Source organism: Ambystoma mexicanum, chromosome 12 (genome assembly GCF_040938575.1).
Source record: "Ambystoma mexicanum isolate Mex_15411 chromosome 12, UKY_AmexF1_1, whole genome shotgun sequence".
Lineage (NCBI taxonomy): Eukaryota > Metazoa > Chordata > Amphibia > Caudata > Ambystomatidae > Ambystoma > Ambystoma mexicanum.
Window position 1 is genome coordinate 289082229 of NC_090936.1, and position 144179 is coordinate 289226407.

The window sequence follows — 144179 nt, forward strand, 5'->3', positions numbered from 1 at the left end:
TCTGGATTCTCGGGCGAAGCGTAGTTGATGATAGCCAGAGCATAGGTCGAGTTTGCGGAAAATCTTCGCTCGCGTTAGTTCCACGATCAGCTCTTCGATTGTAGGAGTGACATGGCACTCTCGACCGATGGCTACATTTGGTAGCCGCACGTCAATGCATATCCTCACTGCGTTGCGTTGCCGTGGTTTGTGGCTGACAACCATAGGGGATACCGATGGTGTTGAGCCAGATATTTTCTATATAATCCCTTGCTTCTCTAGTCTCTTCAACTCTTTCTCAACCGCCTTCCGTATCTGAAATGGAACTCGGCGGTGCCGCACTGCCTTGGGCTCAGTCATTGGGTCGATGTACAGTTTTATTGTTCTTCATCTGAGACATCCTATTTCCTGGAATACTTTTTGGTTTTTTGTTAGGAGACTGTTTATCTCTGGTGGTTTGATGCACTAGGTGTAGTTTCTCAGTGGTGCGACAGCTTAGCTTTGTCTCTAGTCCTGCATCCACTATGTATCCCTTGGCCCGGCATGTGATTCCGTTGTGTGCCAGGTAAGATCGGAATGACCCTGCTATGGGTAGTGGCATCCTGCACCCATACGTGAAAAGGTGTATTAGTTTGTTCTTGATATTTGGCTTCGGGTCCAGTTTGTTGAAGGTATGGATGGCCATGACGTTCACTGTCGCTCCTGTATTGATACCCAATTTGATGGGAGTTCCATCAGACAGGATGATGCAGGATGGTCACCTAGGTTTCTTCCCGTTTTGATTGTTCTTTGTCAGTTTTATGATGGAAATCATGTGGAATCGATGCACTCGTCACTTGTTCATTTTTTCCACTTTTCATGTCCATCTGGGGACGTTTCTTCGTCTGAGGAGTCTTCTGTGTCGTTACTGCTGGGCGATCTCCGCTTGGTGGCAGCTGCTCTTGCTTTTCCCCTTCCTCTTTGTTGCTGGCTGGAGGCGTCTTGCCTCGCAGGTGTGGGGTTCAGGCACACGGCTGCAAACTGATTCAGATGTTTACATTTCCGACAGGTTAGTCCTAGAGCTGGACACAGTTCTCCCCTGTGCCAGGGTCCTCCACACCATTTGCATGTGTCACCCTGTCTCGATGTCCATCTCAGCCCGTGTTGGTGGGTTGCCTCTCCTCTTGTCGACCCCGGACTGATGCTACTTCTTCCTCCTTTTTCATGTTGTCGATGGGTAGTCGCTGCATTGCTGCTTCATTGACTACTATCTGGTCATCCGTTCACTCTGAGAGTACCCCCATGGCTAGGATGTGGTCCAATGGGATGTTTCTCTCAGACAACACCGCCCTGCGCAGTTTATCTGATGAAAAACCATTGATGATCTGTAGGCGGACAGCAAATTCTTTGTCAGGGAATTTGCATCCTAGCGCTAACTCCCTGAGCCGAGCATGGATGTCATTGATGGTTTCCTTTTCTCTCTAACGGTGTGGGATATTTCAACCCATGCCAATGCACCCTACTACACCCCTTTGCCAATGGGGAAAGAAAACTGTGATAAATGGAGGCAATAACCCTGTGCGCGCCAAATCTGCAAGACTGCGCATGGTTCATAAACCACCAAAGAGCTGCACACCCTGCCACACAGGCAAAGTTGGTGTAAAAACAGGAGTCACCTGTCACCTGTCACAAGGCCACAGAAGGGATAAACATCCAAAAATGGCCTTAAATACAACTCTCTAATCAATGGCAACCTTCAAAGTGCAGTTTTGGTGCTAAATTCTGTCATCTTTCCAGTGAATTATTGGAGGGAAAAGTGTGCTGAAATCAAAGATTCTCCAGGCAGTCAGAGGAATCCAGGAATCAATGCCTGGCAGCTGCTTAAGGAAATTAGCTGTCAAATTCAGTTTAAACGTGTTTTCTTTTTCTTGAAGAAGTGAAAAATCCGCCGATTTAAAGCATTTTTCTGTGAAAGCTTTAATTCCTTTAAAATTTCACAATCCATTATAAACTCTGTTCATTTTATATCTTTTAAATAAGAGATTGTAAGTGAATCTTACAGTAACCCAGTGGAAGTAACTGCTAAATTCTGATCGGGCAGTGCATAGCCTGGGAAAGTTGACATCTCAGCTTGACACCACCTTGAAACCAGGAAGCCTAATGGCTCCCTCATAATGACAACAAGGAGAACAATGAGGCCGCATTAGACATTCGTCTGGGGCTGAAACAAACAACAAAGGACAGGCTGAGCATTGACCTCTGCTGGGAGGTACAGGAGCTTCCCCCTCCAGGAAGGCAAAACACCCCCCTGATCAAAAGAATGGACAGCTGCTACTTGGGAAGGGGAGGTTAAAAAGGAGAACTTCGATGTGAAATCCTTTTTTTAAATTAAAGTTTATAACTCTTTAACGGAGCAACCTAAGGAGGGATAAATCTGAAAATTGGTAGACATTAACCTAATTTCAGCCTTGTGATTTGAAGACATTGATGAAACTTGTACCAGTTATGGAACCGAAGTTATGAAAAATGTCTTATTGTAGCAGAATGATCAATGTTGCAAACCTAAAATTGTATGTATATGATCCACTGATCAGCGCCCAGAGATGTACCGAATTAGAAATGATTAATCCAAACCGTTATAGTTAAAATTGATAAAAATCCATAGAATGAGAAAGACAGCTCACACAAGGACCGGGAGTGAATGCAAATGAAGACAATCAAATATACAATATATTTGTCCAATTCTATTAGGGTACATAATGTTAGAAATGTACATGTATGCAAAAGTTATGTTTTGGTGAAAATCAATGTGGGGGCTCCTAAATACTGTCATAAAGATGACAGCTCTGGTCAGACCGCCAACCAGGACCAAGCACATGCCTGTAGCCACTCACAGCCATGGGGGTGTGTTTTTGAAATTCTGCCTACACCATAAACTGGGGGATGGCATTTGACTGTATAAATATAGGAACTTCACAACACATAACACAGACTGCTACCAGAATCCATCCAGATGTCCGTGCAGCACCTTATTCCAGAAATCTTCATCTTGTAGCTGACTCCAGACTTCTTTGAAGATCCAGATTTCTGTGCAGAATCCAGACCCTAGCATTGCTGAACTATTGCTAGCTTGACCCAATTGCAAACCACCAAAACTTAAAAAAATAATTCTGATTCAGCTTGACTTGCTACCATTAAGGCTTGCCTGCTGAAACTTGCATTCTGTCATCTACTGTGTCCAGTAACCAGAAGGGCCCTTTCAAATCCAGTCTGAGGTGCAGTCCAAAATTGACCAGAACCGCACCGCTGATCCGATCTCTTCAGAGATGCCTTGCTGCCGGTAGATCTTACCCGATTCATTGATCAGAGCTGACAGTCCAATTTAATTACAAAGGACTGTAAGTATGAATAGGAAGAATAGTGACCCATAGTATATGTGCCTTGTGTTATACCAATCTCAACCCATCTCATCCTTAATTCAGAACCCTAGTATTGTTAGAATTCTTCTTGCGCTGATTTTTCTCAGATCTGTGTTACAAAACCATAACTCCTTAGTGATTTTGAATAACTAAAGTAAATCCCAGAAATCGAGTATCCACCATGGACTGGTTGCGCTGGCCATGTAGCTGTGAAGTTTCATGTGTGGCATCCTCTTTTTCATAGTCATTAATATAATGTAATAAAAACCTATCTGGCATTTTTAAAATCGAATTTCTGTTTTCAATTTCGAGCCTATTTTGCAAAAACACCTCTCACTAAAACCTCTATAACTTCTTCAATTTTAAAGCTAGAAACATATTTCAACTCTCACTGATACCCAAGACCCTTAGCTACATCCACAACTAAAAACCATGGAACAGTGTATTTTTCTCCAATATCGCATACTAAAAGTTTGCCGTGAATTTGCGATTTTAGCCAAAGTTAGATGTGTCTTTTGCCCATTTCAAAGTGCTTCTTCCATCCCATTCTGATCTGAAGTGTAGTGTTGTTTATATTATAACTCCTGTGTGTTAGGACTTGTTTAGAGTTGCGTTCTTTAGAATTTTTTCTCCATTTAAGCAATTTTGACCATTTTGCAGTATTTCACAAAGCCATTTTTCACCTGTCATTTTAAAGTGTCCTTTGCCAAAAACGGTTTTCTCTCTTGTTGCGGAGGGAAGATTGCCTATAACTCTAGACATTGGGGCTCATTCCGAGATTGGTGGTAGTCGTGGTGCTATTTGCGTAATGACTGCCACCAATACGGGGCCGGCACCAGTCTAGTTCAATGGGGACTTACCGGTGTAGTCCGACCTTTGCGGGACCGGTAAATCCCCATTGAAAATACCATTCCCCATTCCCATTTGAGCCCCCATAGAGCTCAATGGGAATGGGGAGGGTGCAAATAACGGGCTAGCGCATGTCAAGCCCATTATTTGTGCCCAGGTCCCTTTGCGGGTCCCGTCCATAACGCCTGGTCAGACCAGGCGTTACTGGAGGGACCCACTAAAGGACCTTGTAGTAGGGCGGTAAGGGATTACCGGCATCGGTCTCCTTACCGGTGCCCGGTATCCCGTACCGCCCTACTCGGAATGAGGCCCATTGTCTTTCATTCCTGAATACCTGCTGATTACTCACATTGGTGAAGGATTGCTCATTTGTACTTCAGTCGTTTTCAGGGGGAACTATTAACCTAAATGATATCTGTGCACAATACAAAATGGTTCTTTTTCCTGTGTTTCGATTCTGCATTAGTATAAGTGAATTAAATTGCTTTTCTTATTTTTTAATTGTATTGTCACCCCTAGGTGATTGCTGTCCCACATATATTAAACTTATGTGTGATTTGATTATTAAATAAATAAATACATCTTTATCTTTACAAACTAGCCTGATTCCTGGTTCAGTGTGACCTTGGGGGTATTTTGAGACAGGTGTGATATGAGTAGTATATCATCCAGAATATTCAACTTATAGACAAAAATAAATAAGGGTTTCATTGCACGCTACATGCTAGGCAAGACCTGGGTGAGTGCCTGACTGAAATCCCTTACAGCTGGTCAAGGAAAATTGGAATCGTTCATAGTCTAGGTTCAATTCAGGCTTGAACTTGTGGTTTAGCTCTGCTTTTGTTGTGTTGTACTCATCTGCTGTCCCTCTGTTTGGAAGCGTGTTGAACAGACGTAGCACAGTGGCGCCAATATTGAGCAGTAATAGGGTGTGTTTCCTTCTCCCTTCAATGATGTCTCTGGCTTGTAGGTGCAGTTCAAATTGTTGGAGCCATATCCTCCATTTGAGGGCCGCCTCAATGGTGTATGGGTCGAAAGGTCTCATAAAGGTTGTCTGCGTAGTTTCATGACCTTCCATTCTCAACGTATTGTCCCTGCTGTCTGCTCTAGTTGGGCTGGCTAGGGGGCTGGCCATTCTTGCGTGGGCCTGCCTTTCTCCTTTTTTTTTGTGGGCAGCACACTTACTTTGCGCTTTGCTTCCATCTTCAGTCTGCTTACTTCGTCTCTGGGTCAGCAATCAGAGACCTCCTCCTTCATCCTGTGGTCTCTCCACCTGGTCACTGGGGAAGTTGATATGTTCCTGTTGCAGTGGCTGGTTGTTTAGTATGTTCTCCCTCTGAGCCTCTCAACTGCCTTTTCCAGCAATCATGTGTGTGGACCGGTGCTCAGGTATTTATTTTGCATTGTGGCCGTTAATTTCTTTTTGATGGCCTCTCAGTACACTTATTAGGCAGCTGTGCGTGGGGCTCGTCGTTTGAGTTTTTTTTGCTGCAGGGCACACATGGTCTCTGAATAACTCCCCGTCACCATGTCATATTTGTTTATCCGAGCTCTGGTGCACTCAGGGAGATTGAATTACATGAGCCCGCCCTCACACACACACGGGGCAGGGAGCATACCAGAAACACATCTGACATGTATTGAAATGTAATCGGCTTCGCCCTTCTGGGTGAAGCCGTCTTCATTTCCTCAATGTCATGTGACGCGGGTCTCCCCTGGGGTCACGTGACCAGGGCCACTCTGTATACACCGCAACCGCCACTCCCAAGCGGCTGTTACAAACCCACCAGCTCCAGAGTTTTTCTGAGCGTCTGGCAGGCAGTCAGACAGCTGAAGGTCAGGAACTCTGTGCTTGACCTGGATACCTCGAGACCCTCCTCCCATGCATTGTGCCATAGATTGAAATCCCCCCAAAAATAAAAACAGCCTGTGGGCAGTGCGTTGTCTATGTGCAGCTCTGACTACGTTCACTGCACTTTTGCAGTAAGAGGCAGGGCTCCAGTCGCTTGAGACGCCACAGACTGAAAGCTTACCAGTCTTCCCACAACCTTGCCCTGCTCTCCTCTCTGCCATCAGACTTTACGAGGACAGGGGCATGAACACGAGCATGGTCTCAGGGACACCACTGAGCCCCCCTAGTTTCCCATTTGTCTTGCCTTGAGGACATCTCACTTTTCGCTTTCCGCAACCACAGAGCCTGAGAGGGAAAGAACCTCTGTCGTTCTATGCACACGTGATGTGATATGTCAAGCCACACCTCCAAGAGGTAGAGACAGGAAACACATAGTTACGAGGCTGCTTCCGACACAATACACCTAATAGCCCAAACTAAAAAAGGTGAACAAAAGAGATGTGTGCATTGTGAGAGACCTTTCTAGCAGTATATTTTTGCATCACTGTCCTCTTGATTCATATGGAGAACGTTGACATGCTCCCAACTTAATGCGATCAATTGGTCATAAGGCACCATGAGTTGTGGCAGTTTAGTGGGGACAGGTCCCGGTGCATAGTCGAGGGACAGGAAATACTGATGGCGCCCCTTTAGAAACGGTCCCATAGATTTCATAAGCATGTATTTTAAACAGTGGTCTGAAGGGATATTCTCCTGAAATGTATATTTTTAATGTGTCAACATTGTTAAAATGGATTTCTGAACTCTGACCTGGAGGGGCAGAGGTTCAGAAGGCCAGCCTAGTTTCTTGGAACAGGGTAACCTCTGGATAAACCAGACCAATCAGGGTAGCGAGGGCGGCGGTCAAGACTAAGTCTCAAGAGGGGTGAGGTTGACAGAAAGACCTCAATGAGCACACAAAGCAAGGGCACTTACAAATGACTCCAGACAGGTGTTATATTAAAAATATAGATACATTTATTACAAGGCCTTTGTAACATCGACCATAGCAAAGAATCACAATAATACCAAAGTAAACAAACACATCGCACGCTGGTGCCAATGGACAAAAGAGGGCCTCTTCGAGGATATCAGGCAGTTCAGGAAGGTGAATGAAGCGATGCAGAACAAGTCCCCACTACTCAAGCAAGGCCTCCACTGGTGGGCAGAGGCAGGGTGAGAGTGCGGGATAGAGTCGCTATTTCGCAACAGCGGTAGAAAAGAAACAGGCTCCTGCGCGAGGGGCCACCGGTTGGGGTATGGACTACGCACAGGTCCCCGACACAGGCAGACCCAGACTTCTCCAGTTCAGTTCCCGTTGCTGGCAGGTTCAGCTGCGATGATCAGGACGTCTCGACACCGTGTAGATTCTGCGTAGCAGGATGCCGGGCAGAGGGTGTCCCAAATGCAGCGGATGTGCACAGGTGGTTACCACAGCAGAGCAACACGGCAATCGTTTTTACTCTGGTCCGGGCGCACTCGTCTCACTTCAGACCTGGGAATGCCAAGTGTACGAATTCGGTGTGAGGGTGCCGTGGACCCAGAGCAAGCAGTAGACCAAGTTTCGAGGGCTTCCCCGAAACGGTGGCGGCGACAGAGCAAAGTATCCTGCGTAAGCTGGTCAGCCCACTGGTTGGCCCAGGGACACTTCCGAAGAGGCTTACTTGCAGGGTTGGATGAAGGTGCCGGGAATAGTTGGCCCCACTATTCCAATGGGTCGAAGCGCCTTTGCAGACCTTCTAGGACGATCAGATGCAGAGGGGTCTCGCAGGACGACAGCGGCTCAGGGTGCCAAACCTTCAGCGGGTCACCAGCGGTTCCTCGACTCGGCTTCTTGTTGCCGGATACTTGGCTCCTTATCCCTTGTTCGGTGTGAACTCAGGAGATCGACATGGTAGTGGTGTTTCCAGCCTCCTCTTATCCAAATTTCCCTCCGCGCCAAAACGGAGAGGACCCAATGGGAGATCTGCTCACAAACAATCCCACCATACGTGGACCTATCACGGACCACAGTGGTCCCAGGCATTCAGGACACTCCAGACTCTCTGGCACCCAGGATGTGTATTGGGAACAGACATCCCAGCCCACATCCTGGAGGCACACACAAGGCATGCAGAAGCCTGTGAAAGTGTTGTGTTTCGCGGGAAAGTGCCTGACCAAATAAGGACTGCCCTGGGTCTGCTCCACCCGGGGGAAGGTGAAGGGGCAAGACGGTCAGCGGACAGGACAAAGAACCTCGTGGCATAGACATTTTGGGAGGCAGGCCACCTATTCATGCCAAACGCGGTACGCGCGGATATATGGCAAAAAAGGGTTCAAAACACAAGAGAAAAGATAGCTGCCACCAGTCCCGTCCGTGACACACTTGCACGTTTCATAATAAATCCAGCGAGTTTTTCTAGGGTCTTTGGAATGACTAGAGACCCAAGAGCGCGGTAATGTAAGTTACGGTGCACTCTTGTTTCATGTTGCTCGAAAGCTGCAACATGAGGAAAGGAATAAGGGAAATGAAGTCTCCCAGTACTGACTGTCTTAAGGGCATGTCAGTATCCCCATAAGAATTGGTCAAAAACCCAGAGGAGTGCGGCGGAAGACTGCACTTCTCTGGCAAAGTCTAGATCAGGGTGTAAAACAACAGCAAAAAGTTTGGGGGTTGCCACATGGAGGGAAAATTACATACAATTATGAAATCTTTCCTAACAAACATCAAGCTTATATATATGAAGACAAGTGAATGCAGATGCAGAAACGGGGATTTTTCTCCTTTTGAGTCAAACTACACCCGCATCCTGGACACATTCCTGAGAAATGTGCAGACGTTTATTCAAGTGCATTTGAATGTTCATTCAAAAGCACATTTGCAGATTCATCAGTGTGCAGGGTGCAGAGACAACTTTCCTTTTGCATTAGTGAAAAAATTGACCTTTTCACCATTTCACCAACACAATCTGACATTCCTTTTTGTAAATTGATCCCTGTGGGGCAGATTCACAAAACTGCATGCTTGTTTTTTCACAGTGTGAAAGAGCTGCATGCAAAGTACAGAACGTCAACTCAATTCACAGTGAAGATGTGCACATTCTGCAGCATCTGTCAGGACAGTGCACCTTGGCACTGTAGCTTTCTAACGATCATGGGGGAGCCACACTCTCTCCCAACCTCTGCATATTCATTGGATCTCAGATACCTGAAACAGAAAATAATTATGTCTGTGTGTGTGTGTGTTTGTATGTGTGTATGTATGTATGTATGTATGCATGCACAAATGCATCTGTGTGTGTGAATGCAAGATCAGTAGAAACAAAATCACAGGAAAGGAACATGTATTTGTGTTGCGCTCAACTGTGACTAGGTGCAAATGCAATACATAGCAATATGCATGTTGTGAATGGCTTCCATAGTCAGAGATTAGCAACTATATACTTTTCTAAATTATGAATCTTTCTATTGAGACAGCATGACAGAGCATCGTCCGAATGGCACAAGGCCTAGTAGGACCACAATTGTATATTTACTGTTTTTGCCATTGTTATTTATCCCCCATGCTCCCTCTCCACTTGCCTTGTGGCGCCTGGAAACACCATCCTGTTGTATAAGTGCCTAACAAATGTTCAATAAATAAATTAATTAATACTCAACTGCTGTGACTTCACGGCAGGGGGATACAGCATTTTCCATGAGAGGTACCTTTTCTCTCCTGTTTATATTGTTGTAGGGAAGAAGGAATATCATATTTTTATGTTGTACATAGTTGCCCAATGACTCACTTCTCCGCCCACTGCAATGGGTTTCCATATGGACAGCACACAGGATGAAAAAGTATAGAATTATAGATGGGTGGCGCACTAGTATGAGGCACATTCAAAATGAAAGCTATAAGCGACATACAATCAACTTGTGTGAGGAATATGACCCTGTAGTTTTGGTAGCTGCCCATCTCAAATCTTTATATGTATCTCATGCAAGTAGTGACTCTGTTTGTTTGTTTGTTTGTTTGTTTGTTTGTTTGTTTAGTATTTATTATGCGCACCGGACCCTGGAGTATAAGGGCGCAAAGGTAAGAAGATGTACAGCTTGGAGCACGGTTACAGGTTACAGGTTGCAGGTCATTGGTTACAGGCATGTAATACATGAGACAGGTAACAGGCGTGTGAGAGCAAGTTCATGCATTCATTTAACATTTGTTGTAGTCAACCAGTTGATCACATTTTGTCTGAATTTGGTAAAAGATTGTTCTAGCCTCGCAGTGATGGGTAGTTCATTCCACAATTGAGCGGCTTTGACTGGGAAGCTAGCTCCACCTATGGTGGCAAGTTTAAATCGGGGTACTTGGAGGCGATTGGTGTTGGCTAGTCTTGTTTGTCTTGTGGAGTGTGTTCTGGTGAATCTGTCCTTTAAGTATTGTGGGGCTTTGTTATAGAGTGATTTGTATGTGAGGGATGCGGTTTTGAGTCTGTTTTTTTCGAGGGTGGAGAGCCATTTATGTTTCCTTCTTCTTTCTGAGATGTGTTCTCTCTTGGGGATGTTCAAAGCGGCTCGGAGGGCATTGTTTTGCTGTATCTGAATTTTGTTAATGGTAGATTTAGTGGCTCCTATGTACAATGTGTTACAGTAGTCTAGTTTGAAAATTATTAGGGCTCTGGCTAATGTTAGACAACTGTGCTGAGATAAGAATTGTTTTCCTGCTCTGATGAGTTTACATGTGTAAGCTGTTGATGAGGCTAGGAAATTTACCTGTTTGGAGAATGATAAGGTGGAGTCAAGGTAAATACCTAACGTTTTTACTTCTTTGGCTACTTGTATGCAGTTCTCATCGATGATGAAGGAGGAGTAGTTTGTACTTAGTTTATTAATGAGTGAAGTGGTACCTAGGATAAGGAGCTCAGTTTTATCATCGTTCAGGCATAAGCCATGGATTGCCATCCATGCCTGAACGATGCTGTAGATTTTGTTCACCAGTGCTAAATCCCTTTCGTAGTCCCCTGTAAGTGTGAGGAGGATCTGGGTATCGTCGGCGTAATTAGTATACGTGATACCCAGATGGTCCAAGTCATCAAACAGGGGCTAAGTGAAGATGTTATATAGTGTTGGTGAAACGCAAGATCCCTGTGGCACGCCGCAGGTGATAGGGATGGGGTCTGCAGCTGCTGTAGGTGAGAAGACCCTCATGGTACAGTCACTAAGGAATGATTGGATCCACATTATAGCCTCAGTGGAGAAGTGTGCTGCTGTATCTAAGTGGTTAGACAAGACTTTGTGATCCACTTAGTCAAATGCGGCATATAAGTCTAATAGCAGGAGACCGCTGGTTTTCCAGAATCTCGTACTTTATCTATTTGGGCTTTTAGGTCAATCAATGCAGTTTCTGTGCCATGCAGTGGACGGAAGCCGGATTGGCGGGAGCCTAGTAAGTGGTTTTGTTCCAAGAAGTTCTGGATTTGGATGTATGCCACCTTATCCAGAATCTTCAAGAGGAACGGTACTGTAGTAATCGGTCTATAATTAGTGGGTATAGCTGGGTCTAGAGTTGCCTTTTTAAGGAGTGGGAGCACCCAGGACTCTTTTAGGTTTCTCGGGATGGAGCCCGAGGTAAAAGAGGCATTAATCAACTTTGTGATAAACGGTGCTAGGTCTCGTGCAGCATCTTTGATGAGTTGTGCTGGGCAAAGGTCTCCTTTGCGGTTGGACGGTTTTAGACCTAGTATTACTTTCTCCACCTCTAATATAGAGTCTTTGGAGAAGTAGAATTGGGTGGTTGGTTTAGGGTTGGAGAGCGTCTTAGTAGAGGGTAGTGTGGTAGAGGCTAAGGTCTTGCGTTTTAGTTCTATTTTCTTTAGGAGGTTTAGGACTTTGTTGGATAATGCATACTGGATTTCAGAGCACCATTTTTTGTCTTTGAGGCAGTTATCTTGAGGCGTTATGGGATTTTCCAGTTCTCTGAGTATGGAGAAAAATTCTTTTGTGCTTGAATTGGCTTGTGTAATTCTGTTGTTGTAGGTCTCTTGTTTAGCTAAAATGATTTCTTTTTTTATATTGGGATGAAATGTTAATTAATTTCAGTTTATTTTCCGGAGTGGGGTGAGCTTTCCATGTATTCTCCAATTTCCCTTTTTCTAATCTGAGATTTTTTAGGAGAGGAGTGAACCAGTTATTCAGGTGGCTCTGAATAATCAAGCCTCATATATTCTCTGTCCTACTTGCATAATATTATGATTTTGCTTTTTCCCTACTCTATCCTATCAACTGAGGGACTTTTTATGTGTACTGTATCTGCCTGAGGAATGATCCTGTAACCTTTGCAACCAAATGAAATGTTTCGAAGTTGCATGTTTTTTTAACATACTGGATTTGGATTATTAGCTTTCTTTGCATGACGCACATATATATTGTACCTTATTTATTGAGGCAGAATTCGACGTCGTAAGAATGAGGTATTTATTTATTCCCTGGCCCAATTGAAGAAATATTACCCTCAGCATGGTAGTTCCTGCCTCCGATGTGGGCATGCCGCAGCGGACTTCCTCCATGTGGCGTGGGAATGCAGGGAGGTACAGAGCTATTGGGAATGGGTCTTCGAAGTAATTGGGGGTATAGTGGGGGTACGTGTAGGACCGGATCCCATGATGGCGTTGTTGGGGTACACCGAACATGTGTCTAAAAAGTATAGGAAACTGATAGGCCTTCTTCTGATCCTTGCAAAACGAAGAGTAACTTTGGGTTGGGGTAAGAGGCGCGGTCCTAAGGTCACTCAGTAGATGGAGGATGCTTTGTATTGTAATGATATGGAGTCTAGGTGGGGCACCTTACAAGAAAAGGGTGTAGGGAATAGACGGATGTGGGATGCTTATACATTGTTTCTTCTCAGACAACCGGATGCTAGGGAAAAATGCTCCTCCTCCATTGTAGGGTTCTAGGGGTGGTTCCTCTGCGCAGAGAGAATCCGGAGAACAGACTTGGATTTTATGACAGGTCCGATGGAGGAAGCGCATTTGGGGACTTGGAACTACTGAGCCTCTTGGTGTGATACTGCCTTGGAGCCCCAGGTGGATACTACTGTGGGTGATATTTGGGGGCCGGACGCCGACTGGCTGTGCAGAGGATTGCATCACTGTGAGACTTGCTCTGGTGCTTATGAGGTTGTTTACATGCCACCTAATTGTATGTCATGTGGTTTTGCTCGCTCGTACCGGGGGGGAGTTGGGGGGAAATATGGAGTTGAGTATTGTTGTATTAAAACGCCAATAAAGAAAATTAAAAAAAATAAAAAAAAGAATGAGGTATTTACTGCATCTGGTATTTATTGTGGTAAATAGCTTGCGCATGCATAATCAGTTGAGCAGTAAAAACATGGTTGTTAGAGTTCCAGCCCACCTCATAATGGCCCCCATCTGACGTAAGGAACTGTCATTTTTAATGGGAAATCATTGGGATGTGGTAGGTAGAGGTAAGCAGAAGTAGAATAACAAAGAAGAAAGCAAAGTTTTTCAGGTAGGCCAATTCGACCAGCCTCTTTCTATGTTCATAAAAGAATGATACGCCTCCATTTCAATTGCACCCTTTAACAAATATCATTGTATTATTCCTGCAGCACGGGTTCATCCTGAAGTTGTGCCTTCATGTAGAAAAACCCACGTTGTGTCAAGAGGTAACCTTATCAACCTGTAAAGCAGAAAGAGTGGTCACTGCAATTGAATGATCCCCAGGGCCTCATTCACAACAGCACAAACCTCGCCAAAGGTAGAAAGAAAGACATTTTACAAACAATGCACTGTGAGTTTATAATTGTATCACAGCCAAGTTATGAACAAGATGGGAATTCATTTACAAAAAATATGAATTTAATGCAGGGTACTACCACAATTAGTACTTACATGCTGTTGGATACCCCGTATGAGTTTAAAAAGATAAAAAATTGGGCAAAGTTGCTTGTACTCTTCACCTTTACTTTCCGTTATTGAAACAAAATGTAAATGCCAGCTGAAAATTGTACTTTGCGTATGTTGGGAGGCGCGTCCAGACCACTGACACTCCTAGACGATTTAGAGTGCGAAAAATATATTAAAATATGGAAATGAGCACAGGAAGTTATGAGGGAGGGGCTGTGTGTTATGGGTGGGGACAATTGGCGGCAGTGGGAAATCATAGAGGGGGAAGTTAACCAGTAGTGTTGCAATTGAACTATGTAGGATATAGCATACATATATACATGACAGTCATAACATAAACTAACACCACGTTTACAGGTAAGCCAGAATCCTTGCAGGCCGTGTTTTCACAAACACAGAACAAGGCCTTATCCGTCTCCTCACCATTACATCCCGATTCCCAGGCGCAGCAAAGAGCACGCATATGCCCTCACATCAGTAAGACCTTTGAAATAATTAGGTAGGAATGTGTGCAGCCAAAGAAGTGAAGGGCTGCAGCCTAGTACCAAGGTCGTATTTCCGACAGTGAAGACAGAGGTCTTCGGATGCCAAAACACAAACCAGGATTTAAGACACGAGCGCCGCCCAGAATGACGGTCACTCTATTTGAACTACAAGATTTGCAGGGAAATGGGCTCCAAATCCTTTGTGAACTGGATTGATTAGTGGGACGCTAGGTTCATATTTGGGGAAGGGAACTAAAAAAAAGGGGAAAACAGAGAATGACATGATCTATGTTTGTGCCAAAGAGAACTAAGAATGATGCCCATACAGTGGGGAGGGCATGGTGGGGGCACCAACGTGCCTTGGGATCAGAAAAAGAGTGCTTTTTTCGCAAGGACCAGGCTGACCTCGAAGTTTCCCACTGAGTTCACGTTGATAACCAGGTGCATGTCATCTGGTTAGGATTGAAGGTAAGTTAGGGTGGTGCCAGTTGATGTTGACCAATTGCTTTGAAGCAGTCCATGATGGACGAGGATATTACTCACATGTGTGGAAGAGGAGCAAGAAGACAGCTGAACCAAGTGGACGATGAGCTATATATAACCATTAGCACGTATATAGGCGACAAACAATGATAGTGGGGGATTAACATTGTATATTCTGTTCGTCATGAGTGACGTTTTGTGTTTTTATAACGTGAATCTTGTACGAAAGATGTCAGAGAGGTCTTTGGCAGTGGATTTGTAATACCCTGTTGCCTTATTCTTTTGTATACAAAATAAAGGTCTTTCTTGAAAGAGGATGCATCTAGCCTTTTCCATAGCGGGTTGTATATTTTTGGTCTGATTGCTGGGAGTTACCCTGCATCCCAGTGACCCCCGTGAAGATGGAGGATTTCTGGCCACACTCCGAGGGCCACGCCCACCTGCAGCAACCAGTCTCCTTTATGCACAACCTCTGAGAGGTTTACAGCAACTGTGTTATCAGAATTCCTGTCTGTTTTTTGGAGCAGGCGCTGTCCCTGGATTTTTCAGGCCACTGACAGGACCCCCTGACGGAGGATTTTGGGTGAATATGCAGATGTAAGTGCGCCCCCTTTTGGAGAAAAATAAGTGGGATATGAGGGGAGAGTATCAGTGTTGGGAAGTGCAAAGGAGAGTGGGTATATATGTGTGGAGAGGAGAGCTTGGATTGACAAAGTAGAAAACCATGTGGTGGTGTATGTGGTGGTGTATAATTTTATTGAGGTTTTTATATTATGGTTTGTGGAATAATGGTAATAGGGGGAGAAGACTGCGCTGCATAATGGAAGAAAAGAGGATGTGGATAGAGGCTCTGTATATTCAGTGAGTCTGGGATCTCTTCGTCCGGTATATAGGGGGATGTGAGAATGAAAAAGTAGTTGTGGTAGAGGTCCCTAGTGTCCTGGGATCTCCCTACCCGATATAGTGGGGGTGTTGGAATGAAAAAGTAGAATTTATTGTATTCTTATTGTTGGTGATCTCTTTATGGTGTGGTTGGTAGTGGCTTAAGAAGGGCAGATTGAGGTGTAAGGAAGGGTGGGAGGTTGTAAGAGGCATGTGTATTTGTGTGTGTGGGTGAAGAGGTGTGAGTGCGGGGTATAAGAAGGGGCATCGGGAGGGATACAGGGTGTTTGGGGAAGGATAAGGGTGTCTGTAATACTGTAAAAATACTGACAGTGAGGGGTAGCTATCATAATACCAGCAACCCCGTGGGATTACATGTGCAAAGCCCTTCCGTTGTATCGAGAAAAGATTCTTAAATACCATAGGGAATGGTGTGCTGAAAGAAAGGGAGAGATGTTTAAGCAATGGCCGGACCAGGGCACAAATGATAGAGAGATATTAAGTCATATGTATGCGTTTTTGACAGCTAAATATAAGGGAAGAAAACTAAAAAACAGAAAGAATGTATTGGAACTAGAAAATGGTGGAATATTTGGATGATAGCTCCACCGATTCTTCCAAAGCAGTATGTGAGGTGGTCACTCCATGCAGTACTATTATGACAGTGGTTACCTCCCAAGCAACCCTGTGGCCCCCATGAAAACAGACAGGTGTCCTCCATTAGGATGTTACCCTATGCGTGCCCCGTCAGGATACACAAATCCCCTGCATGCCCCAGTGCACACTTCGGCCCCACACCAACAATGTCAGTTCACTATTAGAATCTTCCCAACCCCACAGCATCAGTAGCTGGGAAGGATAATAGGCAGGAGGGAGATGACGCAAAAACACAAAAAGAGCTGGTTGATGCAATAAGGAAGGTGAAGGGGGAGTTGGTGTGACTAAAATTAGAATGACGGCATGGACAGCGGATGCCTGTGGTGTGGATGAATGGAGGGCTTGGGACATTTTGTTTCATATAGATAGTTCAGCTATCAGAGATGTATGTATAGAAAAGGAACATGAAGATAGGAGGTGAGAGGGGACTGTGGATTATGCAATGGCAAGATCAGATGAGGAACATGATTATACACACAAAGAAGAAGAGGAGTGGGATATGGTAGACAAATTGAAAGGAGCAGAGAAGCCACCTGTAATATCCCACCAAGTAGACAGTTTATGGGGGCCTAGGTTACATAACAGGTTTGGACAAATGGGAGTAGTAAAGAGATCGGTGTTGGGAAAGAATAAAGTTGGGACGACTGTAGGGGCACAGTTCCCGTTGGTACACAAGGGCTCAGGGAGAGCAAAGTATATACCTATAAAAAAAGTATAAAGATACTCCTGTCCCTCACAGCTGTGGCAGGCAACTGGACATATGCATTTGAGAAGCACACATCTGGGACAACTTTGGCTGTAGGGGATTTGAAAAGTCTATTTGTGTTGATACTGGAAGATCAGGCTGACGACATATGGATTAAAGCATGGTATCTGGTGTGAAGGTGGGTGATGATTGTCATGATGGACCACATTTTAATGACATTATGCCCCAAGTATTGGTGGCGTTACGGCAGGCGTATCTGGATACACCCGATTCTCAGTCGGTTATGCAAGGAACAATGCGCAATGTTTAGGATCCTTCCCAATACATATTACACATACAAGGGATGTGGCAGCTGGAGACAGGGGATTCATGGGATAGAGCGATTCCATTTTTCTATTTTGTGGTTAAAAGATGCCTCCCAAAAGAGGTGCAGAAGGCACTCGACATGATAGTGAGGATTGAGGCAAAAGGTTGGGTGGAAATTCAGTCTATTATTATGCATCACTGTAAACGGTTGAAAGAAAAAGAGAAGGAAACAGCTCAGCGAGCACAAGCACAGGAAGCAAAACTGGTCCAAAAGAAGTTAGCAAAGGTTGCAATGGAGGGAGCTGCGGCAACATTGCAGATGGCAGGATTGGCAGACCTTAGGGCGATCCAGGCGATGAGCACGCAACATATAGGTGGGGAGTAAAAAATGGGTGGCCACCAACTTCAATATCAAGGAGGGGTACCATAGGGTTTTCATGGGGTGAGGGGGATTTATGGGTGCCCGGGGAGCGCACAGGGGTTTCAGAGGAATGGCACTACGAGCAGGAGGAGGAACAGACCAGTGTTGGACGTGCAGACGCATGGGCCATTTTTCCAGAGAATGCAGAAGTAGACAGAATTATGCATATCTCCAACAACAGGTATACCCTTATTCTCAGGAAGGTCCAGTTTCATACCCTCAGTCATACAGGCATATGCCCCGGGCAGCCCCTTATGGTGCACCAATGTGCACCGCTCGCCTTCTCCTCCACCAACTCATCCGCAGTTACCGGCCCAGGGATCTAGTAATGTGCTTCCATACGCTGTATATCATGGGCAGCAACGGGGCCCCAACATCCCGAGCAATAACACTGTTTTGAATGGTATAGTTACCCAATATCAGGGAGCCACTGTGGTCGGAGCAAACCCATTCATTTTTCCAGGGACAGACACATATCCAGATTAGGACAGCCCACAGAGAGCCTTCACGTGTCCAGTTCTATTGGTCACTGCCAACCCAGAAGAGGAACTCTTGGTAAGCACAGAGATAGCAACCAAACCATTCATTTTTATGGTAGATACAGGCGCGACTAAATCATGTATTAGTGAGGGAGGATTTCCTTGATCAGGTGAGGTTATGGAAACGTAGGGCTTCTCTGTAGCAGTTCAATCAGCTCTTTTCACAAAGAAATTACCCATCAAAATAGGGAGCAGAGAGGTGTGGGCTGCATTGTTATATTCCACCATGACTCCAATCAATCTGTCAGGAAGACATATTTGGAGTAAGCTTAACATGACCCTCTCGTTCACAGAAAGAGGTGTGGTGCGTTCCACGCCCGGTATATGTGACGTGAGGGTACTGTTGGCCTTGCATGCATTAGGCGTTGAGTCTGTGTCAAGAGGAAACCAGCGGCCCCCGATTTGCTTCCATATGGTATTACCATATTACTCAGTGCAGTGCCACAGGAGTCAAACGAGTGCTGGCAAGTACCCTCTGAGTTTTTGTTCATGCCCGACCAGCTTCAGGAGATAGCTGCAGGTTCTCTCATTGAACTGAACATAGGAGTTCCAGTGGTAGAAGACCAGATTTTTTGATAGCAGTTGATTCCAACAAAGGGGAATGGCACATGGTCCTGTGCATTGACCCAACAATACCAATGAAAAAGGTTTCAGACAATAATACGTGAAATAATGATACAGTACAGACATGTAGTTTATCCCATGCTGCTAGTAGGGACTGCTCCTTCGTTTACCTCTGCAGATTTGGCTCAAGTTTCTGATAACATGTGGACGTACAATCCACCCAACGTGGGACTTTTAAAAAGTGTCACGCCAATACACTTAACCCTGAAACCCAGCACTGTGTTGCCTCGAGTAAAACAGTATCCTCTATCAAAGGCAGGAGAGGAGGGGATTTGCAACACTATTATTGCCCTTTTACTTCAGGGCATCATAGTATCCTCAAACTCACAGTGTAACAGCTATTAATCCGGTGAAGAAATGGAAAGGTGCTAGTTGGAGGATGATTCAAGATCTATGCCCTCTTAATGACATTTTACAGGCAGAGTTCCCTGCTACAATAATGTGCAAAATACCTGTTGAAGCCACCCATTTTACTATAGTGGACTTGAAAAATGCTTTTTTCTCAGTACCCTTGCATCCTGACTCACAGTATTTCGCTGCGTTTTGGTTTGCCGGGAGCAGATTCCAATATTCTAGGCTTCCTCAAGGGTACTGCGAGTCCCCAAGTATTTTTAAAAGGGTGCTATATGAAGATGTATTTAACATTGCTGTCCCTAATACCATAATTCAATATTTGGATGACTTGTTGGTATGTAGCAGCACAGAAAACCAATGCAAGGAAGACTCCATAATGGTGTTACAATTGCTGGCTGACAAAGGGTACAAGGTGGACCGAACAAAATTACAATATTGTCAAGAGGAGGTGCTGTATTTGGGACAGTTGATTTCAGTGAATGTTAAAAGAGTAACTCCAGAATTAGTGGAAGCAGTGTGCACCACACCTCAGCCAGTGACAGTCAAGGATATGCTGACATTTCTTGGATTATGCAATGAATGTAGAGCATGGATTTTTGATTACACGTCATACACTAAACCATTGAGACGCTGCACCACGCCCGCTCCTGGAAGGTAAGGGTGAGAAGCACTGCCCCGTACTTACGACTCCACACTGCAATGCCCTTATTGCTGCCAGCAATGCACAGCTCCGCCTGCGCACCTCACCCACCCTGCATCACTCCTACAAGCCCACCTTGCACTGCCGTAATGATCGGCTACGCGCCAGACTTGCTTACGGCCGCCCCTCTGGTAAATGTCAAGGCTCCTCCCATCCTGTGGTGGCTCAGCTCCGTGTAACCCTTGCCGCCATCGTGCGAGCACAAGCTGCAGCCCTCCTGCCCATATTGTCGGATACCAGTTCAATCCACCATGCTGCCCCCCAGTGCCTCGTTCGTGCATCCGTCACCCATCCTGGACCCGTCACGCTTACCTGCTCCTCTTCCTGTGATACGCCAATCTGTGCGACTGCGCCCCCTTTACCTGCAAGACTTCAGAAAAACTCTCAACTCAGAACACCCACACCCCCTGCCATGTGCCGACTGTTACACTATGCCTACTCTTGATGCTAGCCTATGTGCCCCTGTTACAATCCCCGTGCCTACGGGGGCTGCTGTACCTGCTCCTGATGCTAGCCTATGTGCCCCTGTTACAATCACTGTGCCTATGGTTGCTGCTGTGCCTGCTCCTGATGCTACCCTACGTGCCCCTGTTACAATCACTGTGCCTATGGTTGCTGCTGTGCCTGCTCCTGATGCTAGCCTATGTGCCCCTGTTACTATCATCGTGCCACCTCCCCTGTGTCCTACCTTGCTCACGATTAACCATAACCTCTCTGCCCCGCCACCCGTCCCCTGCTATCACCCAAATCTGCCAAATCCACACCTGCCCGCAACGCTACCCTTAAATGTGCCCTTGTCAACGCCCGCTCAGTACCAGCGCATGCCCTAGATATCCATGACCTCATCATAAAGGACAACATTGACCTCATGATCACTGAAACTTGGCTTAACGAGGCGTCGGGCCCCGCCCTTACCCTCGCCGTCCCAGAAGGATAAACCATATTTAGACAAGACCCTCCCCACCTTAGAGGCGGCAGTGTTGCCTTAATTACTAAAGACTGCTTTAATATCTGAAAGATCAAAGGGGAGATTGGTAACAACTGTGATTACCTTCTACTCAAAATTAACCTATCCCCGAACCACACAATTGCCATCCACTTAGTCTACAGACCTCCGGATCCCAGCACTGATTTCCATGAGGCCTTGCTGCACGCGCTCTCAGATAACTTGAAAAAAACTTCTAAGTTTCTGCTCTTAGGCAATTTGAACCTTGGACTTCATGACCCTAACGACTCCCAGGCCACTGCCCTGGGTAAAGCCCTATCCACACTTGGGTTCACCCATATCAACTCAGAACCTACCCACGTCAAAGGTCGCACTCTCGACTGGGTTAGCCACCACAACTGCTCTGTTCGCCTCACCGGCAACACTCCCATCCCTTGGTCTGACCACCATTACCTACAATTTGACCTTAACACCCTTAAAGGATCTCCAGGTCCTATGATCCCACTCCCCGCGGCCCTCACCAGAAGCTTGCGTCAACTAACTGCAGAAAAGATCTCCCCCCTCTTAGAAGTGCCCAAACTGCAACCTCCATTTTAAAAGGACCCTGACATCCACTCCACGGCTTTCAAAACCGCTGTTACGCAGGCCGTAGACGCCATCGCTCCTCTAACTATGAGGAAAGCATAGAAAGTTAAACATTCCAATACCTGGTTCTCTCAAGAGCTGCTAGAACTACCCCCAAGAAAAGACGTGCACTCTCTGCATGGAAAACAAACCACAATGAGGTCTCAAAAAAGGCCTTTGATGCCATATCTAGGGATTACAAATTTAGCATCATAAAAGCCAAAGCAGCATCCTTCAATACGAGGATATTCAACGCTAAATTACAGACTAAAGACATTTTCAGCATCTTTCGGGAGCTGGAAAAGCCATCATGCCCACCTCCCACATTCGTGAAAGATGACAAATGGTGGAACAACATCCAATCTGCCATGCTCGAAAAACTGAACACCCTACAATCCAAAATCCTTGCCCATCAAAAGGCACTTACTCACCTTCTCACTGACCTTCAAAGTGACCCTCTCAAAACCTTGCAAACCAAATCACCAAATCTCTTTGAATTCAAGGAAATGAGTGAAACTGAAGTCGCTGCCCACCTCAAAACCATTACACCCTCTAATTGTAAAGGTGATGCGTGTCCAGCACAGCTCATTAAAGACTGTGGCCCCACCTTAGTCCCCTTTACCACAGCATTCATTAACGCCTCTTTCCAATCCGGCCTTGTCCCATCTGACCTTAAGGAAGCCTGGGTCCGCCCGCTCCTTAAAAAACCATCCCTCGACCCACTGGTCCCAGGGAACTACAGGCCCATCCCCGCAGTCCCCTTCCTCCTAAAGATTCTGGACAAAGCAGCCTATCTGCAAGTTCAGAAATACCTTGAGGACAACTGCCTTTTAGGTCTTCGGCAGTCTGGATTCCGTCTTTGCCACGGCACTGAAACGGCTCTCCTTGACCTTAAGAATCAAATGGATGACCTAAGAGACGCAGGCAAACCTGCGCTTCTCCTTCTCCTTGATCTGTCGGCGGCGTTCGACCTGGTTGACCATAACACACTTTGCCACCACCTCGCCAAATCTGCCAACTTCTCCCCCAAAGCGTGTGACTGGATCACTTCATTCTTACAAGATAGGGCTATGAAAGTCTTCTCCGACTCAGCCTGTGCCACCCCAAGCCTTATCAAATGTGGAGTTCCACAGGGGTCCTGCATTGCACCCACCTTGTACAACCTGTTTACCAGACCGCTATTCAAATTGCTGGGCATCTCATATACAAATTATGCAGATGATACACAGGTACTTATCCCCCTCTCGGGTGACTACCAGGCCTACAGCATCACCCTCAACTCAATTTACTCTAAGATCCAATCATGGATGGCCCAGAATTGGCTATGCCTCAACAGCGAAAAAACAGAACTTCTGCTGATTGGATCCCCCTCCATCCTCAGCAAACTAGGCAATCAATACTGCACCTTCGCTGTCGACAACATTCCCATTGCCGTCTCCCAAACGATCAAAACACTTGGCGTCTACCTTGACTCAGACCTAACTATGGATAGACAAATCAGCGCCATTGTTTCCTCATCTGCCTATTTCTCCAAACTACTTAATGCAGCAAGACCTTTCCTTTCCTTGCCCAATTGCCTCACCATAGCTAGGGCAATCATCGGCTCACGACTTGACTACTGCACTGCTCTCCTGGCAGGGACCTCCTGCAAAAACATTGCCAAACTACACGTGGTCCAGAACAACGCACTCAGGGCTGCCACTGGGATTTCTAGGAGGGACCATAGCTCCACTACAAGAAGGCAGGTGCACTGGCTGCCAGTCAAAGAAAGGATAATCTTCAAAACCCTCTCACTCGCGCATAAATGCCTCCATGACCTAGCACCTCTGTACCTGGCTTCCAGGATTCAGAAACTCACCTCTCAAAGGCCTACCAGAGTGGCCTACACCAACCTGATCTCCACTCCCAAAAGCAGGAGAGTGCGCGCAGGTGGCACTAGCTTCCCATCTATGGCCGCCTCATTCTAAAACTCTCTTCCCACCCACCTTAGGATGATTGACTCCCATCTGGCATTCAGCAAAGCCATTACAACCAGACTATTTGTTTGATCTGTCAATCCTAAGCCTCATGTTATCATCTGTTCCACATAACATGCCTGTAACTAAGACTGTATCACTGTATTAACAATTAAGCTTCCTTTCATCTACTTGCAAGCGCCGCAATGCCTGTGGGCTGTAAGAGCGCTCTACAAATACAAATAAATAAAAATAAATAAAATTGCTCCAGACCCTCAAAGAAGCTCAGCTGACAAAGAAATACTATTATTTGGACTGATGAAATGAGCACTACGTTCAATGAGCTTAAAGATCTCATTTCTACTGCCCCAATATTTGCTACTCCTGACTATACAAAAGAGTTTTTCATCTCTTTTCACATTCTAATGGTCAGATGTTGACTGCCCTGCTGACAATGCAGCACAATGAGGCATACACCTTTGGCCTGTTAGAGTGGCATATTAGATTCTGTCATGCAAGGGAAGTTCCCGCGTAAACAAGCATTGGCTGCTGCTGCCTTCTCTAGTGTGAACTCTGCAACTATTGTCATGGGATGTTCGTTAACGTTGTACATGGAGCATGAGGTTGCCACCAAGACTACACAAAAAGTTTCTGCATATGAATTAATACTTACAAGCCCATCTATTCACATTGTTCGTTGTAAGACAGTGAACTCAGCTACTTTCTTGACTGAACCCATTGCTGACGATGACTAGGGACATTACTGCCTTACATATGAAGGTCCAGAGGATAATCTTCCTAAGGCATATGACTATACTCTAGGTGAAGGGGAAGTATACTTCATTGATGGGTCTTCAACTATTGACCAGGTGACAGGTCAGAGACATACTGGGGTGGCAGTGGTGTGTCTGGTTGATGGAGAATATGAGGTTGTTTTGCAATGGAGGATGCCAGGACATTATTCAGCACAAGAGCAGAACTGATCACCCTTATTGAAGTGCATTAGGCAGCACAGGGTTTGCCAAGTAACAATATATTTGGACTTGGCATACTTCATGACAACTGTTTATTCAGAGCTGTCAAGATGGATGGAAAAACGATTTGGTAGAGCAGATGGATCTCCCATACAGCATGCAGCTTTGTGAGGTAGACTGATTGTTGTGCTTGTGCAACCTGTGCTTGCCGCAATAGTAAAGTGCACCACCCACACACATGGTGTGGACTTCGTCTCCATCGAGAACAAAGTGGCAGACACTGCAGTGAAGCATGCAATTACAGTTTCAGATTCGATACACAGCCCTCCCTGTTACAGAAATTATTGAGATACAAGGCCAGGCCCCACAAAGGGAAAAGGTAGTGTGGAAAAAGAGAGGGTGTGCACAATCCCCAACTGACTTGGTGTGGAGCACATGTTATGTTATGTCATGTTATGTTATTTTGCATTTTTATAGTGCCTTATATACTATTGGTATGGTCTCAAGGTGCTGGTAGATTGAATGCCCTCGAGAACCTAAGTTCAAGTCAGTAGAGCGAGGTAGAGGGAGTCAAAAGGCACATGTGAGCACCAGTTATGTGTGCAGCTTGGGTGGTATTCGTGTGATAGTTGCTTCTTAGTGGTAGGTGTGGTGGTTGAGAGATCAATAGTATGTGTTCGTTCTGGCAGGTTGTTATCCAGACTGATACTGGCTGCGTTAGGCCTGGGGAGAACGCCTAGGCTGGAAGGTGTATAACCAGCAGTGTTTAGATAGGGTGATGGGAAGTATGAGGCAGAATGATGGCATGAGAACAGCTATACTGAATGGTGTTATAGTATCGCTGTGTTCTAGATGAGTGGTGGTGTAAGGAAGAGAGTAAGCGTGGAGATGTTATAAGGTGGTTTATCTTAGGTGCTTGCGGTCCCGCTCACTCCAAAGGTTCCATGTACGCCATCCGTTCCATGTACTCAGACTGTTCTACACGTTTACGACCATTTCAGGCGCTCAAAGCCATTCATATCAGCCATCCGCACTACTCGCTCATCCGGAGTATACACTCATCTGCACTACACACTCCTCCGCTCTATGTACTCGTCCGCTCTACGCACTCATCCGCTCTACGCACTCATCCACGGTATGCACTCATCCGCTCTACATACTCATCTGCTCTACGCACACACCTGCTCTACGCACACACCCGCTCTACGCACTGACCCGCTCTATTTACTCACACGCTCTATTTACTCATCTGCTCTACGCACTCACCGGTACTACGCACTCACCGGTACTACGCACTCACCGGTACTGCTCACTCCTGTGCTCTACGCATTCCCGCTCTGTGTACTCATCTGCTCTACGCATTCCCGCTCTGCGTACTCGCCGCTCCACGCACTCGTCCGCTCCACACATTCGTCCCCTCTAGGCACTCGTCCCCTCTAGGCACTCATCCCTTCTAGGCACTCATCCCCCTAGGCACTCACCCACTCTATGCACTCATCCACTCTAGGCACTCATCCACTCTGCGCACCCATCCACTCTGCGCACTCACCCTCTCTACACACTCACACTCTCTACGCACTCATCACCTCTACACACTCACACTCTCTACGCACTCATCACCTCTACGCACTCATCACCTCTACGTACTCAGGAGCACAGGTAAGGTTGTGAAGCCTCAAACATTGGCTTTGGTGGCATTTGACCAGCTTCACTACCCCACCCATTTATCTAAACAACATATTGCAGCAGATATTCAGTAAAATAGGTATGTGCCTATTATTCAGGAATTGTTATCCCTGTTCACATCCAACTGCGTAGTGTGCCAGACAAACTTTGAACTAGTTTGGGACAAATTTTGATGACATTAAAAGGCACTTTTTACCACTTCCAATTGGTCAGTTTCATGATAAACACATAGATTTCACCGATATGGGAGAGATGTGTAACTCTTTTTGTTACTTGATAGTAGTTGTTTGCCATTTTCTCTCATTGGATTGAGGCTAGTCCATGTGCATGAACATCCTGATGCCAAATTAACCAAGTTCTTGTTGAGAGAAGTGTTTCCCCGATGGGGAGTGTGCCCTAGGAATGACAATGGCACCCACTTTAATTAGTTGTTGAAAGAAATTGCAGCTCTTTTAGCAATAAAGCACAAGCTGTGTTCCATTTATCACCCTCAGGCCAACTGAATTGTAGAAAGGATGAACGGTCCGCTTAAAATAAAACTGTCCAAGTTATGTGCAACAGTGAAAAGGTACTGGGTGCAATGTCTCCCCTTGGCCTTGTTCAGTTTATGTACTCAGCCCTATAGGGACCATCATCTCTCCCCTCATGAGATTGTGACGAGGAGAAGTATGCACACGCCACTGTGGAGTGTTTCAGATGCTCAAAGGGCTGCATCGATCCTGGTGGATGAATTCCATGTGTATTTAACACAGTTAACAAAATGTATTAAATACCTGTCTCAACAGATTGACCGCAGGCGGTCAGAAGACGCCGACAACAGCGCTGCACCAGAATCTGCGAGCTCGCAACCATTGCAATTGTTCCCTAATGATAAAGTTTATATAAAAAATGTTGTGTGCAGGTGAAATGAACATCGGTACAATGGTCCTTACTCTGTAATATACACTATTTACTTTGCTGTTAAAGACAAGAAACTGAGTTATTGGGTATATTTGTCTGATGTTCGAAAAGCACCCCAAACCGTGCCCCCACCTGTAAGCATTTTGACAGAGTGTTTCTAAATTACTGTCGCGGTTTGATGATTCTGTTTTTTAAGACTCAGAGCAGTATCAGATGTATTTGTTTTTTTTAAGATATGTTTTGATTTTATTTAATATTTTTAAGTGTGCTTAATGCACCATGTTTATTCAAATGACTAAATTATGGAACAATATTAAAACATGCGTTGTCTGTTCTTAATTGCAGTACCATGCTATATACACATATGTATTGGTTTGCCTTTGGGTTGTTCATATATATATTTAGTGCTGTAATTTGGGTAGGCCATATAAAAAGGGGGTAGAACTGTAGTAGTAGTACCTCAAAGGAATGTACATCTATTGTACTTATTGACCCTTTTTTTGAAGCTACAACACCAAATGATGAATATTTTATCACATTGGTGAATTATAAGCGAATGAAGATACAGGGTACTTTATTATTGGATTTAAAATACGAGCAAAAAGGGGTTTGGAGGAAGAAAATAATATAACCAGTACAAAGGACTAGTGTTTGATACTATGTCCGATGTGCACCACCTAGAGTTTAACAATACGTGGGGCCTCATTACACGGATGGTGGAGAACGTGGCGCTATTAGCGCCATGGTTCATGCTGGTAAAATACCGACACCGCCTTGGCGGAAAGGGGAATTACCGCCCCATTCCAAGGTTGGCGAGGCAGTAATTCCCCATTCCACCATTGCCCTTCCCCATTCCCATTTTTGCCCCATAGGGCTCAATGGGAATGGGGAAGGCGCTAAGTACGGTACTGCAAATTGTGGTACCGTAATTAGCTCCCTGGGTCCCTTTGCGGGTTGGTTTTTAACACCTGCAAAAAGCAGGCGTTAAATCCCCCAACCCGCAAAGGGACCTCGTAGTAAGGCGGTAAGGATTCACCGGTACCGGTATTTTACCGGTACCGGTAAATCCTTACCGCCATCCGTGTAATGAGGCCTCTGGTATAGTTATATGAACTCAGTGGGGAAACAGAGGTAAAACGGGAGTTGTTATGTCTGTTCCCTCATCCCCCATCCATCAGGAGCACTAAAAATGTTAGTACCTCAGGAGATATCATGCTTGGAGGCCCAGTGTCGGTGCACTTAGCGCTGTGTCGAGTTCAAAGTCTATTCCAGGTGCACAAAGTCCATGTGCACTAATGGACAAAGATCAGGAGACGTGTGGAAAGGACAACAGTGCCACTCAATGCACGCCCTGTCCTATGTTGAAATTGGATGGAGTATTGCTCATATCAAACATATGGGAGAAGGCGGTGGTGAGCTGTGCAGAAGGGGGTTGGCAGGGTTCGGAGAAGAAGTCATATGGAATATTAATGAGAACTGTTTCGAGATATGCTCTGCACACATATCTAAACTAACATGAATTGAAGCATGTGAAACACTGGTAAGAGTGCAATCAGGGGATGAATTTTAGTTTTGTTTTTGAGGGCATGCAATTGTTCCAGTAGGCACTAACACTAAGTGCAATAAGACATTGTCCATTCCAGATCTTGCTAAAGGTACAGCAGCATTGATGGACATGTACTGGGTATGCGGTCAACAAGCAGACCTGCATCTTGCACCCTTTTGGCGAGGCACCTGTGCATGGACAACCCTTCACTCAGCAATCCTGGTGGTGCCAGAAGTACACTTTACAATAGCATCAGAATGTGAGGTGTTGCAATCTATATTTCACCATCAATCCAACCCCCCACCCCCAAGTGAAGATGAACAAGTGGTTGTTGAAGTCGAGAAGAAAGAAGTCAAACTGTTTGTCGGAAGAATCATTCAAGCTGCTTAAAGCAATCCCAGATTAATATCGATTGTACACTAAAACAGAAGTAGTCTGCATGTCCCTTATGGCCCCAAGAATTCAGGCTGCCACAATGCCAAGGGGCAGCAGATTGTTAGTTGGAGGTGATCCAATTGACGAATGATATTTAAAGTCTCAATGCAATCAAAAGTGATCTGAGAATGATCTGGTTAATGACACTCCAAAACAGATATGTTTTGGACCTCCTAACCACGGTGAAAAGGAGCGTGTGCAAGAAGATTGGGTTATCATGTTGTACATACAACCCCGCAAATGATGCAGAGAATAGGGGCTTAGCATAAGTTGAAGACCAGAATGGAAAATTAAGCAGGGGTGCATCTGGAAGATTGGTTTGACACGTTGTTCTCATGGACGCCATCCTGGCTTGGGGCACTGGTGAAGAAACTGGTTCTCATCACAGTGTTCCTGTTGACAGTGTTTTGCATTTGCCAGATGAGGCTCCGATGGTGTGTCAAGACTATCCCGAGCAGTGCAAAAATGATGGTTACTATTGTGGCAAGGACAGCTCTCCCGATCACAAAAGAGGTGCAGGCTCAAACTGAGGATTTGAATAAGCCACGTACAGTCAGAATTGAACAACCCCTGCACCCCCCCAGGGACACTAACATCACCACCACCAGATCCTGAGAACTACACTGAGCACTGGGTAGATTTAGCGGGTGATGAGGATTGCGTATATCTTACATGCACACCAGAAAAGTATGCACGAGACAGGCGCAGTTTGCGTCACATGTGTAAGGCATGGGTCCCTAAGGATGAAGGGGTTCAACAAAGAGAAAGAGATCAGTTACTTAATGAAGGATTAACTAGAGGAGGGAATATTGGGATGCACATCCAGAACCCGACCCTCCTAGATGATTTAGATTGCGAAAAATATATTAAAATATGGAAATGAGCATGGGACGGTGTAGGGGGGGTGGGTGTGTTATAAGTGGGGATCATTGACGGCAGTGGAAAATCATAGAGGGGTAAGTTAACCAGTAGTATTGCAATTAAACTATGTAGCATGTAGCATACATATATACATGGCAGTCATAACACGAACTACCTGCATCTACGAGTAAGCCAGAATCCTTGCAAGCTGTGTTTTCACAGAGACACAGAAAAACAAGACCTTATCCCTCTACTCACCATTGCATCCCGATTCCCAGGCACGGCAAAGAAGATGCATATGCCTCCATATCACTTAGGACTTTGAACTAATTAGGTTGGAATGTGTGCAGTCGAAGAACTGAAGGGTATCATCCTAATACCAAGGTTGTATTCCTGGGAGTGAAGGCAGATGTCTTGGGATGCCGAAGCACAAACCAAGATTTTAGACCCTAGTGCCCTCCCCCCAGAATGACAGTCACTCTATTTGAACTACCAAATGTGCAGAGAAATGGGCTTTAAATCCTTATTAGTGGGGTGCTTGGTTCACTCTTGGGGAGGGGAACTGATAAAGGTGAAAGAGGAGAACAACATGATCTATGTTTTGTGCCAAGGAGAGCTAAGAATGATGCCCATATAGTGGGGAGGGCACGGTGGGGGCACCAACATTTCTGGGATGAGAAAGGGTTGCTTTGTTTGCAAGGACCAGGCTGACCTCTAAGTTGCTCACTGAGTTTGCATTGATAACCAAGTACATGTCACGTGGTTAGAATCGAAGGTAGTGTGGTGCCAGTAACCATTTGCTTTGCAGCATTTCATGATGGACGAGGACGTTACTCATGTGTGGTGAAGAGGAGCGAGAAGACAGCAGAACCAATTGGAGGATGGGCTATATGTAATGATTAGCTTGTATATAGGTGGCAGGGGATTAACAGTGTGTATTGAGTGCATCATGAGTGACGATGTGTGTGTTTATAAACTGAATCTTGTACGGAAGATGTCAGAGAGCTCTTTGGCAGTGGATTTGTAATACCCAGTCACCTTATTCTTTTGTATACAAATTAAAGCTCTTGTCTTTCTCGAAAGAGGGTGCACCTGGCTTTTTTCCCTAGCGGGTTGTACATTCTCGTTCTGATCGCTGGGCGTTGCCCCGAACATACGCTATTTATAATAGAATCCGCCTGCTTTAATCAGGTGCTAAAATATGGTGGATTTCAAAAGTCCAAATCGGCTACTGCAAAGCTTTTTCACCAATGGAAAGCCAATCCTAACATCCTCACTTTAGCTGTGTATAAATCTTCTGTCAAGGCCTATAGATCAGAGCTCACGGCTGCAAAAACGACTTACCACAATAATCAGATTCTTGATGCTAAATCTGACACTAAAGAATTGTTCAGGATCCTGAAAGATACTGAATCTACCCCCGAACCTCAGGGACAACTCCCATCGCCAGGTAATTCTTGGTGTCTACAAATCCAGAATGGCATGCACAATAATCTTCTTGGCATTAGAGCCAATATTGTACAGAAACAGACCGCCAATCTGAATCTGCGTACAGTAAACCATCCATTAGAAATCCCTCAATTACTGAATTTAATTTACATTCAATCTCAGAGGTTGAATTAAAATCTACCATTGAACAACTCAAGCCTACATAGTGTAAGGGCGATCGTTGCTCCTCTCTAATCATAAAATCCTGCCCTCCTCCATTGCTAAAAGCTATTTGTAACTTTGTTAACACCTCCTTACAAGAGGGCTGCCTCCCCAACAACCTTTAAACCTCTTGGATCACCCCCATTCTTAAGAAGCCTGGTCTTGCGCCTGACAATCCACTTAACTATCGTACAATCACCAACACGCAATTTCTCTTGAAAATACTCGATCAGGTAGCTTATTCACAAATAGCCTCTCATCTGAACCAGCATCACACCTTAAACATCTATCAGTCAGGTTTTAGGCAGGGCTATGGTACCGAGACCTCCCTCTTAGACCTCAAGTCTCTGCAACTTGCTAATATGGATAAAGGTCTTGCTACGCTTCTTGTGTCCCTGGATTTGTCTGCGGCATTTGATTTGGTTGATCACCCCATTTTGGTAGCCAGAAAGGCAGAGGTGGCTAATTTTTCCCCTTCCGCTGCAGCTTGGATTAATTCCTTTCTGGCCAATAGACAAAGCAGAGTCTGCATCGGGCAGTCTGAGGCAGATTCAATCCTGGTTCTCTTCGGGGTTCCGCAGGGTGCTAGTACCTCCCCCTGCCTCTACAACATCTATACAGCCCCCTTTTTTAAGATGCTTGAGGAAGAAGGTATTTCATTTTCTAACTATGCCGATGATACCCAGGTCTTAGTAAAACTATTGGGCGTTCATTCCCAGGATGAATATTAAACAGAATGTTTTCCCTTATTGAAAACTGGATGATGGCCAACAATCTAGCATTAAATAAAAGCAAAACCGAGCTTATGATCGCGGGTACTGTTAGGAAAGATTTCAAAATTGTAGGTAATTTTCCCTCCATGTGGCAACCCCCAAACTTTTTGCTGTTGTTTTACACCCTGATCGAGATTTTGCCAGAGAAGCGCAGCCTTCTGCCGCACTCCTCTGGGCTTTCGCTGAATTCTTATGGGGAGACTGACATGCCCTTAAGGCAGTCAGTACTAGGAGATTTTGTTTCCCTTAGTCCTTTCCTCATGTTGCAGCTTTTGTGCAACATGAAACAAGAGTGCACCATAACTTACATTACCGCGCTCTTGGGTCTCTAGTAATTCCAAAGGCCCTAGAAACTCTCACTGGACTTATTATGAACTGTGCAAGTGTGTCACGGACGGGACTGGTGGCAGCTATCGTTTCTCTTGTGTTTTGAACCCTTTTTCGCCATGTTATCCGCGTTTACCGTGTTTGGCACAAATGAGTGGCCTGGCTCCAAAATGGCGATGCCACGAGGTTCTTTGTCCTGTCCGCTGACCGTCTTGCCCCTTCACCTTCCCCCAGGTCGAGCTGACCCGGGGCAGTCCTTATTTGGTGATGCACTTTACCGCAAAACCCCAAAGCTTTTGCGGACTTCTGGATGCCTTGTGTGTGCCTCCAGGATGTGGGCTGGGATATCTGTTCCCAATACACATCCTGGGTGCCAGAGAGTCTGGAGTGTCCTGAATGCCTGGGACCACCGTGGTCCGTGATAGGTCCACGTATGATGTGAGTGCTTGTGAGCAGATCTCCCATTGGGTCCTCTCCGTTTTGGCGCGAAGGGAACTTTGGATAAGAGGAGGCTGGAAACACCACTACCATGTCGATCTCCTGAGTTGACACCGAACAAGGGATAAGGAGCCAAGTATCCTGCAACAAGAAGCTGAGTCGAGGAACCGCGGTGACCCGCTGAAGGTTTGGCACCCTGAACTGCTGTCGTCCTGCGAGATCCCTCTGCATCTGATTGTCCTAGAAGGTCTGCGAAGGCGCTTCGACCCATTGGAATAGTGGGATCAACTATTCCCGGTACCTTCATCAAACCCTGCAAGTAAGCCTCTTCGGAAGTGCCACTAGGCCAACCAGTGGGCTGACCAGCTTACGCAGGACGCTTTGCTCTGTCACCACCGCCATTTCGGGGAAGCCCTCGAAACTTGGTTTACTGCTTGCTCTGCGTCCACGGCACCCTCACACCGGATTTCGTACACTTGGCATTCCAGGTCTGAAGTGAGACGAGTGCGCCCGGACCAGAGTAAATGCGGTTGCCGTGTTGCCCTGCTGTTGTAACAACCTGTGCACATCCGCTGCATTTGGGACACCCTCGACCCTGCATCCTACTACGCAGAATCTGCACGGTGTCAAGACGTCCTGATCATCGCAGCTGAACCTGCCAGCAACGTGAACTGAACTGTAGAAGTCTGGGTCTGCCTGGGTCGGGGACCGGTGAGTAGTCCATACCCCAACCGGTGGCCCCTCGCACAGGAGCCCGTTTCTTTTCTACCGCTGTTACGAAATAGCGACTCTATCCCGCACTCTCACCCTGCCTCTGCCCACAAGTGAAGGCCTTGCTTGAGTAGTGGGGACTTGCTCTGCATAGCTTCATTCACCTTCCTGAACTGCCTGATATCCTTGAAGAGGCCCTCTTTTGTCCATTGGCACCAGCGCGTGCAGGTACTTTTGAGCATAAGGCTCCTTTCTTCGTAGGGCTTGGACTTCCTCCTAGTTAGGTGTATTTCAGATGTCGAACTGGGTCTAATGATTACTTGCACTGCCTATTTTCCTCCCCATCTAGGTGGTTTACATATTACATGCTGCTAACTCCTTAGACCCCTCGGTCTTGTATATACATTGTATTGATTGTGATGTGTTGGTTTACTTTAGTGTTATTGTGATTCTTTGGTATGGTCGATGTTACAAGGCCTTGTAATAAATGTGTCTATATTTTTAATATAACACCTGTCTGGAGTAATTTGTAAGTGTCCTTGCTTTGTGTGCTCATTGAGGTCTTTCCGTCACCCTCACCCCTCTTGAGACTTAGACTTGACCGCCGCCATCGCTACCCTGATTGGTCTGGCTTGTCCAGAGGTTACCCTGTTCCAAGAAACTAGGCTGGCCTTCTGAACCTCTGCCCCTCCAGGTCCGTGTTCAGAAATCCATCTTAACAGGTACCACAAACTACCTTGCCAGTTTGGATCCCATGTTTAAATCATTTAGGCTAGGCCTAGTTGACATTATCCCCAACCTAAACTAAGCATATTAGGTGTCGTTCTGGATCAATCCCTCAGCATGAGAGCCCACGTTAGTAGTGTCATCTCCGCCTACACTTACTACGCAAAACTCGTGACCCACTTAAGACCTTTCATCTCGCAGGCAAATGCTGAGACCATCGCAAGAGCCATAGTTGGGGCGAAGATCGATTACTGTGGCATCCTCCTGGCTGCATTGGGAAAAACTGACCTTAATAGACTTCAAGTAGTCCAGAACGGAGTGGTTCAAATCGTCACAGGCTTGGCACGTCGTGACCACGTCTCAACCGCCCGACGCTTCTTACACTGGCTGCCAATCGAAGCCTGAGTTAGATTTAGAATTCTCACAATTGTCTTTAAATGCAGGCATGGCAAAATGGCCAAATACCTGCTGGATCAAATCCTTGGCAAACCCAACTCTAGGGTACTTAGGTCCAGCAACCAGAATTTGTTATCTCTACCACGCTGCAAACTTAAGAAGGTGGAGAATGGGGCTTTTTATATTGCAGCTCCCAAACTCTGGAACTTGCTTCCATCCACACTTCGTCAGCAACCCTCGGTCACCTCCTTTAAGAAGACCCTCAAGACCCATCTCTTCTACTAAGCAATCATTCTAGTACTCACTTAAGCTAACCGGGTACTTCTACATCCCAATAAACTGAACTCCTTCCTCTATTTGCTCCATCGTTCCCCCTTTATGTTTTAAGTTTCTTGTCTGTCATGTCTCGCGCCCTCACGCCCAGGGTTCATGGATGCATGTTATAAATTCAATAAATAGGAATCCATTGGTTTAACGCCTGCACGAAAATCCCCCTGCAGACGTTAAACCATATGCTCTTCGAAGTCAGCAAAGAAAAGTACAGCAAAAAGGTAAAATCTGTCTCATGCCCCTTTTCCACCTGCAAATGGCACCACAATACACATGAGTGCAAAAGTAAGGTATACATGAGTAATTCCTTGCTTTTTTGACTTACTTTTGAATTCCACCGCTTGTAAAATGGCATGTTAAAATAAGGACAGTTATTCAACTAGTTAACCCTGAGTTTGAAGAAAGAAATTTAGATACACTACTGTCCATAAGATATAAATATTACGTGGTATTCTAAAAACTTCAGTAGAAAATGAAAAAAATTAATTTTGGAACACCTGTGACAGCATTATTAAGTTGCAGTGATGACATTACCTCAAACAAACATATTGTGACCAGGGATGTCATTTCACAAAATTCCAGGGGTAGCAGAAGTGGCATTGCATGACCCCTGATCTCTGATGACATCACATGAAGTGATGTCATTTGCCCCCCCACCCCCAAGTGGCATCACGGGAAGCAATGGAATATAACCTCCCACTCTTTGACTATGGCATCACATAGCATTGTTCCTAAGTACACTATGAAAAATATGGTTACGATATGACTAATGGTATATACAATTCATTCAAGAATGGATCACCATATGCATCGTTAATATCAGTGTGTATAGGTCCGTATTACCAAATTACTGTGAATGCAAGCAGACGTTCAAGGCCAAACGATAATGATGTGTAATTATATAGGACTTACGCTTAAACGCCTTATATAGAACAAATATATATACAATATCACCCAACCTGTGTTGGTACTCATTTATCGACATCAGAAGAATCAGAGGCTGAGTTGGCCTTGCTGGGATTCGAACCTGCAACCTGCAGATCACACACACAATGGAGCAGTGTGCACTCAACCCACTGAGTTATCTTACTGGCTACAGTTATCTTACTATCTAGCTATAATTTTCTTACCGGCTATAGTAAAATGAGCAAATACATGTCTGAATGTTCACACAGTCAGAAAGCAAATTACACTCTGTAGTGGATACCATTTAACTGGCAACTGAGATTTAACAGCAGGCCAGTTCATCTGCAGGCCTGGTGCAAAGTTGACCACATGTCTAGCTTGCGTGGATTTACTTTTCAGACTTCAGAGGTTGGCAAAAATCATACAATTGGGTGGGTTCATAACTCTGTATTAAAGAATTTCGAGCAGCGCAGGGAAAGCAGCACACTCACATGGCATCCCATACTCTGGGCACTCGTTACCTCATAAATGCAAACAAACATCCTGAACAGCATGCCAGGAAGATAGGAATGATAGACACATTACAACAAAGCATTAATTGTGGCACAATTAAATATAGGGCTACTTTATGTGCTATGGTCAAACATTAAGCTTTTAGGCACAAGGATTTTGTCAAGTGCACAGAGATGGAATGTCTTGTGGTGATCGTAACAGGGACAATGGCAGAAAAATACATGCTATAACTGCAACTTGCGAAAGGCAAAATACGTAGTCCGAAAAGGATGCTTATTCTACTCTAAATGCTTTTTGGAAGTTTGTGTCTGCATTGTGAATTTGAGGTGTTTAAGAAAAGAATAAATCAGTGACTCACCACCTGAAGTGTGCCTGAAATAACCCTTTAATGAGTCTAGAAAGTATTGTATAGACTATGTAAGGGAGGCATGGTATCACAAGTAGGAGACTGACACAAGAGGTACAATTTGTAAAACCTTTATTCAATTTTAGGGGTTTGGAAAAACTTCTGCTTTGCCCTATAGCTATGACGAGAGTAGTCTACCATCAAATAATGAAAACACAGTCCTAGCCAGTTTGTGTCAAATCAAAATGGCCTATACTAACAAAACTTAATGCCTACCCTATCTCTTATATATGATATGATTTGATAATATATGGTATCTATAACGCACCTGTAGACAAGTGTTTCTAGGCGCGACAAGACAAGGATGGGGAAACAGAGGGACGAGAAAACAACAATCTTACTATTCCTTGTGTCATTCAGATCATGCAAGTGTGGGAATGTGGTAGAGGAGAAGTGCTGAGGGGGGAGGGAGGGGGAGAAGCGCAGGCAACTCAAAAAGTGCAGCCAACGGGTGGATCATAAGTGCATAGAGAAAGAACTCTAGGGTTGCAGATACAGACCACATGTTCTGGGGGAGCCAGGAGGCAGTGTGGAGTGCAACTGGACATGCAGGAGCCTGGGCCCAAGTTCAGAGGGTAGCCAGGTGACCAGTGCATGAAGCAGTCGGGACATCAGCAGGGTAGAGGGAGAGAGAAAGCAGAAGCAAAGAGGAAGGTCTTGAGTTGCTTTGGAACCAGAGGGGGTACTGCTCAAGTTTGAGAGAGCTAGGGAGGCTGTTCCAGAGGGAGGCCCCAGCCGGAGATAGATCTGCTTGTAAAAGCGACTGACCCTCAAAGAGATGGGTGGATGAGTGGAGAGCTCGTGAAAGAAGATGTTTAGGAAGAGAGAGCTAGAGATAGCGTGGTCCCAGGCCCCAGAATGCCCTGTGGACGATGCAGAAGGTCTTGAACTTGATCATTGCCACCACTGGGGGCCAATGAAGAGATGTCAGAACTGGAGCGATTCGATCCCTAGGCTTGAGGCCAAGGTCAAGTCTCACATTCCTGTTCTGGATAGTTTATAGAGGCTGAGAGTGGAGGCAAGAAGATTTAGAAAGAGGCTGTTACAGTAGTTCAGCATAGAGAGGTCCAGAGCTCTGAAGGCAGTGAACTTCTGGGGGAAAGTGAGGAAAGGAATAATACCTCTGAGGAGGTGCAGCTGATAGTTTGACATCTTGGAGTTGTCAGAGATGTGAGGAGAGAAGGAGATGGTGGAGTTGAAGATGACCCCAAGGTTCTTAGCCTCACAGGTAGGAGCTGTAAGAGGGCCCAGAGTGCCCGGCCAGAGAGAGAGAGAAAAGGATGGATCTGGTGTACCGATGAGACAGATCTCAGTCCTACTGGCATTGAGGCAGAGATCAGTGGCGGCACACCATTCCTGACTTACGTTTAGACAATCCGTAATGGGAGAAGGAGAAAAGGCGGCCAAGGGGAGCCTGAAAGAGAGCTGTGTGTCATCCGCATAACACTGAAAGTTGGAGCACAAAGCAGCGATGCAGTGGTCAAGAAGTCCCAGGTATTGGTTGCACAGCCAGGGAGAAAGGTTAGACCCCTGGGGAACATCACAAGTAGAAAGAGAAAGAAGAGAGGAAAGACCTCAGTTGGACATGAGAGTGTGTGTCAGTGAGAAAGGAGGTCAGCCAGGCCAGTACCTGATCAGTGATACCCAGGTTATCACAGAGGTTATTGAGCAGGATGGCATGGTTGACCATATCAAAAGCAGAAGATAGATGAGAATGAGGACAGAAGGAAGGTTAGAATCAAGGTTAGAGAGCAGGTCTTCACGGGTGCTCAGGAATGCAGTTTCTGTGCTCCTGGCAGCTCTGAAACCAGACTGGTGGTCGTGGAGACAACCAACAGATTCAGTGTGTAGGTTAAGCTGGGAGATGGCCAGCTTTTCCAAGAGTTTTCCCAGGAAAGGTGTGATGGAGATCGGGTGATAGTTAGCCAGAGAGGAGGGATCGGCATAGGGCCTCTTTAGGAGGGGGTGCACAAAGGAGTAGTTAAGGGGGAGGGGAAGGTTCCAGAGGCAAATGAGTAATTACAGAAATCAACCAAGGTTGGAGCAAGGGTGTGAATGTGGTCCTTGGTGGTTTTGGAGTAACTGGGGAGAACCTGTTTTGACAAGACTTTCATAAATTGGACTTGTCTAGAATCATCATCCAGGGAAAAGAAGAGAAGGGAGGAGGAAAGACCTACACCGGCAGCCCAGGAGTCAGGGAGGAGGGGGAGGAAGAAGAAGAAGAGAAGGTGGACAGAATGTCCTGGGTTTTAGTGATGAAATGAGAAGCCAAGGCCATACAGAGGGCCTTGGAGGGAACAGGAGAGGTAGAGACTGCAGCAGAATTGGTCAGCTCCTTGCAGATTCTGAAGAGTTTGGACGAGTTGTTAGATGCTGCAGAGACGCTGGCTTGGATGTGGGCTCTCTTCTTGGCGAGGACAGAGAGTCTGTATTGACTATGGAGCAGGCAGCAGGCCTGTTTATCAGAGGGTGCACCTGATGCCCTCCACTTCCTCTCAGCCACCCTGCACTTGCATTTGAGGGTGATGAGGTCAGAGTCGTACCAAGACTTGCACTTGGATTTTGGCTTCAAGCGGATCCTCATGACAGGGGAAATTACATCAAGGGTGTTAGAGATAGAGAGATGAAGGTTAAATAGGGCTGTTTTAGTGCAAAAGTCAGCCAAATGTGCAGAAGAAGGAGAGAAGGTAGCAGTGACGCACACTTCATGAGTGAGATGACCGAGAAGGTAGGTGGCAGTGCTGGAGTTGGCTTGGCCTGAGGGGTAGATAGAGAGAGAGGTGAGAGGAAAGGAGAAAGTGATCACTCCAGGAGAGAGGCGTGGTGAAAGGGTTGAAGAGAGGGAGGTCTGAGGATGTATACAAAATGTGTGTGAAGGGGAATATGTATGCAAGGGGAAATCAGTGTTAGAATATAAAGGATCAATGTAACTGAGTCAGCTCTCCTCCCCACATTGGACAGCCCAGAGAAAGGTGGTCCCCGTAGACTGGATGACACACTCTGACTGGTTCTATGTTCTTTTGTCAATCATTTTTTTACGACTGCCTTTTAAACGAGTACATTCCGAAAAAGATCATACTGTTTTTCGGGGGGATCCCCTCCCTCATGGGGGGTACCCCCAAAGCTCCCTCCCTCACCTATTTTTAACTATTCCCGACCCCCCAACCTCTTATCTACCCTTTCCCAGCCCCCAAAAACATTCAATAACCTTTTTCGTAATGCTGTACTTGTTTAAAAGTCAGTCGTAAAAATGACTGATGATGAAACAACGTTATACCCTCTGGCTCAGGTTCTCAAAACAATGGCAGTTCAAAACGTGGATAGAGCCCCGCCTGGCCTTCCACGTCAAAGTCTGTAATTTTGGCTTTCAAAAGTTCTTTCACTATTCAACAAAGGTTCATGCAGGTCTCCCTCTTTCAGGCTCGGACCTTTCAATCACAGCACTTGCAGGGGTTTCCTTCCCCAAGCTAAATTCACATTCTTCAGGGGTTCCCTTCCTCAAGCTTATTTCTCTTCTGGTCTCCCCCAGTCAAGCTCAGGCCTCTTCCTGCTGTCAAAGAATTTCGAGTGTGCAAGGCATTGACCTCTGCAGGACCACTTTGACTTTCCAGACAAGTGTCTCTTGGTCTGGGTAGTTCAGTATCATACACACAAAAGTTCAACATTCACCCTTTCACTTCCCCGTTCGCTGGGCTTTAATCCTGACCATTACACATTTTAGAATTAATTCACTTTATTGCCTTGTAACAAAATGTTTCACCTTTCAAAGAGACTTTTGTGTGGGCTTCTTCCTTTCGCCAGACCACTCTGCTATTTAGTATCACTGGCTTCACAGTTATCGGTACTTTAACGTTCACCACAGGTAAGCCTTCCTTTGCGTCTCATCCACCCGTGTGCAGCCTTCAATTGTATGATCTAATGTTGCAAGTTCAATCTTCGCTTGACACACACCGGCTATTCATGTCACTCACCAACTCACCGGCTGTCTCTCTCCTTTCTTGTTTTTGCAGTTTTAATTCACGAGTCAAGGTTAATACCACGGGCTTGGCCTCACCTCCCCGATTCAGTTGTTCATCCAGGAGGGTCGCTGGCACCCTTGAAACACAATGCAGTCTTCTTGTCTGGGATTTGGCCTTCTCCACATATCCTTCACAGCTCTTCAGAGGCAACAGCCTCCTGCAGGGATCTCCTGGGTTTCTCTACCCTTTGCCTTCTTCCCTCTGTCGGTCACTCTGCTCCAGTAGGTGCGCCTTCACCCTGAAAGTTGTGCTCCTTCTCGTGTTCCACCTTGCTCAGAGTGTGTCTCTATGTTCCACCTTTTACCTGTGTCTGGAGAGCTAATTGGCATCAGATGTATGTAATTAAAGTCAAGTGCCTGACCCGTTAGCGTCACATGTCCAGTGAGATATGTAAGGGTTATCCTATTTACTCTCAGTTACCCTCTTCCTCGGCCCAGTGTTTGTATAGAAAGGTGGGGGGGAGTTGGGACATTGTAGGATCCTATAAAATAGGATTGATCATGGGTACGGGAAAGGAGGGGAATACTGTGTCTCACCATTGGTTGCCTCACCCCCACTCCCCGAAGAGCCCTCAACCAGGTGATACTCCAGCACTGGTCCACCCTCAGGGTTTGGATCCAAAGGCGATGGCCATGCCCTGGCCACCTGAGAGAGAGATCCCCAGGGACTACTAGGTGAGACACCCTTGGTTTCTCAAAAATTCCACAAAGACACATTATTTGTTATTCCTTATTTTGAGCCACTGCTCAAAGTGTTACACTTGTGGGACCCCTGTTTATTTTAAGAGGCCTGAACAAGAAAGCCAGACACTTCAGAAACAAAGAGCCACGTAGCGCTGGCCACATCCCAGGAGCTGCAATTCTTTTTTTAGGGGTAGCATGGGAGACCACAGGGGTAGCAAGGGAGATCTGCGACCCTGGCGACCCTGAAATGACGTCCGACTAAGAACTGAAAGTCCATTTGCACTTGCTTTTTATTAGCTTATTGAAGACTGCAATTGATGATGAGAGAGTGGGTCTGACCTATTCATCTGTGTGGCATTATAGGACTGGCGATATCATGTAGGCCACTTTTATTACGCGTTCTTGCCCTTTAAACCTATTCTAACTTGGTTATGATACGTTTGCCACTACAAATAGAATTACCTCAAGAAATACAAGTTAATGCAATGAAATGCTATTTATGAATAATGTATTTTGTAGTCAAGTTTCACGTTGCAAGTCTACATAATGAGGTCCGGTTTCATTCATGTCGTCATCCTCAAAGGACGCAAGATTTGGATTTCAGCCGTTCTGTTTAAATCAGCATTAGCTTGAGCTGGAACATTATGGGTTGAAAACAAATAATACTTTTTATGCAATGAGTGTACGAAATAAAAAATCCCCAAACTATCCCTCCAAATGTATTTACAGTTATAGAAAACTTAGTGGCTAATTGATTTGGTTCCATTTTCCACCTTTATTTCTGCTTGGAAACTAAAGAAGAAACAGCGTTTTGAAACAGCACTGCCTGAGCAGTAGTTTGGAAAGTCTTATTTTGCACATTAATGCGGGAGTAGCAAAGCATAACGTGTGCACCTCTTGAATTAACTTTGTGTGCACCACATTAAACAACATTTGGCGGAGCAAGGGTGCAAACACGCTCCTACGCCCACTGTGCCAGCTCTCTTGTCATGTTCCGCAACAGTGGATGTCTTTTGATCTTCTGTTACCGCTCTCTTCCAGGTCTTGCGCTTTGAGAAGAGGAAGGGGTGATCTCTAAAGACACCCATGTGCTCCCCAATTGTATTAAAGCCAATAGGGATTCAGGGTAGCCCGGGTAGGAATTCCTTCCAGAGGGACAAAGCTCCAGTAGCTGAACATCCCTTCAAAGATGGTGGTAAGTCAAGGTGTTGAGCTTGTGGCAGAGGCCTTCTATTGCAGTAGTAAACCAGACTGTCTTGGGGCGTGTGAGAGGCAGCATCACCAAGTGAAAGCCTGAATATTTCCAAAACAGGAGACAGGCAGGAGGGGTAGTGCAGCTTGGAGGCAAATAGGATGGCCAAGGGCTGAAAGGGGACGGAATAGTGAGCAAACAGAGAGGGAACAGGACCAAACGGGGAAAATGCCTGTCGGCAGGCAAGTGGAGTTACCTGCAGTTGCAACGCAGTCCCATCACAGACAAGAACCCAGATGAATCGCAACAGTGGGAATTATGTCCAGCAGAATCTTGAGGGAATACTAGATTGCTAAACACTGTTCCTGGTATATAGAACCGTAGAAGCAGTCACCTTTGGTGAGCTAACCAACGGCTCCACAGTGACTAGGACTCAAGAGAGACACATCCCTGCCACGTGATGTGACCTGGTTCCCTGGTATGCACCTGTAGCACTTCACACCCCAGCTGTCCACCTTAGCCAAGACCCTTGAGTTGGACATCGATAGACACCTCTCTTTCAAACCACACAATCGCAAGGAAGACAATATAAACAGCTTGGTACTAACTTTCTCCCCTGCAGAAAATCAATTCCTTCATCCCAGAAAACAACTTCAGATCTGCTGGCCAGGCCTTGGTCCTCTCTAACCTGGAAGGTGGCAATGGTCTTTTGGACTGCCTTCCAGTCAGTGTCTTCCATGGCACCCGTGAGATGTGACTTGCATAAAACAGCATGACTCATCAAAGAATTCTGCAAATTCAACAACATTACCCTGACCCTCATCGAACTACACTGACTCCCGCTGCATGCCTGTATCATCTTCAAATCCTGCTGGATCCTCTGCAAGGCTGTTGCCCTGAAGTCCTCAAGCTGCCGCACTGAGAAACTCAGCATCTCTGAAGGCCTACGTTCCACAAAAAGAAAGGACATCTACAGACCTGAACTCAGCTGGAGCAGGAAGGAAAAAAACAGAAGACAGGCCTTCTCCTTCTACTCCCCAAGACTCTAAAACTAACTCCCCATCAACATCCAACTCGCCCCCTTGGTTCTACAGTTCAGCAAGGATCTCAAGACACTCCTCTTCAAGGAATGGCTCCTCCACAACACCTTGGTCCACAAACCTGCCACACCCTACCCTATCCTCCCCTCCCTGAGACTGGCTGATCTGATCACCACCGTTTCCTCCCCTGGTTGCTTGTAAATCCCTTGCTGACTTACTGCCCACCTTTCCCCTCCCCTATTGAACTCCCTACTCGTTTATTTCTCTGCTGCCCTCACCATGCTCTTCCTTTATGATTGTAAATCACTCAATTTCTTCTCGAAGCTAGGTCCACATTAAATAAATGCCCCAAAAACCATAATAATAATATGGTGGACGTGGGTACTGCTTATAGATGTGTGGTAGGAAGACCTACCAGACTTCATGGCATAGCCTGAGGGCTTCTCTACACACGGGCCCATCCTGAGTATTTCAAAATGAGCCGATGGTCCTGACCCTTCCTGCTGTCTTTGCATGGGGCTTGCCGCATAAAAACTGGGGAACTCTCCCTGTACAGTGCACCGGTGCAGCATGTATGCTAGTCATTTTGCTATTACTGTTGAAGATGTAAGCCTCCTTCTCTAATCCCATGTAGTGCAATAAACCAGAACAAAGCTGTTGTTGTACAGATTCTCTCCTTTTCACAGGATATGTAATATAGTCTAGTTTCTTTTGTAGAGGTTTGGGCTACAAAGCTCAAATATCCGATAATCAGTCCACAAACAAAGGAAATGGGAATTCGATTGGTTTTACGAAGAAATTCTGACGACAATCACATGGCTAAATTCCTCTGGGGCACCTGGCCCAGATGGATTGAGTAACCAGATGCTGAAAAGAAATCCAGAAGCATTGTCAAAAGTCTGTGAATATTTGTTTCACATCATGACAAAGAACAAACAAATCCCCAACACATGGAAAACCGCTACATTAATTCCGATTTTCAAAAAAGGGGACCGCAAACAACCAATCAACTATCGCCCGATAGCATTGTTGGACCCCCGTGGGAAACGCTTTGCTACGATACTAGAACGCCGTCTGACCAAATGGATAATTAAAAGCAACAAATCCGACGAGAGACAGACAGGCTTCGTAAGAGGAGTAGGAACAAACATCAATCTACTCATCCTAAACTTACTAAAACCCGAAGCAACGAGCAGGAAGACCCAGACACTTGCAGTCTTTATTGACTTTCATATGGCATTCGATAGCATCAATCAGCAAAAACTGTGGCAGAAACTCAAAGCTTGGAATTGCCCTTCTGACATCTTAGAGCCAATAATAGCTCTATATTCAACAAACAGTGTTCATGTTAGACTGTCACACACAGATGCTGTAACCGAAGTTATCCCTACATGGAATGGCCTAAAACAGGGATGCCCACACAACCTGTGCACGCAGTTCTTGTGGCACTCCGGGGCGGTGCGCAAGAAATGAACAGATATGATGCTCCCATATGAAAAAGGGGGATTTACCGCCCCTGACTTGACGTTGTATTGGTTGGCGGCACAGGCTCAATACGCCTCTCATTGGTATCCTGACTCCCCTTCCCACCCCCATGTCAAGCTGGAGATCCTGGCAGCAGCCGCCGTCAATGTAATGACATTCATATTGCACCAGCAGTATGTGCCTGACTCGCCCATTGACCCAGTCGGAGCCGCCGTCCATGCCTGGAACCGGCTGCTCAGTGCAGCAGTGGAACATCTCCCCTATTACAAGTGGCTCCACGTGTGGGGGTTCCCTGGGATGGAGCCTACACACGACACGGCCCTGTCCCGGCACTGGGGCTCTCTGGGCTACCAGGCGCTAACAGACTTCTATCCCGATGGGCGGTTCATAACCCCACAGAAATGGAGGCCGGGCCATTCCAGGTCGGCGCTAGAATTCCTGCAATACTACAGGCTCCGTGCTGCCTTCCGTACCGCTTGGCCTGATTTCCCCAACGAGCCCCCGGACTCTCCAGGGATTGCATACATTGCTAATTCAGGGGGCGCCCGTGGCTTTGTTTCCTCATTATACAGGATTCTACTGACGAGTGCCCCGATTCAACACTTCAGGGCGTGCAATGAATGGGCAGATGAACTGGGCCTTGAGGTTTCTGATCACCTATGGGGAAAAATGTGCTTGCATACCAGTAGAGTCTCCCTCAATTCCCGCTACCGGGCCATGTAATTTAAATTGTTGAATAGGCTGTACTACACTCCTCTCAGGAGCTCTAAATTTGCCTGCACCGCACCACTTCCCACTCCTGCCCCCGTTGTAAGGCAGAGAATGCGGACCATCTGCATATGTTCAGGACATGCCATAAGCTGGGGGAATTCTGGAAGAGAATTCTAGGGACATTATCTGAGATCATTGACACTGTTGTTGGCCCTGACCCGCTGAGTGTCCTGTTCGGGGTGTGGAAAACCGACAAGATTAAGTGTATGGCCACATTTCTGAATATAAGTTGCATAGTGGCCAAGAAATGTGTACTTCAAAGCTGGAAGAGTTCCTCTCCCCTACATATCAGAAGTGGTTTAATTTGCTTACTTGGTCTCGAAATTGCGAGGAGGGGTACCTCGACATGCTTCCTACTCATTTACGCCCCAAAAACATATGGACTGCATTCAACAGCTACCTTAACAGCCAGGAGGAGAGCGCATCGGAGGGTGGCTCCTCCTCGATCTCACAATGAAGTGCTGCTATGTTGTGATGCATTATGATCTACGGCTCCCCCACGTGTTACAAAGTTGCTCTCACAGTTACTGCATTATTCCATGTGTAAATTGAATGTGTTGTTTGCTCTGATGTATGTGCTTGCTGTATGCCTCTGCCTACAAAAATAAAAATGTAAAAAATTAAATTAAAAAAAACAGGGATTCCCAGTTGGCTGCCACTCTTTTCAGCCTTTATCTATCAGACTTCGCGATACATCGAAAGGCCCTAATCACCAATCCTCCAATTTTAAATGGAATTCCTATAAAATAGATATTCTACGCGGACGACCTAGTTGTGCTGTTAGACAAAACATAAATAGGCATGCAAAAAATAATGAATGCCCTCTCTAGCTATGCAGGAGATAATGACCTCATTTTCAACTTGGCAAAATCACATACATTGGCTCAAACAAAAAAAAGCGTTAAAAAAAATAAAGAACCCAAGGTCTATGTACAACAGATACAACTGGAAACAGTAAAATCCACCAAATACCTAGGAGTATGGATCGATCAGTGTATTGATGGAAGTTTATAGAAGGAACATCTGATGACAAAAATTAACTCACTGGCTTGTCAAGGAATTATTTTACATAGGAAACACAATACATTCTCCTGTAAGCCGTTGATTCTTTTTTATCGTCAGAAAGTAACTGCGATTGTAATAACGGAAGCAAAGCCTTCCTAAATCTACCATGGAAAGTCTGGGACACACTAGAGGGAAGGTTCTGGAGAAAAGTGTTTTCGAGTGGATTGTGTCCTCCAAAGTATTCATCATCTTAGATGTATTCCATCCAGCTTTAGCTGCTTTGGAAGCAGCTAAATCTGGATGGAATACATCTAAGATGAGGAATATGTTGGAGGAACATCCAATCGAAAGAACATTACAAGTTAGTAAGTAACTTGTTCATCTCTACCAAACTCCCTCCCATTGCAGTGCATCAGATTCCAGTTAGCATTGCAATCCCTACAATCAATCGTCACATGGAAAACACTCAATCTATATAGAAAAAACTGTGGTAAACGAGGACATCCCAGATGTTTGCTTATTACGGAACCAACCAAACACTATTAACAACTCAATCCTCAACGCATGGAAAGAAGCGTGCAAACTATTGATGACAAACACGGGTCTCACTGAATAACTATTGACGTGCAGACCGTGCAAAGCCAAAAGAAAAATTCAGCATAAAGACTGGATAGATACCATACACAAAAAAACAGAATATCAACTTTCACTCAACTGCAAGACAGACTGCCGAAAACTAAATCAACTACCAAAATATCTAGAATGCTTGCCCTGTCAAAAGACTAGAGATACCTTTTTCAGGCTGCGGTTGAATCTTTTACCAACGAGAGAAGTTCTAACAAAAACAAGACAAATTCCCAAAGAATTAAGCATATGTCGATGTTGTAAAAATGATAAACAACCTGAAACATCTTACCACATTTTTATGGATTGTGCTGCCTTGGATACAGAAAGAAAAAAATGTTCAGCCATGCTCCCATTGGAAAACTGTAACTATACTCAAGAAGAACAATGGGAAATTATTCTTACAGGTAACCATAAGAGTCTGACATTCAGAGTCGTGCAATATTGGATCGAGATAAGTGAAAAAGTCATCTTCGTCCAAGCCAAAGATAAAAGAGACAATTTGTAGATTGATTGCTTAATACTCAAGGAACTATTCCTGAATGGAGAACTGACAGCTGAGTAATCAAGAATAATCAAGAATATAACATGAGCAACCGCTTATCATTGATTTATTTTATGTTATCTCTATTTTGATAAGAAATTATGAACAATTATGCAAATGGAAATGAAAAAGTTATTTTTTATTAATTAAGACATAAAAAATATATATATATTGAGCGCTTGACCCTGGTGTTTTCTCTTTCCCTTTTCTAAATTTAAGAGTTGGGGTGCGACAGGAATCTGCTGACAATATCGTCCAAAGACAGATGGGATATCTGTTAGGGCCGTGTCAGACAAAAAGGGGGAATACCACATCTCACATGAGGGCATTCCTCTATCAGTCCCCAAGGACACCCTTTCCAGGTGATCCTCAGGCACTGGTGATGGCCGTGCCCTGGCCATATGAATAAGGAATTCCCGGGGTCTATATGTGCAACATCCCTCAGGTTTCTCAGAAGTGTTCATGGAAGCCTATAGTATGCCTTTCAATCACATTATACCACATACAAACTTGCGCACCTACGTGGGAAAAGTTAGGGCTCTAGAATATTGTCCTGGAGCAATTTGGTAATAAGATATATATGTAAAAAATGCTTACGTATGTTTCTGTACTCTGTGTGCCCTTCCAATTCAACAACAGCTATCATGTTAACAAACAGAATGAGCACGATTCTACACGGTCACCTTCACCTTCCACTATTGCAAACAATCAGAATAATTCAAAGTTACTTCTTTCCACCCCCACTTCGCTTCACACAGGGCACGGCAGTTCCAGTGTCAATGAACAATTAACTACCGGCTCAACGTTTCAGTCTCTAAAGAGCAAAACGCTGTAGGACGAGTGCCTCCTCACAAGCTAAAACTGAAAGCAGGTGCTGTAATTATGCTACTTTGCAATTTTATGCCATCACAGGGACTCTGCAATGGAACAAAGTTGACAATTGCACATTTACAAAGACACATCATAGAGGCCCGTGGAATCGATGGAACTTAGATACTAGGGACTCCTTATAAGTGACCAGTCTGATAATAAAGGTGCCAGTAACAGGACCAGTCCACTACACTGCAAATCTGCCAGTAGGGGCACTGAACTACCAGCTGGCCTGACCTTCTGGGAGTTCGGCCCCTTACTGGCATGTTTTTCACTGAAGCACCGGGCCCGTTACAAACAGTGCAGGTGGTTCAGGGTTCCCAGTCTCATGGAGTCCTATGGGACTCCATTGGAATGGGAATATACTATACCACTGCCTGTTGATCCCGGTAGCACCGGGATGTCAGGCAGCGGTAACGGTAATAAAGTGTTACCACCAACCTCGTAATGAGGGCCACTGTTCTTATACCGCGCATACCTCTCATTCCATCTGATACAAATATGCCTTTCAAATTCAAAGAAGACAGTTGCATATATGTTTAGCCTTTTCAATTACCATTAGCAGGGCATAGGGAATTACCACTGATCACTTCCTGGAAGCGATCAGTGGTAAGTCCGATATTTAAGAAGGGGGCAGAAGTAACACTATGAATTAGCGACCAATATTGACCTTTAAGATATGCAAGAATGTTGTATGTTATGCCGGGAACGGCTAGTACACAAACATATTTCATGAGTATAGCATCCGATGTATTTTTCCCAAATGTGACTCTTAATATATAGTGAACTCCTTTTGTTGTGATTTAATTAAAATGAATGTATATTTAGAGCAAATTTGGCATTTATTTAGAATGTGGAAGATGTTTATTTCTTATTGTGCAGAAGGTTTGACCCACATCTTTTCTGTTTACTATACATTTATGTTTAAAAATAATTAATTTCAGTATTTAAGTCAGTGTACTAAAGAAAACAACAATGAACCCTGCAACGATAACAGTATTGAGTGAAATCTATTTATTTATTTATTGTTCGCTTGTTACGTGCTTTCTACAGCCAGTAAAATACTATTTCAACGCGCCCACCGAGCAAAGGGAGGGAACAAGGCAGTGAAATACATTCCAAAACACAATATTTAAAAGTAGTGGAGAGAAAAAGGAAAAAAGGATGAACCTACAATGCCTTGTGTGTATTCAGAACGTGCAAGTGTAACAAGGAAGAGGGTAGAGGGAGCCGCGTTAGGTGTAAGTGGGAACCTCCATCATTTACGAAGAGGAAATTTTTCATGTAAAGCCTATTAGTATTCTTGTGCATGGAGCATAACGGTAAGGGTGTGTTTCACCAGCAAAGTATCATTGTGGCTCAAAAGAACCTTTGCAAAATCATTCTTCGTATACTTTATGGAGGTGACCTCACAGGCAGAGTGCAATTACGAACAGTCAGAGGGCCTCATTAGGACCCAGGCGGTAAGGGGTTTACGGCGGCGTAAACAGCGCCGACCCTTACCGCCTAATTCCGAGGTCCCTTAGCGCCATGGAGGATTTAACACCTGCTTTTAGCAGGTGTTAAAATCCATGGCGCTAAGGGACCTTGTCGTTAATTACGCCACCGTAATTTACGGTGGCGTAATTAACGCCTTCCCCACTCCCATTATGCCCTATGGGGCAGAAATGGGAATGGGGAAGGGTAAATGGGTTAATGGGGACTTACCGCCCCGCCAACCTCGGAATGGGGCGGTAAGTCCGCCAACCACCATGGCGTAAACGTAGTTTACGCCATGGCGGTAAAGGTACGACCCAGGCGGTAACTTACCGCCTGGGTCGTAATGAGGCCCAGAGTGTTGTAATGCTTTGACATCAGTTCTGAATGCCTTACCCCCAGGATTCCACTTATAATGTGCATCCTTTAAGGGGCAGCCAGTTGCTGGATACTGGGGGTTGGAGTGAGCTGTTGTATCTCAAGAAATAAACCCTTCCCTTTCCTTGATTGTTTGGAGTAGATCATTTACAACAGAATTAGTGAAAAGGCATCAGGACCCGAACCTGCGCTCACTCTTCCTGGATCTGCATAGCCCCTTTCCAATAGAATACCTTCTCTTTTCACTAAGTTACTGCTTTGTTCTTAGATGCATGCTTCACCTTTCTACTTCACTGGATTTAAACTGCATTTCTTGGCTGGTTTTACTTCCTCACTTTGGCATGTGACTATATCTATTGCCTTTGCCTTTACTTCATGCTGATTACTGACCCACACACAATTTCATTGCTTTTAACCTTCCCCTTTTGTTTGGGGGGCCGTCAATGCTTTACCTATTGAAGTATAAGAGAAGCAGGCACGTTTCATGCAGATTTAAACTTACTACTGGCACTTTTAATCATTAAGCCTGGTTAACCACTGTTAGGCCGAGTTTGTAGAGGCGAACCCTTTGGGACCACTACACACAACTATGACTACAGGTGCAAGCAAAGCCAACCTTTGGTATAAGTCTGTACTACACAGTTTTTGGTAGCGGAGCTGAGCAGCCAGGCTTATCTCAAGAGGGAATGTGAGCTGTAATGATGTTACACAGAGGTCTGCAATCATAGGTGTTCAAATAAACTCTTACACTCAAGGTTTCTTGGTTAAACACTTATTAATTTATTCAACAGTCAGTTATAAAACATTCTCTAGAAGAAGGCAGTTAAATATCACACACAAATAAACTTCAGTACTATACTCATTAAGTTTCTGAGGCATTCAAACTACTTTGAAGGAGGAGCAAAATGGCATTCAGAATACTTTGAAGGAGGAGTACAAAGAAGTAAGTTCAGAACATAAAAGGATTACAATTTCTTTGACAGTGCAGATACTTTGAGGTCACCAGAAGAGTCAATTCAATTCAATAGGCTAGGCCAAACTCAATGGGCTTAAAGTCTTGAATAGGATAAAACGGTTCTGGTAAGTAAACGGGAAAGTCTCTGTAGAAGTTCTCAGAAGTAGTTTGTAAAGCAAAGAATGATATGATGGGTCACTAGTTGATTAGCCTGCTAGTTGTGAAAGTTTCACACACTTTCACCACGAGAGGTAAGTACTCCCAGTCTTGTTTCACAGTACCTTACAAATGAAGAAAAAGATGCAGCTGAAGATTTCTGTTCCTGGCAGTTCCTGCAGATCTCTTCGTTCCTGGGCCTCAGTCATGAGGACAAGAGGGAGGACATCGGGGGACTCCTGCACTGTGCTGGGACTGGCCAAAGCTGGCACTTGGCAAATCTTCAATTCCGGTATCTGTAGTAAAGCACACAAACTGGTGTCCCTCTCCCTGGTTATTCAGTTTCCTGCAGCACTCTGAGGAAAATACAACCAGCTCTGAGAATGGTATCCAGGTGGCTTTAGGGTCGAGTTGATTGGTCCCACGAACTCAAAGGGAGAATTCATCCTTGCAGGGCTTCTCTGTCGAGATGAATTTAGCGATTCGGACCTGCAGCAGGGTTTCACCAGGCAAACCAACGGTCCAGGAGCTGCAGCAGTCGTCCTCTTCAAGCTCGTCTTCGGTTCTTTCGTTCCAGTGGTCAACTCTGCCTTCCAAGCCAAGAGACTTGCCTTTTATTCGGTTCTCTCCCATTAATTCCAGCCTAGCTGTCACTCACCCAGCAGGGCTGTCCTTGCCGGACAGTCAGCCAGCCAATCATACCAGAGTGCATTTGGGTCTCCTAGGAGACTAAGCACAGGGAGTTTCGGAAACCTCCCCCACTTCCTGCCCGCCCCAGACCCTCGGGCGCCAGAGGCTGTCTTCAGTCCTGAAGCCCCCAAAGGCGAATGAACAAAGGGACCAAACCTGGTTTGGCACGGTGAGCAAAACTCTAGAAGGACCTTCCCACAAAGAATTGTGTGAAAAAAGAAGACCAGACCTGTTTAAACAAAGGGGGCTCAGATGCCAACTTGAAAAACAAGGCTCTCGCAATTTAATGCAACCGGTGTTCGCGGTCGGGAAAAATCATGGTAGTTTGTTGTAAAACCACTGCCACCAGCCATTTCGAAAGGAAAGGGTAGCATTTGACTGCTACATGAGTATCTAGACATAGGGGATACTAGGTAACCCCTCCAGCACTATTGTATGATAGGGTGTGCTGGGTCTAGGAATTTGAAAAGACTAGTAAAGTCACTTTCACTTTACTTTCTCTGGAAAACAGTAGTTTATCCCAGAGAAGGTATTTAAACCTTGGGAAAGCCTGACAAGGTGCCCCTGTGCCACTGCACTGAGGGTGCTGTGTGACACACATGAAAAGATGATGCCTATGGAGTTGTCTAAAACTCCATAACCAAAGAAATAAACACAGAAAACAAACGGAATTAAAAGGTTCAAAGTCCCAATGTTTAGCAAAAGAGCTGGAGGGCTCTAAGGTGGGAAGAATTGGCACATTTTGAAAAGCCTGGTTCTCTAATGAGTTGCAGAAGATGAGGTGCCTCAAGAAGAAAGCCTTCCAACACTGGAAAAATTAGCCATCCATGGCCAATAAATTGGACTACTCTAATGCGGCCAAACAGTACAAGACTGCCATCGACAAGGCAAAAAGACAGTTATATAACAATAGAGTTACCGAAGCTCCTTCTTATACTAGGGAACTGTTTAGGATCCTTAACGAACTTGAGACCCCGTGTCCCATCACAACAGAAGCTGTTACAGATACTAACTGGTGCACTAGTATTAAGGTGGCAATGAGGGGAAACATTGAAAAGATCAGAGCAAACACCTCTATTAAGTATTCTATCTTAGAGTCTTTGCATTTGCAAGACTCTATACCCTATGATATCCCCCCACATACTGCGGCACCTTTCTGTTTTAAGGCGGTAACAGAAATGGAAATGGCGGCCATTCTGGCTGGTCTCAAGCCTACTGCATGCAAGAGAGATATCTGCCTAGCAGTAACGGTTAAAGCTTGTGCAGCTAAGTTATTGCCTATAATAACCAAGTTTGTCAACTGCTCCTTTCAAGAAGACAATTTAACCGGCTCTATTGGATCTCCCCCCTTCTGAAGAAGTCATCCTTTGACCCAGCTATGCCGGAGAACTATCGCCCCATTACAAACATCCCTTTTCTACTCAAAATTCTGAATAGGGTGGCATATATTCAGATTCAGGGCTTTCTGGAAACATACAATCTTCTTGGTCATAAACAGTCAGATTTCCGTAAATCATATGGCACTGAGTCCACCCTACTGGATCTTAAATCCGTTTAACCTAAGATCATATCCTCGGACAATGCATGTACACTGAATTTACTGTGCCCCTTACTGTGCTGTGTATTATGCGAATTCCAATACGGCCGTGTTCTTCATTGTGCCATACGTGTATGACACATGCTCTTGCGTATGCTACCAACGATGTGTAGTATGTGTAACATTATAGTATCTCACATGATTAGGCTATTTGGCCAAAACTAGTGGCGACCTCCTATGTTCCCTGCACTGTGAACTCGTGAACCCCAACCTGGTCTTCATTTCGCTAAACTTGGAAGATTTACACTGTTAATGTTGTATGATTTGCATCTGTTTGTGTCATCATAGCATAGATCAGGCCTTGGTCTGCACTCTAATTTAGATGTGATTTTACATTGTGCCCCCTTATTTACGAGCTGCCTAATCCAAATGTGCTTCTCATTGCGCGAAACACTGAAGATTTGCACTGTTAATGTTGTATGATTTGCATCTGCGTGTGTTATTGTAGCATAGCCCAGGCCTTCATCTCAGTCAAATCTCAATGTGTATTTAATTCCTTTGCCAATTACCAAGTGCTTAAACTTTTATGTATGCACGATCCATATCCATGTCTGATATCTTAGCATAGCACAGGCTGAGGTTTACAATAAAAACTAGGAGTGATTTGAGAGTGATAATAAACCAACTACAATGTCCAGCACGGATCCCCCCAGGACTCCCACACTGCATTACAGACCACACAGATTGCAAATGACACATACTCTCCCCAACTATCACAATATTCCACCCATTTACTTCCTGCTGAAGGTGCACTCCTTCTCTCGTGCTCCATACATGAACACTCCCAACGCCCCGAGAGTATAGGAACAAATATCCTTTGCCCCACATCCACCCTGGCTCGACCCCATGCCCTATTGACCACAGAATCAAACACATTACCTCATTACAGGTCGGGTGGTCCGGAATTAACAGTGTCGGTAAACCCGCCGCCACTGTTAATTCCGCACCGCCCGATCCTGAGTCCTGCAGACGCAAGGTGATGTTCCCGCCAGGTCTGACCTGGCGGGTTTAACACCGCCTGCCTGCAGGCGGACGTGCAAACACCAGCACCATCACGAGATGGTGCCGGTGTTTCCACTTCCCCATTCCCATTGAGTCCTATGAGACTTCCGAATTCCGCCTCCGGAAATCCCGGGACACCAGGGTCGTAATGCCCTGGTATTTCCGGGAGTCACGGAGGCGGAATCGTAATACGAGTGCGGCGGTAACCAGGCAGTTTTAACGCCTCGGTTACCGCCAGACTCGTAATGAGGCCCTTAGTCTTTCACGCACACGCAATCACAGAAAACTGCAACACCACAACCCTCTGCCTCTCACGGAGAAATGAAACACTCTCCCACAGAACGCAGATGCACACCCCTACCTTTCATCAACATGCACCTACGTGCAATGCTCACCTGGGAACACTGAAATCTCTTTGGGCCTACCATCACACAATAAAGAGAAGCCGAAAAATCCCAATTCCTTGAAAACAAATACAGAGGACACTGCATATAAAGATTATAAAGATACTACAACACACATTAAAGGAACCCTCATCAATGCCAGATCTCTCATAGCACACGCTCTGGACATCGCAGACCTCACCAAGACCAATGACCTAGACATCCTTGCGATTACTGAAACATGGCTGCACCCAGCAGCGGGTCCTGCCCTCTCCTTGGCCATCCCTGAAGTGTATACAATCCTCAGAAAAGATAGAACAATCTCTAAAGGAGGTGGAGTGGAGCTCATCGCCAGAAAATAATATCAGTATAAGAGAATCCACTTACCACACCTTCCTTTTGGGAGAAGTGATCTCACTTAAAATCTCTCTTTCTGTCACCTGTACCCTCACCCTCCACCTTGTCTACAGACCACTATGCCCTCTGTCCTCATTCAAAGGCAATATCGTCTCCCTGCTTGCAACAAATATCAAAACTTTATTGTAATAGTCATCTCGGGAGACTTCAATCTAGGCTTGAATGACACAGCAGACTCTCAAGCCTCTCAACACAAACAAAGCCCAAGGCTTCACTCTTCACAGCTCCCAGTCAACACACGACAAAGGACGTATACTGGACTGGTTAGCTGACTTCAACTGCGTCACCAATTTACTTGCCAGCAACTCGTTCCGCTGGTTTGCCCATAATATTATTCTATTCTCTATCACCATAATAACCAAGTCCGACAGACCATATATACCATCAAGAAGACAGCGCAACATCAATCCAGACAACATGCTCCCCTTTCTTCTTCCAATTACCAACTATGTGCCCACCAAGTACTACCCCACAGCCATTGTGAGCTTCTACAACCAAACCGTCCTAAACGCCATCAACAAAGTTGCTCCCTTGGACAACGTAAAGGAAAAGCTATTGCTCACGCTAACTCTTGTTTCACCGCAAGCCTCAAAACCTTGTGCTCTGCGAAAAGAACGGCCGAGTGTGTATGGAAAAAAACAAGTTCAGAAGCAAACAAGGTGCAGCTCAGTTCCTTAGCTGCTGAATACAAGGAATCCACGTTCAAAGCTAAGGGCAACTCATACAACCAGAGAATTGGAAACACTCAGTCCGGCACTAGGGAGCTCTTCTCCATACTTCAGGAGCTTGAATCACCCGCTCGACTACATTATCACTGTATCAAAGATCAGCCTTGGTGCACAAATGTCCAAAATGCGCTCTCTGACAAAATCTCCCTTCTCCAATACAAAATCAAAGACAAACAAGCTAAACTCACCAGAGACACGCCACCACCCATCGCTCACACTGTGCTACCATCTATTGCCCACAAATTTGAATTCACCCCTATGACCACCACTGAAATGATAAAATACATTAAAGGTTTGAAGCCCTCAAGATGCCAAGGTGACATGGGTCCGGCCACCCTCATTAAAGACTGTGTCAATGAGCGTGCGCCCTTCATCACACCTCTGATCAATAACTCATTCTCCTCTAATAAAGTGCCAGATAACTTGAAAGAAGCATGGGTACTCCCAGTGCTTAAAAAACCCACATTGGACCTTGATATCTCCACTAGCTACTGGCCTATAGCCACGGTTCCCTTCCTCCTGAAAATACTTGACAGAGTAGCCTACTAACAGATACAAACATTCCTAGAATCCAGAAATCTCCTAGGCCTCCGACAGTCAGGCTTCCTCCCTGGCCACTGAACTGAAACAGCACTCTTACACCTCAAATCCAGATGCAGCAAATAATAGGTGACCGAGTGATTCTCCTTCTACTTGACTTATCTGCAGCGTTTGACCTGGTAAACGATAAAATACTATGTCAACACCTGACCCTAGCTGCCCACTTCTCGACCAATGCCATAGAGTAAATTGAATCATTCCTTTCTAACCGCACAATGAGAGTTTTCTCCACTACGACAGCAGCCGCTCCAGCGCCCATCTCTTGCGGCGAGCCCCAAGGCTCTTGTGACTCGCCAACCCTGTATAATGTGTTTACCAAGCCACTTTTTGACCTCATAGTCACATTGGGTGTCACATATACCAACTACGTGGATGACACCCAAATACTTTTACCAATCACCAGAATCTATGACACGGATTCTAATTTACTGAATAAAATCTTCCTGACCATTCAAGCCCGAATGGCGCAACACAAGCTCTGTCTTAACGATGATAAAACTGAAATACTCATCATCGGCAGCCAATCTAAACTGAATAATCTACCTCAAGCATATAAAGCTTTTAATATTGACAGCAACATCATCACGGTAGCCAAGGAGGTAAAAAAACTTTGGTGTATACATTGACTCCTCACAAGCCCTAACAAGGCAAGTCAATGCCATAGCCTCCTCGGCAGCCTACACCTCCAAACTGATCAGAGCTAGCACACCTTTTCTGTCCACAGACAACTTCATCACCCTTGCTAGAGCACTTATCCTATCAAGGATCGATTATTGCAACTCCCTCTTTACTGGCTTCAGTGCCCGAAACATAAACAAATTATAAATTGTACAAAACAATGCTATCAGAGCAGCCCTCAACATCCCCAAATATGAGCACAGCTTGACAGCCAGATGCAACATCCACTGGCTTCCGGTCCGAGATGGGATTCAATTCTAAACCCTCTCACTTACGCACAAATGCCTCTCTAACAGCGCACCAGCATACCTTGCAAGCCAAGTCTCGAAAACTCAATCTATCAGACCCACCCACTCAACCAACACTGGCCACATCACCATCCGTAGGGGCAAACAACAAAAGCGATCAGCTCCAGGCTCCAACTTCCTGGTGATTGCAGCCAAACATTGGAACTCCATGCCTGTGGCTTTGAGGACAAACCCATCACTATGGTCCTTTCGGAGAGGTCTAAAAAACTGTCTCTTCGCCCAAGACCTCAACTAACTCATGGCTGGTTGAAACACTGACAGTCAACAACTATTACCCATGCAAGTCTGGACTTATTCCCTACAACCTACTACTTACGCTATGTGTGGAACGTATAACAGGGGCCAATGACTTGTAACCCATGTAAGATTATGATGTATTCTGTAACTGTTACCCCTGTGACCTAAGTATGCTATGTCTATAACCTTTCCTGATGCAAGTAACTACTGTAACCAACTTCTTAAGGAAAAGCGCCTTAATGCCTCTGGGTTATGTGTGCTATATAAATGACCAAATAAATAAATAAAATTAAATCTAACATCCTGCAGCACTTTGAGGAAGGCAGTACAGTTATGCTCATGCTACTAGATTTTTCATCTGCTTTTAATGTAGTAGACCATGACATACTGATTGAGAGACTCTGACACCGTGTTTCTTCCCCTAATGGTGCTAAATGGGTCAAATCATTCCTCAAAGGCCCTATGGCCTAGGTTTTCTGTAACAAGGCCATGGTGGAGAGTTATTTGGTGACATGCAGGGTGCCACAGGGGGCGTGTATCTCCCCCACTTTGTTTAACATCTTTACCACTCCCCTCTTTAACATGCTGGATAGGGAGGGCACCCTGAATACCAACCATGTTGACAATACTCAGTGTCTGATCCTCCTTACTGGGGACTACACCAAAGATACCATCTCTGTTAACCATGTGTTTGGACTCAGCGAATCCTGGATGAAGGATAATGGGTTAGCATTAAACGTCAAGAAGACTGAGCTGATAATTGCTGGCACTGCTGGTCAGACAAGGAAAATTGGGGATGAATATCAAGCCTTTGACATTGCAGGTTGCGAAATTAAGACTGTCAATAATGTGAAGAACCTGGGGCTGGTATTGGATCAGGAGCTTTCCATGAAAGCGCATATCAGTGGCCTGGTATCCAGTACAGACCACTCCCCGAAATTGTTGGCCCAGATTAGGCCTTTCCTTAGTAGATCCAACTGTGCGGCAATTGCAAGAGCAATTATTGGGGCCTGCATGGACTACTGCTCCAACCTTCTTCAAGGCATTGGAAAAGGGGAACTGGCAAGACTCCAGGCCATTCAAAATAACACAGTGACAGTGGTGGAGGGTCTCAAATGATCAGACTGCGTCTCCGCTGCCAGACAAGGTCTCCACTGGCTTCAGTGGAAAAGAGAGTGATCTTTCGGACACTCTGTATTACACACCAATGCCTCCACAGAAATGTCCTTAGATATCTCTCTCAGAAAGTGGTCTGGTTGCCAGAGAGAAGAGTCCTGAGATTAAACAACTCTAATCTTCTGCTCATCCCCACGGCGAGACTGGCCATGGTTGCACAGAACTCCTTTGCCCACGCAGCCCCCAGGCTATGGAATGATCTTCCGCCTGACCTGATGGCTTGTAGCAGCTGTCTGAAATTCAAACAGGCACTTAAGACACTCATTTACTGCTAGATCTGTTGCCCACACTTGCCCTGCCTTTCGTGCTGATTTGTTTTGTCTTATCTGTCTGTCCCTGTGCTCTTATGCCTACGGGCTTTGTCGATGCACATTACAAATAAAATAAATAAATAAATTACAGCGAGCAGGGTATTGATATTCATTTTTCTCTGAACTTTCCTTGTGAACATTGAAAGAATGCTCTGGGAGTGAGTGATGCTGCCATCACTGGATTCTGAAGGCAGCACAAGTCACATTCAGAACTTCAGAACTGTTGGAAAGCAGCAAACAATACCACGTTCTGTCTTACAGGTTGCATTATCCAACAAATGTTCATTTCATATTTCACAAAGCCCTTCATAACCACATATTTTCTGAGTGTATCCACGTATGTACACATTTCCTTGCACTGTGTTTATATGTTTTGTCGTATCATAACGGTTACACCACATACGCTGCCCTTGGCATGCAAGCACCTCCTCCATTTATTTTAGAAACCTGATGAACCTATAATTATTTGGAAAAAGTGGGAAGTGTTGGTCACTTCTTATTCAATTGCTACAGCAAGAGATATGTTTAATGCAACTCGTAAACTTCATGTACCAGTACATAATCTGGGTCTGGAAGGAAGATCTGTTTATGATGAGTTACGTTAACCTAGACAGGAGGAAAGATAGCTCAGGGCCAACACGTTTGGCTTGGAAGCAAGGCAGCGTGGTTGCAACACAGATTTGAATCCCGATCCTTCGCTTAGAAACAACTGGCTGGTATAAAAAAATATTTGAAAAAATCAGAGGTAATTGATGAATTTAATCTTGCCATGTTCAAATAAAAAAAAAACATAGGGTAATTCATAGAATTCAGCGCACAAGTGGCGCATGCGGCTGGCGCACAGTGTGCGCGTGCGAATCCCTGCGCCAGCCGCGTGCGCTAAAATCCATTTCCGCGCACAGCGTATTCATGGATTCCAGCCACCAAAACCAGACGTGGAGCGAAAACTCCAGAAATCCAGCAAAGCTGCTGGGGGACTCACTAGGTTAGGAAATTCAGCCTAAAAAGAGAATTCTCCCTAACACTCGCCCCCCCAGACTAAGAGACAGGAGGATTTAATCCACTCCTGGATGAATCTCATACCTCTAGTCGATGACATACATCCTAGAGAGACCATCAGCATTTTGGTGGTGACACCCTGACCTGTGCTCAATGGTGAAATCAAACCCTTGCAGGCAGATCGACCATCTCAGTAGTTTTGGGTTTTCCCCTTTCATTTGCATTAACCATTTCAAGGGTTGGTGGTCAGTCTGAATGACGAAAGTAGAACCATACAAGTACGGCCTAAACTTCTTCAGAGCCCACACGATAGCAAAGCACTCTCTTTCCATTGTTGCCCACCTTGTTTCAGGATCCTTCAGCTTGCGGCTGATGAAGCAAACGGGGTGCTCCCTACATTTCCCATCCAGTTGACTGAGTACGGCACCTATTCCTACATTTGAAGCATCTGTCTGCACAATGAAGTGTTGGCGGTAATCAGGAGCTCTGAGTACTGGGGCTTGGCAAAGAGCCTTTTTCAGGTTTTCAAAAGCCTGATTGCACTCCTCGTTCCATTTAACCTTTTTAGGGAATTTGGGCGAGGAGATGACATTCAGTGGAGAAGCTATGGTCCCATAGTTCTTTATGAAATTCCTGTAATACCCGGTGAGGCCTAGGAAGGCTCTCACTTGGGTTTGAGTAGTCGGTGTTGTCCAATTTTGCACAGCTTCCATCTTACTGAGCAACGGCCTTATTTCTCCACCGCCTACCTCATGCCCAAGATAGACTACCTTACTCTGTCCAATTTGGCATTTACTCGCCTTGATGGTCAGATTGGCTCGTCCAAGAGCCTGCAAAACATCTCTCAGGTGGGTTACATGTTCTTCCCAGGAATTGCTGAACACTGCGATGTCATCCAAGTATCCCATGCAGAAGTCCTCCATCCCATTTAGAACCTGGTTTACCATCCGTTGAAACGTAGCAGGTGCATTCTTCAGTCCGAAAGGCATTACCTTAAACTGGTATAAGCCAACGGGGGTAGAAAATGCAGTTTTCTCCTTGGCATGGTCTGTCAGGGCTATTTGCCAATAGCCTGACGTCAAGTCAAATGTGCTGAGGAACTTAGCGGCGCCAAGTTTATCCACCAACTCATCTGTTCTTGGCAAAGGGTGGGCATCAGTCTTGGTGACTGCATTAAGAGCTCTATAGTCCACGCAGAATCTAAGCTCTTTAGATCCGGCCTTTGGTACTAACACAACTGGGCTAGACAATGGACTAGTAGAGGGCTCTATTACCCCGAGATCGAGCATCTTGCTGACCTCGCCTTTGATGTGGGTTCGTACGTTTTCTGACATGCGGTATCCTCTGCTTTTGACTGGCAGACAGTCACCAGTGAGTATGTCGTGCTGGCCCCAAGGGGTCAAGCCTGGTGAAAGCGGGAACAGGGAGGCAAACTGATTCAACATAGATTTGCACTCTTCTTGTTGCTCGGGTGTCAGATTGGAGGAGAGATTCACTCCTTCAATTTTTTCATCTAAAGGTAAGCCTCTGAGCAGATCCGGAAGAGCTTCACTCTCTTCTTCTTCCTCGGATGACGCTAAAAGCAACGCTCCTACATCAGGTCGCGAGACATACGCTTTAAGTCGGTTGGTGTGAAAGACTGTCGGAGCCTCCTTGGGATTGCCCAAGTCCACCAGATAGTTAACCTCTCCGAGTTTACCCACTACTCGGAAGGGTCCCATCCACTTATCTTGCAAGGCCCTCTGCCTTGTTGGGATCATAACGAGAATGAGCTGGTCTTGAACAAACTCAACCATGTTAGCCTTTTGATCGTGCCAGTGCTTGACCAATGCTTGTCCAGCTTTCAAGTTATCGCTTGCTTCCGTCATCATGTGCGACATTCTCCTCCGGAGACCTATCACGTAGTCAGTCACTCTGACTGGCTTGGGGGAAGGAGCACTCTCCAACCCCTCCTTAATCAGGGCCAATGGACCTCTGACGGGATGACCATAGAGTAGTTCGAAGGGAGAGTAACCTACTCTCTCCTGAGGGACTTCTCTATAAGCAAAGAGAAGGCATGGCAGTAGAAGGTCCCACTTACGCTTAAGGGGTTCCTCTAAAGCACCTATCATGCTCTTCATGGTTCGGTTGAACCGTTCTACCAACCCATTGGTTTGTGGGTGGTAAGCTGTTGAAAACTTGTAAGTAACTCCACAGGTTTTCCACATGGCTTTCATGTAGTGGGACATAAAGTTTGACCCTCTGTCAGAGATTACTTCCTTAGGAAACCCGACCCTAGTAAAAATACCAAGGAGGGCCTTAGCCACAGCCGGAGCGGTAACAGTCCTCATAGGAATTGCCTCAGGATACCTAGTAGCATGGTCTACTACAACAAGTATAAACCTGTTGCCTGAGGAGGTTGGAGGATCAAGGGGACCAGCGATGTCAATCCCTACTCTCTCAAATGGGACTCCCACAACTGGGAGAGGCACTAACGGTGCCACATTCTTGGATTCAACCTTACCAGAGATCTGGCAGGTGTGGCAGCTCCTGCAGTGTTTTTCTACTTCGGCCCCCATCTTTGGCCAATAGAAGTAGAGCGAGAGCCTTTCCTTAGTCTTCTTGAAACTCAAGTGACCAGCCAAAGGAATCTCGTGGGCTAACTGCAAGAACTGTGGTCTGTTCTCTTGGGGTACTACAAGTCGTTTGTAGTCTCCAGGTGCAGACTCGGTCGGTTCACTGTAGAAGAGGCCATCTTCCCAGTGTAACCTCTATTTCCCAGGCTCTTGCCCTTCAGCCTGAGCTTCTGCCTGGTGGCGAAGACCTTCCAGAGTTGGACATTCTCTCTGTCCCTTACTGAAGTCTGCCCTGTTGGGTCCACCTTCTGCCAGTAAAGACTGCAGCTCAGGATGGTCAACAGGATCCAGATCTCCAATGAGTTCCTGGCCTTCCATTAGCTCTTCCTCAGAGTCTAATTCTACCACACAGGGTTGTACCTCCCTCTCAGCCTCGGCTGGAGGTGGAGTTACGGGTGTAGCTTTGGACAACCGAGGGGAAGTCCGTATTGGCTGCACTGGAATGCTGGCTGCTGGTTTCGGGATAGAAGTCTTAGGTTTCCCTCTCGCTTCTGATTTCTTGGAGACAGCGGCCGACAATTCCAGTGGTGCAGGAGTGATATCTTTCTTCATCATCTCCTGGAAAGTTCCGCGCATGGTCCTCTCTCTTGCGGGTCTGGTTAGCTCCTGTAACCATTTACTAGGAGGTCTGGGAGTATGCGATACAACTCCGAGAGTTTTCAAATCGTTACCCAACAGTACGCGTCCTGGTACCTCACTGTGTATGCTGACAGGTATCTTCACAGTCATGTCGTTACACTGGATGAGAACTGGTAATTGGGGAAGCATCTGCACAGGCCCTCCAGCTAACTTGGTGAGGCGTTTGGGTGCCTTAGCAACATCCTCGGCCTGAAAAAACGATTTATCCACCACAGTTATGCTGGCCCCAGTGTCCCTAATGGCAGGAGTCTCCTGACCATTCACCTGGACACTGTCCTTATAATACTCTTTAGTATTATCGGGGATGGAATTATAGACATCTAAATTCTGTTGTTCCCACAACCCCAGAGATACTAAAGAAACGCTGGCTGAGACTCCAATGGGTTCGTCAGCTAGCAGTAGAAAGTTTCCACTTGCCATTTGGACTTCCTCCTCTGGAGCGAAGGCTAAGGAGACAAGCTGGACCCCTGAAGGTTTACCCTTACATCTGGGATCTCCTTTCACGTGATCAGTCGAGCCACAAACAAAGCATTTACCGAATGCTTTCTGGAAGGGTGGCTTGTTCTGACCTCCTTCCGGTTTGGCACCAGAAGACACACTATTCTGCTGTGGTTTTCCCGGTGGCTTACCCTTCTGGTTTTGTTTGGGGCCCTCTTTGGAATGTGAGTTATTCGAATTCTCTTTTGAGTCTTTTTTAGGCTGTTTTCCCTCATCCTTTTTCTGAGTTGCCCCAGAATCCTTATGAGTAGCCCTGTTGGCAGCAGCCTTAGCTAGCTCCCTGGAATCCAATTCCTTCGAATCAGCCAAGTGCTGTCTGAGCTCAGGAGAACAGGCATCATAAATAGACTCCAACATAAAAAGATTTCTCATACCTTCATAAGTGTTCACTTTGTAACCCTTAATCCATCCCTCTAAGTTTTTCAACCCTTCACTCACCCAGGTAGCCCAAGGGGTACCATCATGCTTTTTGAGGGTTCTAAACCGCTTAAGATACTGGGAAGGGGTCTTCCCAAATCTAGCTATTAAAGCTAGTTTCACACTTTCATAATCCGTCTTATCCGCCTCCCCCAACTCCATTACCACATCAGTCGCAACAGGAGGGAGCCTAGAGAACAACCAGGGGAGCAACACATTCCCTGTGATGTCCTGGAGCCCATGATTGTATTCAAACAGTTTCAACCAATCCAACACATCCAATCTCGGTTCATACATACCCGCTAATTCCTTTGGCATCCGGGGTCTTTTGGGACTGGAGCTCCTAGAGGAACCAGAGGAGAGAGAAGCATTTTCCATAGACAACTTTTTCATCTCTAACTCGTGATTAAGTTCTATTTCTCTGAGTCTTAACTCAGCTTGCTTCTGCTCAGCCTGGGCCTTCATCCGTCTGAACTCGAGCTCTTGGTTTCATTCAGATTGAGCCAAGAACCGTTTATATTCTAGTTCGAGCTTCATTTTTTCAAGTTCAAAATAAGCAGGTTTACTTGTGGGACCTGGTATGGGCCCCGTAGGCACAGCTGGTAAGGCAGGTAGAGGAGCAGGGGAGACAGTTTCGTTAGCCTCTCCGTCCTTGTCAGCCTCTTCATCGCTATCATCAGAATCACGATTCAGATCAACACCATTACTGTTTTCTACAGTTGCTGGAGAGATTGGTTCCTCTGAACCAGTACCCAGACTTTGGTTCGCCAGCAATCTCTCGATTAGTTCTAACTTCTTGCCTCTTACAGGAAGATTCTCTTGCCTACAGAGAGCTCGCAGACTCTCAGTATTTTCACTTGACAAAGACTCTTGACTGTAAGTTTCCATCGTAGACATGTTTTTTGAAAGTTGCTTTTTGTGCAAAGTTTTGTGGTTAGTTATCCTACAGTGTCGAAAAGCACTCTAAACTGTATACTCGATACAAATCCCACCGCTGCCACCAGTGTTAGGCGGAAACCTGTGCAGTTCCCTCTGGGACCACTGCACAAGATTTAGGACTACAGGCGTTGGCGGTGAACCCACTTGGTAGCAGTCTGCACCACACAGATTCACGTGGTAGCTGTGGCTGAGCAGTCAGACTTCTCTCAAGAAAAGTTGAGCAGTATGTGGAGTATACAACATAGGGCAATTCTTCACAGCAAGACAAGCAAACACGCAACAAGGCTTAGTGTAAAGATATTAAGGTATTAATTTATAACGAAATGTCTATGAAAAACACTAAGGCAAATCACGGCAAACAAATCAAACACAATTACTCTACCGGGTAGACGATCAATCCCCCTAGCAATATCGACAACTCTATGTTCTACTGGTACCACTTATTTTCAGACAGAGGTGTATACCTCAACCCAGATGACACTCGAATATTAGTTAGGATGGGAGAGAAAAAGATAGGCAGGTTACGAAATCAACACAGTTCGATCCTATCGGATAAAATGCCAGGCAGGAAGGTAAGAATCGCAATAGATTGTAAAGTTCAGAGGCCAGGCCCACTCGGAGAGAGGCAAGGCGCGATGTCCCAAAAAGTCTCTAGTGGAGATGCATTCAAGTCTGTATTGCAAATTGTTATCGGTGGATAGAACCAGTTCAGAACAACGAATGAGAAAAGCTTGGAGGAGACCCAACGGAACGGAGAGGATTAAGACACCTCACTCAAACCGATCGAAAGGGAAGCCAGGCGGACACAGTACCTTGTTGTGGAAGGCAGCTCCGGCGGGGGCAGTTGTTCCTGGTGGTGGATGCAGGTTGGTTCTTTGCCAAGAGTAGAGATGATCTCGTCGTCGAAGAAAATGAAGTCCGGTGCACCACCAGGGAAGACACCAGCCGCGGAGTGCTCTGTCACAAGGCACCACCTTTTGGTCGCGGTTCAGGGGTAGTGGCTATCCGGTTGCCGAGGTGCTTCTGCACGGGCAATTCGACCACCGTGTCCTGAGGCGAATAAAAAGCAAAGGGGACTGATTGTTCCCACCAGTCAGGGGAAGAGACTCTCCGGCAGGGAGATCTCCTCTGTCGTTGGGAAGTGGTGAGTCGGTTCCGCAGGGCTCCACCGGAGGTGTTGTCGTGCAGGTCGGCTCAGCGTTACCCTCGTCGGATTCTTAGGTCCTGTGGCGACTTCTGAAGATCCAGTCCCAAAAGCCCTGCTTTTATGCAGAAAACCCCCATTCATTCAGCCTAGCTGTCAATCAACACATGCTAAGTGGTGAGCGGGAAGGCTCACCACCTGGGCCAATCACTCCAGAGTGCGACCGGAGTTGTCAAGGCAACTCGGTCCAGGGTGCCTAAACCCCCTCCCACACCCTTGTGGTAACCCAGACAGAATGGCACCACTTTCGAGGGTCTCTGTACAGAGGCCCGCCAAAAGTGGAACAAAGGGCTCAACCTTTGGTTTAGGAGTCACAGAGACGAACACAGACGCCATTTTACAAACCGAGTTCTGGCAGGAAAAACCACTCGATAAACCTATTTAAGATAAGTAGATCGGTGGTACGTCAGAGATAAATGAGAAAAAGTATCAATCTCCAACAATAGGACGAGTCCCATAGGGTTATGCTCGGGGTCGAACATAACAGTAGTTTCCACTGCCACCAGCCAAAACTCGACGAGGGGGGACGGGACAGTGCCCCCTCGAGTAACAGATCCAGGAGTAACCGATAACCCCTACTAGTACGTCCACAATAAGGTGGTTTGTACTAGTCCTGTTAGTAAATTTAGGTCTAGTAAAGCCAATGGTGACTTTACATGCCCGGGGAGACAGTAGTCAGTCCCCGGGTATGGAGTCTATGGTGGGGGACCTGCTCGGGCGCCCCCGTCTTACGGCACGTAGGGTGCGGTGTAACACACATAGAAAAACATATGAGACCCTTTGGAGTAAAAGACCCCATAGCCCATCGAACACATTGACATTTCAAAAGGAATTACCCACATACATGTCCAAGAGTGGGAGAAAAGAGTCTCACTCTTGGCAGGATGGAAAAAACAAACTCCAGAAATCCAGCAAAGCTGCTGGGGGACTCACTAGGTTAGGAAATTCAGCCTAAACAGAGAATTCTCCCTAACAGCCCCCACCCATGTCCAACTCATGTCTCCCACCACCACCACCGCCCAGCACTGTGGGGCGCCTGCCAGCAGGCCCCCACCCATGCCCAACTCATGTCTCCCACCACCCCCACCCCCCAGCACTGTGGGGCAGCCTCCACCAGGCCCCCACCCATGTCTCCCAGCACCCCCACCCCCCAGCAGTGCAGAGGCACCTTCCACCAGCCCCCCACCCATGTCTCCCAGCACCCCCACCCCCCAGCCACCAGGGGCAGCCTCCACCAGGCCCCCACCCATGTCTCCCACCACCCCCACCCCCCAGCCACCAGGGGCAGCCTCCACCAGGCCCCCACCCATGTCTCCCACCACCCCCACCCCCTAGCACTGCAGGGGCAGCCTCCACCAGGCCCCCACCCATGTCTCCCAGCACCCCCACCCCCCAGCCACCAGGGGCACCCTCCACCAGACCCCCACCCATGTCTCCCACCACCCCCACCCCCCAGCAGTGCAGGGGCACCCTCCACCAGGCCCCCACCCATGTCTCCCACCCCCCCAACCCCCCAGCACTGTGGGGCACCTGCCATCAGGCCCCCACCCATGTCTCCCACCACCCCCACCCCCCAGCACTGTGGGGCACCTGCCAGCAGGCCCCCACCCATGTCTCCCACCCCCCCCCACCCCCCAGCACTGTGGGGCACCTGCCAGCAGGCCCCCACCCATGTCTCCCACCACCCCCACCCCCCAGCACTGTGGGGCACCTGCCAGCAGGCCCCCATCCATGTCTCCCACCCCCCAGCACTGTGGGGCACCTGCCAGCAGGCCCCCACCCATGTCTCCCAGCACCCCCACCCCCCAGCCACCAGGGGCAGCCTCCACCAGGCCTCCACCCATGTCTACCACCACCCCCACCCCCCAGCCACCAGGGGCACCCTCCACCAGGCCCCCACCCATGTCTCCCACCACCCCCACCCCCCAGCACTGTGGGGCACCCTCCACCAGGCCCCCACCCATGTCTCCCAGCACCCCCACCCCCCAGCTGTCAGGCTGAGATCCTGGTGTCTGCAGAAGCTGCTGAGCCCCCGACAATCCACCCAAAATGTGGCACTCTGAGCTGATACTATAAACTGCTCAGTTTACCTCACTTCCAGGGGAAAGGGGGAAGGGACAAATTAACAAACACCAGGCTGGAAGCTAAGACTAGCTGGTTCTTCACCTGTGGTAAAACATAAACATATAATACACCTTGTTATTCATGAGGCACTATACTAACCTTAAGTATCAATATCCTTTACCAAATAAAGTAAAAACCATACCTGGAACTTCTCTACAAAATGCCCAGAGAAGTAATAAGCTGACTAGACTTCCTTACTAGTTGACTTGAATCTCAACGATCATTCAGCCTTCTTAGTAGGTCCATGAATGTGAAATTAACTTTGCAGGAAATCTTCTTTAAACTCAAGAAGCTTGAACAAAGTCTTAGTTCATTAATAGTAAATGGAAGTTCTAGTGTTTCTGGAAAGGATTTATATTTCTTCTTATTAATTTCTTTTTAGAGTGTTTTTACTTAAATAAACAGTTCTTGAGACTTGCGTCAAAAATATCACGTGGAAATCTCTTGAACTCGCATAGGGATCCAAACTGCGTGAAGATCGTTGAAGCGCTGCAGTCGAAACCGCGGGAAAAATCCACACGCGATTAAACGAAAACACGCACACGCGCTGAAGTCCAACCGCGGGAAATATCCACACGCGCTTAGTCCAAGATGCGAACACACGCACACGCGTTGACAACAAACCGCGGGTAAAAATCCACACGCGCTTAGTCCAAGATGCGAGCACACGCACACGCGCTGACGACAAACCGCGGGTAAAAATCCACACGCGCTTAGTCCAAGATGCGAGCACACGCACACGCGCTGACGACAAACCGCGGGTAAAAATCCACACGCGCTTAGTCCAAGATGCGAGCACGCGCACACGCGCTGACGACAAACCGCGGGTAAAAATCCACACGCGCTTAGTCCAAGATGCGATCACACGCACACGCGCTAAAGTCGGAACAGCGGGAAAAATCCACACGCGCTTATTACAAGATGCACACGCGCGGAAATCTAACCGCGGGTAGAAAAAACACACGCACAAGAGTATCACGCGACACAATAGAGCTCGCGCAAGATTCTCAAGCGAAGACTCTCACGCGCAGGTTTCTCTTAACGGAAAAACCGCGCGCTTGATAGAAAACGTAGCGTAGCAAAGCCAAACATGCGACAGCAATATAGTTCTTAGTAAATATTTTTTATATGAACTTGAAAATCAGATTAAATCTTCTACAATGACATCATAGAAAGAGTCTTGAGTTTTAAAAGGACTTATCTTGTGAAGAGTCTTTGAAACCTTGTTTTCTTTTCGGATAACTCGAAATCTTCTTACTCCTGTTCAGTGCCAAAATGAATCTCCGCAAGATTCCTGTTTGCTTTTCCAGATAAGCCGCTCGACCGCTTGAAACTTGAAACCCCTGAACAAGTTAAGCAGGAGCAGCTTAATACACGACCTCTCAGCTGGGCAAAGACGATGAAAGGCAGTTTAGAATGTTCACTGTCTTCCCTATAAACAATCACCAGCCAATCAGAACTTAGACTGAGGACCTCCATCTTGGCTTGGGGCATTCTCCATAGACTGCAATGAATGTTAAGGGCAAAATTGGCTGTTTTAAAATTAAACTCATAATAACTTCCAAAAACCTTTCTATACTAATTTTCCCCAGACCTAATGTCTCAGAATATGTCACTGTATCCTAACAGTACCTGACAGTACCCCCCTTCTAACGCCCAGTCCCTGGGCCTTTCTTCAATGGAAATTTCTTATGGAATTTTTCAACCAAATGAGGAGCATGTACATCACTTGCTTTCTCCCAAGTGCGTTCTTCAGGACCAAAACCCTCCCAATCAATGAGATACTGTAGCTTTCCTCTCACTATTCTAGAGTTCAGAATTTTCTTAACTACAAATTCTTCTGAATCATCTTCCTCAAATACAACTGGTGAAGGAGTAGGTGTCAATCTAGTTCCTTTAACCACAGGTTTCAACAAGCTAACATGAAAAGTTGGGTGAGTTTTCATATGTCTTGGTAATCTAAGGCGAACAGCCACTGGATTTATCACCCTTTCAACAACAAACGGCCCTACAAAACGAGGGCAAAACTTATTTCTTCCCTTAATTCTCAAAAATTTGGTTGATAACCATACCAAATCTCCCTCCCTATACTGGGGACTAGTCTTTCTTTTAAGGTCCGCAAATCTTTTATATTTTTGTTTACTCTCCACCAACACCCCTTTTGCCTTCTCTAAATTTCTTTTCATGATCTCTAGTCTCTTTTCCACTTCCGGGTTTTCAGCATCATAATCGATCTCTATACTAAGAAAACGAGGATGAAACCTCGTCCCAAATAAAATGGAGACATTGAGGTGGCATCCTTACTACAGTTGTTATATGCAAATTCTGCCACCCACAACATATCTACCCACTCTTCCCCTGTATGTAGATAACTTCTCAAATATTTCTCCAACTCCTGATTTATCCTTTCCACTTGCCCATTGGTTTCGGGATGGTAACCGGATGATAGACATACCTCAACTCCCAATCTCTTACAGAAAGCTCTCCAAAATTTAGAAATAAATTGAGACCCTCTGTCTGAGATAACCTGACTGGGAATTCCATGCAGTTTAACTACTTCTTGCAAGAAACTGTGAGCTAAACTATCAGCGGTAACCTCTCCCTTCATTGGAATGAAATGTGCTTCTTTAGTGAGTAAATCCACTACAACCAATACTGATGTACACCCCTTATCTAGTGGTAGATCCGTGATGAAATCTAAAGACACTGAATACCAAGGCCGTGGTGGAACTGGCAACGGTTCCAATAACCCAGAAGGCTTTCCGATGAGGTTCTTAGATCTAGCACAAACTTCACAGGTCTTAACAAAATTAAGAGTATCTTGTCGAATTTTCTCCCACCAAAAATGTCTTCTGACCAACTCAAGTGTTTTTCGATATCCTGGATGTCCTGCCAGAACTGAATCGTGACATTCCTTCAAAATCTTTTCTCTAAGTTCAACAGATGGTAAATAAAGCCTGTCGTCTAGATAAGGTAAACCATCTTTAATCTTGCGAGCTGGATCCAAACGAACCCAATGTTCAAGTTGTCTCTCAGATATGGATTCTCGTACTTGTTTAAAGATTTCGTTTTCTTTCTCAATTCCAGCAAGAACAAAACGTTCTGGAGCGATCAGAGGAAGTGACTCACAAACCGACTTAACTTCACTTTCTGGAAATTGCCGTGACAGAGCATCTGCTTTTTTATTTTGATTTCCTGGCTTAAAAGTAACTTTAAAATCATAATCTGCAAAAAATAAAGACCACCTTAGTTGTCGAGGTGTCAGAGTTCTTGCTGTCTTCAAAAAAAGTAAGTTTCGGTGATCAGTTAATACTGTCACAGTGTGACGTGCTCCTTTTAAAAAATGTCGCCATTCTTCAAATGCTGCTTTGATAGCAAGAAGCTCGCGATCTGAAATGGAATAATTTTCTTCCGCTGGTGAGAACCTCTTAGAAAAGTAGGCCACTGGATGCAATTGTCCAGTAACATTATGCCTCTGCGACAACACTGCTCCCATTGCCACATTGGAAGCATCAGCCTCTACAAAGAATGGCTTGGAAGTATCAGGATGAATCAAGATAGGAGTAGTTATGAATTTCTCCTTCAATACTTTAAAAGCCTCATTAGCCTTAACGTCCCAAACAAAAGGAACTCCTTTCTTCAAAAGTCGAGTAATTGGAGTCACCAAACTGGAGAAGCCTTCAATGAATCTTCGGTAAAAGTTGGCAAATCCCAAAAAACTCTGGATCTCCTTCACCTTCGTTGGAATAGGCCAATCACGAACCGCTTCCACCTTTTTCGGATTCATTTCCAGACCACTAGGAGTGATCACAAAACCTAAAAATTCCACTGAATTCGTATGGAACTGACTCTTCTCCAATTTAGCGTAAAGATTATTCTCTCTCAATTTTCTCAAGACCTGCCGAACGTGAATTTTGTGTTTCTCCAAACTTTGGGAAAAAATCAAAATATCGTCAATATAAACAACAACAAAAATATCAAGAAATTCCCGAAGAACCTCATCGATAAAAAATTGAAAAGCCGCTGGGGCATTGCAAAGACCGAATGGCATCACTTGGTACTCGTACAGGCCAAATCTGGTCTTAAATGCCGTCTTCCACTCATCCCCCTCTTGAACTCGTACAAGATGATAAGCCCCCCTTAAATCCAATTTAGAAAAAATGGTGGCACCTTGAATTTGATTTAACATCTCAGAGATGAGAGGGAGTGGATACCTATTTTTTACTGTCATTCTATTTTTCTGTCAGGGCATAAACCCTACTGCTAGGTAAAATAGCTCCAGGCTCCAATTCTATCCTGCAGTCAAACAGTCTATGAGGAGGCAACTCTCCAGCTTCCTTTTCATCAAATACATCCCAAAAATCTTGATAACAAGTAGGAAGTTCACCCACTACTGCTCCAACATCAAAACCAATTGCCCCTCTTTCTGCAAGTGAAAACGAAACAGAATTCACAAATCTTTCTTCCTCTCCATGACTTTTCTCTAAGAAACAATGTTCCTTACAAAAAGTTGATTCTAGGGATACAAGTCTTGCACTCCAATCAATTCTAGGATTATGCAGAGTAAGCCAGGGCATACCCAAGATTATTTTCAAGATTGGAGCATCAATTAATTCAAAAGAGATAGTTTCCTTATGACCTCCAGTTAACTCCATCTCAAGTACCTCTGTATTATGAGTGATTGGAACTGAAGAAAGAGATGTACCATCAACTGCCCTTACCTGCTCAACTTCTTTCTTAGCCACTAAAGGAACACCTAAACTCTTTGCCAATCCTCTGTCCATAACATTTCCTGTAGCCCCTGAATCAATAATAATTGGCCCAGAACCTAAGATTTTCTTTTCAAACATTAAGGATACGTTCACAGTTATATGAGGAACAGCGGTCTGTATCGTGTTAGCAACTTGTTGTACTCTGCCTGAAGAATTGAAGATCTTCTTGGAGGTAAAAGGACAGTTTTCAAGGAAATGACCACTCCTACCGCAGTATAGGCACAAATTATTCTCCCTTCTTCTTGTCTTCTCTTCCTTTGACAACGGACCTCTCACCCGACTCTGCAGCTCATTTCCCTTTGACTTAACTTCCCTGTTCACCACCTCAACCTTAGATCTCTCTACTCTTCCTGGAAACCTAACTTCCCCCTGAGAACGTCTACGCTCTAAACGTCTTTCGGTTAAACGAAAATCTAACCGAACTACCAAATCAATTAGAGCATCTAAAGTAGTTGGTCGTTCCAAAACACCAGCCAAAGCATCTTTCAATTCATCTTTTAAGCCCCGATAAAATAAGGAAGCCCTCTTCTCCTCTGGCCATCTACTCTCTAAAATTAAAGTTCTAAATTGAGTGATATAAGAAATCAACTCCTTTCCTCCCTGACGCAGCTCCAGTAGTTCTCCATCTACCTCTAGAGATACCTGTCTCTTATCAAACATCTTTTTAAATTCGGCCTGGAACAGGGAATAATTATTCAAAGCCAAACTCTTTTGACTCACCAAAAGACTTCCCCACGCAGATGCTTCTCCTGATAAATAAGATAATGTAAATGTGACCTTGGAAGCATCCGTTGAAAATAACTCGGGACGACTTAAGAAATGTAATTCACACTGAGTCTGAAAAATTTGAAACTTTCTCGGATCTCCCAAAAAACGCTCAGGAGCAGCCAAAGGAACTGGCATAACTAAAGTTCCTAAACCACCCACCACTTCTCTTGAAAGTCTATGTTCTTGTTCTTCCCCTACTCTCACCAACTCAGGTGGGTTTCCTGCACCTTCCGAAACTTCAACTTCCTTTTCTTGTATTTGTGTTACCTTTAAATTTAACTCATCTATTCTTTTATTAAGATTTGAGTATTCTCGATGAGCCACCCGTAACTCTTCTCTAATTTCTCTAACCATTTCTCCCAACGCCTCCATGGCTGTCTCGTCGGGGTTCATACAGCTTGGGCAGACTTTTTCTTTTTTATTGGCCTTTCATTCTGTCAGGCTGAGATCCTGGTGTCTGCAGAAGCTGCTGAGCCCCCGACAATCCACCCAAAATGTGGCACTCTGAGCTGATACTATAAACTGCTCAGTTTACCTCACTTCCAGGGGAAAGGGGGAAGGGACAAATTAACAAACACCAGGCTGGAAGCTAAGACTAGCTGGTTCTTCACCTGTGGTAAAACATAAACATATAATACACCTTGTTATTCATGAGGCACTATACTAACCTTAAGTATCAATATCCTTTACCAAATAAAGTAAAAACCATACCTGGAACTTCTCTACAAAATGCCCAGAGAAGTAATAAGCTGACTAGACTTCCTTACTAGTTGACTTGAATCTCAACGATCATTCAGCCTTCTTAGTAGGTCCATGAATGTGAAATTAACTTTGCAGGAAATCTTCTTTAAACTCAAGAAGCTTGAACAAAGTCTTAGTTCATTAATAGTAAATGGAAGTTCTAGTGTTTCTGGAAAGGATTTATATTTCTTCTTATTAATTTCTTTTTAGAGTGTTTTTACTTAAATAAACAGTTCTTGAGACTTGCGTCAAAAATATCACGTGGAAATCTCTTGAACTCGCATAGGGATCCAAACTGCGTGAAGATCGTTGAAGCGCTGCAGTCGAAACCGCGGGAAAAATCCACACGCGATTAAACGAAAACACGCACACGCGCTGAAGTCCAACCGCGGGAAATATCCACACGCGCTTAGTCCAAGATGCGAACACACGCACACGCGTTGACAACAAACCGCGGGTAAAAATCCACACGCGCTTAGTCCAAGATGCGAGCACACGCACACGCGCTGACGACAAACCGCGGGTAAAAATCCACACGCGCTTAGTCCAAGATGCGAGCACACGCACACGCGCTGACGACAAACCGCGGGTAAAAATCCACACGCGCTTAGTCCAAGATGCGATCACACGCACACGCGCTAAAGTCGGAACAGCGGGAAAAATCCACACGCGCTTATTACAAGATGCACACGCGCGGAAATCTAACCGCGGGTAGAAAAAACACACGCACAAGAGTATCACGCGACACAATAGAGCTCGCGCAAGATTCTCAAGCGAAGACTCTCACGCGCAGGTTTCTCTTAACGGAAAAACCGCGCGCTTGATAGAAAACATAGCGTAGCAAAGCCAAACATGCGACAGCAATATAGTTCTTAGTAAATATTTTTTATATGAACTTGAAAATCAGATTAAATCTTCTACAATGACATCATAGAAAGAGTCTTGAGTTTTAAAAGGACTTATCTTGTGAAGAGTCTTTGAAACCTTGTTTTCTTTTCGGATAACTCGAAATCTTCTTACTCCTGTTCAGTGCCAAAATGAATCTCCGCAAGATTCCTGTTTGCTTTTCCAGATAAGCCGCTCGACCGCTTGAAACTTGAAACCCCTGAACAAGTTAAGCAGGAGCAGCTTAATACACGACCTCTCAGCTGGGCAAAGACGATGAAAGGCAGTTTAGAATGTTCACTGTCTTCCCTATAAACAATCACCAGCCAATCAGAACTTAGACTGAGGACCTCCATCTTGGCTTGGGGCATTCTCCATAGACTGCAATGAATGTTAAGGGCAAAATTGGCTGTTTTAAAATTAAACTCATAATAACTTCCAAAAACCTTTCTATACTAATTTTCCCCAGACCTAATGTCTCAGAATATGTCACTGTATCCTAACAGTACCTGACACCAGCCACCAGGGGCAGCCTCCACCAGGCCCCCACCCATGTCTCCCACCACCCCCACCCCCCAGCCACCAGGGGCACCCTCCACCAGGCCCCCACCCATGTCTCCCACCACCCCCACCCCCAGCACTGTGGGGCACCCTCCACCAGGCCCCCACCCATGTCTCCCAGCACCCCCACCCCCCAGCCACCAGGGGCAGCCTCCACCAGGCCCCCACCCATGTCTCCCACCACCCCCACCCCCCAGCCACCAGGGGCACCCTCCACCAGGCCCCCACCCATGTCTCCCACCACCCCCACCCCCCAGCACTGTGGGGCACCCTCCACCAGGCCCCCACCCATGTCTCCCACCCCCCCACCCCCCAGCACTGTGGGGCACCTGCCAGCAGGCCCCCACCCATGTCTCCCACCACCCCCACCCCCCAGCAGTGCAGGGGCACCCTCCACCAGGCCCCCACCCATGTCTACCACCACCCCCACCCCCCAGCCACCAGGGCACCCTCCACCAGGCCCCCACCCATGTCTCCCACCACCTCCACCCCCCAGCACTGTGGGGCACCTGCCAGCAGGCCCCCACCCATGTCTCCCACAACCCACACCCCCCAGCAGTGCAGGGGCACCCTCCACCAGGCCCCCACCCATGTCTCCCACCACCCCCACCCCCCAGCCACCAGGGGCAGCCTCCACCAGGCCCCCACCCATGTCTCCCACCACCCCCACCCCCAGCACTGTGGGGCACCCTCCATCAGGCCCCCACCCATGTCTCCCATCACCCCCACCCCCCAGCACTGTGGGGCACCTGCCAGCAGGCCCCCACCCATGTGCAACTCATGTCTCCCACCACCCCCACCCCCCAGCACTGTGGGGCACCTGCCAGCAGACCCCCACCCATGTGCAACTCATATCTCCCACCCCCCCACCCCCCAGCACTGTGGGGCACCTGCCAGCAGGCCCCCACCCATGTCTCCCAGCACCCCCACCCCCCAGCCACCAGGGGCAGCCTCCACCAGGCCCCCACCCATGTCTCCCACCACCCCCACCCCCCAGCACTGTGGGGTACCTGCCAGCAGGCCCCCACCCATGTGCAACTCATGTCTCCCACCACCCCCACCCCCCAGCATTGTGGGGCACCTGCCAGCAGGCCCCCACCCATGTCCAACTCATGTCTCCCACCACCCCCACCCCCCAGCACTGTGGGGCACCTGCCAGCAAGCCCCCACCCATGTCCAACTCATGTCTCCCACCACCCCCACCCCCCAGCAGTGCAGGGGCACCCTCCACCAGGCCCCCACCCATTTCTCCCAGCACCCCCACCCCCCAGCAGTGCAGGGGCACCCTCCACCAGGCCCCCACCCATGTCTCTCAGCACCCCCACCCCCCAGCCACCAGGGGCAGCCTCCACCAGGCCCCCACCCATGTCTCCCAGCACCCCCACCCCCCAGCCACCAGGGGCAGCTTCCAGCAGGCCCCCACCCATGTCTCCCACCACCCCCACCCCCCAGCAGTGCAGGGGCAGCCTCCACTAGGCCCCCACCCATGTCTCCCAGCACCCCCACCCCCCAGCCACCAGGGGCACCCTCCACCAGGCCCCCACCCATGTCTCCCACCACCCCCACCCCGCAGCAGTGCAGGGGCACCCTCCACCAGGCCCCCACCCATGTCTCCCACCCCCCCAGCACTGTGGGGCACCTGCCAGCAGGCCCCCACCCATGTCCAACTCATGTTCCCCACCACCCCCACCCCCCAGCACTGTGGGGCACCTGCCAGCAGGCCCCCACCCATGTCCAACTCATATCTCCCACCACCCCCACCCCCCAGCACTGTGGGGCAACTGCCAGCAGGCCCCCACCCATGTCTCCCACCACCCCCACCCCCCAGCACTGTGGGGCACCTGCCAGCAGGCCCCCACCCATGTGCAACTCATGTCTCCCACCAGCCCCACCCCCCAGCATTGTGGGGCACCTGCCAGCAGGCCCCCACCCATGTCCAACTCATGTCTCCCACCACCCCCACCCCCCAGCACTGTGGGGCACCTGCCAGCAAGCCCCCACCCATGTCCAACTCATGTCTCTCACCACCCCCACCCCCCAGCCCTGTGAGGCAGCCTCCACCAGGCCCCCACCCATTTCTCCCAGCACCCCCACCCCCCAGCAGTGCAGGGGCACCCTCCACCAGGCCCCCACCCATGTCTCTCAGCACCCCCACCCCCCAGCCACCAGGGGCAGCCTCCACCAGGCCCCCACCCATGTCTCCCAGCACCCCCACCCCCCAGCCACCAGGGGCAGCCTCCAGCAGGCCCCCACCCATGTCTCCCACCACCCCCACCCCCCAGCAGTGCAGGGGCAGCCTCCACCAGGCCCCCACCCATGTCTCCCAGCACCCCCACCCCCCAGCCACCAGGGGCACCCTCCACCAGGCCCCCACCCATGTCTCCCACCACCCCCACCCCGCAGCAGTGCAGGGGCACCCTCCACCAGGCCCCCACCCATGTCTCCCACCCCCCCCCCCAGCACTGTGGGGCACCTGCCAGCAGGCCCCCACCCATGTCCAACTCATGTTCCCCACCACCCCCACCCCCCAGCACTGTGGGGCACCTGCCAGCAGGCCCCCACCCATGTCCAACTCATATCTCCCACCACCCCCACCCCCCAGCACTGTAGGGCGACTGCCAGCAGGCCCCCACCCATGTCTCCCACCACCCCCACCCCCCAGCACTGTGGGGCACCTGCCAGCAGGCCCCCACCCATGTGCAACTCATGTCTCCCACCAGCCCCACCCCCCAGCATTGTGGGGCACCTGCCAGCAGGCCCCCACCCATGTCCAACTCATGTCTCCCACCACCCCCACCCCCCAGCACTGTGGGGCACCTGCCAGCAGGCCCCCACCCATGTCCAACTCATGTCTCCCACCACCCCCACCCCCCAGCCCTGTGAGGCAGCCTCCACCAGGCCCCCACCCATGTCTCCCACCACCCCCACCCCGCAGCAGTGCAGGGGCACCCTCCACCAGGCCCCCACCCATGTCTCCCACCCCCCCAGCACTGTGGGGCACCTGCCAGCAGGCCCCCACCCATGTCCAACTCATGTTCCCCACCACCCCCACCCCCCAGCACTGTGGGGCACCTGCCAGCAGGCCCCCACCCATGTCCAACTCATATCTCCCACCACCCCCAGCCCCCAGCACTGTGGGGCAACTGCCAGCAGGCCCCCACCCATGTCTCCCACCACCCCCACCCCCCAGCACTGTGGGGCACCTGCCAGCAGGCCCCCACCCATGTGCAACTCATGTCTCCCACCAGCCCCACCCCCCAGCATTGTGGGGCACCTGCCAGCAGGCCCCCACCCATGTCCAACTCATGTCTCCCACCACCCCCACCCCCCAGCACTGTGGGGCACCTGCCAGCAAGCCCCCACCCATGTCCAACTCATGTCTCTCACCACCCCCACCCCCCAGCCCTGTGAGGCAGCCTCCACCAGGCCCCGACCCATTTCTCCCAGCACCCCCACCCCCCAGCAGTGCAGGGGCACCCTCCAGCAGGCCCCCACCCATGTCTCTCAGCACCCCCACCCCCCAGCCACCAGGGGCAGCCTCCACCAGGCCCCCACCCATGTCTCCCAGCACCCCCACCCCCCAGCCACCAGGGGCAGCCTCCAGCAGGCCCCCACCCATGTCTCCCACCACCCCCACCCCCCAGCAGTGCAGGGGCAGCCTCCACCAGGCCCCCACCCATGTCTCCCAGCACCCCCACCCCCCAGCCACCAGGGGCACCCTCCACCAGGCCCCCACCCATGTCTCCCACCACCCCCACCCCGCAGCAGTGCAGGGGCACCCTCCATCAGGCCCCCACCCATGTCTCCCACCCCCCCCCAGCACTGTGGGGCACCTGCCAGCAGGCCCCCACCCATGTCCAACTCATGTTCCCCACCACCCCCACCCCCCAGCACTGTGGGGCACCTGCCAGCAGGCCCCCACCCATGTCCAACTCATATCTCCCACCACCCCCACCCCCCAGCACTGTAGGGCGACTGCCAGCAGGCCCCCACCCATGTCTCCCACCACCCCCACCCCCCAGCACTGTGGGGCACCTGCCAGCAGGCCCCCACCCATGTGCAACTCATGTCTCCCACCAGCCCCACCCCCCAGCATTGTGGGGCACCTGCCAGCAGGCCCCCACCCATGTCCAACTCATGTCTCCCACCACCCCCACCCCCCAGCACTGTGGGGCACCTGCCAGCAAGCCCCCACCCATGTCCAACTCATGTCTCCCACCACCCCCACCCCCCAGCCCTGTGAGGCAGCCTCCACCAGGCCCCCACCCATTTCTCCCAGCACCCCCACCCCCCAGCAGTGCAGGGGCACCCTCCACCAGGCCCCCACCCATGTCTCTCAGCACCCCCACCCCCCAGCCACCAGGGGCAGCCTCCACCAGGCCCCCACCCATGTCTCCCAGCACCCCCACCCCCCAGCCACCAGGGGCAGCCTCCAGCAGGCCCCCACCCATGTCTCCCACCACCCCCACCCCCCAGCAGTGCAGGGGCAGCCTCCACCAGGCCCCCACCCATGTCTCCCAGCACCCCCACCCCCCAGCCACCAGGGGCACCCTCCACCAGGCCCCCACCCATGTCTCCCACCACCCCCACCCCCCAGCAGTGCAGGGGCATCCTCCACCAGGCCCCCACCCATGTCTCCCACCCCCCCCCAGCACTGTGGGGCACCTGCCAGCAGGCTCCCACCCATGTCCAACTCAAGTTCCCCACCACCCCCACCCCCCAGCACTGTGGGGCACCTGCCAGCAGGCCCCCACCCATGTCCAACTCATATCTCCCACCACCCCCACCCCCCAGCACTGTGGGGCACCTGCCAGCAGGCCCCCACCCATGTCTCCCACCACCCCCACCCCCCAGCACTGTGGGGCACCTGCCAGCAGGCCCCCACCCATGTCTCCCACCCTCCTCCACCCCCCAGCACTGTGGGGCACCTGCCAGCAGCCCCCACCCATGTCCAACTCATGTCTCCCACCACCCCACCCCCCAGCACTGTGGGGCACCTGCCAGCAGGCCCCCACCCATGTGCAACTCATGTCTCCCACCACCCCCACACCCCAGCACTGTGGGGCACCTGCCAGCAGGCCCCCACCCATGTCCAAATCATGTCTCCCATCACCCCCACCCCCAGCACTGTGGGGCACCTGCCAGCAGGCCCCCACCCATGTCCAAATCATGTCTCCCATCACCCCCACCCCCAGCACTGTGGGGCACCTGCCAGCAGGCCCCCACCCATGTCCAACTCATGTCTCCCACCACCCCCACCCCCCAGCACTGTGGGGCAGCCTCCACCAGGCCCCCACCCATGTCTCCCACCACCCCCACCCCCCAGCACTGTGGGGCACCTGCCAGCAGGCCCCCACCCATGTCTCCCACCCTCCTCCACCCCCCAGCACTGTGGGGCACCTGCCAGCAGCCCCCCACCCATGTCCAACTCATGTCTCCCACCACCCCACCCCCAGCACTGTGGGGCACCTGCCAGCAGGCCCCCACCCATGTGCAACTCATGTCTCCCACCACCCCCACCCCCCAGCACTGTGGGGCACCTGCCAGCAGGCCCCCACCCATGTCCAAATCATGTCTCCCATCGCCCCCACCCCCAGCACTGTGGGGCACCTGCCAGCAGGCCCCTACCCATGTCCAAATCATGTCTCCCATCACCCCCACCCCCAGCACTGTGGGGCACCTGCCAGCAGGCCCCCACCCATGTCCAAATCATGTCTCCCATCACCCCCACCCCCAGCACTGTGGGGCACCTGCCAGCAGGCCCCCACCCATGTCCAACTCATGTCTCCCACCACCCCCACCCCCCAGCACTGTGGGGCAGCCTCCACCAGGCCTCCACCCATGTCTCCCAGCACCCCCACCCCCAGCAGTGCAGGGGCACCCTCCACCAGGCCCCCACCCATGTCTCCCAGCACCCCCAACCACCAGGGGCAGCCTCCACCAGGCCTCCACCCATGTCTCCCACCACCCCCACCCCCCAGCCACCAGGGGCAGCCTCCACCAGGCCCCCACCCATGTCTCCCACCACCCCCACCCCCCAGCAGTGCAGGGGCAGCCTTCACCAGGCCCCCACCCATGTCTCCCAGCACCCCCACCCCCCAGCCACCAGGGGCACCCTCCACCAGGCCCCCACCCATGTCTCCCACCACCCCCACCCCCCAGCAGTGCAGGGGCACACTCCTCCAGGCCCCCACCCATGTCTCCCACCCCCCACACCCCCCAGCACTGTGGGGCACCTGCCAGCAGGCCCCCACCCATGTCCAACTCATGTTCCCCACCAACCCCACCCCCCAGCACTGTGGGGCACCTGCCAGCAGGCCCCCACCCATTTCCAACTCATATCTCCCACCACCCCCACCACCCAGCACTGTGGGGCACCTGCCACCAGGCCCCACCCATGTCTCCCACCACCCCCCAGCACTGTGGGGCACCTGCCAGCAGGCCCCCACCCATGTCTCCCACCCCCCCACCCCCGAGCACTGTGGGGCACGTGCCAGCAGGCCCCCACTCATGTCTCCCACCACCCCCACCCCCCAGCCACCAGGGGCAGCCTCCACCAGACCCCACCCATGTCTCCCACCACCCCCACCCGCAAGCCACCAGGGGCACCCTCCACCAGGCCCCCACCCATGTCTCCCAGCACCCCCACCCCCAGCCACCAGGGGCAGCCTCCACCAGGCCCCCACCCATGTCTCCCACCACCCCCACCCCCCAGCCACCAGGGGCACCCTCCACCAGGCCCCCACCCATGTCTCCCACCATCCACACCCCCCAGCACTGTGGGGGCACCCTCCACCAGGCCCACACACATGTCTCCCACCACCCCCAGCAGTGCAGGGGCACCCTCCACCAGGCCCCCACCCATGTCTCCCACCACCCCCACCCCCCAGCCACCAGGGGCACCCTCCACCAGGCCCCCACCCATGTCTCCCACCCACCCACCCCCCAACACTGTGGGGCACCTGCCAGCAGGCCCCCAGCCATGTCTCCCACCACCCCCACCCCCCAGCAGTGCAGGGGCATCCTCCACCAGGCCCCCACCCATGTATCCCACCACCCCCACCCCCCAGCCACCAGGGGCACCCTCCACCAGGTCCCCACCCATGTCTCCCACCACCCCCACCCCCCAGCACTGTGGGGCACCTGCCAGCAGGCCCCCACCCATGTTTCCCACCCCCCCACCCCCCAGCAGTGCAGGGGCACCCTCCACCAGCCCCCGCCCATGTCTCCCACCCCCCAGCCACCAGGGGCAGCCTCCACCAGGCCCCCACCCATGTCTCCCACCACCCCCACCCGCCAGCACTGTGGGGCACCTGCCAGCAGGCCCCCACCCATGTCTCCCACCCCCCCACCCCCCAGCACTGTGGGGCACCTGCCAGCAGGCCCCCACCCATGTGCAACTCATGTCTCCCACCACACCCACCCCCCAGCACTGTGGGGCACCTGCCAGCAGGCCCCCACCCATGTCCAACTCATGTCTCCCACCACCCCCACCCCCCAGCACTGTGGGGCACCTGCCAGCAGGCCCCCACCCATGTGCAACTCATGTCTCCCACCACCCCCACCCCCAGCACTGTGGGGCACCTGCCAGCAGGCCCCCACCCATGTCCAACTCATGTCTCCCACCACCCCCACCCCCCAGCACTGTGGGGCACCTGCCAGCAGGCCCCCATCCATGTCCAACTAATGTCTCCCACCACCCCCCAGCACTGTGGGGCAGCCTCCACCAGGCCCCCACCCATGTCTCCCAGCACCCCCACCCCCCAGCAGTGCAGGGGCACCCTCCACCAGGCCCCCACCCATGTCTCCCACCACCCCCACCCCCCAGCAGTGCAGGGGCAGCCTCCACCAGGCCCCCACCCATGTCTCCCAGCACCCCCACCCGCCAGCCACCAGGGGCACCCTCCACCAGGCCCCCACCCATGTCTCCCACCACCCCCAACCCCCAGCAGTGCAGGGGCACCCTCCACCAGGCCCCCACCCATGTCTCCCACCCCCCCACCCCCCAGCACTGTGGGGCACCTGCCAGCAGGCCCCCACCCATGTCCAACTCATGTTCCCCACCACCCCCACCCCCCAGCACTGTGGGGCACCTGCCAGCAGGCCCCCACCCATGTCCAACTCATATCTCCCACCACCCCCACCCCCCAGCACTGTGGGGCACCTGCCAGCAGGCCCCCACCCATGTCTCCCACCACCCCCACCCCCCAGCACTGTGGGGCACCTGCCAGCAGGCCCCCACCCATGTCTCCCACCCCCGCCACCCCCCAGCACTGTGGGGCACCTGCCAGCAGGCCCCCACCCATGTCTCCCACCACCCCCACCCCCCAGCAGTGCAGGGGCACCCTCCACCAGGCCCCCACCCATGTCTCCCAGCACTCCCACCCCCCAGCCACGAGGGGCAGCCTCCACCAGGCCCCCACCCATGTCTCCCACCACCACCAACCCCCAGCCACCAGGGGCACCCTCCACCAGGCCCCCACCCATGTCTCCCACCACCCCCACCCCCCAGCCACCAGGGGCACCCCCCACCAGGCCCCCACCCATGTCTCACACCACCCCCACCCCCAGCACTGTGGGGCACCCTCCACCAGGCCCCCACCCATGTCTCCCACCCCCCTCCCCCCAGCACTGTGGGGCACCTACCAGCAGGCCCCCACCCATGTCTCCCACCACCCCCACCCCCCAGCAGTGCAGGGGCACCCTCCACCAGGCCCCCACCCATGTCTCCCACCACCCCCACCCCCCAGCCACCAGGGGAACCCTCCACCAGGCCCCCACCCATGTCTCCCACCACTCCCACCCCCCAGCACTGTGGGGCACCTGCCAGCAGGCCCCCACCCATGTCTCCCACCACCCCCACCCACCAGCAGTGCAGGGGCACCCTCCACCAGGCCCCCACCCATGTCTCCCACCACCCCCACCCCCCAGCCACCAGGGGCACCCTCCACCAGGCCCCCACCCATGTCTCCCACCACCCCCACCCCCCAGCACTGTGGGGCACCTGCCAGCAGGACCCCACCCATGTGCAACTCATGTCTCCCACCACCCCCACCCCCCAGCACTGTGGGGCACCTGCCAGCAGGCCCCCCACCCATGTCTCCCAGCACCCCCACCCCCCAGCCACCAGGGGCATCCTCCACCAGGCCCCCACCCATGTCTCCCAGCACCCCCACCCCCCAGCCACCAGGGGCAGCCTCCACCAGGCCCCCACCCATGTCTCCCACCACCCCCACCCCCCAGCCACCAGGGGCAGCCTCCACCAGGCCCCCACCCATGTCTCCCACCACCCCCACCTCCCAGCAGTGCAGGGGCAGCCTCCACCAGGCCCCCACCCATGTCTCCCAGCACCCCCACCCCCCAGCCACCAGGGGCACCCTCCACCAGGCCCCCACCCATGTCTCCCACCACCGCACCCCCCAGCACTGTGGGGCACCTGCCAGCAGGCCCCCACCCATGTCCAACTCATGTTCCCCACCACCCCCACCCCCCAGCACTGTGGGGCACCTGCCAGCAGGCCCCCACCCATGTCCAACTCATGTTCCCCACCACCCCCACCACCCAGCACTGTGGGGCACCTGCCAGCAGGCCCCCACCCATGTCCAACTCATGTGCCCCAGCCAACATGTCATCACAATCAAGATCCCTGGTCCCTATGGTCAGCCTCCAAATGCAAAACACCCACCCGAGTATTGCATCCACCCACTCATAAATTGCAATTACATCACAAAACACCAATTGCAAGTTCCGAAACAAACACATCTCCCTCACATACACCCAATGGGTGTCAGTGAATCTCAAAGCCCATATCATGAAATGCATGAAACCAATGAGATACCACACATTGAAGTTCACCAAAAAAATATGTATTAAAGGAAACATAAATAGAATCAAAAATAAAGAAACAGAAATGTGAATGTACAAAAATCAAAAGAAGCATGTCCGTGAAAAAAAGCAAAACCAAAAATAAAATTCCAAAGTAATGGTGTCCAAAGTCAATGTTCACAAAACAAAATCCAATGGGAAATAAAAAAGAAAGCCATTGCTCCATGGTTAAAATGTGAAAATAAAATACAATCCAACAGTGAACTATGTACATGGGAACAAGCCAGGGTCCATTATCCCAACAAAAGAAAGGAAACCTATCTAACTACACCAACTAATAAAATAAACTATATTCAAAAATGTGGCCAATGTCCGAAAGGTCCAAATAAAATCAAAACAAAAATGAAACCTAACACTACCTACATAACTATGTACAAGGGCAGCGGGCTAGTTTGACAGCTCACTTGTGGATGTCCCGGGCCAGGGCATCATCGAACTCCTGCTCAATGTCCCGGAGGCGGTGCTCCTCCATGGCCCCGAGGGTCCGCAGGGCCGTCGCCGTGTCCACCTCCAAACCCCTGCGGATTGCCTCGAGGCACTCGGCCCACCTCAGGGCCCTCCGCATGGAGTTCTCCGCCCTGCCATTGTGAGCCGTGCCTCTTCCGCCCGCTGCTGCTCCGCATCTATGGCGTGGCCCAACCGCTGCCACACGGAAGACACTCTCTGTCCTGGGTCCTCCTGCCCTCCGGCCGATGCCTGCCCCTCCGATGTTGAAGGCCTCAAGCCTTTATGGCTCCCACCACGTTGCTGCTGCTGCTGTGCCTCTGCCCGTGCACTGCCTCCTGCTGCCTGCACATCCTCCGCCGGCTGGGGTGCAGTCGTAGATGTGGCCACCCCTGCTGGACGTCCGACTCCCAACTGTGGCAGGGATGCCTCCTCCACCAGCCTGGCCGCACCGTCAGAGGCAGCTCCACAGGGCACCCAGGTGACTGATGGGTGGGAAGATGGTACAGAGGATGACTGGCGCGTAGGGGGTCCAGTTGAGGAGGGGGTCGTAGCAAGCCCCATCATACGGAGGAATCCGGCCTGGGTGACCTGTCCCAGCAGGCTGACGTGGTCAACGAGCCATTCGAGATGACGTGCAGTCTCCTCATGAAAAGACTGCAGGTCACCTCGCATGGCCCGTTGACTCAACGCCACACCAGTCAGGACAGGCTCAACCCGGACCCGGATAGCCACGTCCGCAGGCAGAGGAAGGCCAGTTGACGTGAGCTCATCCCCTGCCTGAAAACGGGTCTGGACGTAGGCATCCCTGCTGTGCAAGATGATGCCGGGACAGGATCAGGGACAGGATTGCACACAGGCACCTCCACGGCGGCCTGTGCTGCCTCCTGTCCCTGGTCCTGCACTGCACCACTAGCACCAGTGGGATCCCCACCTCCAGACCCCTTCTCTGGTGCTTGCACGGCCTCCTCCTCCACCAAACCCCCCACCAACCTGGATGACTCCGTGCCATCTTCCCCTTTTGGGCCCTGTGGGGTCCCAGCTGCCCCTTCTGCTGCCGAGGAGTCCAACTCCAACCTCCGCCTCTTGGACCTCCCCCCGGCAGCTGCGGCCTGGGACGTGCCACCGGACTCCTCACTCCCCGACGAGATGACAACATGGGAGGGGAGCCGGGCCTTGCATCTCCGGCTGGCGGTGGGATCCCCGCCGCTGTGCTCCACAGCACCTTCTCCGCCCTCTTCATCAGTTGACGCTGCAGACAGGGAGAAACAAAACACAGGCATCAGGACACTGTACAATGGACACATACACACATGACAGTTGTACATGAGTGGCATTGGCAAACCTCAGACATGTCATCACAATCCCCAACACACATGTCATTTCAACTCACACACATGAGCCATACCACAGCCATACCGCAACTGCCAGCACCACCCATACACATACAACAGCATGAGCAGGCAAAGGTGAGCCAGACATCACATGCAACACAGGAAGTGCACCACACATGTACACACACCACCACACTTGCATGCATGTGTACACCCCTGCCAAGTGTTGCAGTGTTCAGACGGGCATCCATGTCACATCTGCCAATCAGGCTTCCACATACCGCTGTCACATGCATCCATGTTGCATCACTGTTGCACCCTTGTCAAATACATACACATGCACAGGTACACAGTGCTTATACATGCAGCCGAAAACAACATACATGTGTGACATCACAGACATGTCTACTTACATACACATTCATCCAAACATGTGTGCCCACACAACTGCATTTGGCATGCAAGCCTACACACACAAGCACCATCCATGTCTCACACATTCCAGCACTCGCATGTGTTAGCCCCACACCCCTGTACACCCCCACCCATACTCGACCCCATACAAACAGATGTGCAACTTGCACACTACTGAAAAATCACCACACGCACTGCTCACAATCAGGATGCATGTACACTTACCGCTCGACTCCAGACGGGTCTGCCTCTCAAGGACCTGGAAGTGGAGCGCTGGGGATATGCATTCCAGGACCCTCATCTGTTCTTCCGACAAGTGGCCCCGGCGCCCCTTGGCATCCGCTGCCTTCAAGAGGCGCCGGGCCTTGTTCAGGGTCCTGGACCTGAAGTCCTCCCAGCGCTTCTTGACATGTTGTAAGTCGCGGACTGCCACCCCCTCCGCGTTGATGGCAGTCACGATGTCAGTCCAGATCCGAGTCCGTCCTTCCTTGTCGGCGCGGGAACTTCCGAAGAGGGCATCATACTGCCCCAGGTCTTGCTCCACCAGGACATCAACTTCGGTGGCACTGAAGCTGGTGCCCCTCTGCCTCTCTGGCCGGGGGTTGTCAGTGGTCTCAGATGGTGTTTGCCCCGACATGACAACCCCAGAGGCAGGAGTGGGTGGGCAACTGGGTCCTGGGGCTGGGCTGTGGAGCGATGGAATCCCAGTCGGGAGTCTTCGGTTCCAGCAGGGGTGGTCACAGCAACAGCACCCCTGGCTGATGTGCAGGCAGCAAATGGCAGGGCACGTGGGCAGCAGGCAGTCAGGCAGCAGCAGATGGCAGGTGGGAGCGTGCTCGGGCTCTGGGGGCAGTAGTTCGGCCTTCTGGGCAGGAGCGTGGTCTTCCGTGTGCTTACGCGTGGCCAGCTTGATACTGAGTGATTTGGCACGTGAAAAATCTGCACGTCAGCTTGTAATTCAAGGAAAGGCCCTTAGCGCTTAAGCGCGTCTGAACGCATACGCATTTTCATTGGACAGAAGGCCCCTCAAGCGCAAGCGCCCCTGTGACGTGACGCGTACAGACGTGCATGGGCATTTCAGCGCGCGTGAAAAACTGCACGTCCGCGTGTAATACGAGGAAAGGGCCCATGCGCGTAAGATCGCGTGAAAAACTGCACGTCCGCGTGCAATACGAGGAAAGGGCCCATGCGCGTAAGCGCGCGTGGAAAACTGCACGTCCGCGTGTAATACGAGGAAAGGGCACATGCGCGTAAGTGACGTGACGCGCGCGTGCGTTTCCCTCAGCACAGGTTAAAGGTGAGCGGGCCCAGCAGTTCGCTGTACGTGCCTTTCGTGGAGACCGACGTGTGTTGCTGCTTCCTGTTGTTTCGCGCGCCATCACAACTTCACAGCTATCAAGGATGTATCTCTTCTTTTGGCAGGGGTATTGGCTACGCGTGTTTTTCTGCATCGCGCTAGTCAGACGGTGAGTCGCACACGCTCTTTTTCCCACGCGGGTGCCCCTGTGTATCGCACCCATTTTCGATGTCATAGTAGCCTGCGTGCCCCACGCGTACGCGTTATTCGTATTATTGGGTGCCACCGGATACTGCGGGAGCTTGAATCCAACCACGTAGGCTGCAGGGTTGCGTGCACGGTTTTACTGCAGTTTTGAGGTGCCTGAGCGTTGCGTGACCCGTCACCACATCACCGGGGTCACATACAGCCTTGCAGGTGCAGGGGGGCTGTTAACATCTTGCTTCCCACCCCCTTCACCCCAATTGCCCAGGTCAATTGTGGTGTACCCCTCCCATTGGCACCACTCCATCTGTGCCAGCACTACTACATCTGTGCCATGGTTGGGAGGGCACCAAAGGTGAGGGGCGCCTCAGCTGGGCATCCTCCTCGTGGCGGGCGTGGTCGGGGACGTGGCTGTGGTGACCAGGGAGTAGGGGGACTCGAGGGTGTCCAGGGCAGCCACAGAGGGGGAAGAGGCAGGGGTGCGCCACTTGATCACAATGTTGTGCCATGTGTCGGTGCAGCCATGTCACCACCCCCTGTGGTTCCGGGGGATGCAGCTCCTGCATCTGGCACTGGCACCCGTACGACCCGGCAGTCCGTTCCATCGACTGCCACGGGCCCAAGGGTAGTGGTAGCTGCAGGTGCAGCTGTGGACACCGCCACCCAGGCTCAGGGTCTGCCAGCGCAGGCTGCGTTGGCACTTGAAGAGCCCTTGGTAGATCTCCAACAGGCCAGGGGGGAAACCATAGGGGCAGGCCGGGCTGCTCAGACCAAGACACGTGTCTCTAGGGCAGTCATGTCATCTGCTGCCCCGAACAGCCGGGTGTTGGCAAGTGCAGGGGCAGGTGCACCCAACAGCACCCCGGTTGTGAGTCTGCCAACCAGGACCGTTGCGGTCAATGACCCTGCCACAGCTGATGTTGCTGCACAGGGTCCATTAGTGGGCACCCAGCTGCCACTGACACAAGTCAGGCCTTTGGTCATCCCTCCACCTGCCACTCCCTTGGCTCAATCCACCGAACCCACTGGCCATACTGGTCAGGGCGGCATTAGCCAGCCAGGGTCTGCGCCACAGTCCAAGAGGAGGAAGGTTGCACCTGCAGCACAGGTTGGGACCCCACACACAGCTACGACCTCCTGCACGTCGAGGAAGAAGCCTTTCTGTAAGCAGGAACTGGACTTCCTCGTGGACTACGTGCGGGGCCACAGCCGTGACATGCTAGTGGGTGCCAATAGTCAGACTACGGCTGCCCAACGTGACACCCACTGGAAGCAAGTTGGGGAACATGTCAGTTCATTCGGCCATGAGGTGCGCACGGCGCAGGAGTGAAAAAATTGTTGGAATTACATCAAGCGCAGCACTAAGGCTAAGCGTGCCTCAAATTACAACTTGACTCTGGTGACTGGCGGTGGGCCTGCACGAGAGGAGGAAGAACTCACTCCGCATGAGGCTCTCGTTGCGGAGTTCATACCACCTGAATTGGTCGAAGGAGTCGGAGAGATGCTGGACTTTGATGCCCAGTCCAGTGAGTGTTGATGCGTGTTTGTTGAGGACGTGTGTGTTTCACTTGTGGGATGTGTTGTGCATGATTGCTGCTACATGTGACGTGTACATGGTTCTGATGTGTAAGTAATGCAATGCTTCCGTCATGCATGTCTCCTCTGCCTGCATGCGGGACTCCATGTGAGCATGCTCCCTTGCCCCTCCTCCGCCACTCTGCACCCCAGTTCCACCTTTGCACTGGTCTGCTTCAATCTTGCCAATGTGTAGTTTCTTGTTCATGTGTCCTGTGTAGATGCTAACTTCCAGCATAGAAACTGCCAGACATATGCCGTGTGGTACAGCCTTAGTACTCGATGCAGGGTATCTCACTTGTACTGTGCATGGGTCAGATGTCCCGCAGGGACATGAGTGCCCATTCATGCTCCATGTGCATTGCACGCATGCCCCTATGTGTCCTTGACTGGATGATCACTGTAATATGAGTCCTTGGTTACAAACATTGCCTGCCATCTCATCGGCCTCCCCATGTCAACTGTGGCTCAGTCCTGCGTTGCACACATGTTTAGGCTCTGACAATCTGTGTAGCTCGCAGGCCTCAGCCTGTTCAATGGCCAATGACTCTGTCCAACTTTTGTTGTGTCTTCTTCACACGTGGGCGGCCTCTGGAGTTTTCTTTATGTGTCCTGCCCACTGTCCCAGCATCATTTGCAGTGTTGTAATTTGAATCACATTAAGCTGTTGATGCCAGTCAACACTGCCTGTCAATACACAGGTGTATGGTCAGCCTTTTGATACCATGCTAGGCATCCCTGCTTTGGTACTGGGGTGGAGGGGTGCTTGGCTTCTAGACATGGTACACATTGAATGCACAATGCACGTGATGTCTGAATTTGACATTGCACTGCCTTCACATTTCCTGGCACATACCATGGAGTGCTTGTACATGTAGGTAGTGAGTGGCGTACACATTTTCTGCACTGCATAGACCCACTTCCATGGAAACTGCCACCTTTCAACAGGTCTGATCACAGAAGCTATTCAAAGTAGACCCAGCATGCATGCCAGGTCATATGTTGTGTGTCACATGTCTGCCGGATGCCTTTGCTGTCGGTGTGTGTGTGTCGTGTGCTTCTGACATGTGTAGTGACCTTTTTTCTCTCTATTTTTCAGGTGATGACGCAATGGAGGCGGAGGATGGTGTTGTCATGCCAGACACAGGGTTGGTAACACCACATCAACCCGGCACTAGTGGGGGTTGTGGGGTGGTAGGCCACGAAAACCCCCAAGTGCTGCAGTCCATCTTGTCTCTGGCTGCCTATGAGTCCAGCCTTGATGACGACTCTGACGTCCATGTTGAGTTGGATGAGCATCAAGTCCATGTGTCAGGGGTGAGTGATTCTGATGTGGACACTCCTCTGTCTGCGACACCTGCACTGAGGAATCAGACAGTCTTGGTTCCTCCGCCCTTGGTGGATCGGGACGCAGGGTCACCCTCCACATCAGTCACTGATGTGCCTGGGACATCACGTCGACGGGGGCATGTAGTCGTGCAGCCGCAGGCCGTGCCAACACAGCGAGGACCCCCGGTCCTTGGGTCCCACAGGGGTCAAGCCCGGCAACGCGGTCGCCGCGCGCAACCGCTGTATACTGAGTGGGAGCAAGACATGACTGCCAATTCAGAACGGCAGGGGGCTGCAATGGAGAACATTGCTGAGAGCATGGAGCGTGTGGCCCGATCTGTGCTCCTCCCTGCTAGCCAGGCGCTTCTCCAGCAGCAGGCGGCGCGGTCCACGGCCCGCTCGCTCAGGCTGGGCATGGCGGCCTCAGACAGGGCACGCCAGGCTGAAATGTCGTCTCTGCGTCAAGCAATTGCTGCTCACGCAGAGGCGCACATGGATGCCCTGAGGGAGGAGTATGCTTCCCTCAGATCCACTCTGGGTGTCCTTATGATGTCCCAGAGGCAGCAGGCAGAGGAGAGGTTTGCACAGCTTGAGCGTACCATCTCGGCTGAGCTACAGGCTTGCCGGGAGGTGCAGCGGTTGTCCAGCCAGGCCTTGCAGGAGGAACTCAGTGTTACACGTGCTACCTTGCAAGAGGAAGCACGTGTAACACGTGAGGTTCTGCATGCAGACCTATGTCACATCGCCACACAGAACCAGGCTCACCCGTCCGGCAGACTTGCTGCCGATGAGGGGCAAGCTGCGGCTAGTCGTGGCCAGGCTACTGTGCCACATCCTCCTTTCCAGGATGAGCCAGACTCGGACGACCATCTATTTCCCACATAGGTCGGGCTGTGCAGGCATTGAGCCCATGGAGGTTTTTTTTTTGGCTCAGCATCATTGCATGTGGATGTTGAGCAGCACCCTGTACCTCCCCCCTCCTGGGTGCCTCCCCTCCCCCCCGGGTCGTATGTGGCCATTTTTGATTTTTATTTTAGTTTAGTTAGTTAAGTTTCTGTTTGATAGTTAGTTTAAATAGGTAATGTAGGTTTTCCATTGTTAGTGCAATTAGTTAATAGTTGATTTAGTTTAAAATCGCTAGTCTATTGTGCTTTTATGTGACGGTACGGTGCTTTGTGGCTTTTGAAGGCATCCACTGTCTGTTCCAGCTGGGCCCTTCATGGTTGTCTTGTGTATGTGTTTGCTGCTTGGGGTCCTTGACTCACATATGCCACTCCTGCCTCCCTTATCCATGGGCTCGCAAGGATGGTTCGGTGTTACAGAATATTACACAAGGGCTTTGGACTGTCATATCTGTGGCATGTCTGATGCTGTGTGACTTGTGTTGACACCCCTAGTGGGGATGATTTTGGTGTCATTGTCCACTGTTTGGCTTTTGCTAGATGGGGTGTGTCATGAATAATGTGTACATTGATTGCTATGCATTGTGTAGTATGTTTCATATCTTTCCTGTACACGTGCTTGTTGCAATTTATGCTGTCGATAGTGTACCACACTTTGGATGTGAAAGACGGACTGATGGTGTGATTTGTGATGTGACTCTCTGACATGGTCAAGTAAGGAGATGCCTGATGAGACACATACAGATGACTTTGAAGCATTAATCATGTGTTTCATGCCCTTTCTGCAGGGGGATGAGCCTCCAGAGCACCTTTTCCAGCAGACATGGCCCATTGGACGACGGAAATCTGGACCCGTTTGTTGGTGCCCACATGCACATGTGTGCACAAGCAGAGGCACAGTGATTGCAGACCCACATCCTAGAACTGCTGACATGTTCCAAGGAACTCCAGGCAAGGTGAGCATCACAGGGGGGCCACGACACAGCAAAGCTTGCACCAGGCGAGTTGCACATGCAGGCTTAGTCACAGCACTGAGGGTGAGCTTAGACGAATATTGGTGTTGAAGCACACAATGCAGCTCAGATGTGTTTGTGGACTGATGGCTGTTGATAGTAGGGTTGTCTGGGACACATGCAGGGGCAGTGGCACATACCCTCCGGTACACCAAGGTCCATTGAGGCACTTGTATCAACCATGTAGCCTTGCGAGACACGGAAAGGGGCAGCTCACAGGGACATACAGCAAGGGACATACTCGGATGCAGTGCATTTCATTTCCATGTACTTTATGATAAATGCACTGCCAACTTTGTTTCGGTCATGGTGGTACACAACTTGCACTGAAGTCATGGCTTGCTATATGGGTCTGTCTGCTTACCCAGGGAACATTGCATGTTGCCACGCACCGACCTGACTTACTGCATTGACTGTGTATGACCCGTCACAGGGGTACTGATATATATGGGTACGAAGCATCTACACCAGATTGTCTGTTTGTAGAGTACTTTGTTGCTATGGGGCATGTTTGGTGGTGTGTTTTTGTGTAATTGGCACGTACTGGTTGTTGACTGTGGCTCTCTTTGCAGCATTGCAGTGCTCCTGTAACCGGACCTGAGAGTGCGCAGGCAGGAGGCCAGCACTCAAAACCAGAGCTAAGTGTCTTGTTGTTTTTCTTTCAAACTGCTCTGCATAGGCTTGCTGGGGGGGTGCACTAATGCATGGATGTATGTGTGATTCAATTTGGTATGTTTTTTTCATCCTAATCACCCGAAATCCTATGCAATTTTGAACCCTGTACCCTCTACCCGGTGTACCTGCTTCCCGTACCTATCCAAGCAACGTTCCCTAACCCCCTTTCCCCGCTGGGGTTGCGGATGCCTGTGTAAGCCCCGAACTTGCAGGCGCCAAAACCCTAGAGGGGGTGGTTGGTTCGTACCACTCCTAAGCCTGGACTACAGAAGGCCATAACAATGATCTCCAAGTTTGATGCCTGTGTAAGCCCCGAACTTGCAGGCGCCAAAACCCTAGAGGGGGTGGTTGGTTCGTACCACTCCTAGGCCCGGACTACAGAAGGCCATAACAATGATGTCCAAGTTTGTCTGGATTGTGTATGTGTTCATGCAGGTAGTACATTTTCGTGCATTCCCTACTTTCATGTGTCATTGCTCCTCCCCTCTCCTGCCACTCATTCCAGTTATCCAGTGTGCCAACACCTGTCCCGACTGCATATCCCTGAACCTCCTTCCCCACCAGGGTCTCAGGGGCCTGTGTGAGTTTGACCTTGCAGGCACCCGGGACACGGTGGGGGTGGTTGTTTCATGACACTCCCGCACCTGTACTCGGGACCTGTGACAATACACATCCGTTCATGATGCATCATCCTATGTTATGTACCACACATGGTTCACATCCTGTTGTGACATTGTTTTACTGTGCTACCTTGGTTGTTGCATCATTGTGGTAGTACTTGGCCTTTGTGAGGTACTGCTATGTCAAGTCATCTTCTGGAGGGTGTTAGGGTTCGTTTTTATGCCTTGGATTTTGTGATTTTGGAAATGAGTGTGGATTCTGAGGGTTCAGGCATCTTTTTACACACAAGGTGGGAGATGGTGATGAAGGATAAAGGTGATCCTGTGGCCAGGTGGAATTGAGGGTTGGAGGCTCCATGACCCAGGTGCAGTTGTTCAGTGGGTCATGGTCATTTGTGAGGGAGGGGGGGGTTGTTGTTGATAGTTGCCTTGCCCTGCAGTGTGATGGGAACCCTGACATTGTAATGGTGGTATCCTATGTACATGTTGTGTTCTGCTGATCAATGCCTGTTCATGTGTTGTGCTTTCCTTTCAGGTGCGAGGGGATAGTTGTGGTTTGACATGCTGGGGTGTACACATGGTGAATGTTCACATGTGATGTGTAGGGAACACTGATGGTCACTTGAGTGCGCATGCATATGTGGAGTGCATGTCCTTGCAGAACCACACACTTGCACTCTGATGCACTACATGTACTCCCACCCTTGCATATCCACGTGTACACTGTTTGCCTTCTGGTGCCCACTGTGTCCCTGCAGCACATGCTCTGTGACCGATTATGGATCCAGTACATGCCTAATTTGATGTTTGATGTGGTCTGTCACTTAGATGTGATGCTCAGGGTGTGCATCACACACAATGGCTGTTCACTGTGCTGTGCGCTGAGCAGTGTGTTGCAGGAGTAGGACACTGCACACATGAGCTGCAGTGTTGATTTTGCAATCCATAATGTGCATGCAGACAGGCATTCATTGTTATGTTACGTCTACGACTGTTGTAATGCATTTGGAAATAACTTATTTTGGGTGGGAGATTTTGTTGGTCTGTCATTTCATCTGATTCCGGGTCAGGCATCATTGTCTGATGCCACTGTACATTTAGGACATGGCAATGTGTACCTTATCGTTACTGTGTTGGTGTATGGGTATTGCTTGCCGTCTCATGTTGTGGTTTGGGAGGGTTTGAGTGACATGACAGTGATCGCCATGGCCTGTTTTACAGGTGTGTGTAATGCACACCTTGCATGTCAGGGTCATCCGCTTCTCAGAGCAACTAGCTGGGGGTAGATTTCTCTCCGCGGCAGGGCCCTCCCCCTGGAACAGACTTCCTGCCTGACTTGAACCTGAGGGGAACCATCTCCAGTTCTGGAAGCACCTCAAGACCTTCCTCTTTGCTTCTGCTTACTCTCTGCCTCTTCCTTGCAGAATTCTTCACTGGAACTGCACAGGAGCTGCAACTGGGCCACTCTCACCGACCTCGGTCCCTGGCCCAGCCCCTCTCCACTTGCACTGCCTCCCTGGCAACCCCTGCACTGCAGTACTGTCTCTCTATCCCTACAGCCCTCCCTTCCCAGCACTTGTCTGCACTTACCTTTGCAGTTGCCACCAGCCAACCTATGTATTATTTTTTTGGGGTACTTCCCCTGTACTGGACTCCCCCCCACCCTTCCCCTTGCACTTTTCCCTTCCCCCTACCCCTGCACTTGCACGATCTCAATGACACCTGGCCTAGTAGTACCGCTGTCTGTCTTCCCTTGTTCCCCCCTCCCTGCCTCATCGCGCCTTGAAATACTTGTGTATGGTCCATATCATGTCATATGTCATGTGTGCCTTTGGTCACACAGGATAGCTTGTGTTTAAGTAGCTAGGGATGCAGACGATGTGGCACTTCCATGGAAAGTATCTCAGGGTGGTAGGGTTGTGACAGTTGACTGTCTCTTTGTCATCATCGATTGTCACCTGGTATGTGCCAGGCCTGTGTGCACTCCGCAGGGGTGGGAGTTTAGGTGAAAAATGTGGCCACAAGCTGGGTCCAGGCTTCCTCGCCACGTGCCCTGTCCCCTCCCATGGGCAGCGCCTGTGCCTGTGGTTGGGGATGTGGGGGCACCACCATGTCCACCGGGACGCCCTGCCGTGTTGCAACATTGTGCAGGACACATGCTGCCACAATGATCCTGCACACTACTGGTGGTGCATAGAGTAGTTGCCCACCAGGGCGGTCAAGGGAGCGGAAACGTGACTTGAGCACTCCGAATGTGCGCTCCACTATGCCCCTGGTTGCAATATGGGCGGCGTTGTATCTTACCTGGGGTGGTGTGGTGGGGTTCCGGATTGGCGTCATCATGTGGTTGCTCAGAGGGTAGGCACTGTCCCCTGGGGAGGTGATAATAGTTGAGATTATTAGGGTTTGGATATTTGTCTGTGTGTGACTTGCATGCATGTGCAAGGGCATTTGTACTGACCTAGGAGCCATGTGTCGCCATGCTGCCCAGCTTCCAGGGCCCGGCTCAGGGCGGACATTCTGTATATGAAACTGTCATGGGTGGAGCCAGGGTAGTTTGCATAGACAGAGGTGATGATTCCCTTTGCATCGCATACCACCTGTACATTGATGGAATGCCAGTGCTTGCGTTTTCGGTAGATGTGCTCAGTGGCCCTAGGTGGACGTAGGGCCACATGGGTGCAATCTATGGCACCGAGCACTTTAGGGAAGTGTGCCACCCTGAAAAAATCCAGGACAACGGCCTGCCTTTCTGCGGGTGTTCTGGGCATGTATATGTGCCTGCGGACTGAGGGGCGCGCTGTCATGATTGCCAGTACCTGGTGTAGGCAGCGTGACTGCGTGGCCTGTGAGACCCCCCCACTATGGCAGTGGTCCGCTGAAATGACCCAGTGGCCAAAAAATGCAGGACATTGAGCAGCTTCTCCAAGGGGCTCAATGCTTGGGAGCAAAGGATGAGGGATGTAAGGTCATCTTCCCACTCCCTGACCAGGTTTAGGATGATATGGGGTGGAAACCTATACCTGCCGTAGACCTGGTCGTCAGGCATCCCAAAAAGGCTTGTCCGTGGTGCGAAAATGCGTGCCCTGGCTATTCTCCTCCTCCTGCGGTGTCCCACGATCAGTGCAGCGACAAATGGGGCATTCATTGTAGCTGTATATACGTGTTTGTTGTTTGCGCGCACTTTTATGCGGTGCGCGGGGACGCTTCCGCCTGCCTTCATGTGGGCGGACGCGTTGACGCCTGTGCACGTCTTTTGCCGTGCGCGGGTTTCCCGTATTCGGATATGTGGTAAGACTGTACGTCCAAGTGTCATCGCGTTTGATCGGAGGGGAGTGAACGTACACGCGATTGGCCTGGGTACGTGTGTTTCGGGGTGCGCGGGAAGTTCCACACGCGATTAGCCTGGGTACGTGTGTTCCGGGGTGCGCGGGAACTTTCACACGCGATTGGTGGAAATCCACGTGTGTTCTGTCATCACGTACAATGAGGGAAACACCCGCGCGCGTCACGTCACAGACACGCTCACGCGCTAAGGGCCTTTGGTCCAATGAAATCGCATATGCGTGCTGCCGTGCATACGCGCTAAGGGCCTTTCCTCGAATTACACGCTGACGTGCAGATTTTTCACGTGCCAAATCACTCCGTATCAAGCTGGCCACGCGTAAGCACACGGAAGACCACGCTCCTGCCCAGAAGACCGAACTACTGCCCCTCAGAGCCCTGAGCACGCTCCCACCTGCCATCTGCTGCTGCCTGACTGCTGCCCACGTGCCCTGCCATTTGCTGCCTGCACATCAGCCAGGGGTGCTGTTGCTGTGACCACCCCTGCTGGAACCGAAGACTCCCGACTGGGATTCCATCGCTCCACAGCCCAGCCCCAGGACCCAGTTGCCCACCCACTCCTGCCTCTGGGGTTGTCATGTCGGGGCAAACACCATCTGAGACCACTGACAACCCCCGGCCAGAGAGGCAGAGGGGCACCAGCTTCAGTGCCAGGGAAGTTGGTGTCCTGGTGGAGCAAGTCCTGGGGCAGTATGATGCCCTCTTCAGAAGTTCCCGCGCCGACAAGGAAGGACGGACTCGGATCTGGACTGACATCGTGACTGCCATCAACGCGGAGGGGGTGGCAGTCCGCGACTTCCAACATGTCAAGAAGCGCTGGGAGGACTTCAGGTCCAGGACCCTGAACAAGGCCCGGCGCCTCTTGAAGGCAGCGGATGCCAAGGGGCGCCGGGGCCACTTGTCGGAAGAACAGATGAGGGTCCTGGAACGCATATCCCCAGCGCTCCACGTCCAGGTCCTTGAGAGGCAGACCCGTCTGGAGTCGAGCGGTAAGTGTACATGCATCCTGATTGTGAGCAGTGCGTGTGGTGATTTTTCAGTAGTGTGCAGGTTGCACATCTGTTTGTATGGGGTCGAGTATGGGTGGGGGTGTACAGGGCCGTGGGCTAACACATGCGAGGGCTGGAATGTGTGAGACATGGATGGTGCTTGTGTGTGTAGGCTTGCATGCCAAATGCAGTTGTGTGGGCACACATGTTTGGATGAATGTGTATGTAAGTAGACATGTCCGTCACGCATGTATGTTGTTTTCAGCTGCATGTATCAGCACTGTGTGCATGTGTGTGTATTTGACAAGGGTGCAACAGTGATGAAACATGGATGCATGTGACAGCGGTATGTGGAAGCCTGATTGCCAGATGTGACATGGAAGCCCATCTGAACACTGCGACACTTGGCAGAGGTGTACACATGCATGCAAGTGTGGTGGTGTGTGTACATGTGTGGTGCACTTCCTGTGTTGCATGTGATGTCTGGCTCACCTTTGCCTGCTCATGCTGTTGTATGTGTATGGATGGTGCTGGCAGTTGCGATATGGCTGTGGTATGGCTCATGTGTGCGAGTTGAAATTACATGTGTGTTGGGGATTGTGATGACATGTCTGTGGTTTGCCAATGCCACTCATGTACAACTGTCATGTGTGTATGTATCCATTGTACAGTGCCCTGATGCCTGTGTTTTATTTCTCCCTGTCTGCAGCGTCAACTGATGAAGAGGGCGGAGAAGGTGCTGTGGAGCACAGCGGCGGGGATCCCACCGCCAGCCGGAGACGCAAAGCCCGGCTCCCCTCCCATGTTGTGATCTCGTCGGGGAGTAAGGAGTCCGGTGCCGTGTCCCAGGCCGCAGCTGCCGGGGGGAGGTCCAAGAGGCGGAGGTTGGAGTTGGACTCCTCAGCAGCAGAAGGGGCAGCTGGAACCCACCAGGGCCCAACAGGGGAAGATGCCACGGAGTCATCCAGGTCGGTGGGGGGTTTGGTGGCGGAGGAGGCCGTGCAAGCACCAGAGACGGGGTCTGGAGGTGAGGATCCCACTTATGCTAGTGTTGCAGTGCAGGACCAGGGACAGGAGGCAGCACAGGCCGCCGCGGAGGTACCTGTGTGCAATCCTGTCCCTGATCCTGTCCCTGCATCATCTTGCACCAGCAGGGATGCCTACGTCCAGACCCGTTTTCAGGCAGGGGATGAGCTCACGTCAACTGGCCTTCCTCTGCCTGCGGACGTGGCTATCTGGGTCCGGGTTGAGCCTGTCCTGACTGGTGTGACGTTGCGTCAACGGGCCATGCGAGGTGACCTACAGTCTTTTCATGAGGAGACTGCACGTCATCTCGAATGGCTCGTTGACCACGTCAGCCTGCTGGGACAGGTCACCCAGGCTGGATTCCTCCGTTTGCTGGGGTTGCTACGACCCCCTCCTCAACTGAACCCCCTGCGCGCCAGTCGTCCTCCGTGCCATCTTCCCACCCATCAGTCACCTGGGTGCCCTGTGGAGCTGCCTCTGACGGTGCGGCCAGGCTGGTGGAGGAGGCATCCCTGCCACAGTCGGGAGTCGGACGTCCAGCAGGGGTGGCCACATCAACGACTGCACCCCAGCCGGCGGAGGATGTGCAGGCAGCAGGAGGCAGTGCACGGGCAGAGGCACAGCAGCAGCAGCAATGTGGTGGGAGCCATGAAGGCTCGGGGCCTTGAACATCGGAGGGGCAGGCATCGGCCGGAGGGCAGGAGGACCCAGGACAGAGAGTGTCTTCCGTGTGGCAGCGGTTGGGCCACGCCATAGATGCGGAGCAGCAGCGGGCGGAAGAGGCACGGCTCACAATGGTCAGGGCGGAGAACTCCATGCGGAGGGCCCTGAGGCAGGAGTTCGATGATGCCCTGGCCCGGGACATCCACAAGTGAGCCGTCAAACTAGCCCGCTGCCCTTGTACATAGTTATGTAGGTAGTGTTAGGTTTCATTTTTTTTTGGATTTATTTTGGACCTTTCGGACATTGGCAACATTTTTGTATATAGTTTATTTTATTAGTTAGTGTCGTTAGATAGGTTTCCTTTCTTTTGTTGGGATAATGGACCCTGGCTTGTTCCCATGTACATAGTTCACTGTTGGATTGTATTTCTCTTTCACATTTTAACCATGGATCAATGGCTTTCTTTTTTATTTCCCATTGGATTTTGTTTTGTGGACAGTGACTTTGGACACCATTACTTTGGGATATGATTTTTGGTTTTGCTTTTTTTCACGGACATGCTTCTTTTGATTTTTGTACATTCACATTTTTGTTTCTTTATTTTTGATTCTATTTATGTTTGCTTTAATACATATTTTTTTTATCATACTTCGATGTGTAGTATCATCTCATTGGTTTCATGCATTTCATGATATGGGTTTTGAGATTCACTGACACCCATTGGGTGTATGTGAGGGGAATGTGTTTCTTTCGGAACTTGCAATTGGTGTTCTGTGATGTAATTGCCAATTATGAGTGGGTGGATGCAATACTCGGGTGGGTGTTTTGCATTTGGAGGCTGACAATGGGGACCAGGGATCTAGATTGTGATGACATGTTGGCTGGGGAACATGAGTTGGACATGGGTGGGGGCCTGCTGGCAGGTGCCCCACAGTGCTGGGTGGTGGGGGTGGTGGGAGACATGGGTGGGGGCCTGCTGGCAGGTGCCCCACAGTGCTGAGGGGTGGGGGTGGTGGGGAACATGAGTTGGACATGGGTGGGGGCCTGCTGGCAGGTGCCCCACAGTGCTGGGGGTGGGGGGTGGGAGACATGGGTGGGGGCCTGGTGGTGGGTGCCCCTGCACTGCTGGGCGGTGGGGGTGGTGGGGAACATGAGTTGGACATGGGTGGGGGCCTGCTGGCAGGTGCCCCACAGTGCTGAGGGGTGGGGGGGTGGGAGACATGGGTGGGGGCCTGGTGGAGGGTGACCCGCACTGCTGGGGGGTGGGGGTGGTGGGAGACATGAGTTGGACATGGGTGGGGGCCTGCTGGCAGGTGCCCCACACTGCTGGGGGGTGGAGGGGTGGGAGACATGGGTGGGGGCCTGGTGGAGGGTGCCCCTGCACTGCTGGGGGGTGGGGGTGATGGGAGACATGGGTGGGGGCCTGCTGGCAGGTGCCCCACAGTGCTGGGGGGTGGGGGTGCTGGGAGACATGGGTGGGGGCCTGGTGGTGGGTGCTCCTGAACTGCTGGGGGGTGGGGGTGGTGGGAGACATGAGTTGGACATGGGTGGGGGCCTGCTGGCAGGTGCCCCACAGTGCAGGGGGGTTGGGGGGAGGGAGACATGGGTGGGGGCCTGGTGGAGGGTGCCCCTGCACTGCTGGGGGGTGGGGGTGGTGGGAGACATGGGTGGGGGCCTGGTGGAGGGTGCCCCTGCACTGCTGGGGGATGGGGGTGGTGGGAGACATGGGTGGGGGCCTGGTGGAGGGTGCCCCTGCACTGCTGGGGGGTGGGGGTGGTGGGGAACATGAGTTGGACATGGGTGGGGGCCTGCTGGCAGCTGCCCCACAGTGCTGGGGGGTGGGGGGTGGGAGACATGGGTGGGGGCCTGGTGGAGGGTGCCCCTACACTGCTGGGGGGTGGGGGTGGTGGGGAACATGAGTTGGACATGGGTGGGGGCCTGCTGCAGGTGCCCCACAGTGCTGGGGGGTGGGGGTGGTGGGAGATATGAGTTGGACATGGGTGGGGGCCTGCTGGCAGGTGCCCCACAGTGCTGGGGGGTGGGGGTGGTGGGAGACATGAGTTGGACATGGGTGGGGGCCTGCTGGCAGGTGCCCCACAGTGCTGGGGGGTGGGGGGGTTGGAGACATGGGTGGGGGCCTGGTGGAGGGTGCCCCTGCACTGCTGGGGGGTGGGGGTGGTGGGAGACATGGGTGGGGGCCTGGTGGAGGGTGCCCCTGCACTGCTGGGGGGTGGGGGTGGTGGGAGACATGGGTGGGGGCCTGGTGGAGGGTACCCCTGCACTGCTGGGGGGTAGGGGTGGTGGTAGACATGGGTGGGGGCCTGCTGGCAGGTGCCCCACAGTGCTGGGGGGTGGGGGTGCTGGGGAACATGAGTTGGACATGGGTGGGGGCCTGCTGGCAGGTGCCCCACAGTGCTGGGGGGTGGGGGTGGTGGGGAACATGAGTTGGACATAGGTGGGGGCCTGATGGCAGGTGCCCCACAGTGCTGGGGGGTGGGGGGGTGGGAGACATGGGTGGGGGCCTGGTGGAGGGTGACCCGCACTGCTGGGGGGTGGGGTGGTGGGAGACATGGGTGGGGGCCTGGTGGAGGGTGCCCCTGCACTGCTGGGGGGTGGGGGTGGTGGGAGACATGGGTGGGGGCCTGCTGGCAGGTGCCCCACAGTGCTGGGGGGTGGGGGTGCTGGGGAACATGAGTTGGACATGGGTGGGGGCCTGCTGGCAGGTGCCCCACAGTGCTGGGGGGTGGGGGTGGTGGGGAACATGAGTTGGACATGGGTGGGGGCCTGCTGGCAGGTGCCCCACAGTGCTGCGGGGTGGGGGGGTGGGAGACATGTGTGGGGGCCTGGTGGAGGGTGACCCACACTGCTGGGGGGTGGAGGTGGTGGGAGACATGAGTTGGACATGGGTGGGGGCCTGCTGGCAGGTGCCCCACAGTGCTTTGGGGTGGGGGGGTGGGAGACATGGGTGGGGGCCTGGTGGAGGGTGACCCGCACTGCTGGGGGGTGGGGGTGCTGGGGAACATGAGTTGGACATGGTTGGGAGCCTGCTTGCAGGTGCCCCACAGTGCTGGGGGTTGGGGGTGGTGGGAGACATGAGTTGGACATGGGTGGGGGCCTGCTGGCAGGTGCCCCACAGTGCTGGGGGTGGGGGTGGTGGGGAACATGAGTTGGACACAGGTGGGGGCCTGCTGGCAGGTGCCCCACAGTGCTGGGGGGTGGGGGGATGGGAGACATGGGTGGGGGCCTGGTGGAGGGTGACCCGCACTGCTGGGGGGTGGGGGTGGTGGGAGACATGGGTGGGGGCCTGCTGGCAGGTGCCCCACAGTGCTGGGGGGTGGGGGTGGTGGGGAACATGAGTTGGACATGGCTGGGGGCCTGCTGGCAGGTGCCCCACAGTGCTGGGGGGTGGGGGGGTGGTGGGAGACATGGGTGGAGGCCTGGTGGAGGGTGCCATTGCACTGCTGGGGGGTGGGGGTGGTGGGAGACATGGGTGGGGGCCTGCTGGCAGGTGCCCCACAGTACTGTGGGGTGGGGGTGCTGGGAGACATGGGTGGGGGCCTGGTGGTGGGTGCCCCTGCACTGCTGGGGGGTGGGGGTGGTGGGGAACATGAGTTGGACATGGGTGGGGGCCTGCTGGCAGGTGCCCCGCAGTGCTGGGGTGTGCGGGGGTGGGAGACATGGGTGGGGGCCTGGTGGAGGGTGCCCCTGCACTGCTGGGGGGTGGGGGTGGTGGGGAACATGAGTTGGACATGGGTGGGGGCCTGCTGGCAGGTGCCCCACAGTGCTGGGGGGTGGGGGGGTGGGAGACATGGGTGGGGGCCTGGTGGAGGGTGACCCGCACTGCTGGGGGTTGGGGGTGGTGGGAGACATGAGTTGGACATGAGTGGGGGCCTGCTGGCAGGTGCCCCACAGTGCTGGGGGGTGGGGGGGTCGGAGACATGGATGGGGGCCTGGTGGAGGGTGCCCCTGCACTGCTGGGGGGTGGGGGTGGTGGGAGACATGAGTGGGGGCCTGGTGGAGGGTGCCCCTGCACTGCTGGGGGGTGGGGGTGGTGGGAGACATGGGTGGGGGCCTGCTGGCAAGTGCCCCACAGTGCTGGGGGGTGGGGGTGCTGGGGAACATGAGTTGGACATGGGTGGGGGCCTGCTGGCAGGTGCCCCACAGTGCTGGGAGGTGGGGGTGGTGGGGAACATGAGTTGGACATGGGTGGGGGCCTGCTGGCAGGTGCCCCACAGTGCTGGGGGGTGGGGGGGTGGGAGACATGGGTGGGGGCCTGGTGGAGGGTGACCCGCACTGCTGGGGGGTGGGGGTGGTGGGAGACATGAGTTGGACATGGGTGGGGGCCTGCCGGCAGGTGCCCCACAGTGCTGGGGGGTGGGGGGGCGGGAGACATGGGTGGGGTCCTGGTGGAGGGTGACCCGCACTGCTGGGGGGTGGGGGTGCTTGGGAACATGAGTTGGACATGGGTGGGGGCCTGCTGGCAGGTGCCCCACAGTGCTGGGGGGTGGGGGTGGTGGGAGACATGAGTTGGACATGGGTGGGGGCCTGCTGCCAGGTGCCCCACAGTGCTGGGGGGTGGGGGTGGTGGGGAACATGAGTTGGACATGGGTGCGGGCCTGCTGGTAGGTGCCCCACAGTGCTGGGGGGTGGGGGTGGTGGGAGACATGAGTTGGACATGGGTGGGGGCCTGCTGGCAGGTGCCCCACAGTGCTGGGGTGTGGGGGGGGTGGGAGACATGGGTGGGGGCCTGGTGGAGGGTGACCCGCAATGCTGGGGGGTGGGGGTGGTGGGAGACATGGGTGGGGGCCTGCTGGCAGGTGTCCCACAGTGCTGGGGGTGGGGGTGGTGGGGAACATGAGTTGGACATGGCTGGGGGCCTGCTGGCAGGTGCCCCACCGTGTTGGGGGGTGGGGGGGTGGTGGGAGACATGGGTGGGGGCCTGGTGGAGGGTGCCCATGCACTGCTGGGGGGTGGGGGTGGTGGGAGACATGGGTGGGGCCTACAGGCAGGTGCCCCACAGTGCTGGGGGGTGGGGGTGCTGGAAGACATGGGTGGGGGCCTGGTGGTGGGTGCCCCTGCACTGCTGGGGGGTGGGGGTGGTGGGGAATATGAGTTGGACATGGGTGGGGGCCTGCTGGCAGGTGCCCCACAGTGCTGGGGGGGTGGGAGACATGGGTGGGGGCCTGGTGGAGGGTGCCCCTGCACTGCTGGGGGGTGGGGGTGGTGGGAGACATGAGTTGGACATGGGTGGGGGCCTGCTGGCAGGTGCCCCACAGTGCTGGGGGGTGGGGGTGCTGGGAGACATGGGTGGGGGCCTGGTGGTGGGTGCCCCTGCACTGCTGGGGGGTGGGGGTGGTGGGGAACATGAGTTGGACATGGGTGGGGGCCTGCTGGCAGGTGCCCCACAGTGCTGGAGGGTGGGGGTGGTGGGAGACATGAGTTGGACATGGGTGGGGGCCTGCTGGCAGGTGCCCCACAGTGCTGGGGGGTGGGGGTGGTGGGAGACATGAGTTGGACATGGGTGGGGGCCTGCTGGCATGTGCCCCACAGTGCTGGGGGGTGGGGGTGCTGGGGAACATGAGTTGGACATGGGTGGGGGCCTGCTGGCAGGTGCCCCACTGTGCTGGGGGGTGGGGGTGGTGGGAGACATGGGTGGGGGCCTGGTGGAGGGAGCCCCTGCACTGCTGGGGGGTGGTGGGAGGCATTGGTGGGGGCCTGGTGGAGGGTGCCCTTGCACTGCTGGGGGGTGGGGGTGGTGGGGAACATGAGTTGGACATGGGTGGGGGCCTGCTGGCAGGTGCCCCACAGTGCTGGGGGGTTGAGGGGTGGGAGACATGGGTGGGGGCCTGGTGGAGGGTGACCAGCACTGCTGGGGGGTGGGGGTGGTGGGAGACATGAGTTGGACATGGGTGGGGGCCTGCTGGCAGGTGCCCCACAGTGCTGGGGGGGGTGGGAGACATGGGTGGGGGCCTGGTGGAGGGTGCCCCTGCACTGCTGGGGGTGGGGGTGGTGGGAGACATGGGTGGGGGCCTGGTGGAGGGTGCCCCTGCACTGCTGGGGGGTGGGGGTGGTGGGAGACATGGGTGGGGGCCTGCTGGCAGGTGCCCCACAGTGCTGGGGGGTGGGGGTGCTGGGGAACATGAGTTGGACATGGGTGGGGGCCTGCTGGCAGGTGCCCCACAGTGCTGGGGGGTGGGGGGTGGGAGACATGGGTGGGGGCCTGGTGGAGGGTGACCCGCACTGCTGGGGGGTGGGGGTGGTGGGAGACATGAGTTGGACATGGGTGAGGGCCTGCTGGCAGGTGCCGCACAGTGCTGGGGGGTGGGGGGTGGGAGACATGGGTGCGGGCCTGGTGGAGGGTGACCCGCACTGCTGGGGGGTGGGGGTGCTGGGGAACATGAGTTGGACATGGGTGGGGGCCTGCTGGCAGGTGCCCCACAGTGCTGGGGGGTGGGGGTGGTGGGAGACATGAGTTGGACATGGGTGGGGGCCTGCTGGCAGGTGCCCCACAGTGCTGGGGGGTGGGGGTGGTGGGGAACATGAGTTGGACATGGGTGGGGGCCTGCTGGCAGGTGCCCCACAGTGCTGGGGGGTGGGGGTGGTGGGAGACATGAGTTGGACATGGGTGGGGGCCTGCTGGCAGGTGCCCCACAGTGCTGGGGTGTGGGGGGGTGGGAGACATGGGTGGGGGCCTGGTGGAGGGTGACCCGCACTGCTGGGGGGTGGGGGTGGTGGGAGACATGGGTGGGGGCCTGCTGGCAGGTGTCCCACAGTGCTGGGGGGTGGGGGTGGTGGGGAACATGAGTTGGACATGGCTGGGGGCCTGCTGGCAGGTGCCCCACAGTGCTGGTGGGTGGGGGGGTGGTGGGAGACATGGGTGGGGGCCTGGTGGAGGGTGCCCATGCACTGCTGGGGGGTGGGGGTGGTGGGAGACATGGGTGGGGGCCTGCTGGCAGGTGCCCCACAGTGCTGGGGGGTGGGGGTGCTGGGAGACATGGGTGGGGGCCTGGTGGTGGGTGCCCCTGCACTGCTGGGGGGTGGGGGTGGTGGGGAACATGAGTTGGACATGGGTGGGGGCCTGCTGGCAGGTGCCCCACAGTGCTGGGGGGGTGGGAGACATGGGTGGGGCCTGGTGGAGGGTGCCCCTGCACTGCTGGGGGGTGGGGGTGGTGGGAGACATGAGTTGGACATGGGTGGGGGCCTGCTGGCAGGTGCCCCACAGTGCTGGGGGATGGGGGTGCTGGGAGACATGGGTGGGGGCCTGGTGGTGGGTGCCCCTGCACTGCTGGGGGGTGGGGGTGGTGGGGAACATGAGGTGGACATGGGTGGGGGCCTGCTGGCAGGCGCCCCACAGTGCTGGGGGGTGGGAGGGGGTGGGAGACATGGGTGGGGGCCTGGTGGAGGGTGCCCCTGCACTGCTGGGGGGTGGGGGTGGTGGGAGACATGGGTGGGGGCCTGCTGGCAGATGCCCCACAGTGCTGGGGGTGGGGGTGCTGGGAGACATGGGTGGGGGCCTGGTGGTGGGTGCCCCTGCACTGCTGGGGGGTTGGGGTGGTGGGGGACATGAGTTGGACATGGGTGGGGGCCTGCTGGCAGGTGCCCCACCGTGCTGGAGGGTGGGGGTGGTGGGAGACATGAGTTGGACATGGGTGGGGGCCTGCTGGCAGGTGCCCCACAGTGCTGGGGGGTGGGGGTGCTGGGGAACATGAGTTGGACATGGGTGGGGGCCTGCTGGCAGGTGCCCCACAGTGCTGGGGGGTGGGGGTGGTGGGAGACATGGGTGGGGGCCTGGTGGAGGGTGCCCCTGCACTGCTGGGGGGTGGTGGGAGACATGGGTGGGGGCCTGGTGGAGGGTGCCCTTGCACTGCTGGGGGATGGTGGGGGACATGGGTGGGGGCCTGACGGAGGGTGCCCCTGGTGGCTGGGGGTGCAGGGGGATATGCGTTGGTGGGCAGTAGTGCAAGTTGACATGTCGGTTGGCTGGGGGGCATGGCCATGGTGGATGGGGTGCCTTCTGGACATGTGCAGGGTAGGCACCTGTGGTGTGAGCCACCTGCAGGGGCCGTGGAGGGTGTAGAGGGAACACCTGGGAGGACCCACACGTGCAATTCACGTGTGGTGCTCCTCGCGCACCCCTGTAATACATGTACCCTCATGAGATTGCGCGTGGAACTTCCCGCGCACCCCTGTAATACACGTACCCTGATGGAAATGCGTGTGTAACTTCCCGCTCACCCCCGAAATACACGTACCCCGCTCAATCGCGTGTGTAACTTCCCGCGCACCCCCGAAATACACGTACCCCGCTCAATCGCGTGTGTAACTTCCCGCGCACCCCCGCAATACACGTGCCCCACTCGCACAGGCCCAATTGCTGTATGTTGCCACTTTTGTAATGCGCAGGGACTCTACCGCCTGCCTTCGTGAGGCGGACGTGTTTCAGCTTGTGCCTGTCTTTGGCTGTGCGTGGCTTTGCCCTATTCGATTCCATGAATACGTGTGGTTCGAGTGCGTGTGGGCGTTCCGTCTGCTTCCCTGCAGTACATCCCCAGTTACGCCCTTATTTTCGCGCGTTGTTCCCCATTCCGCGCGTTACGCCCCGTGTCCCGCCCACTTTCTGGTGTATGCGCCGAGGTTGTGCGCTTTCACTGTGCGCGTCGCGCACGCCTTTCAGGATGTTGCAGTGACTTGTGCGCCATGCACGGGTTTGGCGCACATCCCAAGGTAAACACGCTCAGGGACTTCCGTGAATCGCACGCGTGCGCATGTGCCTGTTTTTTTGCGCTTGCGCCTGCTTGCGCCTGCTTGCGCCTGCTTGCGCCAAGATTTTCGGCGCACGTTTGTTCCATGAATCGGCCCCTTTGGCCCAATAATTAATTTAGTGTTAAAACAACACACATTCTTTACTACAATACAAACCAAGTCTGAAAGTGCAGCTGCATATGTCGCAGTACTCAAAGGTGTTCCTAACACCTGCAAGTTTGGAGCTCTTCAAGATTCTCTTATGAGGCGTCCAAAAATGAAAGAAGCGCTATATCTAAGAATTCTTCCTTGGATAAAGCTGTAAGCATTGCACACCGCTCAGTGAGTCAAATAAATGTCTGTTAGGACTGAAAGTGATGATGCACTGAGTAAGGATACAGAGATTAACCAAGTGATGACTAGTCGCATGTTGTAGTTTAGCTCATGGGTGCTGAGTGTAGAATGTTGTGATATCACTAGGAGTATTGTGGGTGGCTGTGTCTGTACATTGCAGGAGTGGTAGTTAGAGCTGTAAGATGGCTTGAGAGGGTGTGCCAGTGTTTATGTGTCGTACATCAGGCTACTGGTCATGGAATAAAAATACTTACCAACTTACCTCATGTCTCCGGCGTAGTATGTGGTAGGATGAACCCCAGATCTTGTCACAGCACTAATAAATATAATTTCACTGGAAAACCCAAACAGAGGGAAAGGAAAAAGAAAAGGTTTTCAGAAACATGAAAAATAAGTGTTACAGATATGGAAGCTGCAAGCATATGGCTAATAATCATGGATGTCCGGCGACACATGTGTTCTGTAATAAATGTGGCAAATGGGGACATTTTGCAAAAGCATGCAGGGCGCATTGAAACACAAGTTCCTGATGTATAAGAGCCTTACAAATGCCCAATTAAATAAATAAATAAGCAATAGAGTGTTAGAAATCTCTTAATAATATTCAATAAGAAGAGAAGGAACAAAAAGACAAAGGCCCTCATTAGGACCCTGGCGCTAAGGGGTTTGCGCCAGCGTTAGCTGCGCCGACCCCTTACCGCCAACTACGAGTTCCCATAGCGCCATGGTCATTTTTCCGCCCGCTTTTTGCGGGCGTAAAAATCCATGGCGCTATGGGACCTCGGTGTTAATTACGCCACCGTAGTGTACGGTGGCGTAATTAACACCTTCCCCACTCCCATTGAGCCCTATGGGGCCGAAATGGGAATGGGGAAGGGTAAATGGGTCAATGGGGACTTACCGCCCCGCCGACCTCGGAATGGGGCGGTAAGTCCGCCATCCGCCATGGCGTAAAGGGACTTTGCGCCATGGCGGAAAAGTCCGCCGATGGCGGAAAAAATCCGCCAGGGTCGTAATGAGGGCCAAATTCATTTTTAATATCAAGTCCGACATATATGAGTGGGATAGTGATGATGAAGATGACGAGATGTCATCAACATGAGTGACACATTTTAGAGGATATGGTTGAAACTGGGTCTCCTTATTTGATGCTTTCAAAGAAGATATTGGTGGAGGTTCCAGGGAAGGAAGTAAATGAGTTATGTGGTACAAAAATATGTCCCCAAGGGCAATACAGGTTTTCAATTTTTGTTTCTAGTAAGGTTTTGCACCACATTTAGATTTGAAATGTGTCTGGGTATATGTACTAGAGAGAGGTGACAGGCTGCTTGGTTTGATGCATCAGAAGAAACTGAGAACTAAAATCGACTCCACTGCAAATAAACCTATGAATGCTGTAAGTTGCAAGAGTGAGCGGGAAGCAACATTTCCAGAAGATGTTTCTGATGATGTGGGATGCCTGAAAAGATTTAAACATCACAGCATTTTGAAAGGCAATGCTAGAGATAAGTAAGATATGTATCAAACTTAGTTAAGGCGCTGTTAAAGTAAGAAATAGATAAACTAGTTACAAGTGGAGTGATAGAGGAAATCAAATCCTCCTAGTGTCTTTCCCCCATATTGATGGTGACCAAATCCAATGTAAAGATTAGGATGTGCATCGATCTAAGGGACCTAAATCAATCCATCTTGGTTGACGCTATCCTCTTGCTATAATTTCCAAGGTTTTGGCCATGCTACAAGTGGCTCTGTGTGATCAATCTTTCATCACCCTACCTTCAGGGTAAACTGTCTGAGGACTGTAACATCTCACCGCTTTCATTATACCACTTGGCTCATTCTGCTTCATAGGAAATCCATTAGTGCTTGCCTCGGCAGCGGCCATGTTTCAATGAGTCATGGCTAATGTTTTGAAAAATATTGAGAAAGTACTGTTCTTTAAAGATGATATTTTGATTTATGGTGCAAATAATGATGACCATGGAAAGAAAACAAAAGTAGTACTACATAGTTTAAGAGACTACGGATTAACTGTTGTGATGAATCCTATCAAATCATCATGAAAACCCCGGTATTGGCCTCTTCTTATGTGGCAAGGGAATGCAGCCACTACCTGATCATGACCCTGGGGGCGGTATTATGAGGTTGGATCAAGTAAGATGAGACCCATATCGAGGGAAAGTGGTAAATACACTAACTCATGATTCTTTCCTTTCCCCCAAAATGGTGATGGCATATTGTAAAGTGGTACCAAGTAATGTAAATGCTGTTTACATAACATCACCTACTTCTGGTTATATTCAGTTAAACAACCAATTGAAACAAAGCAGTCTTGGAAACTCTAAAACTATTACAGACTTCAAAATCCTGAATGCCTATGGTATTGGGATGAGGAAGAGGAACACAAAGTTGATAATGATCAAAAGTGCTTCTAAGAAGAACATGCAGTCTAGTTGTTGTTATTTCCATCAACCAAGTGGGACATTTAAGGCTGGAAACTACTCACAGGTGAAAGAAACAGGAGTTGAAGTAAAACTTGTATAGAGGTGCATAGTACCCAAAGCGGAAAGCGAATTGTGGAAGAAAGCAGAGATGCAGATGGAAGCCCAGCTGAAGGGAAGATGTCCTTCCCTTGCACCTCGAAACACATTGTGTATGGGCGCATTGTAAATACCCAATTATATATCACCCTAAGTGGCCGGGGGGTGCTCCGAAGAGCCACAGTGTCAGAAGACCCAACAGAGCCCGGAGAGATCCAGGGACGTGCCATGCAGATGAAGACAGCCGCAGAGGAGCTGTCATTGACAACATCATCATGAAGAGCAGCAACCTTACCAGTGGAGAGGTAAAAGGCCGACCAGAGAGCTGGAGGAGGGCTTGACAGTATTTTGAAGTACCAACTGCACCAGCACCGCACCCTGGCAGCCCATCACGATATGGAGACACCAGGAAAAGACAGTGAGCTGGGCTAACAGCAAAGGGAACCACGGGGTGCTCCAAAAGTGTCAGTTTAAATGGAAAGCAGATTTTGAATACTGCAAAATGTAAGGAAGCCATGGGATCACAAGTATGACACTGACAGAAGACGTACACATTTCAAAACCTTTATTAAATTTTTGGGTTTTGGAAAAACACCTGCTTTGCCCTATAGCTATGATAGGAGCAGTCTCTACCATCACATAATAAAGGAAACACAGTCATTGGGCCACATTTCGAGGTAGGAGGTAGCCATGGTGCTATTAGCACCATGGCTACCCCCTTACCGCATTCCGGATCTGCGTTCTCAAAACAGGGATTTACCAGGTCCTTCCAACCTTGGAGGACCCGGTAAGTCCCCATTCCGAGAACCATTCCCCATTCCCATTCGAGCCCCCAACGGGCCCGTTATTAGCTCCCTGGTCCCTTAGCGGCTCCCTGGTAAAACCAGGTGCCCATAGCGGGACCTGCTAAGGGACCTTGGAATAGGGCGGTAAGGGTTTACCGGCACCAGTCTCCTTACCGCCCGTTAACCCTTACCGCCCACCTCGTAATGAGGCCCATAGTCATTTCTTGTTAAATCAAAATGGCCTATGCTAACACAGCCTAATGCCTGCCCTATCCCTCATACAAAACATGTGTAAAGGGGAATATTTATGCAAAGGCAAATCAGTGTTATAACAAAGGACTAAGATAGCTGAGTCAGCTTTTCCCCCCACGTTGGACAGCACTGAGTAAGGTGGCCCCCTTAAACAGGACACTCTGGCTCAGGTTCTCAAAACAAGGCAGTTCAAAAGGTGGATCGAGGCCTGCTTGGCCTGCCACATTAAAGTTACATTTTCCAGCTTTCAAAAGTTCTTTCACAGATTAACAAAAGTTCATGCAGGTCTCCCTCGATCGGGCTCAGACATCTCAAAGCAAAAGGTTTCCATGGGTCTCCCTCGCTCAGGCTTGGACCCTTAAACCAAAAAGTACCTGATTCAATGTAAATCTCCCTCAGCCGGGCTCGGATCTCGCAGTTACAGCACTTGCAGGGGTTCCCTTCCCAAAGCTTTATTCACGTTTGTGAGGGGTTCCCTTAACTTATCACACTTCCAGTCTCCCTCAGTCGGGCTGGGACATTTCACTGATGTCAGACTTTCGAATGAGCGAGGCTTTTACTATAGACCTCCGCAGGACCTCTTCAAATTTCTCTTCAGCTCGCACTCTTGTGTTATTTGACCCATTGTTTTCTGGTCTTGGTAGTTCAGTACCATAAGCACACATGTTCATAGAAATCTTTCTCTTAAAGTAATCACCTTCTAACTTCCCCTTTCTCTGGGGTTAATCTTGACCATTGCGCATTTCAGTGTTCATTCACTTTGCTGCTTTATTACAAGATATCATATTCCGTGCAGACTTTCGAGTGGGCTATTTCCTGTCGCCGGAACACTCTGCTACTCTGTATCACTGGCTTCACAGTTATCAGTAATTTAAAGGTTGCCACAGGTCTGCCTTCCTTCACGTCTCAACAGCATGCGTGCAGCCTTCAATTGTGAGATATACTGTTGCAACTTCAATCTTTCCTTAACACGCAACAGCCTTTCATGATGCTTGACAACTCACTGGCTGTGTGCATTCCTTTCTTGTCTTTGTGGTTGTAATTCATGAGCAAATGTTAATACCACATGCTTGGCCTCACCTCCCCAACTCTGTCGTTCAACAGGGAGGGTCGCTGGCAACCTTGAAACAGAATGCAGTCTTCTTGTCTGGGATGTGGCCCTTTCTGCGTATATTTCACGGCTCTTCGGAGGCAACAACCTCCTGCAGGGATCTCCTGGTTTTCTATTCCCTTTGGTCTCGTCCCTCTGTCAGTTGTTCTGCTCCAGTAGGTTGACCTTCGCCCCGGATGTTCTGCCCCTTCTTGTGTTCCACCTTGCTCTGAGTGTGTCTCTATGTTCCGCCTTTTATCCGTGTGGGGAGAGCTAATGGGTATCATGTATATTTAATTAAAGTCAAGTGCCTGACCTTTCCTGACCCGATTAGCAGGACATGTCCAATGAGATTTGTGAGGGATAGCCTCTTTACTCTCAGTCGCCCTCTTCTCGCCCCAGTGTTTGTGGAAAAGAACAGTGGGGAGCAATTATGGAGATGTAGCGTTAACTGGTGATTACAGAATAATTTGGTGAAATGTTGTCAGGATGGGGAAGGTAGATGTATGGTTGCAATTGGCAATAACCCATTACACATGAGGGAGGGAAGTCTGATGTTTAACAACTTTTAGGGAAATAACATGTCTCGCCCGGATGCATTTCACCCTCCACTCCGTGAAACAATGAGAGGATACCCTCAGGTTTCTCATAAAAAGTATAGCAGCAGGGCAAATTCTCCTATCATGAAATATCAGTTTAGAGAAATCTGTAACCCACATTGCCACCAGCCAATAGACTCTCAAGAAGGGATAAAAGAGCAAAGAGGGTACAATTCTCCACTCGTAAGATATCAGTTTGGAGAAACCTGTAAACCGCACTGCTATCAGTCAAGAGTCTGTAAAGACAGGCAAACATTGTACAAATCTTCTCATATGAGATGTGGAGAAGCTTGGAACAAACATTGCCACTAGTAGGAATGGTTCCTAGTCATTGCATCGAATTCCTACCATTGACATACCATTCCATCTAAAAAAAATGCATCTTAAGAATTGCATTGAATGCATTTTTTTTTAATGGGGGGTCCCCCCAAGCCTCCTTTTTTTAACCTTTAAAACCCATTATAATGAAACTAAACCCTTTACCTTTTTAAAAGAAATGCATTCAATGCTTTTTTTGTAATGCGATTTTTTCAATGATAAGGCATTCTATGGTATTGCATTTGATGCAATGACCAGATACCATAAGAATTAATCCTGGCAGCGAGTAAACCAGAAAAGCAACAGTTGCTTTACAGTTGCTTTAAAGTAAGAAAGTTGGTTGTGTTAAAGGGTGTTGTGGAAAGAAAATATGTTTAATTAATTATCCTGACAAACTATTATAAAACAAAAGACATTTGCTGTGCTGTCCTGACAAAAGCATTCCATGAAAAGAATGATTGTTATAACCCTCTAAACCACTTTACATCTTGGGGAAGGATACTTTGTGGAAGAAACAGTTGCTGTGATTTTTTAACAAGTGTTTTGTGAAAGTGATATTTTCTTTATTCATTTGAAAGACGTGTTGGATGGAAAGACATGTTTTCATTGAACTGAATAGAACATTGCTGAAACTAAACTCTTTCAAAAGTCTTCCTGGACTGATTCAGGGAAAGGGAATCAAACCCTGGATGCAGGGATTGCCTTTTGTGAATTGTATGTTTGCATTTTTGAATTTGTAGGTTGAACTGAAAATTGACAGATATCCCTAAAGTATTTTGGTTGTGTATGTTATTGTGAGGGTCAGATACATTTGGACACAAGGTCATTTTTCTTTGGTTTTAGTTTGCTAGGTAGGAGCAATGTCGTTATGTTAGGGAACAATATGCATTTATCTCACACCTGTTTAATTTCAATGAATATGGAAAACCTTGAGAAAACTTCAACTTTGTGTCAATCTCTCATTTCTGACCTCACACTGTGCAGGGAAATCCGTGTAGAATTGGTTTTAGGGAATTAGAATATTTGGGTTATATGCTATGAGAAGATGGAATCAAGCACTAAAATGATTTAGTGGATAACATACACCTGTTCCCAAGGATATTAACCAATTTAGGCAATGTATTGCGTTCATTTAATATTATTCTAAGTTCATTTGTGATTTAGCAACCAGATCTGTTCGTTTGAGAGAGTTTACCTGAAGCAGTGCTAAAGATTACATGTGTGGAGAAGGAGCCAAGTACCCCCACCTCAAGCATCTCGCCCATATTGCCTATTTGTTGGGAACCAGAGTGTGAAGTACGTGCAATACCAGTAAAAATACCAATACCAAGGAGAATTCTGGAAGCAAGGTCCCCATTAAGAAAGCCATACCTGCATACAAGACAGTATGATGGTCATTTGAATGAAATCCCAGAAGAAGAGTCAGAAATGAGCAAAAGAGCAGATTGGTGATGACACAAACAGCAAGACTGGCGCACCCAGAAGAGATGCAGAGACAAGAGAACATAGATATTCTATAGGCATATATTTATGTGTTGAACATGAATATGTGGTGAAGAAATAGTGAATAATTTAAGGGACATAAAAAGGAAAGCATAAAGTTTTTAAATTTGATTATTTGTTTATTTAATTAAACTGATGATGCAAAGTGAATAAGTAGATTGAAACTAAACGTGATATAAAAATCTTGGAGCTGCAACGATTGGTGCACGCTCATATTGTATTATTTTTCTGAAACGTATTTATTAAGTGTAAAGGTGAGTATTGACAGTCAAGAGTGACGAGTCAAAATGGAGGATATTACTCTGCTTATACATTTATGCAAGCGGTTGCTAATACACGCACTCAAGTTTAAGCAGTAAAGTGAGGAATGGATTAAGGGCACGGCAGATAAGATGTTCATGCCATGCCCACAAGGGGCATCACTATCAAAGGCAGTTTTGCAACACATGACGAAATACTTGCACGCAGCATACACAGGAACAAAGTTATACAAAAGGCTAGCGAGGTTAGAGCTCTGGAAAATGTACCAGGAGCCGCCTCCTGATGACTGGATGCTTAACCAATGCAAAGAGGGCGGTGAGGAGCTTTCTGCTCCCCTGCCATGCCTGAAATAAAAGGCGATAGCACAAGGATGACAAAGTGTACCCATTAAGAGAACGTAAGGCAGCAATAGGTTACATCTTTAGATATAGGACCAGAAATAAAGAGATGAAAAGGAGAGAAAGATAAAGCTGATGAGGTAGCGTTTATACAGAACAAATGGATGGGCGGTCATATTTTGCTCAAACTTGATGGAAAGAGCATTGAGGAAGTAAAGCAAAGAGAAGATCAAGACGAACAAGATGAAAAAAGATAGAGAACGAGAGGAACAATTGAAAGGAGTTTGGACTACAAGGAAGGATAGACAAAGACGAGAACAGCTGTATCAAGATGAGCAGCTGAAAAAGCAGGAAAGGGCAGAAGAGCAAAGAAAGTATAATAACAGACAGAGGGTAATCAAAGATTGAGACTAACGAGAAAGAGAGAGGAAGAGGAATAACAGAAATTAAGGGATAAAATAATACAAAGATGAAGAGACAAAGAAATACGTAGGGCAAATGAAAGAAGAGAGATGAAAAGACAAGAAGAGGAAAGGGTAAGAGAAGAAGCAAGAAAGCAAAGAGAGCTTGATGAAATAGAACTTAAGAGAAAGCAGAGAGCATGCAACATTGATCACGTAGAGAAGGAATTAATGGAACCTAATCCAGTAGTAGCATGGGAGGACATAGAAGAATTCTTCCTGACACATGAACCAATGCGAGGTCTGTCTAGAGTAAATCTAGAGTATGAGTTTGACCATAGAAGCACTAGGGGCGCGATTGATAAGGTCTATCAGGATATGAGGACTAAGAAAGAACCGGAATGAAACTGTAAAAATGATCGACTCTAAAGTACACAGTTGTACGACAGAGGGGAAAGCTTGTATAATTTCGAGCATAAGGAGTTGTCTTTAGACAGGCTAACTCGGAATAGAGATGAAAAGGAGGGAAGCCATACAAGTTGGGGACAGAATATGTCAGACGAGGACAGAGAAACCTTCCGGAGCGAGGAGGGAGGTGACGCATGTGGTCCTGAAGGATGTTCTCCGATGAACAGAGAAGATGGTCAGATCTAGATCTACTCAAATCACGGTCATTTTGAATCTCTGGCGTGACTAGATCAACCCAAGGGCAATCCCGTAGTGAGAGGGTGGACTCACCACCTTATGTCAGAAGGTTAAGGTCCAGAAAGAAGGCGGTGCAGAAGCATTGTCCCTGCTATGGACAGACCGATGATGGGCGATGAATGTGAGTTTGGAATCTCGCAGTTCCCTTTGTTAGAGAAAGGAGGAGCCAGACCACAGTATATACCATGGCCGCAAATGGATAAGGACAATTTAAGCTGTAAACTTCAGAGTTTAACTTCTGGCACTTGAAAAGGGATACATGAATTAGAGAAAATGACAGGAGGAAACATGTTAGCTATAGGAGACATTAAGGGTCTTCTAGCTGCTATTCTTGGGGAGAGAGCAGATGACATTTGGATGAGGGTAGGATACTCGAGTGTCACTGTGCAGGACACTGCTCATGATGGAGCACCATTTAATAACTCTAGAGCGGCAGTCTGGGAAGCGCTTCAAGTACAGTATCCAGAAACGTCAGATATGGGAAATGCAAGAAAGAGGCAGGGGAGGATCCTCTTGTTTACATTCAAAATTTCCAAGAGCAGTGGTCTTTGGAAGCGCGCAAGTGGGGGGGGGAAATCTATATCTGTGTTCTACCATATATTATGTCTGGGGTTGCCAGACCCAGTGCAGAAACAGCTCAAGAAACTGGTGGGTATGGAGGGAAAACTGTGGTCAGAAATACAGCTGACCATTGTGCATAATTGCTGACTATTGCAGGAGAAGAATCGAAAGAAAGATGATTTTAGGAAGGGTGAAGGAGCAAAATGAGCGCAAAGGAAATTGTCAAAATACACCACGGAAGGGTCGATGTTGACTAGTGGAGAAAGGTCAGGTTTGCAGCAACCAGCAAGCATGCCACAGGTGAATAACCAAAGGCAGTTTGACGAAGGAAATAATGGATTCATACCAAGGGGAAGGGGAGACTTCTGAGGTAGAGGCTTCAGGAATAATCAGGGACATTTCCAAAATAGTCAAAGTAGGTTTCAAAACACATAGAACGATAGTCAAGGCATTAAGGGAGGACAAATTAGGAGACCTCCTATATGTTGGACATGTGGTACGACAGGGCATATTGCACGCATGTGTGGAAGCCAAGGGTTTGTGCAGAATGGGCAGTTCTCAAGAGGGGGGACCACATACCTGCCTGCATACACTCAAAGTGGAGAGGGATTTGCCCAAAATGAGACAGTGCAGCAAATACAAACGCAGAGAATGCAACAAGATTTACAAACACAGCAGACAGCAATGAATCAACCACAAGGCAGTCGCAGCATTCGCCTATGCGGATACAGCAAGGCCCAAGCACAGGACAGTTAATGACTCGTAGGATAGGGTGTGTGTCACTGTCGAGGGAGGAAATCCTTTCACATGCACGGGGATAAGTATGTACCCACAATAGGACAGCTCACCTGGAGACTTGATGTGTTTAGTACTATCAGTGATTCCCAAACCTCAAGAGAAACAGAGGCCTGACGTCACAATAAAGGGCAAATATTTTTATTTTTTAGTAGACACAGGGGCAACATGCTCATGTATACGAGAAGGGAAATTGACATTATCTAGGAATGCCATGAATGCTCAAGGTTTCACAGGAGCTACAAGCAGAGTTCCTTTTACTGAAAAATTGCCATTCTCTATAGGAGAATGCACCATGTCTGTATCATTATTGTATTCAAGACAGACACCAGTTAATATACTGGGTCGAGACTTAATAAAAAATGTTAAATATGACGATTTCATTCACTAATGAAGGCATAGTGTTCGACTCCAGAAATGCATTATTGAAACATGAGTGAATTTATCATATCATTTACAGGGCAAATGGCCATACGAGGAGTACCGTTAGAACCAGAGGTCTTTCACTATGGGGTACACATTTTGTTAACATGGCTACCAGAATTAGTGGGTAAGACTGTGAGAATACCTGATGAGTTCTTATTTAGGCCAAGGATACCTATGGATGAAGAGGGAGGACGGGTCTTTCCCTTGGAATTACAAACAGCTATAGTGCGAGGAGAGTTAGCTATGCTTGATGGAGTTGATTATGAAGGCAGACGATGGTGCACAGTAATTGCCATCTGAGAGGGTGATAGATTGACGTCACTGACGTGGATATTTTTAGAGAACACCCATCAGATGATGAAGTAGTAGTTGAAATGAGTATTACTTATTGGGTGAGAGCAATAAGGCGTGAGGTCCCTCAGAAAATGATCTTAGCATGCAAACGTCACACATTTTTCAATGAAGATACAGCGAAAGTGCCAGTTTCATTATGGACTACAGGCCCCTATGACGTAGGCCTATTAAAAGGGGTTGGAGAAGTTAAGATTAAATGGAAACTATGAGCAATTTTGCCTTGAGCAAGACAGAATCCCATGTCTCGAGAGGAAGACCAAGGTATTTTTAAATCAATATCTGCCATGATGGAGCAAGGTATCTTAGTGACGTCAGAGTCACCAGTAATACCGCAGTGTACCCTATGAAAAGATCAAAGGGGTGGTTGTGGTGTTTAATGCAAGACATGAGGTCAATTAATCAGATTGTAGAAGCCGAGTTTCCTCTAATTCCTAATCCGGAAATGACCTTATGTAGCATTCCTGTTGAGGCACGATATTTCACTGTGATTGACTTAAAAAATGTGTTTTTCTCAATCCCATTGCATAAGGATTCTCAAGATCTGACGTCATTTTGTTCAGACAAACTAAGTTAAAAAGCACGAGATTATCCCAGGGGTACTGTGAGTCTTCATCGAGAGTCCTGAAGATGGACTTAAAAAATGTTGATTTGCAGAGTGTTGTGCTGCAATACGTAGATGACATATTAGTCTGTAGCACCTCAGAGGTAGAGTGCAGACGTGACTTAGTTCAGATAATGATTATCCTCGGAAAGAAAGGATATGAAGTGGACAAGGAAAAATGGCAGTATTGCCAAGAAGAGGTGTTATACATAGGTCAGTTAATCTTGCACGATGGAAAGAAAGTTACTCCTGAAAAGGCTGAGGCTATTTTGAAAACAGCAAAACCACTCACGATAAAGCACATGCAAAGGTTTTTGGGGCTATGCAATTATGTTAGAGCATGGGTCTTCGATTATAGTTCATATACAAGACCCTTGTTGCAGGCTCTGAAAAAGGCACAGGCAACACAGGAAAAAAATTGTCTGGACTGAGGAAATGGAGGAAAGGTTTGATGAGTTGAAAAAAGTTATTTGCACAGCTCCAAATTTAGGAACTCCCAATTATGCTGAGGAATTCTTATTTTCGCATACAAATGGCTCAGTTTTGACAGCAGTACTCATGCAGAGAATTACATTGGGTGCAAGCCTCTAGCATATTACAGTGGGATTCTGGATCCCAGTAATGAGGGATAATTTTCCTTGTGAACAATCATTCGCAGCCACCGTGTTCACCATTGAGAAGGCTGCCAGCATAGTAATGGGGTGTTCTATGATGCTATTTGTTGAACATGCTTTGTTTGCCATTTTGGAAAAAACCTAAGGGTACATTGACTTCTCAAAGGGCTTCTGCCTACGAGGTGGTCATATCATATCCAGCGATTAAGATAGTCAGATGTAGAATAGTGAATCCTGCCATGTTTGTAGCTGAACCATTGACAGAAGACAAGCATGCACATGATTGCTCAAATTATGAGGAGTTCTATGATGACATTCCGAGAGTGAAATAACATTTTTTGGCAGCTGGGGAAATTCTTTTTCTTGACGGTTCATCTAGAATCGATCAGAATGATGGACAAAGGTATACAGGTGTTGTGTGGTGAAGCATAGGGCCAATGGGGAGTTTGAAGTATTGATGGGTGCACAACTACGTCTCACTTTTCAGCACAGGCTGCAGAGCTAGTGGCGCTGATTGTTGCTCTCAAGAAAAATGCAGACCACGAAGTAACCATGTACAGTGACTCTGCCTATTTCACGTCCAGCATGTTGGAAAAGGAGGGGCTACCTCAGGACGGACGGCACTTCAGTGCAACATGCCGCCTTACAGGACAGACTTATTAGAGCACAACTCCCAGTAACCATCGCAGTCGCTAAATGCACAGCCCCTACTAAGAGAGAAGACTTTATCTCACGCGGAAATCAAGCCGTTGATGAGGAAGCTAAACAAGTTGCATGTTCTGAAATTATAATGAGTTTTGATACACCTGATGTGAATGAAAGCATGGTGGTGATGATGAGTGTGCCTAATAGTTTTAATTGCTTGCCCAAAACTCAGCTAATGGAAATTCAAGGGGAATACCACAGGATGAGAAAGACCTGTGGATGCAGAGGGGGTGTTCTTTATCCCCTTCCGAAGCATTTTGGTGACAGGAAAGCACTGGTAAACCGGTGATGCCTGTAGCCTTATCAAGGGTGGCATTGGAACAATTGCACTACCCTGCGCATGTAACTAGAGCAAGTCTCGCAGCAGCTATTGCGGAGGACTGGTTTGTTCCGAATCTGCTAGAACACGTTCTATTTTATGTAGTAAACTGCATTGTATGTCAAAAGTTTACTGCTGGGCACACACTGCGTACAGTTAGAGGAATCATCCCACGACCTAATGGTCCATTTCAGCATTTACACATCAACTATGTCGATATGCTGCAGGTCTGTAATGTAAACAGATATATGATAGTGGTAGTATGTCCCTTTTCTAGGTGGATTGAAGCTGGTGCATGTACACATCCAAATTCCAACTTTGCAGCAAAACTTTTAGTATGAGAGGTGCTTCCTAGATGTGGAATATGTGAAGTATTAAGATCTGTTAATGGCCCTCATATTGTCAATAAAGTCTTTGAGCAAATACGCTTGTTGCTTAGTATAAAGCACAAGTTTTCATCGGCTTATCACCCGCAAAACGGATGGGATTTGTGAGAGTCTCAACAGCCTGCTTAAAGAAAGGATAGCCAAATTGAAGCTTACCTTGAAGAAAGGAGGGTTACATTGCCTGCCACCGGCATTATATGCGTTGATAAATCAACCAGGGTCTAACCATCATCTTACGCCCCATAAAATAGTGACAGGGAGGCAAATGAGGACACCCCTCACTCCTCAATCTAGAACTAGAAGTGCTGCCCAGACAACAGCAGAATTGTTAGGAAAGGAGTTACATGCTCTTTTAACTTATAACTTCAAGTATCTGGCATTTCAGATTAGCTCAAACGGAAAGAGTGTGGGGCTCAGAACACAGATGGAGAACATACCACAACCATACTTGAAGAATTCATTCCTCCCAAACCTTTTCCCAGAGATGAGATCCTAATTAGGAATTTTACGAGAAAGTGGCACGAACCACGATTCAATGGTCCATTTGTCATGGAGGACGTAACGCTGTCAGCCGTGAAGGTGCTAGGAAGACGTAGGTGGATATTTCTCAGAGACGTAAAAATCTACGCTGGAGAATCCCCTTCTCCCACATCACATTCGGAAGTAAGCATTGGGGAAGAACCTCAGCATATGCAGAGTAGATCCATGACGGGGAAGAAGGATGCAGAGGCTATCACATAGATAATGAATACATTGGACTGTGGTTCTTTCTGGACACTCTTTTTAACTGCTAAAAAAGGAGTCAAAGAAGGTTATTTGTTCTTGAGCCACAGGAGCTTGTCAACATTGGACTGAGACGCATTTAAGTCTTGATCAAGAAGGAAAGATGCCAGATGCTTGCAGCTATAATAGAGCAAGTACTCCAGCTTCCTGAGTACAGTTTAGAAAACATAAATGCCCCTATCTGATGACAACGCTCATATACTAGTTGGCATAGTCTTTCACTACCTGATTGAGGAATGCCCGCATCTTGTTGGAAGACAAACTGATGGTCGTACTTTCCTGAGAGATCCAAGGAACACAGTGGCACTTAACAAATTGCTACGTGACATAATCGTACAGGTAAATCTATATTCTGAGAGAAACTGAGAACGTCCTGAATGAGGCCTTCAAGGAAAGTAATCCAGAACTTATTGTCTCTAGTCTTTTACTTCTTGCTTGATACGCACCCACATTTTGTCTGGCGAAAGGACGACACTTTTGTGTACATCAGGAATCATGTTAGTCATCCTACGATCAGCCAGCTGTTAGAGAACGGCAGCAGACATGTGGCGCATCCCAACCACGTCTCTCACCTTCCAGTTCACGGCAGGGAATCCCATCTGGTAGAGTTCCGCAGAGGCCAGCAGTCCACCCACAGAACGGCATTCACAGGCGAGCATCTCTGGGTTTATATCACTGCCGGTATTTCCAGTGCCTGCTTGGGGGGTTGCCATGGTGACTTTGGCAGTAGTCATTCCTTCACACACGTGGTTCACTATGTTCCCAATCACGTGTCCACAATGTTGCCGGAATGCTGCTATTTAACTCCGCCACCAGCTCTGCTCAGTGCTTCTGATCCTGTATTGCTATACAGACAGCAGCGTTGACCTTGTTTGGATTTCTTGTTTACTGACTACGGATTGTTCCTGGAATTCTCCTGTTTTGCCCTTTCATTGCTGCACGGATTTATCAATTTGACCTCGGACTGCTTTTGACCTGCTTCCTTTTTGTTTACTTTTGGTTTTCATCTAATTCTTGGACTCCTCTTTCTTTACGGACCTGCTTATCAGTCAACTCGGATTGAATCACGCTTACCTTTTGGATTATTATGTTTTGTCTCAGGATTGGTTAACATGCGTCCTAGTGCCGGCGGGTATAGGGAACAGTGCTGGACTAGAGACTGCCTCAGCATTTTAGGCATCCTCGTGCCAGTGGGGTAGGCTTCTTCCTACTGGATCATCATTCCAAGGACATTTGGACTCTGCCTCCCTGTAGAACAAGGACCAGGACACATCCCTGTAGCACATCCTGTTGAACACATACTGGTAAGAGTAAACATTCATCATTATCCTTTTTTCTGTCTGATCTCTGCCACATCTTGAATAAAATCCAATTCCTTTACCACCCACAGATCTACCACCTTCCTTGGTGGCTGGTTATATTGGTATACCTGTTCTCCTTGACATTTTACTGAAATCCTACCTCAGGTTGGTCTCTTTGGCTATTCATGTGTTTGTCTTGCCATTGTTGTACACAAGTGTTAACTACTCGCTTTTTCCCTACAGCCATCAGGGTTTCCAGTGTATCCATAACATCTTTCAACCAATTGGTTACTCAATCTGTCCTATTGTACCCCTGAGAATCACATTGGTGGGAAGAACTCGCTACTTCACAACGAGTTCAACAGCACTCAATTTGTCTAGGAATCTGATACAAGCTGATTGAAGAGCTTGTGGAGCAGAACCAGATGCTGCCGGAGTATTGCATGATGTTATCTGAATAAAATGTGCTTTTTTCTTCCTTAAAAGATTGAGAATGGGTAACATCGATAGCAATAATAATGTTGCTAACAACGAGAGGCCACCGAATGGGCAAGGAGCTACTCCTGCGTCAAATGGGCCTATCTATATGTTATCTATACATGCATCTTGTTTATTGGAATCCTTCTCTCACTTACAGTACGTACTGCCTACTATTTGGATCCAAATAAAGTAAAGATTCCTGTGTATCTTCCTATGCAGAAGGAGGGTACAGATGTGGTAACTACAAGACAGCCGAGACATTATGCGATTGTCCCTAATTCAGAGATACATTCAAAGGCGCCTAGTCCTATGATAGATAAATCTAAGCTTCCTTTTGGGGGGAGGTCACATATGGAAGTCATACAGGATTCTCTGATACCTTCATATTACGCCAATAGGATGAGGCTTCTGGAGCTCTTTCCTACACAAGCAGCATATGTAAAAACACCAGTTTTACTGACAAAGGTTCCTATGATTGGCCCAGTAAGGAGGAATTATGCTGACATACTTCATGAGATGATTATAGAAGCTCATGAGAAAAGAAAGAGACCTAAGAGTAGTGCTAGAGAAGATGATCATGAGTTGAATGATAACCTGGATAGTACAGCACATTTGAGAATTAACATATGGTATCAGTGTATGAAAGAAGTGGGAAGGAGCTCCTCAAAGGAGGAATGCTTTGTATGTGCACTCGTGCCTTATAGTATGGGGAAGTCTAAGATCTTCATAGCTATTGAAATAGATGTCTAGACAGCGCATTGTCTATCACACAGTGCTCTGCTACACAAGGGGTCCGTCCATGGTCCGAACAGCCAATCTCAAATGGACAACTGAATGGACAGATCCCGAGGAAGATGATCATGTCCAAGATACAAAGACAAGGTTAAGAGCTCATACCAAGAATCACATCATTAGATATGAAAAGCCTAGAGTGAAAGGAGCTGGAATCAGATGGGAAGTATACAGAAGACTTGAGAGTCCAGGAAAATCTGCAGAAGAAATTCATAGCTGGAAGAAGAGAGGCCAGACGCAGATTTGGCAATCAGTGCTTTCACCAGATGGATGGGAAGAAGGAGTGGTCATTTACAGAGCATGGGTAGTCATTGGTTTCTGTCAGCCAACCATTGACAATGTACAGAATGGTGCAAACCTTTATGGCAAAGGCTTGCTAAACTACTGACATGGGTCGAAGATAAAGGAGGACCATCGCAAATAGTGCCTTTGGAAAGTGCAAAGCTGTGCTTTAGAAACAATGGCACAAGAAAAGTTAGAGAACCATAATTGTGGTCGAATCTTTGACGTGCCAGGAATGAACATTGGAACAGCAGTGATAATGGATCACTACTGGGCTTGTGGATCAAGAGCTTACATGAAGCTGCCCAAAGACTGGGGAGGACGATGGTCCATAGTAAACGTTCATGTTCCAGCATTGGTGATTCCTAAGAGCAATTTGAATATTGGAAACTTTGCAAAAGCAGATGCTCACTTGAGGAAGAAAAGATCTGTGGAGCTGATAAATAAAATGAAGAGAGAGAGAATTATTTCTCAGCCAAGTCAATAGAAGCTTTTGACTCAATTCCCTATGAGCACAGATTTGTCAGTCAGACTTCATCGATATTCACGATATTCACGATATTTATGATAATCTTTATGCCCAGGATCCAGACAGCAACAAATACTAAGTGGTTACAGATAACCATATGGGAGCTGTAGCGCACAATCACCACTACCATAAAAGGATTCAATGCTATCCAGGAAGAGCTGAGATCCATACAACTGATGACTCTTCAGAACAGATACGTCTACGACATGATCACAGCTATGGATGGAGGTGTTTGCACCAAAATTGAAGAATCATGTTGCACGTTCATATCATCTCATGAAGATGAGAATGGCACCTTGACAGAGGCTATATGGGAGCTGTAGCAGACAATCACCACTACCATAAAAGGATTCAATGCTATCCGGGAAGAGCTGAGAGCCACACGACTGATGACTCTTCAGAACATATACGTCTACGACATGATCACAGCTATGGATGGAGGTGTTTGTACCAAAATTGAAGAATCATGTTGCACGTTCATATCATCTCATGAAGATGAGAATGGCACCTTGACAGAGGCCATAGAGATGCTGACAAAGTTACATGTCCAAATGGTGGAGGAAGTGGAAGACATTTCTGATGACAGTTGGTTTGAATCAGTCTTTTTGTGTGTTCCACAATGGATGGCAGACCAGTTCAAATACCTTGGAGTCCTGTCGGTAATGCTCTTGCTTGGATTCTGTGTAATCATATTGGCCATCTCACAATGCAAGAAGACTGCAAAGAAAGTCATAGGGATGATAATTCATGATTGATGTTGAATCAGGATGGAAAACCAAAGAGCTGACAGATGAAGAAATCAGAGATTTCGTAAAAGCCAGTATCCATGCACCTGAGGGAACAAAGTTCCTGTATCCAAAGAACCATAGGAAGTATGTGGGGAAAATTGATCTATTTTAATCCAAGTGGACAGTGCATGCTCATGACTTGGAATAAGGATGAGCATGTGTAATCAGCTAGATGTCTGAAAGGAATAATCAAAATATGGGTTCCGAAAAAGCATTTCTTCAGACCAGGATGTCTAGATGTGAAGAATGATGGGAGAGTTTTTGATGAATCGCCCAGAGGGGGGAGTGTAGAAAAGGAGCCAAGTACCCCCACCTCAAGCATCTCGCCCATATTGCCTATATGTTGGGAACCAGAGTGTGAAGTATGTGCAGTACCAGTGAAAACACCAATACAGAGGAGAATCCTGGAAGCAAGGTTTCCAGTAAGAAAGCCACACCTGCAGACAAGACAGTATGATGGTCATTTGAAAGAAATCCCAGAAGAAGAGTCAGAAATGAGCAAAAGAGCAGATTGGTGACATTACAGGCAGCAAGACTGACGCACCAAGAAGAGATGCAGAGACAAGTGAACATAGATATTCTATAGGCATCAAGAAAGTAACAAAGATAAGTAACACCTCGAGCTCGAGATGAAGAGGCTTATGCTGCAGGCTGCAGAAATGATGAAGATATCAAATTATTTTACACGTGCACAGATGCAAAAAAATGCAAGCAGACAAAGTATTCTTGAGGCTAGCTATATAGTGAATAGATTGCGGCAAAAGCCAACATATATGTGTGTATGTGTGTGTGTGTGTTTATATATATATATACATATATATGCTGGACTAGGAAGGCCTTTTCCAGTGTGTCGCAGTGGAGAAAAGCAATCGAACTACAGGAGTGAATCTCAGAAGGGCGAGGCTGGACCAGCCCCAAGAAGCCAAGGCTGTGTCAGGCTGGGATGAACAGACATTAGTTGCAATTGTGTAAAAGAACAAAACTCCTGTTCAGAAGACATGCACGAAAAATTCGCCCCTTCTTGCCTTTTGACCCAAACCCTGATTGTCCCCTCTTGTTTGACAACTTAGGAGGCAATCACGTTGGTGCATGTATGCTGCTGCCATAAAACCTGTCCCTGATTTACACTCCAGTCAGTATATATACCCACCACGCAACCCTCATCACATCTTTCAATTCCTATTCTCTCACACTCTCCCTTTCCCTTCAGTCAATGTTGTCCCTCTTGCATCCACATTCATTATCATCCTCCTTCTCAGCTGATGACTTTGCTTCGTACGTCCCCTTGAATATTCCCAAGAAAAAAAGATGTCTCGACTGCCCCCTTTCCACTCTTTTGACTCCCATCTTCTCCTTACCAACTAGTACTACTATCCTCATAACTATCCTCTTTGTCAACTTCTACAGAACTGGCACCCATCTGTCCTCCAGTGGTGACGTCTGCCCCCCACCAGTCAAAAAACTAGCATCTCTCTCTCGCTCTTTCTATCTCTCTCTCTTTCTCTCTCTCTCTCTCTCTCTCTCTCTCTCTCTCTCTCTCACTCTCTCGCTCTCTTTTCCTCATCCTCTCTCTCTCTCTCTCCCTTCCCACAAGCTGCCAAATGCCCCGAAGTAATTTGTCATAAGGCTACTAGTGTCTCAAACATCCTACCTACTCCCATGTCATTTCACCCCAGTCTTCTCATCCTGTCTTCAAAGCCTCACAACCGCTTTACGTTTTTGATGGTGATCTGAAGCTTTGTCATCATCTCCACTGACATTGCAGATTGGTCAACCTTCTGAACATTTGTAAGATCCGGCCTCACCTCTCCATCCACTTCACCAAAAGTTTGTGTTTTACTCTTGTCCCAGACACACTGTTCTACTGCTAAAGCTATTGACCACCACTCTATTTTTTTGCCCCTTTAATAAAATATAAATCTTTGGAACTGGCACTTTCCTCTGTTCTTCCATTCCTCTCCCACCTCCAGACATTGCCTCATGTTTTTCTCACAGTCTACCTGCCATGCACTTGCTTTGTAGACAACTTCCCATTCAGAAGCACAGCTGACAAAAACGAGAAGCATTAAATGCTGGCAGACGATGCTCAGTTTCATTCTGTGAAGATTAGGGAGAATCAGGATGACAGGAGGATGCCTTCAGCCATGCAAGTTTGGGATTCTTTTGTTGCAGGGCCAGTTGGCGGAGCTTAGCCCGTGTGTTGGCCATTAGTTGCTTCAAACTTGAGTTGTGCTTCTGTCAGTGCCCCCCCCCCCCCCCCGGGCTCGCCTACCTCTACTGCATTTTGTCAGATTTGTAGTGAAATGTGTGATGCTGGTTTATTTTTTGCTGATGTTGGTTCATTCCTTCGCCACATTTGAAGGGGACTTACCATTTGTTTGGAGTAGGTAGCAAGGAGCCACCTCACCCATATCACATGTTCTTATTTGTGCTTAACTGACCTACTCAGACAACCTTGCAGTGTTCAGCTCAAGCTGTGAAGTGATATGTGAGCCACCTGAAGGTAGTGTTGGAGGCACTTTAGATGACTAAGCAGACCATTGAACCATCTACATAATCAGTGGAGAAAAGTCCTGGTGTTCCTTGTATGTAACACGGTTGATAATAAGCTTCTCCCTGAGATGCAAGGAGCTCTTGTTTGGGACAAACACATCATTTAGACACAGTTGGAAGTCTCTCAAGGTCTTACTGTGGGTTGCAGGAATGTTGTGGCCAACATTGGTAGCATAGCAGTCCCATGCAAAAGCTCTGACCGGAGTTATCAGAAAACGTGCCAAGCACCACTTCTGAAACCTCAAGATTTTGGAAATCTTTATCGTTCAGAGGCATTCAACCTTGGGGTTGGCTCTGTGCTTTCAATAAACTTCATGTGAAAGGCAGAAAAAGCTGTGTAGCTGTATTCAGTTGCCAAGTTCAATACTGGGAAGAGATGGGTATCATTCAAACAAGAACTCCATGTAATTGGTGCCACGCTGCCACCTATCTGGCCTAAAATTCAAGGTCCAGTGAGACCAAAATACCTTAAAGTGAATTATGTCATTAAAACAGAAAACTATAATTTGCAAGGTCTTCACTTCACAAAGAAGTATAAGACTGGTACTTGTCAGCAGAACGATGATGGGCTTTCTACGAGCTTTGCCCTATAAGAAAGTAATGGGCTTTGAGTTGGGGAATAGCCACACCTGCTCTATTCTGGCAAAGACTTGTTTTATGAGACCGCAGATGTCACCCTGCCACTATTTCAGGAGCCCCCTTTATTGTTGTTTGCAAACCAATCCACCAGACTTTTTGCCGAATGGGTTTTTATATCTGAGGCCTCAGATGTGACTAACTTCTCTGCTACTGATTGACCTTAAGCCGCTTACATCCAGGTAATCCCCTCATAGTGCTGTTTTCCCTGTGCAAGTCCGCCAATGGCTGCATGATTGGGCTCCACTGGTGGGAAAGAGCCTTCTGTGATTAGGTTGAAGTACAGCCATAGGTCGGGAGTCCCTACGAATGGGGGCCAGCCTCCTGTGTGAGGAAGGTTTACTTAACAGCAACCTCATGTAAATGAATTGCTGAGTCAATGAGGACACATGTAAAAGTCATTGCTGAGTCAATGAGGAGATGTGAGAAAGAATGTGGTGTGGACATATCTGTTAAGGGACACGGCACTGCTGATCTCAGACTTCCAAGGGGAGTCAGAACAAAATAAGACTTGTTTAATATAAATGGTGTATTGGTTCAATCCTCATTTGACATCTGACTGAGGAGGCTTGTAGTATTTGAATGTGGTGCCCTCAAATGATTAAGTGCTGTGAGAATTTCAATAGGGATAACATCCCTCCAATTTGGTGTTGTGTTCCCCATACCACCCAAAGTTCCTCATCCAGATGGAGAGCCACTCACTTGTCTTGTAGGACATGGGGACAGGTCCCACAGAATTGAGATATGGGCCAAGAGTAAGAGCAGGCCCAGGTAAGCACTGTCTGATCTTCAAACATCCTCCTCATGCCAGAGATATGCTCTGGTTCAGGCTGTACCTGACTTCCCTCTACTAGAGAGAGACCATGTTGTAATGGTTGGTGATCAATTCCCTCTAGAGGTTTTTTTGCCCATTCCTTGCACACCCTCAACATTAGGTTGTGAGTGCACCGTGCACCTGAAACGGAGAATATCTGAGAACTTCAGCTGCTAAAGACCCTGAAGATAAAAACTGCACCCGAAAATGCAAGCAGGGACCCATGACAGCACACACTGAATGCCTAATATACTCAGAATTCTTAGTTAAAGTTAGCTTCAGGGTCCTTAGCCTCTGATGATATCTATTGCTATTCAGCTTAGCCCCTAAAGTAGTGTGGTGCAAGAATAAAGAAAGCTTGGCATTCATATCCGAGGTGGGAAGAGGGTGTCTCACCAAAGTATTAAAGTGAAGAAGTGGTCCTGGATGAAGGATTTTTGCGAGCACAAAGGATTCATAAATCAGATTTAATTTTGAGCCAATGCTGTCATTGTCAGGCCGATTCATGGAATAATTAGCGCGGCGCAAGTGTGCAAAAACGTCAGAATCGCAGTGGAATAGCGAAAATCGCAGTGCAAGTGCGAAAATCGCACGAAAAGCAGCGCACGTCGATTCATGGAAGGCCGTGCGCGAGAAAACCAGCGGATGTGCGATAAAAAAGTGCGCGGCGCACGTTGGCGCACGTTGGCGCACAGGCCATCTAACAGCGTGCGCCAGGTCACAGCGAAAATCGCACAGGCCACAGCGAAATTCGCACATAGCGCGGCGCACGCAATAAAAGTAGGCGGAACACGGGCGTAACACTCGGAATGGGGAACAACTTGCCAAAACGTGGGCGTCACGGGGGAAGTACAGGGCACAAGTGCTCGGAACGCCCACACGCTCGCCTACAACACGTATTCATGGAATAGAATAGGGGAAAAAAGCGCACGCTCAAACCAGCGCACAGGCACAAACACGACCGCCACAAGAAAGGAGGCGGTAGCGTCTCTGCGGCTGTAAGAAATGTGCGCCAAAAGGTGCGCCAACAAATAGCACCTATATACTGCCATGATGAATGTCCCATACTGTGGCCCTCCAGGAAAAAAGACGTGCAAAGGGGTACCCACAAACACGGACACCCGCTGACAAAAAATACGTGTGCATGTATACCGGGGTGCGCGGGAAGTGTCACACGCGATTTGCAGGGTACGTGCATCACAGGGGTTCGCGTGAAGTTATTCACGCGATCGGGCCTGGGGGAGCGGGCTACGTGTATTACAGGGGTTCGCGTGAAGTTCCTCACGCGATCGGGCCTGGGGGAGCGGGCTACGTGTATTACAGGGGTTCGCGTGAAGTTCCTCACGCGATCGGGCCTGGGGGAGCGGGCTACGTGTATTACAGGGGTTCGCGTGAAGTTCCTCACGCGATCGGGCCTGGGGGAGCGGGCTACGTGTATTACAGGGGTTCGCGTGAAGTTCCTCACGCGATCGGGCCTGGGGGAGCGGGCTACGTGTATTTCAGGGGTTCGCGTGAAGTTCCACACGCGATCGGGCCTGGGGGAGCGGGCTACGTGTATTACAGGGGTTCGCGTGAAGTTCCTCACGCGATCGGGCCTGGGGGAGCGTGCTACGTGTATTTCAGGGGTTCGCGTGAAGTTTCACACGCGAATAGCCTGGGCGCGTGAATTTGAGGGGTGCGCGGGAAGTTCCTCACGCGATCGGGCCTGGGGGAGCGGGCTACGTGTATTACAGGGGTTCGCGGGAAGTTCCACACGCGAATAGCCTGGGCGCGTGAATTTGAGGGGTGCGCGGGAAGTTCCACACGCGAATAGCCTGGGCGCGTGTATTTCAGGGGTGCGCGGGAAGTTCCACACGCGAATAGCCTGGGCGCGTGTATTTCAGGGGTTCGCGGGAAGTTCCACACGCGAATAGCCTGGGCGCGTGTATTTCAGGGGTTCGCGGGAAGTTCCACACGCGAATAGCCTGGGCGCGTGTATTTCAGGGGTGCGCGGGAAGTTCCACACGCGAATAGCCTGGGCGCGTGTATTTCAGGGCTGCGCGGGAAGTTCCACACGCGAATAGCCTGGGCGCGTGTATTTCAGGGGTGCGCTGGAAGTTCCACACGCGAATAGCCTGGGCGCGTGTATTTCAGGGGTTCGCGGGAAGTTCCACACGCGAATAGCCTGGGCGCGTGTATTACAGGGGTTCGCGGGAAGTTCCACACGCGAATAGCCTGGGCGCGTGTATTTCAGGGGTGCGCGGGAAGTTCCACACGCGAATAGCCTGGGCGCGTGTATTTCAGGGGTGCGCGGGAAGTTTTACACGCGAATAGCCTGGGCGCGTGTATTTCAGGGGTGCGCGGGAAGTTTTACACGCGAATAGCCTGGGCGCGTGTATTTCAGGGGTGCGCGGGAAGTTTTACACGCGATTTCTGCACGGTACGTGTATTTCAGGGGTGCCGGGGAGTCCCACATGTGATTTGACAGTGTGGGTCTTCCCAGGTGTACCCTGTACACCCTCCACGGCCCCTGCAGGCAGCCCACACCACAGGGGACTACCCTGCATCCCTGGTCATGTCCCGCAGGCAGCCCACCCAACATGGGCATGCCCCCCAGCAAAGGCACATGTCTCCTTGAACTAATGAACACCAACACATGTCCCCTTGCACCCCCACCCCCCAGCACTGTGGGGCACATGCCAGCAGTCCCCCACCCATGTCCAACTCATGTCCCCCACCACCCCCACCCCCCAGCACTGTGGGGCACCTGCCAGTAGGCCCCCACCCATGTCCAACTCATGTCTCCCACCACCCCCACCCCCCAGCCACCAGGGTCACCCTCCACCAGGGCCCCACTCATGTCTCCCACCACCCCCACCCCCCAGCACTGTGGGGCACCTGCCAGCAGGCCCCCACCCATGTCCAACTCATGTCTCCCACCACCCCCACCCCCCAGCACTGTGGGGCACCTGCCAGCAGTCCCCCACCCATGTCCAACTCATGTCCCCCACCACCCCCACCCCCCAGCACTGTGGGGCACCTGCCAGTAGGCCCCCACCCATGTCCAACTCATGTCTCCCACCACCCCCAGCCACCAGGGTCACCCTCCACCAGGGCCCCACTCATGTCTCCCACCACCCCCACCCCCCAGCACTGTGGGGCACCTGCCAGCAGGCCCCCACCCATGTCCAACTCATGTCTCCCACCACCCCCACCCCCCAGCACTGTGGGGCACCTGCCAGCAGGCCCCCACCCATGTCCAACTCATGTCTCCCACCACCCCCAAACCCCAGCCACCAGGGGCACCCTCCACCAGGGCCCCACTCATGTCTCCCACCACCCCCACACCCCAGCAGTGCAGGGTCACCCTCCACCAGGCCCCCACTCATGTCTACCACCACCCCCACCCCCCAGCCACCAGGGTCACCCTCCACCAGGCCCCCACTCATGTCACCCACCACCCCCACACCCCAGCAGTGCAGGGTCACCCTCCACCAGGGCCCCACTCATGTCTCCCACCACCCCCACACCCCAGCAGTGCAGGGTCACCCTCCACCAGGCCCCCACTCATGTCTACCACCACCCCCACCCCCCAGCCACCAGGGTCACCCTCCACCAGGCCCCCACTCATGTCACCCACCACCCCCACACCCCAGCAGTGCAGGGTCACCCTCCACCAGGGCCCCACTCATGTCTCCCACCACCCCCACCCCCCAGCACTGTGGGGCACCTGCCAGCAGGCCCCCACCCATGTCACCCACCACCCCCACACCCCAGCAGTGCAGGGTCACCCTCCACCAGGCCCCCACTCATGTCTACCACCACCCCCACCCCCCAGCCACCAGGGTCACCCTCCACCAGGCCCCCACTCATGTCACCCACCACCCCCACACCCCAGCAGTGCAGGGTCACCCTCCACCAGGGCCCCACTCATGTCCCCCACCACCCCCACCCCCCAGCACTGTGGGGCACCTGCCAGTAGGCCCCCACCCATGTCCAACTCATGTCTCCCACCACCCCCACCCCCCAGCCACCAGGGTCACCCTCCACCAGGGCCCCACTCATGTCTCCCACCACCCCCACCCCCCAGCACTGTGGGGCACCTGCCAGCAGGCCCCCACCCATGTCCAACTCATGTCTCCCACCACCCCCACCCCCCAGCACTGTGGGGCACCTGCCAGCAGTCCCCCACCCATGTCCAACTCATGTCCCCCACCACCCCCACCCCCCAGCACTGTGGGGCACCTGCCAGTAGGCCCCCACCCATGTCCAACTCATGTCTCCCACCACCCCCACCCCCCAGCCACCAGGGTCACCCTCCACCAGGGCCCCACTCATGTCTCCCACCACCCCCACCCCCCAGCACTGTGGGGCACCTGCCAGCAGGCCCCCACCCATGTCCAACTCATGTCTCCCACCACCCCCACCCCCCAGCACTGTGGGGCACCTGCCAGCAGTCCCCCACCCATGTCCAACTCATGTCCCCCACCACCCCCACCCCCCAGCACTGTGGGGCACCTGCCAGTAGGCCCCCACCCATGTCCAACTCATGTCTCCCACCACCCCCAGCCACCAGGGTCACCCTCCACCAGGCCCCCACTCATGTCTACCACCACCCCCACCCCCCAGCCACCAGGGTCACCCTCCACCAGGCCCCCACTCATGTCACCCACCACCCCCACACCCCAGCAGTGCAGGGTCACCCTCCACCAGGGCCCCACTCATGTCTCCCACCACCCCCACCCCCCAGCACTGTGGGGCACCTGCCAGCAGGCCCCCACCCATGTCCAACTCATGTCTCCCACCACCCCCACCCCCCAGCACTGTGGGGCACCTGCCAGCAGGCCCCCACCCATGTCCAATCCATGCCCCCCTGCACCTGGGTCCCAACATTCCCCAATCATGTCCGTAATGCCCATCCTCCCCTGCCAAAAGGCCCAACCAACTATCACACCCACCCACATATCAAAGGCAATTACATGTTACACCCCCAATGTAAATAATGCAATTTAACACATGTCTGTCACACACAATGGCTGCAAGTGAATGACAAAACACCCAACATGACATGCCTGAAAGCAATGAGATGATACGACACATTGAAGATTAAAAAAATAATATGTATTGAACAGCAAATAAGAAAAAACACAAAGCAAATCAAACAAAACAAGATGAATGTCCAAGAAAAAATTATGAAAAATTAAAATAAGCCAATTAAGAAGATCATCCTGGGTCCATGAGCCCTACCAAATTAAACCTAACTGACTACTAACTAAAAAGGGAACTATATACAAAAAAGTGGTGCATTGTCCAATCGCAACCAAAAAAAAATCAAAAAAACAAAGGAAACCTAACCCTAACTATACAACTATATACAAAGGCAGCGGGCTATTCGGACGGCTCACTGGTTGTTGTCATGGGCCAGGGCATCATCGAACTCCTGGTCAATGGCTTGGAGGCGGGCATGTTCCCTGGCCCTGAGGTCCCGCAGGGATAACGCAGTGTCAAGCTCAAACTCCCTGCGAAGACCCTCGAGGCACTCAGCCCGCCTCAGCGCCCTCCGCATGGAGTCCTCCGCCCTGACCATCGTGAGCCGTTCCTCCTCTGCCCGCTGCCGCTCCGCACCTATCCGCTGGCACAACCTCTCCCACACGGAAGCCACTCCCATTCCAGGGTTCTCCTGCCCTCCGGCCGATGCCTGCACCCCTGATGTTGATGGCCCCGAGCCATGATGCCTCCCACGTTGAGCCTGCTGCTGCCTCCGACGCAACTGCCTGTGCCAGCACGACGGCATCCAGGCTGATGGAAACCACCGACGCCGTCGTGCACGTGCCCTGCCCGATGATGCCGTCACATCCTCCATCTGCTGGGGTCCAGTTGCTCTGGTGTCCACCCCTGCTGGATCTCTGACTCCCGACTGTGGCAGGGATGGGATCCCCACCGAGCTGGCTGCATTGGTCGGGGCAGGTCCACAGGGGGCCCTGGTGGCATCTGGGCTGGAAGACGGCAAGGAGAACGACTGGTGGATAGCCTGCACAGAGGAGGAGAGGGCCGCCACATTGGCCAACACATGCAGGAAACCCCCGAACATGGCCGATCCCAATTGGGCCACGTCGGCACGGTGCACTTCGTGATGACGTGCGTGCTCCTCCCGGGAAGCACGCACGGCATCACGAATCACAGCCGTGCGCAACGCGACCCCAATCAGGACCTTCTCTGCACGGCCAGGGGTTCCCACGTCCGCAGGTGGAGGGGAGTCAGGTGACATGGACATCCCCTCTACCTGCGGACAGGCCTGGGACGGGGCATCCCTGCTGGTGCATGGTGGTGCACTCACAGGGTCAGGGACAGCGACATGCACAGGCCCCTCCACGGTGACCTGTGCTGCCTCCTGCCCCTGGCCCTGGACTGCACCACTTGCACCAGCAGGGATGCCCCCACCAGGCCCCATGTGTGCCCCAGTGGCGGCCTCCTCCTCCTCTGTGCAAACCACCAACCTGGATGGCTCCTCACCGTCTCCCACCGTAGCAGGCCCCTGTGGGGGCTCACCCACCCCTTCCGCTGCAGCCGTGGGGGCATCCCCGCCGCCTTGCTCCACAGCGCCGTCTCCGCCCTCTTCTTCACTAGCCGCTGCGTAGAGGGAGACAAAGAACACAAGCATCAGGGCACTGTACAATGGTCCCCTAGACAGGAAGCAATAGCAGATGAGCACCACTGTCAAAGTACACTTCCATCATGTCCCTCCACAACACATGGGTCAGTCCAGGCAAAACACACACAGTAACAGGCATGGTGCATGCCATGGACATTTCCATGCATGTCCAATGGACTCTTGAAACATTCAATGATATGTAACTCACATGCATCATGCCTCATGCCCATCACATGCACACACTTCACCTCAGTCACATCCATCTGGCCCCAAACACACCAAACACAGCGGATACAAGGGTAATTTTGCTGCTTTACTGAATCTCTGCATTGTCACACACATGTGTCATGCATCCATGGCATGCACAAGTCACAGACACGCAGGTCAGGCACACAGACATGGCTACCATATATGTACCTGGCATCAGCACCCATCCCTCACCCCCACCCATGTTCAGGTACAGAGACTGGCATGCTCTCATGTTCATAATCTGATTAGGGCTCCCCATGCGGCATTTCAACACATGCAACAACCATGTGCATCACACATCACTGGTCGCACATGCATTACCATGATGTCCCTGCACACATACATGCATACATGGCCTATGGCACACATACAGGCAAGTATCATAGAACCAGCACACCGCAACATGCCCTGTCTCACACAGTAATGCATGGACACTTACCGCTCAACTCCAGACGGGCCTCCCTCTCAAGGATCTGGGCGTGGAGCGCTGGGCGTACGCGTTCCAGGACCCTCATCTGGATGGTACTCATGCGGCCCCGGCCCCCCTCCACGAGGCGCCGGGCCTTCACAAGGGTCCTGGACCTCAAGTCCTCCCAGCGCTTCTTGATCTTCAGGACGTCGCGGGTTGCCACCCCCTCCGCGTTGATGGCAACCACACAGTCGGCCCAGATCCTCTGCCGTCCTTCCTTGCTGGCGCGGGACGATCCAAAGAGGGCATCATACTGCCCCAGGACATGCTCCACCAGGACACCAACTTCGGTGACAGTGAAGCTGGTGCCCCTCTGCCCCTCTGGCCTGGGGTTGCCACTGGTGCCAGATGTGGAAGTGCCCGACATGGCAACCCCAGAGGCAGGTGTGGGTGGGCAACTGGGTCCTGGGGCTGGGCTGTGGAGCGATGTAATACCAGTCGGGAGTCTTCAGTTCCAGCAGGGGTGGACACAGCAACTGGACCCCTGCAGATGGCTGATGTGCAGGCACCAAATGGCAGGGCACGGTGGCAGCAGGCAGGCAGGCAGGCAGGCAGCAGCAGATGGCACGTGGGAGGCTGCTCGGGGCACTGGGGGGCAGTAACTCGGCCTTCTGGGCAGGAGCGTGGGCTTCCGTGTGTTTTCGCGTGGCCAGCTTGATACGGAGTGATTTGGCACGTGAAAATCCTGCACGTCAGCGTGAAATCCGAGGAAAGGCCCTTAGCGCGTAAGCGCGTCAGCACGCATACGCGATTCTATTGGACCAGAGTCCCTCAGCGCGTAAGCGCGTCTGTGACGTGACCCGCACGGGTGTTCCCCACTCAGCACGTGATGACGGGGCACACGTGGAGATACTGCACGTCAGAGTGTCATCGCGTGTAATTGGACAAAAGTGCGCGTACACGCGATTGGCCTATGTACGTGTATTTAATGGGTGCGCGGCCACTTACACACGCAAGTACGTCAGCGAACCTGTATCCCGTGGTGCGTGTGAATTTCCGCACGCTATTGGACTGGGAACTGGATTCCAGGGGTGCGCGGGTCACACGCTGTATCCCGTGGTGCGTGTGAATTTCCACACGCTATTGGACTGGGAACTGGATTCCAGGGCTGCGCGGGTCACACGCTGTATCCCGTGGTGCGTGTGAATTTCCACACGCTATTGGACTGGGAACTGGATTCCAGGGCTGCGCGGGTCACACGCTGTATCCCGTGGTGCGTGTGAATTTCCACACGCTATTGGACTGGGAACAGGATTCCAGGGGTGCGCGGGTCACACGCTCGCCTAGAACACGCGCTAAGCATAAATTGCGGACTTTAACAATAACAAGCTCAGACGCCAGGATGAACATACCGTTCCTAGCAGCAGTGGCAGTGGGCTACCAAAGGAGGAGGAGGAGGATAGTCAGGGCCAGAATATTCACACCCAGAACCAGCCTTTTCGGGATGCCTGATGACCAGGTGTATGGGAGGTACAGGTTTCCACCACACATCATACTGGACCTGGTGAGTGAGTGGGAGGATGACCTCACATCACCCACCCTGTGCTCCCAAGCACTCAGCCCCCTGGAGAAGGTCCTCAATGTACTGCACTTCTTAGCCACTGGATCATTTCAGCGGACAAGTGCCATAGTGGGTGGGGTGTCACAGGCCACCCAGTCACGCTGCCTACACCAGGTCTTGAACATCATGACTGCACGCCCATCAGTCCGCAGGCACATATACCTGCCCAGAACACCTGCAGAAAGGCATGCTGCCGC